At 41.6% G+C, this 144,179-nt stretch overlaps 1 protein-coding gene across 2 annotated transcripts; it reads left to right on the plus strand.

Moving 5' to 3' along the window:
• Positions 1 to 34,660: 34,660 nt before the first annotated feature.
• On the plus strand, positions 34,661 to 92,042 carry LOC116971042 (sodium/potassium/calcium exchanger 2-like). 2 transcript variants are annotated; one of them, XM_033017841.1, is made up of 8 exons: positions 34,661 to 34,765; positions 46,439 to 46,489; positions 64,409 to 64,507; positions 68,959 to 69,077; positions 80,532 to 80,675; positions 83,379 to 83,468; positions 84,886 to 85,052; positions 86,064 to 92,042. In XM_033017841.1, exons 1-8 carry the CDS (start codon positions 34,711 to 34,713, stop codon positions 86,311 to 86,313), a joined length of 975 nt encoding a protein of 324 aa, XP_032873732.1. In that variant the 5' UTR covers positions 34,661 to 34,710; the 3' UTR covers positions 86,314 to 92,042. The 2 variants fall into 2 exon arrangements, with proteins under 2 accessions (XP_032873732.1, XP_032873734.1); XM_033017843.1 differs by lacking the exon at positions 46,439 to 46,489.
• The last annotated feature ends 52,137 nt before the right edge of the window (positions 92,043 to 144,179 follow it).

The raw sequence follows: 144,179 nt of genomic DNA on the forward strand, positions 1-144,179 counted from the left end.
ATTAAATGATCTCCATTGCTTTAAAATTCTGTGATCAATCCAATCAATATTTAACTATGTGTTCCAAAATTGAGGGACTATTGAGGAAGTAGATCTACTTTAGCAGGAGCACAACAGACTGAGGTGGACTGGCTGGCTGGCTATTCTGTCTCCTTATGTGGAATAAATTGTCTAGAAAACTGGACATGTGGTAAGAAAAACAGCTCTACAGCACTTCTTTGATTTATAGAAGTTTATTTACACCACAGTTTCTTGTTTTTATCCCCCACAAATGACAATCTTCACCTTTGCAAAAGGTTTTGTGCAAAGTAACCCCAAATACACACGTCCTCTGTGGCTTAATTAGAAATTCCACTCAGACACACTTACCTATAAGTGATCAAGACTAGAAGAAAATATTGCATTGCAGCGCTTGGCTTTTGCTGTAAAATTTGACGCCTAATTCACAGAGAAATGGACCTTGGATTCTAATGCAGGATAGCAGTTTGACAGGGGGACAATAAGAATCACATTGGTGTAGTGTGGGTTCGACTTTTGCAAGTATCCAACTTTCCCTGGTGTTTGAAGATATGTTGAAATCACATTCTTAAACTTGCAAGATGGAATATGAGCTCTTGCTCATTTTCATGTTCACAGCCAATGCCCCGAGGTTACTGGTGCAATAAATAACTACTAGACCAAATGTAATCAGAATGCATGTACTGATGCATAAACACATCATTCCGTGTATCCCTGGGTATATATTTTATTTTGACATAATGTGAGTGCAGGTGGAACAGATTTTCTACCCGTGGGAGTCACGTCAATGACAATGCAGTTGATTTTTCCATCTGTTTCTTTTCCAATCAGCTGACAGCTGCAAAAATGTGCTACTGCAGATGGATCATTGAATGTTTGTCGATAGTCAACTCCGTCAGACATTCAGGGACCAGAGTGGATCAGTGTGTATATTTTTAAAAAGTATGAATAAGCACCACTGTAATCCTCAAATATATTGATTTTAAAATAGGACTTGACAATAAGATTGAGAGTCTCATTCGTGGTTTAGGACCTGTCCCATTTGGCTATTTTTTTCGGAGACTGCCAGCACCATTGACTGACGTATCAGGTCATCGAAAAATACACGGCGTGGTGAGGCGTGACGTGGCTTGATGACGTATGACATGCGGTGTTTTTTCAAGTGTGGCAACATTTTTTTTGTCGCCGCTGGATTTTGAAATGGTCAAAATCTTTTGGCAACACTGATATGATGCCGGTAGAATCGCCAAGTGAGACAGGCCCTTTACTCGGTTTGGGCTGCTGCCTTCTCAGGTTGGGAAAGAAAACTGAAAAGTGTGAAAGAGATTATCTTATTGCAGAGCAATATATAACAGTATTTCAATTTGCAGCAATTTACAACTGCAATTACTCCTCTAAAAATGTTATCTGCTGCTTTTTAAAAGATCTTAGCACACATTTGTTTTAAGCATAATGGTTTCATGGTGGTTCAACAATCATATCTTAAAGATGACCTTTACTACCACTGGAGAGAAGGAATGGGTGACATTTCGGGTCAAGACCCTCTTCAGACCCGAAACGTCACCCATTCCTTCTCTCCAGAGATGCTGCCTCTCCCGCTGAGTTATTCCAGCATTTTGTGTCTAACTTCGATTTAAACCAGCATCTGTAGTTCTTTCCTGCACCTTTACTACCACTTTTTGTTTAACCATCTAATTTCCTTTGATCATCTGGACTTGTAATCTTGTTTAATCTTTAATCTTATTACATTCATAGCACGAATTTGTTCTATTTTGGAGAGGCTAGTTTTACAATGAAATTGGATGCAAGTAGAATAAAGAACTTGTGAATTGTCAAAACGTATCACTGGGAAAGGAAAGGAGTCATTCAGGGACAATCTGAGGCACAGTTAGACCAAGGAGCTACAGTCAATAAATTACTTTGAGCTGTACTTTACGAACTAATCAATTCATCCTGATAATTGTCTCTGGCTCGGCCCAGTAAATGACAAATAAACCTTGATTGATTTGTTTGCAAATTGCACTGGTAAATGAACACCTCCAAAAGCTCTGCACAATAAGTAATTTTGTCTTTGATAACGTGAACCTTCTAAAATAAATTAGACAATTTCCTTTCCATAAGCGACAATAATAACACTCGTTTAAAAGCTGAAACGATTATACATCTGTGGGTGCTCCCTCCTCTCAACTAAAATTCTTTTTCATCCATAAAATGCCATCTTCACCTTTCTGGAGGTTCAGCAACAATCCTGCACTGGTAATCATTAGTTAAGGGAAGTATTAAAAGATGCAAATAAGTCGCAGTTTCATTCTCAGCTATTGCAAATGTGTTGGTCCAATTTTAAAAAGAAATGGAAAGGGAGTTAAATTAGCCAACCCTGGTAACATAAAGCTGTCCGAGTATAGTTTGGATTTACAACCCTGACAGTCTTTCCTTCCTTTGTTGATTCCATTGACACATGACTTTGCCGTTAGCCATTAGACCCATTCTTCTGTAGCAGTAGATTCTCTTAGCCTAAATTCAAGAAAGCACAAATGATGGGAGCACCTGAACACATAAGCAATTGTTATTCTGATAGATTCATTCTATTGTTATTCAATTGTTATTCTAATAGATTCCCCTCCGCCACCATAGATGAGGCTCACACCAGGGTCTCATCCATACCCCGTAACACTGCTCTCTCTCCCCATCCCCGCACTCGCAACAAGGGCAGAGTCCCTCTGGTCCTCACCTTTCACCCCACCAGCCGGCAAATACAACACATAATCCTCCGCCATTTCCGCCACCTCCAACGTGACCCCACCACTCGCCACATCTTCCCATCTCCCCCCATGTCTGCCTTCCGCAAAGACCGCTCCCTCCGTAACTCCCTCGTCAATTCTTCCCTTCCCTCCCACACCACACCCTCCCCGGGCACTTTCCGTTGCAACCGCAAGAAATGCAACACCTGTCCCTTCACCTCCCCCCTCGACTCCATTCAAGGACCCAAGCAGTCGTTCCAGGTGCGACAAAGGTTCACCTGTATCTCCTCCAACCTCATCTACTGCATCCGCTGCTCTAGATGTCAGCTGATTTACATCGATTGGGCGATCGTTTCGCCGAACACCTCCGCTCAGCCCGCAATAACTTACCTGAACTCCCGGTGGCTCAGCACTTCAACTCCCCCTCCCATTCCCAATCCGACCTCTCTGTCCTGGGTCTCCTCCATTGCCAGAGTGAGCAACAGTGGAAATTGGAGGAACAGCACCTCATATTCCGTCTGGGGACCTTGCGTCCGTATGGCATTAACATTGAATTCTCCCAATTTTGCTAGCCCTTGCTGTCTCCTCACCTTCCTTAACCCTCTAGCTGTCTCCTCCCACCCTCCCATCCGCCCGCCCTCGGGCTCCTCCTCCTCCTCCCCTTTTCCTTCTTTCTCCCCCCCCCCCCCCCCCACCCCCCATCAGTCTGAAGAAGGGTTTCGGCCCGAAACGTCGCCTATTTCCTTCGCTCCATAGATGCTGCTGCACCCGCTGAGTTTCCCCAGCAATTTTGTGTACCTTCGATATTCCAGCATCTGCAGTTCCCTTTTGAACACATAAGCAATTGTCTTCTCTCACTGCCTTCTCCCATGCCTTAATGTTGTCGCTCAATAATAAATAGCAGAATTGGATCTTTTATGTTCACCAGAGAGGATAATTAGGATCTTAGTTTATTATTTTATCCATAAGTGCTACATATTTGTGTCAACCTAGATTATGAGCCTGAGACTATGGGGCAAAACTGGAGTATACAGCCTTCAGACTCAATATGAATGTCGCAACTGAGTTCAAAAGGCAGTTGGATAATTCACTCCTTGTTTCTCACTAGATGCACATCATCGTAGAAAACAGTCTTCTATCAATCCAATCCATTCCATGTTGTAGATTGATGATGCATATGAACCAATCACACATAAGCCAGCATCACTAACTCCACCCCACTATAACACTTATACTAACACTCGTTTCCGGCACTGTCAGTCTGAGCAGCTAGGATGTACTGACAACATATTGTCCTTAACGCTGTTAAGTTTCAGTGCTGATTAAAGATGTGTTTAAATCATACACTGTCTCTGGTGCTAGTTTACACATGTAATATCAAGAAATGGCTGAGTACTGAATACTGCAAATATCATTGGAACCAGACATTTAAAATTCCCCATCTGAAACAAAAGGTGCTCCAGAACTATCTTCCTCGAAATGAGTTGTTCCAGTACACTATTATCAACCTGACTATGTGGAAGATTGCCTATGTGTGCCCTGTCCAAGCAGCACAAATTCAATCCATTGAATTACTGCCCAATCAATTTACTCTCAATCCTCATGAAATATATGAACTTCCTTCCATCTACAGGCCAAAAGTGGCAATGTTAACTCATTGTTTACAGAATGGTCAATTCCATTTGCAACTCCTTAGCAAATGAAGCAATCAGCCAGATCTGGTCAATATTTAGGCAAGTGGTAGGTAACACTCACACCTCAAAGTGTTGGGCAATGACCACCTCCAACACAAGGGAGGCTAACCACCTACCCTTGCTGTTCAGTGTAATCACTACGGCTGATATTGCCATGATCAATACCCTATAAATCATTGTTGTCCACAAGCACGCTGGATCAGCCACACAATGACTGTCTACAGGACACAAATCAAGACCATGGCTGCATACTTCCCTTTTGCCTGGGTGCCCGCAGTACCCATAACTATCAAGAAGCTTGTCACAAAGATAAATAAATCTCTTGATTGGAACCCTATCAACCTCCTTGAATATTCCTTCCTTCCACCACTAATGTGCCATCCATGTCTACAAGATATACTACCTACAGCATTTATCCAAATTATTCCAAAGGCATCAACCATCTGTGACCTTTAGTGCCAGCGGTGGTGCTGGAGGCCGATACAATAGTGGTGTTTAAGAGGTTTTTAGATAGGCAAGTGGAAATTCAGGGAATAGCGGGATATGGATCCTGTACAGGCGGATGAGATCAGTTTAACTCTGCATCATATTCGGCACAAATGTTTTGGACCGAAGGGCCCATTACTGTGCGGTACTGCTCTGTCCAATGTTAAAAGGATGAGGACATATGGGATTTCAACTACCTGACCTCTAAAATAAGAACTTATTCAAGAAGGGTAATAGATACCAAGATGCCATTAATGGTGCTATGAAGTAGCATATACGTGTCAATTGATGTCTCAATTGAGTTTCAATGGAACCACTCAGCTTTAGATCTCAACACAACCTTTGCCCAAATTGGGATCAGAGAGCTGAAGTCCACATATGAAATGAGAGTGACTGCCCTTGACATCAAAGAAGTATTTCACTGAAGATAGACACAAAATGCTGGAGTAACTCAGCGGAACAGGCAGCATCTCTGGAGAGAAGAAATGGGTGATGTTTCGGGTCGAGACTCTTCTTCAGACTGATGTTAGGGAAGTGGTCGGTACAGAGATAAAATACCCCAGCATTTTGAGTCTACCTTTGATTTAAACCAGCATATGCAGTTCTTTCCTACACATCCTAAGTTTGAGCGACTGATGTAAAAGAGATCTGGTAAAAAGAAACCCAATGAGCATCAGGGAAAAATACACAAATGGTTGGAGTTGTATGTTACACAAAGGAAGGTATGTGATTGTTGGAAGATCAGTAATTCCAGCCTCAGGGCAGTGCTGGAATTCCTCAGTGTGATGTCTTAGACCCAATTGTTTTCAATTCTTTATTAGTGACCTGCCTTTCCATTGTAAGGTAAGGTGGGAATATTTGCTGTTGATGGCACAGTGTTGGATTCCATTTACAACTCATTAGAATAAGTCAATTTCAGCAAGCAGCAATACCTGAAGAACATTTAGACATGGACTGATTGCCATATCCTTTTTGTGCCACAAATTCCAGGCCAGGACAGGAGACAATCTAACCACCTACTCTTGATGTTCAATGGCATTACCATTGCTGAGTTCCCCACAATCAGTATCCTTGGTTTCATCATGGACCAGAAAAACAGCTGGATCAGTCAGTCAAACACTGGGCCTGTAGGAACACATCAGAAGCTAGGCAGCAAATAATCTGCCTCCTGCCACCTCCGAGGTCTTTTCACCTGCTAGGAGGCACGCTAGGGTTGTGTGGAAATATTCCCCACTTGCCAGGACAAGTGGTCTAATTTATTGGCACCCAACCACCGTCCTACATATTTATTCCCTCCATCATCAGCAAACTGTAGTTGCAGTGTGCACCATCTGCAAAATGTAATGTTGTTATTTCCTTGTGTCCTTCCAAGAGTGGGTCCCAAACCTTTTATTTCTTCCACCAAGAAAAGCAAGACTATGTGAGCGACATTACCTGCAGGTTTCCCTCAAGATATTGATTGCTATCTTCATTTGGAAATGTATCACTATTCCTTCACATTTTCTGAGTTTCAATCCAATGACATTGTGGGAGCATTGTAAGAACTATAGCAGTTCACCAGACCTCAAAATCATTTGGGAAATGACCATAAATATCAGTGATTCATCTCAAAAAAGGAATAAATAAAAGCACTGCATCCATATAAATTTTGTTTATTTCCCAAGTATAATGTGTCAAACAATAACTTGTATTTGTGTAGCACCTTTGATATAGTAAAATGTTTCTTAATACTTCACAGAAGCATAATCAAATCAACTTTACCAAATTATTAGACATTATGACAAATGTCTGAAAACTAGGTCCTAAAGACAGGTTTGTGAAATATTTAAAGAGGAAAGAGAAGGATTTCTAATCTTGACTAACAGTGCCAGGGCATTCAGATACTCAAGCGTCAGAGAGAGAGAAGCATGGATATCTCTGAATCGTGGGTTAGGGGAGGTCAAGATATATGGCCCCAAAGTCAATCCCAACAGCTCCAGGCTCTGCTTCCAAGAAATGAAGGCATTCATTAATCCATCTTAGTCCTGAAGTGTTTTATTAATGATTGTTGTATGTGGAGTTGTTAAAGGTAACACGTTACCTGAGAATATAATTCTAAACAAAATGTTTTTCCAACTCCTTGCATTGCTCAGACAATTAATATTGCTAGAGCTGTGCCATTGTGATTATTTACCACAATATTGTGTGTTTTGTATACTTTTTGACTGAACTTGTTTCTACTTCAATAGTATTTATATATGATAGAATATGTTAAAAAACAAAACAAAAAAACAAACAGAAGGCTTTCAGTATGCAGAGCACATTGAATGAACAGATAATAAACAGATAATTGAATGGGAGTCAGAAATTTTTCAGCTGTGTTGATCCTCTCAACTGACCTTCATTTGCAACTCGACTGCATTTAATAGGAGGTACATTGACACGCATTTTGGAGCTTGGCCAGATGGTGATTAATGACACCATGGGGAAAGATGCTGAGGTTATTCTGCGTTTAGTTTGCATTGGCTTATAATTTTGCAGGATGTAAATAGTGATCCTCAGCAGTAAAGGGAAATAAAGTTTGGGACCAGTGATGAACGGGGCTGATTGTGTTGATGGAGACTGCAATCAGTTGAATGCTCAGTGGACTGCCCTGGCAGAAATAGACAGTTACAGTATATTGCTTCTTTGTTTCTACCTGCATTTCTTCCTCCTTGCTTCTCCAACACCTTATTTTCACATCAGCAGTTGTCTTATAAAGAGTGACAAGGCCTAGAACTTGGGGTGGCGTGTGGTGGGCTCTTGGGCCCGTGGAATAAGTACAATGTTTTTAACTTAATGTACCAACTGGGAACCAGACTCGAACACCATGAACTAGGGCCTGTTTTTATAGTGTGCTGCAGCTAGCTTTGCATTCTGTGAATGCCCCACAGCGCAGAACCACATAAGTGAATCTTACAGAGTGAGCAACCAGCTACACACATGGATGTAACTGCAAAGATTTGGATGTTCGCATTCATCAGTCCAAGGAAAATTGTCCACTTTGTAAATCACACAATTTCAAAGAGATTCTAAAGCATGTATTAACATTGCACTGGATGGTAACGTTTCTAACTCATCAGAGCCTTTAATCAAATAGAGCAGAGGCCTTTAATTGATTTTGTTTTCTTTGGCAGGTATTCACAAATGGGATTTTAAACAAATTTGCAGCTTCCATTCAAAGGATTACCATATTTTATCCTGTCAATAATTGCTCCTGAGCAGCGCCAGATACTACTTCTACAAGCCAGTTTCATCAACGTTGTGAAATATCATTCATTTCTCAGCCAGCGTCCAGTTGCAGTGTACACTGGATTCCAATATTAATCCTATCTCCCACCTTTCAAAAATAACCCGCAATGCAAACAGCACACCTCATAACCCAAAATTATTTATTTTGATATTGAAAATGCAAGTCATGGCTCAAAACTGTGCACTTCCACAAACCCCAGAGATTTGTTGTTGTTATTTTGAAGGAAAAGGTGAAGTTGTGTTGTACCCCAATCTCTTTGCTCTTGTCCTTTGCCAGTACAGTGGAAATGCTTAAGAGGTCTCAGCAAAAAGGTTGAAAGATGAGCAGTTGTGTTCAGGGCAGATAATCAATAGTGTGTGGATAAAAAAACCAGAGGAGGTTGCAATGCTAGGATGAAATGATACTTCAAAATGGGATGGTAGTGTAAATTTCATTCATTGAGATTCAGTGCAGCCTCGTATGTGGAGATAGAGAAATTGGTCAGAACACCTGCCCTTTGAGTCAATTCACTATCCAAAAAGATTATGTTGATCCTGCACCTCTATGTCTTTACCTATATTCCTCACTTTGCATGCTTTCTGAAAAGAGCAGGTGATGTTTGAGAGGGATGTTTTTCAGAAGGAATTGGCTGATTATTGCTAATACTTCAGTCAGGGGAGAGTTCCCAAGGCAGCGTGAAGTATAGATGGAGTCCATGCTGGGGAGTCTGATCTGTGTGATGAACCGGACCACATCCACAACTCTCTGCAATCTTCTCACGGTCTTGGATAAAGCTGTTTGCAAACCAACCTGTGATGCAACCTAACAGTATGCTTTCTATGGTGCACCTGTGGAAGTTTATAAGAGTCGTTCAAGACATTACCAAGCTGATACTAGAATCTGTTAACTCTTAGGTACAATTTTCCTATGGTAAATGTTAAAGTAAATTGAGCAACAAGATCGCATGAATCATCAGCAGGATGAATTTATCTAGCAAATGCAGATGGATTTTGAAAGGTAGAGATTATCAAACTGCATAGAGCAGATAATTAATTCAGATTATGATTAAATTGTACAAGGATACATGCAAACAAAACACATTTCTCTCCATCCTCCAATGGTGTTGGAACAGACTAAATAAGGAGGAAAGTAAGAGCAGAGGACAATCTGTGGTGCTTCTGAAATCCTCGATACTGCCACTGGCAATGATAGTCTTTTAGAAAACCAGGAGACAAGAGTTCTTGCCTTGTAGCAATACTTAATCCAGTGGCTTGAACCTCTACTGCTACAAGGTATGTCACCTACTTTGAAAGATGATGGTACAATAGCTCTAGTGGCATTCCCAGACCTACTGCATACAGCAAGATCAATTTATGCCAGATAAAAATGACACTGTACATCATGGAAAAAGAGATCATACATCCCACTGCGTTTCTCCTTACTTTGGAAATGGCTATACACCGTCACATTATTCTGCTGTCTGCCCACAGCGCTGCAATCATTTCTTCTTGTATTTACCAATTTCCCTCTTGAACAGTACAATTGAATCTGTTTGCAGCGTACATTTGATAAATCATTCGAGAAATAAGTATGTGCTATGATGGACTTTTTTGTCAGTTATTTTCAACTTTCCTAATAAATCCCCTGCCATTGGAAGTGGTTTCTCCTGCAAACAAAGCCTTCATAATTTTGAACATTGATGCCAGTAAAATATCGAGATAATTAATTAGGAGTAGATTATGTTTTACAAGTATGTGTGTTCAGTAACTCTATTTCTGGAATCTTCCTATTGCTTAAACAAGTGACAAGGCAGATGCTCAAGAATTTAGTTTCACTTTCTCTAATGAAAATGTTTTATTTTCTCTCTTATTATTCACCCAGTCCACTAGACTGACCAATATAACTGCTTTGGAAATGTACCTTTTAATGAATTGATATTGATCATGCAGGCTTTTGCTTGGGAGAGAAGGGTTCATAACCAAAGAATAAAGATTACTGACAAAAAGCCCAGCACAGCAAGACAAATTACTGGAACACATTGTCTGCGTCTGCTCCATTTCCGTGTCTCTGCCAAATTGCTCTCAGTCACTGGCAACCTTGCAGATCACACATTTTGGACGGGCAAGCTCAACAGTGGGGAATGGCTAAAGTTGCAAAAGCTGGAGTAACAACCAAGTTTTTGCAGAGAAACTGGACTGTCCAGCTAAGGGTCTTCATGAATAACATGAAGCTGTGTCCTTAAGGAAGGTTGATTTCTAGATCATAAGGTCATAAGTGATAGGAGCAGAATTAGTCCATTCGGCCCATCAAGTCTACCCCACCATTCAATCATGGCTGATCTATCTCTCACTCCCAAAGCCATTCATCTGCCTTCTCCCCATAACCCCTGACACATGTACTAATCAAGAAACTATCTCTCTGTCTTAAAAATATCCATTGACTTGGCCTCCATAGCCTTCTGTCCCAATATATGCTTCTTCAGTGTTGAAGTAATACCTACAAAAGTTCCTGCAGACTATCTCTTGCAGATGCACACTTCAATTATGCCACTGAAGCCATGTTCATTGAGAATGTAGGTGCAGTCCTGACCACTCTTACGCTGCCAGTTGCAAGGGGATGGATTCAGCTGTTATTTACTCCTGCCACCACATCAAATTCAACCCTGCTGTTATCAGGTACATCGGTGAGACCAAGCGTAGGTTGGGCGACCGTTTCGCCGAACACCTCCGCTCAGTCCGCCTTAACCTACCTGACCTCCCGGTGGCTCAGCACTTCAACTCCCCCTCCCATTCCCAATCCGACCTCTCTGTCCTGGGTCCCCTCCATTGCCAGAGTGAGCAACAGCGGAAATTGGAGGAACAGCACCTCATATTCCGTCTGGGGTCCTTGCGCCCTTATGGCATCAACATTGAATTCCCCCAATTTGGCTAGCCTGTGCTGTCCCCTCCCCTTCCTTCACCCTCTAGCTGTCTCCTCCCACCCTCCCATCCGCCCGCCCTCGGGCTCCTCCTCCTCCCTTTTTCCTTCTTTCTTTCCCCACCCCCCATCAGTCTGAAGAAGGGTTTCCTTCGCTCCATAGATGCTGCTGCACCCGCTGAGTTCCTCCAGCAATTTTGTGTACCTTCGTTATCAGGTACTAGCTTGTTCCTTGTCCTCAGCTGCCTCAGTGTTACTGGTCATATGCTCCTTGAAATTGAAGACCCTTTGGAGTTTGTTTAGAATATTGTGTACTCACTGATATTAGTTCTTCAAATGGGACTTGGAATAATAATAATAATAATAATCTTTATTGTCATTGTACGAGACAACGAAATTTTGTTGGAGCAATCCTCCAGCTGCACAGGAATATGAATATAAAAATACGTTTAAAAAAAGAACTATTAAAAAATTTAGACTATAAACATAAACATACAGGAGTATGGGCGGGTGTGTGAGAGGGGGGGAATCAGTGTGGGAGGGGGGTAGAGTTCAGTAGTGTCACAGCTCTATGGTAGAAGCTGTTTTTCAGTCTTGTCGTGCGGGCGCTCAGTGTCCTGTATCGTCTTCCTGAGGGCAGGAGGGTGAAGAGACAGTGTCCAGGGTGTGTGCTGTCTCTAATGATGCCCTTGACCCTCCGGATGCAGCGGGTCCGGTAGATGTCCTCCAGACTGGGGAGCTGGGTGCCAGTGATCCTCTCAGCAGTCTTAATGACGCGTTGGAGAGCTTTCCTGTTCTCTGCGGTGCAGCCAGAGTACCATACTGGGATGCAGTATGTGAGAACTGACTCGATGGCTGACCTGTAGAAGCTCACCAGCAGCTGTTGTGGGAGACGTGCCCTCTTCAAGCACCTCAGGAAGTGAAGCCTTTGAAGTCCTTTCTTGGCCGTCGCCGTGATGTTGACGGACCAGGTCAGGTCGTGGCTGATGTTGACCCCGAGGTACCTGATGTTATGCACAGCCTCCACTGTCTCGCCATTAATGGTGATGGGCTGATGGACGAAGGTCTTCGGTCTCCTCCTGAAGTCCAGGATCATCTCCTTCGTTTTAGCTGCGTTGAGGATCAGGTTGTTCTCACGGCTCCAGCTCACCAGGTTGTCTACCTCTGTCCTGTAGGCGGCCTCGTTGTTACTCGTGATCTTGCCTACCACGATGGTGTCGTCTGCAAACTTTAATATCGTGTTGGCCTCGTGGGTGGGTTTGCAGTCAAGAGTGTAGAGGGAGAAGAGGAAGGGCCTCAACACACAGCCCTGTGGTGCACCGATGTTCAGGGTGATGCTGGAGGAGACCTGCCTCCCCATGCGCACAGTCTGTGGTCGGCCAGTGAGAAAGTCCAGGACCCAGCTGCTCAGGTGTGTGTTGAGGCCCAGGTGGTCCAGCTTAGTGACTAGTTTATGGGGGGGGATGGTGTTAAAGGCGGAGCTATAATCTATGAATAGCATCCGCACATAACTGTCCCGCTGGTCAAGGTGTGTCAGGGTGGAGTGGAGGGCCAGTGACACTGCGTCCTCCGTCGACCTGTTTGCCCTATAGGCAAATTGGTGGTGGTCTAAGGAGGGGGGGATGCTGTTCTTCAAGTGTCCCAGTACCAGACGTTCGAAGCACTTCATCACCACCGGTGTCAGCGCCACTGGCCGATAGTCGTTGAGGGACCTGATGGCTGATTGTTTTGGCACAGGGATGATTGTGGCTGTCTTGAGGCATGTGGGGACGGAGGCCTGCAGCAGGGAGGTGTTAAACAGGTCCGTGAGCACCGCAGTCAGCTCCCCTGCGCAGTGCTTCAGAACCCGCCCTGGTACTCCGTCAGGTCCGGTGGCCTTGTTGGGGTTGATGTGCTGCAGGGTCCGTCTCACGTCAAGTAAGTAAAGTAAAGCCAGCATTCCTAGTTGCCCCTTGAGAAAATGATACTGAGCTGCCTTCTTGAACTGCAGCAGACGTTTAATGGTGGTATATACCAGTAGTTTGCTCAGCCATTTTAACCTCACACCTGAGAGTGTGCCAGGCGTGAGTATGGATGACAGAATTCCTTTCAGTGAATATTGGTGAATCAGTCAGGTTTTTATAATTCTATGGTTTCACATCTACCATTACTGTTGTCACACTCGGTCTGATTGGAGAGTCCTGCTTGTGGTCTTGGATATGAGGTGGAATTTGGCAGTGTGGGTCTGGGAGGTCACAAGGCTGAAAACAATGGAGGGAAAAATTCCTGAGGAAATAAAGTCTGAACTCACCTCTAAACTTCTCGACTTTGTCCTTTGGCGCTGTATTGACAACTGCGTTCTGTTCTTAATGACTGGCAGAACTCAGTCACTTAGAATTGGTCATAACCAACCATGCTGACCCTCAACACTGGTGCGCCTCTGGGTTAAGTGCTCAGTCCCTTCATCTCTTCCCTGTATATACATGACTGTGTGGCAGGGTACTACTCCGACTTGATTTGTAAGTCTGATAATCGAAATATAGCAACATAGAAAATAGGTATAGGAGGAGGCCATTCGGCACGTCGAGTCAACACCGCCATTCAATATGATCATGGTTGATCATCCAAAATCAATACCCAGTTCCTGCTTTCTCCCCATATCCCTTGATTCCATTAGCCCTGAGAGTTATATCTAACTCTCTCTTGAATACATCCAGTGAATTGGCCTCCACTGCCTTCTGTGGCAGAGAATTCCACAGATTCACAACTCACTGGATGAAAACGTTTTTCCTCATCTAAGTCCTAAATAGTCTGCCCCTTATTCTTAAACTGTGACCCCTGGCTTTGGACTCCATCAACATCAGGAACATTTTTCCTGCATCTAGCTTGTCCAATCCCTTAAGCATTTTATATGTTTCTATACCAAGTCAAGTACAAGATGTGCAGTGAAATGAAAGTGGCAATGCCTGCGGATTGTGCAAAAAACTACAGAACAGAATAGAACAGAATCAGTATTTACATTATTAGAAAAAAACAGCAATTTAAAAAAGACACAACACAACAGTTAATTGGTACAGTAAATTAGTCCCTGGTGAAATAAGAGTTTACAGTCCTAATGGCCTGTGGGAGGAAACCAATACCACCACTGTTGGCCAGATCTAGAACAACTGTGAAACAAAGCACGGAAAAGAGAAAAAAGATCGAAAACATTGTGCCATGGCATCAGAGCAACAACCAAACCCTTAATGCTGTCAGGATTCTTCTTCTTCTTCTTCTTGCGAATGAAACATAAACCAAAGGAATAGTTAGATCTCAAGCCGGGTGTTGTGCAGCCAGGTTGTTGTCTCTGCGTCGGCCGGGCCCTGAGCTCCATTTGATGGGTGGTAGAGCGGGCACCCAGAGATGACATGGTTGGCTGTCTGTTGATCTGCTCCGCATTCACAGGCTGGGCTCTTGCGGAGTCCCCATCTCCACATGCTGGCATTGAAACGCCCAACTTCAGTATGAAGGCTGTTGAGCTTCACCCATGCTCCTCTGGGGAGATCAGACTCTGGACAGCTTTTATCTGGTGAAGAGATAAAAGCAGCATGAAAGAGTTGGTTGTAGAACCAAGGAAGCGAGTGGGCGAATACAAACCTGTCCTGAACAATGAAGTTGCTGGGTGACAGCTTCAGGTACTTAAGCATCCATATTACCAGCAATCTAGGTAAATCTTAGATCCTTTAAACTGTGGTGATCGGGAATAGGCATTAGTGAATTTACTTCCTTGGTGTCTGAGAAGATTTGGCATGTCCATGAGGATTCTTTTGAACTGATGCGCTATGGTAACCATTCTGATGGGGTGCATCTCAGCCTGGTTTGGCAACTGCTCTGCTCTTGACCATCTGAACCCACAAAGAGTGGTGAAGACGACCCAGTCATCATGGGCTCATCACTTCCTTCCATCTTGTCTAGCTTCACGGTGCATTGCACACGGTAGGCTGGGAGTATTGTTAAGGATGCCTTCTCCCCTGGCCATTCCCTTTTTCTGGAACAAGATACAGGAGCTTGGAAGCCTGGACATTCAGACTGAAGGACAACTTCTTCCCAGAGCTATTGGACTCCTGAACCAATCACCCCTTTCATATGCTCTTCTCGGAAGTGCTGCCATGTATTCTTATTCTTAACTCGACCTCATTGTTATTGCACTACAGTTCTTTTGATCTACTTCAGAATGCACAACAATCTTTGCACCATTCTGCTGCTGAGCATTTGGTGTTCTTTCTATTTTTGTATCTATCATTACTGTATAGCATATCCTGGTTACTCTATGAGCTTCATGTGAACAAGGAATTTCATTGCACCCTGGTGTATATGATAATAAACTCATCTGAATCCAAATCTGAATCTGTGTGATGTCGTGTTCTGATGAAGGGTCCTTGACTTAAACCATTAATACGCTTCTTTCTTCCCAAAAGGTGCTGCTTGACCGGCATTTACACTTATTTGATTTTGATTACTGTTAATTCATATTAGCTTTCTTTTCATTGTTTCACATTATTTAATAACTCAATTTAATGACCCTGCTTTGCTAGGATTTGGGCTTGTCCTCATTCCTTTAGGTCAGGCCTGTGAATTTGTCCACTATGCTAGTGTTGCAGGATTTACCCAACCTTTCTCTGTACTCTTTCATGTTACCTCTATCTTTTTCCAGATAGAAGTACAATTCCAATCCCATTTATGTTGTGCTGGTTGACTCAAAAGCTACCACACCAAAGCATTCCACAAACTTATAACATTTGGTGTGAACATTTCCTTCCCCTTTTCAAATAATATTATCGGGATGTATATTTGTGTCAATTTACCAACTTTTGAAAACAATCTTTAGTTTCTTGTGCAGTTAACATCTGTAGATTGGCTATTTCATACTAGCCAATTATAGTGTTTGTTAGTAGTAAATATGTGTTGTATCTTGATGTGTGTTCAAGTGTGTTCATGTGTGTCTTAAAGAAATTTTGGGAACCTGAAATTACCTTCAATATCTCTGCTCCAGTGAAGGGAGCTTTAACCTTTCTTCATCATTAACTTGTTGTGCTTTTGGAGCACCTGCTTCACATGGATAATGGAAGGGTAAGAGTTTAATTGCTGTTGCTGGGTGCCAATCTGCGAGTGAAATTAGATGGCCTTGGGGCAATATTGAACATTATTTTACCCTGCCAACCTTGGTAGTTACAACAATGGATTAAAATGTTAAGCCCTTTCTGAGAGCTGAGGTAAAGCCACTTGCCCATAATGCGCAGCTGTTCCTTCTTCCCAGCGTGGCTAGGTTGCTAATGATGGGAAATGTGTTGCGCTTAATTAGTTTGCATGACATTAATAAACAGATATCCATGTGGGATAGACTTAGAATGAATTTGCTTCTAGCATTGATGGAAAGTTCACTGGTTGGAAAAACATGATTGAGTCCAGTGCCAACAATGCCAGGGCACGCCTGGATTCTCATCTATTTGCACACAAGGAGAGGAAATCTGTTCATCAAATTTGAAAGCAACATTTCAAAGCTTTGTGTAATCAGTAAGAATGCTCCTTTCTGGTTAAAGAAACATCCAAACATCAGCCAACATAAGAACAGATTTTGAGTCTATCTTCGGTGTTAAACCAGCATCTGCAGTTCCTTCCTACACATTTGTAAGCTCCCCTGCAACATCTCCTCAAGGTATTTGTTTAAGAAGGAACTGCAGATGCTGGAAAATCGAAGGTAGACAAAAATGCTGGAGAAACTCAGCGGGTGAGGCAGCATCTATGGAGCGAAGGAAATAGGCAACGTTTCGGGAAGGGTTTCGGCCCGAAACGTTGCCTATTTCCTTCGCTCCATAGATGCTGCCTCACCCTCTGAGTTTCTCCAGCAGTTTTGTCTACCTTCTCCTCAAGGTATGCCTACTTTGAAGAAGTTCCCCTCTCTCCGACAAGAGTTCTGCAACAACCCTCTCTCTGCACACATTCTGTGATTCCTCCCGCTCTCATTCATTTGTTCTTTGTACCTTTTCATATCTCTAGTTTCCCTGTCCTCTGATTCTCAGTCTGAAGGGTCTTGACCCGAAACGTCACCTATTCCTTTTCTCCAGAGATGCTGCCTGACCCGCTGAGTTACTCCCACATTTTGTGTCTATAATCAAGGACATAAGCAGCCAACATAATGAAGGAGCTTTCTCACCCGGTCTTTTATTTTACTCATCGCTCCCATCAGGCAGAAGATACAAAAGTTTGAAAGTGCATACCACCAGTATCAGAAACACTTTCTTCTCTCCTGAATGCTTACTTCTGAATGGTCCTTCCATAAGGCAGAGTACAGTCCCCATTCCCCAACCTACCTCATTATGGTCATTAGACATCTTCTGTGGAAATGTTACACTACAACGATGAGAACTATATTCTGTACTCTGGTTCTGGATACTATATTCTGGTTAGAGATATGCAATATGCAGAGTGGTCCTGCTGCAATGAGAGAGTGGAAATGTATCCATCAATGTAATAACTGCTGTGGCACCAACCCCCAAGGGTGTGGCACCAACCCCCAGGTCAATGCTGGCCCAGAACTGCAGCCCAAAAGTGATATTTGTCAGTGTTTTCATGGGATTTCTCAAAGCAGCATGCAGCTGGTACACAACCAGAATGCATTCAGAGCTTACCATTAAACAATAAGTGCGTGTTTCCTTTATGCGCCACTGCACTACAGTCGGTGACCTCTGTTTGGAAATGCAAGCATCACACTAATTGGCTAATGCTTGATGCTGCTAAATCTGGGTCGTGCTTTACAATGAAATGTAATTCTGGTCACCTTGACAGACTGACCCTGGGTCTTAAGTAGCCTGCTTTTCTTAGCACTGGTTACTTTAAAAATGTGCCCTTTATCTAATTTAAAGAGCCAGCTGTTGCCAGAGCTAAAGCAAAGGATTAAAATATATCAGTTACCGCAGTAGAATATTGGTCTATGTTTCTGCTTTAATTTTAGTACCTACACTGGCAGCGTTGTGTGAATTCTTGCCATGAATTTCCTTTGGCACCAAAGGAATGCTGGTGCCCAAGGAAACCCCCATCTCAATTCCCAAGGTTGGAAGATTTAACGTGAGCATTGCTTCCATTTGCAACAGAGTCCTGGCATTTAGTTTGCGTCAGGAACCTCAAAGTCCTTCATTCACTCTAAGATTTAAGAAAATCAATTATGAAAGGCGAGGCTCCTTTTCAAAAAGTGGGCTGGTTTCCGTAATGTAATCAGTTGCTCTGAGGCCCGTTGGCAGCAATGGACCCGAGGGATACAGAATAGTTTCTTAACTGTCTTGCCTACAATGCTGCCAAGGCATCATGCTGATCTTGCAGAATAAATTCAGACTGAATGTCATGAGATGACTATAAGACCCCAGATAGAAATATATAATTATTCATGGAATTTATCTTTTCTTTAAAAAGTTTTGGTCTCCAAATCTGAGGAAAGACATTCTTGCCATAGAGAGAGAACAGAGAAGGTTCATCAGACTGATTCCTGGGATGTCAGGACTTTCATATGAAGAAAGACTGGATAGACTCGGCTTGTACTCGCTAGAATTTAGAAGATTGAGGGGGGATCTTATAGAAACTTACAAAATCCTTAAGGGGTTGGACAGGCTAGATGCAGGAAGATTGTTCCCGATGTTGTGGAAGTCCAGGACAAGGGGTCACAGTTTAAGGATAAAGGGGAAATCCTTTAGGACCGAGATGAGAAAAACATTTTTCACACAGAGAGTGGTAAATCTCTGGAACTCTCTGCCACAGAAGGTAGTTGAGGCCAGTTCATTGGCTATATTTAAGAGGGAGTTAGATGTGGCCCTTGTGGCTAAAGGGATCAGGGGGTATGGAGAGACGGCAGGTACAGGATACTGAGTTGGATGATCAGCCATGATCATATTGAATGGCGGTGCAGGCTCGAAGGGCCGAATGGCCTACTCCTGCACCTATTTTCTATGTTTCTATGATGTGGGAGACACAGACTGAATAGTCCAGTAGAGTAACCTGGCTTGGGGTGGTGCGTTAAACACATCATTTTATTGTGTTCCTAACAGCTTCCTTCAGTCATAATTTAGACAAAACACCAATGTGCCGAAAATCCATGGTCAGTTTCTAAGAGACAAAAAAATAGCATCAACAGGGAGCCTTCAATGAATCTGAATTATTGTTGATCCCAAGATCCCTATGATCCACTAGCACATTTTTTCAAGAATGATCAGCTTTTAAGTTGGATTGTCACTTTGAGGATTTTGAATGTTCTCTCTTATTTTGGCGGTACAGCGGCAGAGCCAAGATTCAAGATTCATGAGAGCTTATTGTCATGTGTCCCAGATAGGACAATGACATTCTTGCTTTGCTTCAGCACAACATAATATTGTAGGCATAAATAAATACAGAACAGATCAGTGTGACCATGCACTATTGAATATATATATACACACATAAATAATCAGATAAAGTGCAATGGGCAATTAATGTTCAGAGTTTTGTTTGTGTTGAGTTTGATAGCCTGATGGCTGTGGGGGAGTAGTTATTCCTGAACCTGGATGTTGCAGATTTCAGGCTCCTGTACCTTCTACCTGAAGGCAGCGGGGAGATGAGTGAGTGGCCAGGATGGTGTGGATCCTTGATGATGCTGGCACCCTTTTTGAGGCATCGATTGCGATAGATTCCCTCGATGGTAGGGAGGTCAGAGCCGATGATGGACTGAGCAGTGTTTACAACTTTTGCAGTCTTTTCCGCTCCTGGGCGCTCAAGTTGCCGAACCAAGCCACAATGCAACCGGTCAGCATGCTCTCAACTGTGCACCTGTAGAAGTTCGAGAGAGTCCTCCTTGACATACCGACTACCCGTAATCTTCTCAGGAAGTAGAGGCGCTGATGTGCTTTCTTTATAATTGCATCAGTGTTCTCGGACCAGGAGAGATCTTCAGAGATATGCACGCCCAGGAATTTGAAGCTCTTAACATAGAAACATAGAAATTAGGTGCAGGAGTAGGCCATTCGGCCCTTCGAGCCTGCACCGCCATTCAATATGATCATGGCTCTTGACCCTCTCCACCATCGACCCGTTGATATAAACGGGACTATGGGTCCACATCCTACCCCTTCCAAAGTCCACAACCAGTTCCTTGGTTTTGTTGGTGTTGAGATCCAGATTATTGTGCTGGCACCATTTGGTCAAATGGTCAATCTCACTTCTATACTCTGACTCATCTCCATCAGTGATACGTCCCACAACAGTGGTGTCGTCAGCGAACTTGATGATGGAGTTCACACTATGGCCGTGAACTCCAAAGGAACCTGCTCCCTTATACATCAAAGGAGACATGGTGGAGAGAGTCAACGACTTTAGGTTCCTGGGAATAAACATCTCCCAGGACCTCAAATGGCAAATGAACACCGTCACTCTCTTGAAGAAGTCTCATCAGCGGCTGTATTTCCTGAGGTCTCTACGGAGAGCCAACGTCTCACAGCCGCTGCTGCTGTCCTTCTATCGATGCGCCGTGGAAAGTATCCTCACCTATGGAATCCTGGTGTGGTTTGCCAGCTGTACTGTGGCTGAGAGGAGGGCGCTGCAGGGAATTATAAAAACTGCGCAGCGCATTACAAACGCTAACCTGCCCTCCTTGGATGACATATACAAGGCCCGATGCTTGCGCAGGGCCATAAATATCAAGAAGGACACATCCCACCCTGCCAACCACCTTTTTACTCTGCTACCCTCGGGGAGGCGACTCAGGTCTCTGCAGGCTCGTACCGGTAGACTAAAAAATAGTTTCTACCCATGTGCGGTAAAAGAGCTTAACTCCAACAGTGAACACTGGGAAGCAAGAAGTAACCGAGGAATACCGCTAAATTCTTTTAAACTCTTTTAAAAATGTATCTATTATTTTACTATTAACTGTACATATGTGTATTGGTTGTTGTGTTGTATTTCTTTTAACGGAGGAGAAGCAAATGGAATTTCGTTGCTCAGTTTTGTGCAATGACAATAAACATATTCTATTCTATTCTATTCTATTCTATTCTATGAGTATAGAGTGAGTACAACAGGGGGCTGAGCACGCAGCCTTGATGTGCTCCCATGCTGACAGTGTGTAGGTCGGTAGGCTAATTGGTTGCTAGCATGTGGGTGAGTGATAGAATCTCCAGGGAAATTAATGGAATTGTAGGGTGAATGAAAATAAATGGGGTTAATGTTGGGCCAAAGGGCCTGTTTCTGTGCTGTACTGCTCTGACATTCCAGTCCAATTTTGAAGGAAAATGACATTGTTGGAGTGTCTTCATTTTGGACATGAGATTAAATAGAAGTCCTATCGGTTATTTTGGGGGAGTCCAGAACCAGGGGCCACAGTTTAAGAATAAGGAGTAAGCCATTTAGAACGGAAATGAGGAAACACTTTTTCACACAGAGACTTGTGAGTCTGTGGAATTCTCTGCCTCAAAAGGTGGTGGAGGCCGATTCTCTGGATACTTTCAAGAGAGAGCTAGATAGGGCTCTTGAAGATAGCGGAGTCAGGGGATATGGGGAGAAGGCAGGGACGGGGTACTGATTGTGGATGATCAGCCATGATCACATTGAATGGTGGTGCTGGCTTGAAGGGCCGAATGGCCTACTCCTGCACCTATTGTCTATTGTCTATTTTAAGTAGGATATCAGGTTACACTATGAATCTTGCATCACTATTTTAAAGAAGAGTAGGAGAGGTATCTGAGATGTCCATCATGTCTATACTGGCTCTCAAAGCAATCTAATCAATCCCATTCTTCACCTATTTCCCTGCAATATATTCTCTCCCACCTATCAATCAATTTCCCTTCATTCTCCATCCACCACCTACATTAAAGGTATCATTGAGAGAACATGCAAACTAGATAGAGACAGCACCAGAAATCATGATTAAATTCAGGTCACTGGTGGACAGAGGCAGCAGTACTATTCCACTGTAATATTCTGGGTGATATTTTCCCCAATTCTGCTGAAACAGATTAACATTTATTGCCACATTATTCTTGGAGTTTCAGTGTGTGATGGGCCTGTCCCACTTAGGCGACTACAGGAGACTATGCAGTCGCCACATGGTCGCTACATGTTCGCGGGTGGTTGCCGGGGAGTCACCTTCATGCTCGGAACTAGTCGCGGCTTCATTCTGGTCGCCGCTAATTTTCCAACATGTTGAATAATTAGCAGCGACCAGAATGAAGCCGCCATGGAGAGTAACGAGAATTCTCGTGCCGTAGGTGCAGTGGTAGTGGGTTGCCAGGAGGTCGAAGGTTGTCGTAGGTTTTCGTAGGTTGTCGCCGGTGCTGACCGGTGAATTTCATTGGCTCGTTGGGGAAAAAAAACGTAAACAGTAGTTTTCAGAACCAAGGATGACCGACCGGTAATTTTAATGTCCACCGAGCTTCACAGCCGTGTATCTCTGGCTTCTTAAAAATTGTCTCCACTCCTCCTCCCTACCCTGTCTCCCCCCTTCTACCTCTGTCCCCCATTCCCCCCCCTCTTGTAAAGGAAGTGATCCATCTCGCACACTGTGCTTTCACCATCTTAATTACAGCGCCAACCTTCCTGTTCATCGTGATGTGCGTCTGTATCACATTGGCTTTGCACAGTGTGAATTTCACTCAGACAGCGCTCCCCCCGCTTGCCCTGCCCCCCGCCTGCATAACTGGCTGGTGAAGGAAGCGATGTGTGTGTGTGTGTGTTCCACTCTGACAGTCGCCATTCCAGTCGCCGGATTTTCAGCAACCGGCTACGACTTGACAATCGTCGGCAGTCGCCTGAAAAATCGCCTAAGTAAGACAGGCCCATATGTTGGTTACAGCATTTCCTGAATTATATATGACTCACTTCAGAAGTATTTTACCATAAAGAGGTTATGAGGAAGATATAAATGACATTCTTTAAGAGTATCAAGAGATTTGAGACTGTTCATTTGTTATATGCACCGGAAATGAACCGGAACAATGAAATTCTTAATGTTACAGCTTTAAAGGCAATTAGATGCATCAATAACAACAAATATACAATAAATTATCGTTCTAAGTAAACTAGACTATGACAGTGCAAATACTAAAGTACTTAAATCAACCTTAGTAGTGCAAAGTCATAGTTTGGTGTAGTTGCAGTGAGGGCTGTGCAGGGTGGTTCAAGAACCTGATGGTTGATGGGAAGAAGCTCTCGTTCAATGATGCTTTATTGTCACATGTGCGATGTGCCACACCGCAGTTAAATTCTTTTCTTACAAACATCCTGTAGAGTATTGCCATACCTTAGCTCATCCTCGATTAGCAATTATACAGAAATAGCCTACTGAGCCTGCATGCAAGAGGCGCCATGTTTTGACGCAATTTTCCAAGTCCAGTTCATGCTCCAGGTGTTATTCAGGCTAGGCCCCAGGCTGCTGCGGACCTTCAGCCATCACCGTCCATGGTCGACTCGCAACCGATGTCCTCTCCTTGCCTGTCCACCTTTGTTCTCCAGACCTTGAAGGCATGTTAGACTAGACCTCTGCTCTCCTACCGGCCTCATTCCTCTCCTGTCGCCTCCATCGTTACCGTCGGCTCCATCCTCCTGGTCTCTAGGCCTCGGGGGATATGCGGCGGCAGCTCAGCAGGCTCCACTCCCAGGTCACGGACAGCCAAGCATGAGCCAGCTCAGCGGCTACCACTTGCCGGCCACCTCCATCGGATGTGACGTACATTCACGGTCTGCTGGCTTGGCAGCTTCCTTCTGTTCTTGAACCTAGAGGTAATCATTCTCAGGTTCCTGTACCTTCCTCCAACTGGTAGCAGTGAGCAGAGAACATGGCCAGGCTGGTGTGGGTCTTGCATGACAGTAACTGCTTTCTTGAGAAAATACTTCCTGTAGATCCCTTCAATGGTAGGGAGGTCAGTACCCATAATGGACCAGGCAATATTCATAACTTTTTGCAACTTCATTCATTCCCGAATCAGGCTAGTGTGTCTGTCACTTTTAATTATTTCAAACCCTCTTGCCCAGGTTACTGCTGCATGTGCCCAGTGATTTTAATAATAGATTCATGATTCAAAACATTGTCAACACCGAGCAGGTTGGGACACAGCAGGCCATTGTGGTCATAATTACTTGAACCTGAAATCATTATTTAAGGCCAATTTTTTTTTGGTCCTTCTGCTGCACTGATTTGCTTTAGGATGGAGAACCATCTGACTTTTAATTTGCGGTGAGATATTATTAATTAGTATTTTATTCATCACCAAAGTTGAACTCCATTCTTCATTTAGTTAGTTTCCAAATAGGCCACTAGGTGTCAGACTCCACAATGTGGAAATGTTCCATTGCCATGAGTCAGACAGCAAACATCAGTCAGACTCTGTCACATCATTACACTGCAGTAAAGGTGAGCTGCAGAGATTTTTCCTCTTGTCTTTGCTCATCCCACCATCTTCCTACCACTGCAGGACGATCAGAAAGTGCAATATTAGCCGTTAAAACCAGCCTGATTTGCTTTATACTGAATTTCTCCTCAGCTGTTTTTAATTTCAGTAGCAGAAGCTAATTTCTGGTGTGGTGCCTTTAACATCTTAACCCATCAAATCAATCATTGCTTATGCATGTGGGTTTATGCATGTGGGTAATCCTGGTAAACCTTCCATCTTGGGTCAAGAGAGAAAGTACCTCAACCGATCATAAAACAGGAAAACCTTTTTGTAATTTTTCACGTCTAGTCCATTCAATCATGGTTGATCTATCTCTCCCTTCTAAGCCCATTCTTCTGCCTTGTCCCCATAACCTCTGACACCTGTACTAATCAAGAAGCTACATATCTCTGCCTTAAAAATATCCACTTACAGCCTCCACTGCCTTCTGTGGCAAAGAATACCACAGATTCACCACTCTCTGACTAAATACATTTCTCTTCGTCTCCTTCCTAAAAGAACATCCTTAATTAAGGATATTCTTAATTAATATATTCTTAAGATATTCCCATTTCTCTACCAATACTGTCTACCCTGCTGAGTTCTTCCAGCAGGTTGTTTTTTAGCTCCAAATCCCAGTCTTTGCCATCTCTTGTTTCTCCATTTGAGACCAAATGTCCACATAAAAAACATGATGTAAAGGGAGCATTTTTAAATTTATGACCTGCTCAAATTAATGGTGCACAATATTACAGTTATGTTTTATTTCTTCATTTAGACCAATGCCCAGCCCACTGGTGAATCACCTAGCCCATATTACTGACATGATGAAGACATGTTAACATATTGCTCTCATTCTCCGGTCCCACCTTCCAGCTCCCCTTCAAAAGAAACTGAGTAAAGAATACAGTTTAAATGTGCCCAAGAGGCGTAAATCACTGCAGAAGACAGTGATTAAGTACATTTCTTTGAAGTATTTGTAAAGCCAATAACCATGTACCACAATTGTCTCCAAATAGAATTTTAAATCTGCTCTTGGCTTCAAACCAAAAGAGAGATTGAATCTTTTCCATTTTTGATGTGTTTGTTATTTTTTTGAGAAACTAATTGGAACTATGTCCAATAAGCAGTGATTTGATTCTAAAAATGGTTTCCCATTGACATGTTTAAATGGGTAGAACAGACTTACTAGATTGTTTACTTTGCTGTAATTAAAAAAATAATAATTTGAGAACATTTTCCATTTCTATGATAGCTGCCTCCTTGTGTTCTGTCTTATTGGTGTTGGTTTATTATTGACACATGTACTGAGATACAGTGGAAAAAGGTGCGTACATTAATTTGTTTCCTGAAATCAATAACTAGTTCTGTTGTCATGCTGACATTGATGGAAAGGTTGTTGCCTTGTCACCATGCCACTTTGCTCTCTATTTTTTTCTTGTAACTCATCGTATTGTTGTTGGAGATACTACGATGGTATCATCTGCAAACTTCTGCTAGAGCAGAATTTAGCAGGACAGTCATGACTGTATCGGGAGACTGGTAAGGGGCTAAGAACACATCTTTGCAGGGCACCAGTGTTGCGGATTATTGTGAAGGATCTTGTTTTGTTGCCTTCATAGAAACATAGAAATATAGAAAATAGGTGCAGGAGTAGGTCATTCGGCCCTTCGAGCCTGCACCGCCATTCAATATGATCATTGCTGATCATCCAATTCAGTATCCTGTACCTGCCTTCTCTCCATACCCCCTGATCCCTTTAGCCACAAGGGCCACATCTAACTCCCTCTTAAATATAGCCAATGAACTGGCCTCAACTACCTTCTGTGGCAGATAATTCCACAGATTCACCACTCTCTGTGTGGTGAATCTGTGGAATTCTCTGCCACAGAAGGCTCCTCGCTGATTGTGGTCTATGAGGATTCAGTCACAAGGGGGTGTGCTGATGCCTAGGTCCAGGGGTTTGGAGATGAGTTTGATTGGAATTATTATGTTTTAAGAGCACATTTCGACTCAATTTAGATTCATTCTAGGATATATAATGGGAAACTTTGTCGCAAGGCAATCATGTCGAAAACTGGAGGGTTTCTTTCAGGTAAACAGTAAAAGTTCTGAGTAGAGGTTTTTCAGTCAAAGGGCAATTGAAAACTGGAATGCAAAGCCTGATTGGGTGGTGGAAACAGGGAAACATAGCTTTTAAAAATATCTAGACAAAGCGTAGACGGCTATGGAGTAAGTGATGATCAATGGAAATACTATACATGGGTACGATGGTCGGAATGGATGTGGTCGGCTGCAGAGCTTGTTTCTGTAGGTTATGACTGTTCCTTCCTGCAGTGTGAATCTGAATTTAGCAAAAGGCAGAAGTATAGCCTGTAGCAGGAGCAGATGGTCAGGGCACGGATGTGATTGGTTTGGGTACAAACTTGCTACCGGCATATGTCAATGAATCGAGTTTATCTACTGCCCATATATTAGCCACAATGATCAAATACATCAGAAACACTCTGACCAGAATATTCAGTACATCTAAAACATTTCATCAGTTTTCTCAAATAGTTTCTTATCTATGTACAATATATGCAAACAGTCTACCTATCAGGTGATACTAATCCTTTGGTTATTCTGTTATTGCAGTTTAGAATTTATTTTCACTATTTCAGTTCGCCCAACAATCTTTATACCATTCTACTGATTTGCATTCATTATCTGTATTTATTTTTGTATCTATCATTACCGAATACTCTATGAACTTCATGAGAAATGGGAATTTCATTGCTTCCTGGTAGATATGACAATAAACAAATGTGATCTAAATGTGGGGATTATTGGGTCTGAGTAATTAATTGAGTGGGATTACATTCAAATTTAGATGCATCTAGTACTGGTGACTTTATTTTTTCCTGACAAGAAGTTGTTATTTCATACTTGAACTTTGAAGTTGTGTCTGTCCTCAATAAAATGGCACAATGGCACAATTAGTTCAGATTGCTTCTCAAACAATATTTAGTAAAGTTTACTTTGGCAACCTAGCTAAAAAGTATTCACAAGAGACAAAATGATGTGGAACTCTGGCAGTGGACTGAAGAAATACCCTTAGAGAGAACTGTAATATTCACAAATTCAACAGCTTTCATTTAACGTTTTGTTCTAAAATTTAAAACTGTGCTTAAGAAAGAATTTGCATTAATGTGGCAAGATCATCCATGGATCTATTGCATGAAGATTATGCAGCTTCTTCAATCAAACTTGTATTTCAGATTTACCCCTTTTGACTGTGGGTTGGATTAGTATGGAAAGTTTTTGGGAATCGCTGCACACTCAAAGGGAAATAAATATTGGGGAAGGGTGATGAGTTCCTCTTTGGTGACAGACTATTAGAAAGAGAAACCTGATTTAAAAACTCAACTGATTATTGTTTTATTTGTGGTTAAGCACAGAATTTTATTTAGAGGAATTTAATGAGATCCTGGAAACAAAATCTCATAAAAATAATTTATGATAGCACATATAATTTTGAAGAAACTTTGGGGTAAGGAGGTTTCTATGAGGTTGTGAGGAAGGATAATCAAAGCTAAATACTAAAACCATGTACAAATATGGATGATCAAACACGCGGGAACTCACTGCGACCTTGCTAAAGGGACATGGGAGTGTTGGGGGATGAAGCATTCATGGCTTAATTGTTTAGGTTGCTATTGTTGAGATTTGCAAGGATATTTAGTTCATCACGATGAAATTCAGTAATGTTTTATCTTTAATCTTTCACCGGTGGTAAAATAAGTCAGTAACTATCCGCAATAAGACAAAATTGTACATAACAGACAGGAAGCCTGGTGTCAAAGAATTCAGTCGGCATGTCTCCTTCACTGTTTGGTAATGTTTTCTGGATCAGCAAAATTGCAACTGACAGCTTTGAGTTGCTGGTGATTGATGTTTGTGAAGAATTAATGATAGAGTCATTTCAAGTTATTGCAATCATATTCCACCACTGATTACAAGGAAATAAGTCAGTTGATGTCGTTTATTTAACTTTGGCCTGTTATTGCAGGAATGGTGGAATTGTTTCCATATGTCTGACACTTGGATCCTTTCTATCAGCAACTAATTTTCAGAAGGTCCCATTTGCAATTTACAAAGGTTTCATAATCAAGACTGAGCAGACTGAGGCTGACGGATAAGTATTTCATTGTGTGACAATGCCCTGAAATCAAATCATAAATTTTCCAAAAAGGTTGCATTATGTATGCCGTAGTCTCATCAAAGCGATGTGAGAACACTTGATTTCAAATTGATATTCAAATAATATATCACAGCTGAATAGATTCAATCTCTGATTCTCCATCTCCAAATATCAACCAAACATCCAATTGAGTGCTGAGTTATGTTGCTCGAGTCTTTGGGAACTTGCTGTCAGAAGGTAGTCCTAGATATCTTGCTCTATAGTCACTTTGGTAAAATAAGACAGATGACGTTCAACCATTTGGGAAATGGCAGGACAAATTGATGCTAACATTTCACTTGTTTCTAATTAATCTTTTGAATGTTACTTTTAAGCACATAATTTTGCACAGAAAAGCAATAGAAGTTAATTTCTTCAAGTAGATATACCAAATATATTTGTTCACATTAGTTCACAATCTCAAACATGAATCAGATGAATCTTGAATAAGGAACTGGCCACAGCACAGCTATTTGGTAAATAGATCTCTATATCTGCTAACTATTTAAAGAATGCAGTGGTTTGCTAAATGAGTAAATGAGTAATGCAGGGGTTATCAATTAAATAACTAATTTGGCAAGAAAGACGAAAAATAAGCATGCAGGCTATACTGTACTCATAAATTAAATTTTCATCACCGTCCTATACTAAAGCGATTTGGCATCTCGAACCAGTCTGACTTGGAGCGATTCCTGCTACAATATAGTTGACATTTGAATCCCCACCTCTCCAGAGTCATTATGTTGCTTAAGATGCAACAGTGATAAATAATCACAACAATTGCCAAAAAGGATAGAAGGCTAGAAGAGTAGTGAGATGGAAAACATTGCGGGAGCACCATCGCTAACATGGCAATAGAGGTTTGCTGAGCACCACCTTACAGGGAACAACAGTAAATCTAGCCCTGTCACAGTAGCTAGAAGTGTTTACATGAAAAATACAGTTCATTACTTTGCAGAAATAGTCATATTTATGTGCAATAACAAACTGCAATTATGATGGGGGGAAAAGTTGAAATTGCAAGTAAAGACAGAAAAGCCATATTCAACATGCCAATTAATGTTAAGCTGAGCAGAGAGAAACAATAAATTTTAGGATGATAGTCTTTCATCAAAACTGAAAAGAATAATGAAGGAGGACAGCTGGAATAACTCTCTGGTTTGAGTAACGTCTGTGTGTTTTATCCCCACTGACCCACTTGCTCAACTTGCTGTGCAAGTAGTTTGTTTTTTGCTCCAGATTTCGGTATCTGCAGTCCCATGTATTGAGGAGAGTTTGGGGAGGAGAAGTAAAAAGGAAAGGTCTTTGATTGGATCAGGAGAGACTCACTAACCCAAGTGATGATGGTGAAAGTTGAAAGGGCATAAAGATGAGTGAATAATAAAATAGATGTCTGGGGGAGAGAGTGTGGATAGGAAGTGATCATAAAATCTGAAATTATCAGTGAGGAGATAGACATGACACAGAATTAAACAATAATTCGGAATTTGAATGGGGATAACATATAACTAATTTGATAAAGTTAATAAAACTACAATTTAAGTGGTGTCAGTGGCAGAGCAAGGTGAAATTGACTATCAGTTTCTGTCAACCATGTAAATATCAAATTAATAAATATTTCAACCACCGTACATCTGAACAACGTCTTAAACCTGCATAAATTTCTGATACAGAAAGAGGTGTTTCTTAATGAAATGCTTGTGTATTTCTTGGACTGCTTGCTACATCACCTCTGTAGCATTTCCAAACTCTTTAATACTGCCATTTTCTTTGAAATATTTTCACATTTTTTTGTAGAATATAGCTTTTGTTCCTCTTCTCTGAAATGAGTTATTTTATGATTGCTTTGCTGATTGTCTTAATTTTATGTTCCTTTCCTTTAATTTATGATTTACTGTTTTATTCACTTGCCTCCGCCCTTCACTACATATAAAGGTGGGTAAGCAACGGGAAGCCATTGCTGGTCAGAAGAATCCCAACATGCTCACGGTAGGAGCAATTGTAACTAGTTATTCGTGGTGATGTTGTTGTGGTTTCTAGTCATTCATGTGTCTTGGCTGTCCACCCTGTGTCATGTGGTGTAATTGTTCCAAATTGTCTTAAATTTTTGCTGGTTGCAAGAAATCTGAATACAGAACACACGCTTGCATGAACTTTATTGATAAACGTGTATTGTTGTGTGCTGAGAATGACTGACTGCATTGACTGATGGTGAAGCTTCCAACTGCATAGGATAAGCAGTGGTCAGGGAACTAATTAAAAATTAGTAGTTAATATCTTAATCAGCTCAAGATCCTAGTTCATGATTTGAATCTGATTGGAACCACACTATCGCTTAATGAACACTGCAGATCTCTTTCAAATTTAGCTAATGTTGCTTTAGAGTGCAAGCCATATTTAAGACAGGGCAGATTGGGTTTTTTCAATTCATTTCTATGATTGTCAGTATTGCTAACTCGTGAGAATGTTATGTATTTTAAACTCGACCTATTAAGATCTTAGAGTAGAGAAGAAATAATTTGGTCAGCTATGAGAGTACAGTCTTTTCTTCAATTAAATCTTCACCCCATCCCTCATAGCTTTATGATCTTGCCCTCTTTGTAATATTTAACCAATTCCCTTTTCAAAAGATTGCAATTAAGTCAGTCAAGCAGTACATCCATATATTGAAATAACTCACCCGAAAATGAAATATTTTCTCACATTGCTTTAGCCTGATTACCATTATCTCTGATAGACCCACTTTTTTTCCCCATTAAAGATGTTTATTTATCAAGAACCCTTTACAATTTTGATCATGTACCAGTTCTCCAAGGAATCATTTCTTAACCGAATTGTTCTTCTAAACTGCTCTGAAGACATTTTTATCCTTGCTAAAGTTTGTGAAGAAATAAACACAATTTACCTGCTGCCGCCACTTGCACTTTTCTCAATGCAAATGTTAACAATGCCAATGATTCCATGTGCTTTGTTCATAGACTTGACAACTATTCCTGCATCCTCTTTCAAAACCCACAATTTAGTTTTTATGGGCTTTTATATATGTAGCTGTAGGACGTATGCTTGAAGTAGGCATGATATGGATGCATGCACAGTACTGTTGAAGATAGTGGAAGTAAATAGTTTGCTTGTATTTGAGGTCTTATCCAGTTTGCCAAGTAATTTAATCTCACGCATTAGATGCAGTTAGCAGAAGAAACTGCACGTTCATTACAAATTATCAACAAGGGTATAGAGTATGGACCTCACGTAGAGGGGAATAGACTAAAAATCCCGCCAATGATCTGAAAGCATTGGTGACCACAGGTTCAGATTGAAGCAACTGAGCCTAATATCAATTAACTTGAAGTGAATGCCTGCATGAGATGTGGGAATGGCGCTGCCTCTGATACTTTGGGGAATGCACTTCCTCCATGATTATTGTGGAGAAAATTTGCAGACGCAGTATAGCCATGTCGTTGGGATTAGAGACTGCTCCATGGATCCAGCAGTATAGTAATTGCATTAATGATAGTGATTCAATGAATGTCAGAGGGTGCTGCCATTGACGAGCACAGTGTCAAATACATTATGTTTACTCAGATTCAAGTGAATAACATTGGCAGTTTTTATATATGATTAGGAGCATGAACCTTCAGACATACATAAGACACAGGGAACTTCAAACCAACATAGCAGAAATTGCTGTTGAATAAGATGATGCTAAGTCCCCAATGCCAGGGAGCAAATCTTCAGAACGGTGCTTTGAGATGTACAATATGTTAACAAATATGTTAACAATTCTCCCAAGGCCATGAAGAGCAAAAAATGTTTCACTGAGTGAGACGGTGCGAAAGATACGGAATCACTTTACTCCAAACCTCCCAAATTGTCGAGAGCTGCAAAATGGGGAACATACAAAAATTTGCGGTATGCGATGTTTCACATTTCAGAGAAGAATCTGGAATCAGTCAATTATGGTCAGGAGAAAAATAGCTGCATGAGCATCACATACATTTATAAAGAAAATGAAAAACCTTGCTCATAGAAACATAGAAACATAGAAAATAGGTGCAGGATGAGGCCATTCAGTCCTTCGAGCCAGCACCGCCATTCATTGTGATCATGGCTAATCGTCCCAAATCAATAACCGTGCCTGCCTTCTCCCCATATCCCTTGATTCCACTAGCCCCTAGAGCTCTATCTAACTCTTTCTTAAATCCATCCAGTGATTTGGCCTCCACTGCCCTCCGTGGCAGGGAATTCCACAAATTCACAACTCTCTGGGTGAAAGCCAAGACAAAAGCATGCAAGTATTTCATCAATTCCTATGGGGCAAGCATTTATCTTGGGTCTCAGACCATAGCCATTATTAGCAATTCCTGGTTCAGAGTTGACAATACTCACCATGGCAACCTCAAGATTCCAAACTAGACCATCCATCCCAGTACGACTATATGATCAAACAGAGAACTTCAAGGCAGCATGGAATTGAGGACATGCTTTCAAGGTTGCCAGATGCAAATTCAGGCACTGTGAAATCATGATGTTCACACTGAAAATTGCAGGTGATTTTCCAGTTATACCATTAGAAATGGCAAACAAACATGCTGTTCTGATGTGTACAATTAAAAAAAATTGAGGAGCTGGAATGAACCAGGCAAATGTCCAGTTGAAAACATCTAAATCAGCTAAATCATTTTACTGATGTTATGAACAGGCAAAACCTGCCATTCCAATGGTTTTAAGCTGACAAATTATGGAAGAACTTCTCCGTTAATATTCTGGTGGTGTGAGCATTTACTGAGCTACATTTGTTGGAAGTACTCACCAAGCTGACTAAACTAACAAGGGCACTGTTGTGGAGTTGGAAATAACTGCTGATATATTTTCAAAGATTGTATGTTGAACATTGTGAGAAAAGGATTGATAGTATAGCACTAGTAGATGACTATTCAAAATGGTTCAAAGTGAAATATGTTTGGGATATTGTCGAAGAATTGATAACCACTTTCTCATTTCATGGCTTCTCTCTACATTTATTCATTCGGTCACTGCAGATATCTAGAATATTCTGCCCGTAAAAATTGTTAATATATTTCAGAATAGATAATGGTCCTAATTTATAATGATTTGTTTGTAACATTTTGGCCAAATATCACAAGTGAATGAATTGGTAGGAAGGATAAATCTGTGTGTGTCTGAAGAAGATGCCCTTTCACAAATCTGCACACAGTTTCTGAAGTGTGCTAATTATATATATACATTGAGTCTTCAACTATCATTAAGATCAAAGACCCCTTAATGTTAGCTCCCTTTAAAAGGTGGACGGAAATCAAGGTAGAAAACACTGTCAATTAGGAAACTATTGAACCTTTTTTCTTTTAAATGCTTGTAGCAATTGCTTCCTAATACTTCCTTAACACTTTCCTTACAACTGATGTTCTCCAGATATTTACTTGGAATGAAACCTTCTATCAAGTTATATGTTAAATAATACAGCTTCTTGGAATATGATATTGTATTGAATGAAGAAGTCATGGTGTAAAGTAGCCAATCGAAGTAGATAGCTGGCCACTTTAATCTGTTCACGGTGACACATTCCAGCCTAGTTCACATGATAATTAAATCTACCTGCAGTAGAAACTAAAAAATGTAAACTCACTAATTTCACTGCTGCCTTCTCCAGGGGTGTGTGTTTTCAAACTGTGCTAGCAGAGTTTAATGGAATTTACGCAGCAAATTGTAGATAATGTGTGGTTCCATAAATAAGTATATAAACTAGGAATTAAATGATTAAGACATACTGGCCCTAAAATATACTAACAACTATCTAGGATATTCAACATTTTTATTTTGTTATATTTAACATTTACAGGTACCAAATACTTCCAAAATACCAAAGAAAAAAGGGAGATGGTGCTTATTAATCTTTGTTATTTTTCAGCCCAAGCCACGTCTGCAGCGGGGAGGGAGCTCGGCTTCCCTGCACAACACCCTCATGAGAAACAGCATCTTTCAGCTAATGATCAACACTCTGGATCCGCTGGCTGAAGGTAATGATCAACACCCTGGATCCACGGGGATGTGACAGTGTACATAAATAATTATCCCTACTAGAGTTTGCATTCTTACAAACTGTTTTCAACAGTTACCTTGTATACACTCACTTTTCTTAATCTATTCCTGCATGATGTGAAATTATACCAAAGCATTAATGAGCATGAATTATGGAGTAAATGCTGCTACATCTTCCCCTTGTTCAAAATATTGTTTGATGGAAAATTGTAGGTATTGATGTTTCAAAGCTTTTTGGCATATTAATACTTCCTGGACAGCTTTACAAAATGAATGCGAATGACTTGCAACCCATCTGGAAATGTTTTAGGCTTAACCCATTTTCTTTTGTATTTAAAGTGTTTATGCACTTTTGGGCAAGCGACTATAGTAAATAAACGCATATTGAATTTTCTCCTGTATATGGATTGGTCTTCTTAAAAGGCTAATATTATCTGTGTTCCAATAATAGACCAACTTGCATTTACTTTCAAGAAGGATTACTTGAACTCTTCAGAGATGAAGATTTTTCCACAGTTTTATGGTTGCTTTGAACAACAAGCTGGTAGGAGTAGGGTCATGTTTCCTTGTTGCAATTGTAACATCCAATGTTGAAAAGGTTTAAATCTGTTTTTTATTCAAGAGCTTCCTGCAATCTCCAGCCTGTTCAATTAGACCTTGTTTTTATGGCAGCCAGCTATTTTAGATTTTCTTTAAAACATTAAATCTCACAGAGAAATACAAAAAAGATTCAAATTTGATGGGTAAGTTTGGGGAAGGTACTCAAAGCCTGTGTCTATTCTAATGTTGCAATTTCTTGAATTATCTTTATAAAAGCAATGCGAATGAGAGTGTTTCCAAAAATGTTGCTTTAATTGGCCAAGTGTTGCTTTTAGGTCATTATTGTGAATGTTATTGTCCTGGAGGCAAATGGTGATGATGATGTTTTGACTTTATTTGTGCTCAGTACTGAGCAAATATTGGTTAGAATAGCCTTTATTGTGGTCAATGTCTCTGTACCAATCCAAACATGTTCAGTAATCCCAGCAGTACAAAGGTATTTGTATTATACCATTGTGGTATTTATATTTCTTACAAGGGCCCTCATATTTTTATCAAATTATACTACTTAGTAGAAGCAAATCGTGAGGTAAATTTGTGCCACCATCACGAACCCATCTGAAAATACATTCCAGTGAATAGTTTAAACGTTTAGCTGGTATGAAGGAGCAAAGGTTTCACTCACTCCATTAACTTGAACTAGAACCCAGTTTTTACCAGTTAGCGGTATAAATAATTGTGCTAACTAATTCTGCTTCCAAACAGGATCATAAATTGAGGTTATAAAAGTTCCAAGTTAAAACTATTGTTAGAGGTGACTTGGATCAGTACCAAGTAAATTCCTAATTGATTTAATTGATTTATGGACAGTTAAGAGGAAACAGTTCACTTCCCTGGTTTACTCAAACCTGAAAAATGTAGTTTATAACAATTTATTTGAAAGAAAATAAAAAATAGTTATAAGTTTCTAGCTGATAGCCAGTCACAAGAAAGATAATTACGCGTGGGAAAAATCTGAATGTTTCTTGAAGGGCGAGGGGTAACTTTAGCTGTTCTCGCTGAGCAAGATAGTGGCAAATTTGAGTTGACTTCATGGGTGCAAAATAGGTGGCCAACCCTTAATCATGTCTAACCTAGCTATATTAGAAGCTCCAAATATAACAATCGTATGTAATGTTTTCATCCTTCAAGGAAATGTAATACATAGATATACTCTGCATTGAAAATGTCTTGGGAGAAACAGTTTGTGAATGAGTCTATAGATTAGATAAAGAAACGTTTATAGATACTATGAAATGTAAGATGATATTTATGGAGAACATTTAACAGACACTTGGAAATAATGTACACCAAAATTATCTTAGTTTTCCTATGTTCCTTAAAATACTGTTGATGATATAACATTTGTTTCCATTTGTTGCTTTCATGAAAAAGCAATACAACTATTCAAAGCAAATGAAAGCAAGATGGCATATCCTGTAGACTATATGCCAATGATACAAGCTACCTAAGTTATTATTTTCAAACTTCTGAGAAGGGGTACACAGATGGATTCATGCAATACAATGGAATATCAGAATGATTCTTCAGACAAGGTCGCTTGTTGTCAGTAAAAGCGGCAATCTGCTGACTGAAGGCATGAAATGAATTTGCAGAATCATTTTAACACTATTTAAAAAATTGGGAAGAACAATTTGTTGCAACCGAAAAGGCCTACAGAAGAAGAATCAGTTCAGAAGATGATCCTCGCACCTGCTTGAACCACACCTCAGCTAGTTTCATCTGAATTTATCACAGTTACAGATGAAGTTGGAGGATATTAGTTGGAAATAGGTGAGTACAAAATTATGAGTTTAATCTGAAAAATTCTATTTAACATTTAATACACTTTATCTAAAATTAATAATCACTAGACATGTGTACTCTATGCAAGTTATGTATATTTTTCTAATTTAAAACTTGTTTTATCCAGTAAAGTGCATCATAGTTAGCCAACAATTTAATAACAGAAATATTATAAATACAGTACCTTGGTTTAATTGATTTGTAGTGCTGTGTCCAATATGTAAGCTGACATTTTGACACTGTAAAATCCTTTTCATGCAGATTTGAGCTATCCATCAGGCATGGGATATGTCTCTCCACTGGCAAATCAGGATAATTGCAGGGAAGAACAGTTTCAGCCTCATGAGGATAACTAGGATCATTGGCGATCAGTTTTAGAGAGTTATCCCCATCAGAAATTGGGAACATTCACTGCTTTTGACGCTTTCCATTTTAAAATCCTGATACTAGGAACAAATATTCCTTCAGTGAGAATTCACTGTTTTGATGTGAAAAACAATAACTAAGCAATTAACTATTAACTAAGCAATCTTAAAACACCCCAACTTGATTGACCCAAAGAAGAATGTCATGAATTCGAAGGCTAACATCAAAAGCAATTTGAAATAGGGGGGAAAAAAATCAGAATAATTCAGAAAAAATGATCAAAAAGTGAGTGAGTGTACCAAATTTTAATAAGAAATTCTTGGGTTCATTGAATTTGGTGAACTATAACCTGCGAACAAATAAGACTTAAAGGTGATCAACAATTAAAGTAAACCAGGGTTGTCACCATTTCCAGCACCATTCATTTTGTTACGCAGATAAATTCTATGGAGGATCCTAGTTTCTAATAGCAGTTGCTTCTCATCTTCTTCACTCAAAGGCCTTGTGGGACTCTGGGGTGGTAAGTCAGTTCTATAGCATGGATAGTTGCAATCACAGCAAAATCACCTAGTCAGAAAAGCCCTTGCATCTCCTCTCACTTTACCCAAACTGTGGCAGAAGCTCCATCTCCACAAGACACCGGGCGAGTTACAACATCAACGTGTGAGCAGCTTCAAAAAAATACAGATCCAGAGAATATGAAAAAATAACTTGTTTCAATGTTTTTTGCAAATTTCATGACATAATAAAACATCCTTCTGGTGTAGTCAAGCTTAAACTCAAAACAAAAGTGATTGCCAGAGGAAGAAATAAAAGAGTAGCTGGTTGGAGATTATTGTGAATATTTTATCAATACTCAAGACATATGATTTGTGTTTTTTACCTTTGAGTATCATGTAACATCGATGATAGTCAGTCCAATGTCCCTACATTGGAGTACAGATGACTTCGAAACCCCATTGAAAGAGTAAAGATTTATTGAGACAAACTGAACCGTCCTGTTTGGCCTCTCAAGTGAACAAAAAAGAACCGTGGGTATATCTGGAAGTGCAAAAGAGATATCCACAATATCCTGGCTAACATCTATTCCTTTTCCAACATCATATCATTAAAACAAGAGATCATTCTGACATGAACCTAATGCGTGAAAAATGTATTCTGCACTTCATTGGCTTTCAGGTCTTTGGAAATTCTGAAGGAAAAGTGAAAGATGCTATGTCAATGTGGGGAGATATGAAAGTATGCCTTTGCTGTCCAACACAGTGCACAGGTGAAAAGGTGGCTGTCATAGTCAGTACAAATGGGTTAAATCAGCAACGTTAACAATACAACTGTACACCCTACATGCACGTGTATTTGTAACACAAAAATGAATTTTGATGAAAGCTACTATTTGTAAACATTTGCAAGCAGTGACTTAATTATAACATTGGGCCAAAGTTGTGAATGAGACTCATAAATGCAAGACATTAATTACTCCAGCATAATTAAGTACTTATAGTTATGGGCTATTTAATTAATTTAGCCCTGTTATCTCACTCTCAGATGGTTACGTTCTATTTGTTTCCGAGTCAATTTTCCTGAAACTAACTAATGACGCCACAAAAATTTCTATAATTATTTAATGAATACCTATGTTGTGTACAACACAACATGCCGTAAAAATGTGGTACGTTTACTTAGTATTCTGAATCATGTCTAAAATGACTGTATTAGTGGATCTGTTTTGGAGTATTTTTCCATACCGTGGATAATTGAGGATTTTAAAAAAACAACTGAAGAAAAAATTGTCAATTTTTGTATTATATATTGACAAGCAGGAATTCCAAATCTGATGTTTAACATATGTAATCTACTCAGTTATATCTCTGAGTAATTTAAATGCATTCCCCATGCATGGATTACAAATTACTCAGTTTTGCTTTTACATTTATTAATGTAAGTGCTAAAAATGCTGTAACATGAAATATTAATAGATGCACATTTGATTGTAGTAAAATGCCTGATTCAGTAATTTAGAATGTGAAGAAGCCCAGTTCTAGCTGCCACTTCTGGTTTGTGCAGATTTATCTGATCTTACCACAGGAATAATATTAGCCTTTCAGCACATATTGGTTCTTATATGGATCAGGCTCAATGTACATTTCTGCTCCATTTAGCATCCCTCCTACTCACCCACCCTATCCAACCTTGCACTTTTGATTCACATCAAAAAGTCCCTGTCTTTTCAACCAGGGACTACTTTAGAAAAAACAGACTGTAATACTGACTGGCTATCAGGAGGGAAAATCATGAACAAATTAAAAGCTATCTACTATTGAATCTGGAGGTCAGTGCAGGCAACCCATGCCTTCAGGTTTCCCATCTGAAAGTTGTCTCTTAAAGTACCCTCACATTCTCTGATGCTCCATCGAAAGCATCCTATCTGGATGCACCGCAGGTTGTGGCAACCGCTTTGACCAAGATCTCCAAAAAATTGCAGAGATTTGTGAACGCAACCCAGTACATCACACAAACTCGCTTCTCCCAACCCATTAGCTCCATCTATACTTCACACTGTCTTGGGAAAGTAGCCAACAGAATCAAGGACCACACTCACCCAGATCATTCCCTCTTCTACCCTCACCCATTGGGCAGAAGCTTAAAAAAAAACCTGAAACTAGATTCAAATCCAGAACCACCACAATTCAAAAGCAGCATCTTACCCACTATTGCCAGAATCTTGAATGGGCCTCTCATATGCTAAACATTAATTCCTGATCTCCCAATCGACTTCGAGTGGCTCTTAAACTTTTTTTTAAATCGGCATTTTTTGTTATTGTACACTGCACTCTTCTGTTTCTCTTTTTCCTTACTTGATATATTCATGTATGATATGGTTTGCCTGGATGGTACATAAAACATTTTTCATTCTATTTCAATTAATGTGACAATAATAAACCCAAGACCAATATTTGAGTTATTGCACCATATTGTCTGAGCTGAATTGACACCTAAATGTGGTAGTGCATTCAATATGTTTTGGCAAATGCCACAGTGAATAAGCATTTTCAGAGAAAAAAGTAGGACATTTTAAAATAAGAAAAGGTGCCATCCCATTTCCTCCAATTTTATTAAAATTCTATTTCAAACGTAATATTTAACATGCATAATGCATTATCATGATTCAATATCAATCGTTGCTTTGTACTCCATTACATTGACATTTACAAGAATTACTTAATTTAGATTATGTTCTTGAATGGTTGTAACAGCTGTTTTTTTACTTTATGTACAAATTAATTTCCCTAATCTGCTGATTAGCATTAATTAGAATATGAAGATAATGCCTTATTCTTTCTGTTATAGTGACTATCAAACAGATTTTACTCTAAACAATGCACAAATTTTTAACTTTATTAAGCCAAGATGAAGGCATCAAATTACTTTGAAAATGTTAACAAACAAGTTAGGATTTGTTTTCCATTTCCAAATGGAAATCTTTTGCAGCATCATTTCTAACACATGTAGCTCTGACCAAAATATATTAAACTCAGGTTAGAAGGCTGTTCCAGATGTAAACAAACATTTAAAGCATAATTGTCTAGTGCAGGGTTAACAAGGAAGCCAGTAAATGGCTTTGAAAAGGGACAACTGCACAGTAACAGATATCACTGGATGGTAAATGAGGAATAATAATAATAATAAATAATAAACTTTATTACGGACTCAAGGTCCAGACAAGGGCAAAATTACATTAAAAAAGCATTGCATCAAATATCATAAATACATATAAAATCTTGGTATATCACTTATAAAAACATCATAATTTATATATTTTTTATACACAATACTTAAGTTAAAAATCCAGATTAAAAGATGGGATTCGTAGCGTGTAGTGCTAACCCTTATGTTTGTCAAGGCCACAATAAGCACATTTTTAGAGTCATTTATCCTGCAAATGAATTTATACATGTGGTGTCTTAGGATAGCTTCTAAAGTACTGACTCCTGCAGCCACCAACATATTACTGGCACTACACCATCTAGGTTGCCTTAGCAGTGTTCTCATGGCATCGTTATATGCCACCTTTAGTCTCTGCATACTTGTCTTTAAATAGTTCGACCACAGGTGCGCAGTGTAGAGTGGTGTGCAGTATGCTCTAAATAGCGACATCTTCACCACATCTGCACACGCACCAAATTTACGCAAGAGAATATTCGCCTGTACATACAGCATGCGTCGTTGCCTATAAATATCCTCATCATCTGTCATTTGTTCTGTAATAATATGCCCTAGATATTTTATCTTATTACAGACACTAAGATTGTTGTCAGACAATTTAAAATCAGGATATTTTAGGCATTTATCCTCTTTGGTTCTACAGATCATAACAGCACTCTTACTAGCATTATATTTAATGTCATGTTCCACACCATACACAGAACATATAGTAAGGAGCTGCTGGAGACCAGCGCTAGATGGACTAAAGACCACAAGATCATCTGCATACATAATATGGTTCACTAAAATATTATCAATCACGCACCCAGTGTTACAGGCTTTCAATTGTTTAGATAGATCATCAATATATAGATTACAAAGGACTGGAGACAAAATTCCCCCTTGTCTAACACCATTGCTAACCCCAAATGGGGCTGAGACCCTATTGCCCCATTTTATTTGCATAGTCTGGTGGGCATACCAGTAAGCCAGAATTCTAACAATGTATTCAGGCATCCCTCTTTGACTCATTTTACCAAACAGCTTTCTGTGATTAACACGGTCAAAGGCTTTAGAAGCATCAATAAAGCACATTAGGATTGAAGAGTTTTTGCCTCTATATTTGTTTACAATGTCCTTTAGAGCATATATGCATAAGTCAGTGCCATGTTTAGCTTTAAAGTCAAACTGGTTATCTGTGGAGTTAACAAACTCATTTATTCTATCCAGCAGAACTCTTTCTAAAACTTTTGACAATATGCTGGCTAAAGCTATGGGCCTGTAATTATTTAGACTGCCTACTTTACCAGCTTTGTCCTTAATGACTGGCACTAACAGAACAGACAACATTGATTCTGGTAACAAGCCATGAATCATAAAGCCAGTAAAATAAATAGCTAGGAGAGGAGCTATCCTCATACTCGCATACTTAAGATGTTCAGCAGAGATATGATCCAAGCCACTTGCTTTGTTGTTGGACAGCTTGTTCATGGCATGATACACCTCATGTGACATAATCACCATCGAGTCATTACTCTCAATATTGTCCACCCTATACAAGTCACCTTGGACACAGTCGAATAAAGTGCTATAATGCTGTCGCCATAACTCCGCGATATTAGCTGTTCCGGAGATTCCAACTACAGTACATGGTAGAGATGTTTTGCAACTGCTAAGAGCTCTCACTTCCTTCCAAATATCTGTAGCATTGTTACTTAGCAGCTTCTTAGCCATGGAATCAGCCCTCATAGCTTACTCATTTTTACAGATGAAGCGAACAGCATACTTATACCTTGCATTAGTGAGCTTCTTGTGCTCAAACACAGGCCCCTGTCTGGGTCTACCTGCCATAGCCCATGATTGGTGGCTTCACGGGCTTCAGTATGATACTCAGCTACATACTTATTCCAGCCAGGTCTGATGTTATGTGTCTTATTTTGATGCTTGCAGTAGGGCTTACTGCCTACATATAAGGCGCTTACTATATCATTATACATGGAGCAGATATCTCTCCTATGCTTCATATCTTTACAATTAACATTACTACATATTATTGCATTTTTAGGTAGATGAATATTGCTTAAGGATTCATCTGTCTGGGCATAATAGGCTAGGATGTCTTCCTTTGTAAGCGCTGACCAGTCCAGTTTTTCTGTATTAAAGCTATTTCTATCTCTGGATACCACAGGAATGTGTTCAACATTTATTGTCATAGCAACAGGTATATGATCAGTCATTGCTGCCCCGTACAGAATGCTCATACACCCCAATGAGGCATGTGCATCAGCTGTACTAATACAGTGGTCCAGCCATGATGTAGTGTGCCAGGCCTCACTAATATAAGTATAGCTATCTGTAGGTAAAAGCACTTTGCTTGACAATATTAAATTATTATCTTGACAGAACTGAGCCATATGATTGGCAAATAATGAGTTCCTATCTGAGATATCTGCATTCATATCCCCAATGACATATACACTACAATAATTATTGTTTTGAATGAAAGAATAGATGAAAGCAAGTCTATTTAAATATTCATCCTCATTCTGATGGCATTCATAGGGTGTATATACATTCAGGATAACAAATTCCTTGTCGTTGTGAGTAAAGTGTATGGCAATGCACCAGTCAACATCAAGCCGAATCACATTTACTGATGAGTCAAGCTTCTTGTTCCATAGAATAGCCACACCACCTGGTATCCTACCTCTGACTATTCCCATGCCAAGGTCAGTGTAGACTCCCCAGCCCCATGAAAGTTGTCATTGAGAGAATTGAGTTTGTCCAAGTCTTGCTTCGCTAAGAATGTCTCTTGCATACATAGTATGTCACAGTTCTCCAGGAGGTTGTCAACAACTGAGCGGCGAGCTTTATCCCCTGCGCTCTGGCCCAAACGCAGGCCACGACAATTGTACGATAGTACTCGAATGTTCATTTAGCGAGACTAGTGAATGCCCCTAGCACCAGCAGGTATACTCATTCCCCCCGCGGCAGGCGCGGTGCTTGATCCGATGACTCCAACCCTGCGCGGCTCATAATACTTGCTGAAGTGTGTAGACCAGAAAGGATGAACGTATCATTAAATTCATCAGTCAATACAACTCTTCCCTTCAAAAGCTTTAGTCAGTCACAGTCCTCCTCCCCAGTCAATCTATTTTGGCTTATGTAAATATTCCATCACAGTGCATTATTTAAACTATTAAATTCCACTATAAAATTCCATAAGACTGCCAGTTCCTTGTGGGAATTGCATTTCTTCCTCCCAAAGGCAATCTATAGGATTCATTGGTAGACAAAAATGCTGGGGAAACTCAGTGGGTGAGCCAGCATCTATGGAGTTCATTATTTTCATAGGATTCATTGTTTTCTAAACATTGGGCAATAAATCACAATGTAGTGTTAAACCAATTTGAATTCTAACATTTTCATGAACTTCAATCATGGTGATTTAATCCTTGCGTCTCGTTAAATACCATTTTAATGATTGATTACTTATGAAACTTTCTCAAATTGTTGCAAAGTTGGAGTCTTGGAAGATGCTGTTCCATTTTCTTTTCCGACCCTGCACAATTTAAAAGCAAAATGTAGAATCTAAATGCCTTTTTATTTTATGTAGCAAGATCTAATCTGGTTTGACAGCCCCTTTTCTACGTAAACATGCGAGAAACAATTACAAAATAAAATGGCTAAATTCATGAGTTAAAATAACTCACTATCATATGTTGACAAAAAGCCTATAAAATTAAAAGTGCAAACAGTTATTTTTGCTAAGCCAATTCTGCCACAAATTATTTTCATCAATCTTTTGGGCGGTCACGGTGGCGCAGTGGTAGAGTTGCTGCCTTACGGTGAATGCAGCACCGGAGACCCGGGTTCGATCCCGTCTACGGAAGCTGGCTGTACAGAGTTTGTACGTTCTCCCCGTGACCTGCGTGGGTTTTCTCCGAGATCTTCGGTTTCCTCCCACACTCCAAAGACGTACAGGTTTGTAAGTTAATTGGCTTGGTAAATTTAAAAATTGTCCATTGTGGGTGTAGGATAGTGTTAATGTGCGGGGATCGCTGGTCGGCGTGGGCCGAAGGGCCTGTTTCCGTGCTGTATCTCTAAACTAAACTAAACTAAACTAAACTAAACTAAACTAAACTTAAAGTAGTTAATGCTTTTATCCTGGACTGGTTTTAATATTAGAATAATCCAATTTGGAGTGAAAGCATCGGCTAACTAAAACAAGTTAAAACCATAAATCCTGGAAATGGATTGGCATTTTGTACGTATGCATTTTTGCAAGGTATTGGCTTTAACAGTGAACCAAAAAATAAACTCAGGCAATTACATAAAATGTAGACAATTTTATTTAATTGAGATTGTTATGCAATGTTTTGAATGTGTGTCTTAGTACTTTGTACTACCTTGTGTGAAAAAAAATCATTATCTTCGTTGTTAATGGCAAGACATAAAATTCCAAACGTTTAATTGTAGAAAACAACTGGAAATGGTGAGACCTGTTTTCCATGATACAAATAAGAAGGAAATAAATGGTTCATCCAATCTATAAGAAAGACAGAACTTCCAACATTATTTTTTTTTCTGTGGCTGATTTTTCATTAATGCTTGGTTCACTGCCAAATCTAGGAACTCTGTGTGATGAATGTAAACCGTTCAGTTTATTAAATAGGGGGTTTGAGTTCGGAGAGGTTTGATTTCACTTTTTTATATAACTTAATTGTCTACAGAATCTTATAACATATAATTTGATTAGCATAAAAGTCTCCAAAAATAAGGTGCTTTAAAATCATTCACTGGAATGGACTAACTATAGTTCTTTTGGAAGGCTGGCCCTGGGGAATTACCACTGAGAAAAGACAAAAATCAGCATATTATAGGGAATCGTTGGATATCATTTTCTGCCAGCTACAGAAGTTTATGCACAATGATTAAATTGTGCCCTTTCAACAGTGTGAAATGTGCTTTTGTTTAAGATGTTCATCTGCTTTCCTAATTTGAATATTGATGAATCTGTTGCAGCAATATTCTAAATTTCATATTTTACCATTCACTGCTGAACTTCAATCCCCTGGTGGCCTGATATTTAAAGCACATGTGTGTGCCACCTGAAAATGCATTCTGCTGCTTCCTGATTTTTTAATCTCTTTTTTTGCATTTTGCTCATTTGTCTTTTTTTTACTGTGATGTTGTAGAACTTGGAGCATATGGAAAACTAAAATATTATGACTCAATGACAGAAGAAGGTAAGAACTTCATCTCTCTCTGTTACATTATCTGTATAGTCATGATCATATACATTCTTTATTACAATAAAAATATAATTATAATAATGTTTTGTCTCATTATTTCATCTAACATTTTTCCTGATCGTCACTACATCTTTATGTATACGTTGTTTTGTTTGTTTTTGTGCTGTTGAACATTGTACTGATATAGAAAATGTAAATGCGATGATGGTAAAAAATATTTTTATACAAAATTGAACTGGTGTTCTTGTTTAAAAGTATTTCAATCACTTTGTTTGCCTCACTTCTTCCGTGTTTTCAAGTGAACTCCATTTTTCAATAAAAAAGATAACCTCTACCTTTCTACCTCTGCGATTAGGTAATTTTCCAGCAAGAGTGGGTGTGAAAGTGAGTGTGAGAATGTGTATATGTGAGTGTGTATGTGTGTACGCGGGTGTGAGTGCAAATGTGTCTATGTGGGCGTGAAGGCATATCCAGGCGTATATTCATCCGTGCATGTATGTGTTTGTGAGGTTGGGCTCTACAATGTCATATTTCTCACCTGTAACCAAATTAGTTGCGGGTAAACTAAAAGCAACGTTTGGCTTTTTGATAATGCTGATTTGCCATTTGTATTTCATTAACTGATTAGATTCGATTGCAGTTTCGTTTGATTCCATTTGATCCTCATCTATGAAGAGATCTGCCACATCTGTGTGTTATATATTGCATTCTTCAGTAAGATGAAAGTGTTCTGTATTAACTGGCTGTCAAGGTCCAATCCACAGAGAGCTTAATGCAATTCTAAGAAACATTTGCTCCTAATTTGGTACTAGCTGATTTCAAATTAGCAGTCTTGCTCGTAGGGTTTGAAAACTGATGGTTTGGGACATAACGAAGCTTCTGCATGGTAAATGGAAACCATTAGTGATGAGCCCTAGTCAGAAATTAATATATTAATGTTTAATCAAGGGACACATTACACTGCCTTGAGGGGTGTAGTATATTATGAATGAATGTTATACATAGAAAATCTATTTTCATAAGCATTAATATGACAAATTTGGTACTTGCAGGATAAGAAAAGAATAGTTTGTATTTGACAGGATTTGGTCTCCTAATTTGAGGAAGGACATCCTTGTGATTGAGGCAGTGCAGCGTAGGTTTACGAGATTGATCCCTGGGATGGCGGGACTGTCATATGAGGAAAGATTGAAAAGACTAGGCTTGTATTCACTGGAGTTTAGAAGGATGAGGGGGATCTTATAGAAACATATACAATTATAAAAGGACTGGACAAGCTAGATGCAGGAAAAATGTTCCCAATGTTGAGCGAGTCCAAAACCAAGGGTCACAGTCTTAGAATAAAGGGGAGGTCATTTAAGACTGAGGTGAGAAAAACCCTTTTCACCCAGAGAGTTGTGAATTTATGGAATTCCCTGCCACAGAGGGCAGTGGAGGCCAAATCACTGGATGGATTTAAGAGAGAGTTAGATAGAGCTCTAGGGGCTAGTGGAGTTAAGGGATATGGGGAGAAGGCAGGCACGGGTTATTCATTGGGGACGATCAGCCATGATCACAATGAATGGCAGTGCTGGCTCGAAGGGCCGAATGGCCTCCTCCTACACCTATTTTCTATGTTTCTATGTTTCTATTCTATGTGTACAATTACAATATTTGTGCGTACTAATTTTAATGAGTAGACCATGCATTTTGCATGGATTTCCTGTTTAACTGTGATGACATGAATTAACATTTTTCTATTTAATTGTCAGTTGGTCTTTCTGTTTAGGTGTTCTTATAGTAAAATCTTCCACATTTTGATTCAAAATTGGCAATTGTGTTATTCATATCCATTCTGTAGTGATGTGTTTGGCGACTTTTATGTTCGTCAACAACTATTTCTACATGAATCCATTGACTTTTCAAAAACTGATGAGGGAAGACCCAATTTACATCAGACTTTTAACTTCAGGTGTACATTGCAATGTGCTGCCCATTTCATGCTGCTTTTCAGTTCATCGAGTTTCCTGTTCATAAACTGAAGTATTTAGAAGATGTGGTTCCAAAATAATCTCTTTTGTTCAAGCAAGCTGCTTTGAAAACACTTGAGGCAAATTTATTGTACAAGACCTAAGTGACTGCACAAGTGTAAATACATTCACATATTGTTTCTTGCCATATGCTTAGTAATATTTAATGTACACTGCAGATAACTTAATACTTACTTTATTAGTTGTATTGAAATTAAGGATACTTTGAGTAATTCCCTTGATGTCACTCAAGTTACCTTTTGTTTACTCCGCTAATATACAGTCAATTTGTGCAGAAATAAGCAACAAGACTAGGCAATATCAATACCTAATAATACCAAATGTTCATTGCTTTTCAACTGCTAAATTGACTACCTGAATACTTTAACAATTTAATTGCATAGTCAGCCTTGCTGGTAGTGGTAGACGTGGAGTTATATCCTGATAACTTGTTAAATCCCACGAACTAATTGATTTTCCACATTGTAATTTCCTTCCTTGTCCATAGATAAGGTTTGTGGTACAGTAAACGTTTAATTTTGTCCAGTCCAGCTTTCTTGTAGCACCTAGGCAAGGATTGTTATAATATAGAAAATGATTTAGTCTGTGACATTTGTCATGTTATTTCGATATAATTGTATGAATATAAACTGCTGATGGTGGAAACTGAACCCACCGACTCCCATGGCTCTCTGAACTACACTTCTTCCCACCCTGCTTCCTGTAAGGACTCTATCCCCGACTCCCAATTCCTCTGTCTATGCCACATCTGCACCCAGGATGAGGTGTTCCAAACCAGGGCATCTGAGATAGACAATAGACAATAGACAATAGGTGCAGGCCATTCAGCCCTTCGAGCCAGCACCGCCATTCAATGTGATCATGGTTGATCATCCCCAATCAGTACCCCGTTCCTGCCTTTTCTCCTATATCCCCTGACCACTATCTTTAAGAGCCCTATCAAGCTCTCTCTTGAATGCATCCAGAGAACTTGCCTCCACCGCCCTCTGAGGCAAAGAATTCCACACACTCACAACTCTCTGTGAGAAAAAGTGTTTCCTCGTCTCCGTTCTAAATGGCTTACCCCTTATTCTTAAACTGTGGCCCCTGGTTCTGGACTCCCCCAACATCGGGAACATGTTTCCTGCCTCCAGCGTGTCCAAACCCTTAACAATCTTATATGTTTCAATAAGATCCTCTCTCATCCTTCTAAACTCCAGAGTGTACAAGCCCAGCTGCTTCATTCTCTTTCTTGTCCTCATTCATTAGCGAACGGGGGGTTCCCCTCTTGGACTATAGATCTCACCAAGGTCTCCTCTATATCCCGTAGCTCTGATCACACTCCCCATCCCCCTCACTTGTAACAAGGACAGTCACCCTTGTCCACAACTTCCACCCTACCAGCCGTCACATACAACATATAATCCTCTGACATTTTCACCACCTCGAACGGGATACCACCACTGGCCACATCTTCCCATCTTCTTCCCTTCCATTACCTCCGTAACTCCCTGGTCAATTTGTCCCTTCCAACCCAAACCCCCCATCCCCTGGTACCTTTCCTTGCAACTGCAGGAAATGCTACACTTGTCGCTTTACCTCCCCCCTCGACTCTACCCAAGGACCCAAGCAGTCTTTCCAGGTGAGGCAGAGGTTCACCTGCACCAACTCCAACCTCATCTATTGCATCCACTGTTCCAGCTGTCAACTGCTCTACATCGGTGAGACCAAGCGTAGGTTTGGCGTTCGCTTCGGCCAACACCTTCGCTCAGTTCGCAATAACCAACCTGATCTCCTGGTGGCTCAGCACTTCAACTCTCCCTCCCATTCCAAATCTGACCTTTCTGTCCTGGGCCTCCTCCATGGCCAGAGTGAGTCCCACCGCAAATTGGAGGAGCAGCACCTCATATTTCGCTTGGGTAGTTTACACCCCAGCGGTATGAACATTGACCTCCAATTTCAGGTAGTCCTTGCTTTCTCCTTCCCTCCCTTCCCCTTCCCAGCTCTCCCACAGCCTACTGTCTCTGCCTTTTCCTTTCTTGTTCCCGCCCCCCACCCACATCAGTCTGAAGAAGGGTCTGGACCCGAAACGTCGCCTATTCCTTTGCTCCTTAGATTCTGCCTCACCCGCTGAGTTTCTCCAACATTTTTGTCTACCTACAACAAAATTGAAATTCATTTCCACTCGCAACCCATTAGAAATTAAACTTTAATCATTTCCGTGGGTTAATTTTGATGTTAGAACCACAATCAAATCCATCTGCTGAATTGATAGCATACAGTTATCAAAAAGATGAAAGAGGACATGTGTTGCTCTCACGGGTTCTCATGCCCTGCTGAGTAGAAACCATCCTTTACTCATGCTGATCCCCAGTAGCCCCTCAATACCCATCTCGCTGATGCCTATCATCATCACATTATGAAGATCTGCTGCTGGCAATAGTTCCCTGGTGGACCTCATTTGCTGTGAGCACTGCAGACATCTAAAGGTCTTCAGACCTGCCATGGAGCCAGTTCGCAACACTTCCTGCCCCCTGCCAACTTGCTTAGGTCATCCCAATTTCAGGAAGGGCTCTCCAGTGGATGTTAACTCCTTAATTAACATATTCAACATGTTGCTTAAACGTTCAGCCTGACAAATATATTACTTGAACATTCAGCCTTGCAAATTTAGAGGAGAACTAAAGCTGGCATGGTCTGGGTGGACGTTTCCCTCTATTTAATTAGTAAGTTTTAACATTCAGTTAAAGGGCAAATGCTCACCAATTTCTTCTGCTTCCCATTCCTGCTTAGTTTTTCCGTTATTCCCCATAATCCGGACTGCAAAACTGAGTACTAGCACTGTACCTTTTCTTGTTTTGCATTTGGTACTAAATAGTTGTTGTTTCGCAGCTGTCAAAAATGGGTACTGTAGTAGAGGTGCTGTCTTTTAGTTTCTTTCTTTGCAGAACATTCACGGTTGCCTACTTTCAAGAGAGAGCTAGATAGGGCTCTTAAAGATAACGGAGTCAGGGGATATGGGGAGAAGGCAGGAACGGGGTACTGATTGGGGATGATCAGCCATGATCACATTGAATGGCGTTGCTGGCTCGAAGGGCTGAATGGCCTACTCCTGCATCTATTGTCAATTGTCTATTGTCTACTGAATGGCCATCTGTCTCATTTAACATCAATAGTGCCTTAGCATTTTGCAGCATAGTTGTTCAGAGGTCAGTGCTTTTGTTTGTGGCATGCGTCCAGTTCTTCCATGGTGCACTGCAGAGGAAACACTGAAGGGTGGTTTGGAGAGAGCGTCCTGCAGCCCAGCTGTTATTCACATGCTTGAAACTTCCAGCTTTCTTGGTTCTGCCAAGCCCAGAGAAATGCAGCAGACTCTCCCAAGTCTCTGCATTCGACAATGGTTCCAGCATCCAGTCCATTAAGACATGAAGCAGTGGTGTGGGACAATGCAGGAACATAGTGGCTACACTGCTGGACCAGCTGTCAGAGTTCTGAATGATTGTTTCAGAAATGTAATTTCAAATTCCATCATGAGGAGGACAAGATTCAAGGATGTGGTCAAAATTTCCTTGGAACAAAAATGTTACATCCCCACTGGTTTTAGGAAACCCATGGCTCAGAACCACTCAAAGTATTGAAGGAGCATTCTGGGTGGTATTGAAATCCCCAAGTCCATGCATTGGGAGCATACAGAAGCCATACATAAATGGAAGAAGGAGCACACAACCTAACAAACTACCCAACCATCCCGCCACCATAAGGACACCTGTGTGGAAAGATTTGCACAGTCGCTTCAGAATCCATAAAGCCTGAGCAAAATAAGACATAGTCAATCTCAATGGATGACCCAGGAAGCACCTTGATCACACTGCAGGAAGAAAAATATGTGTCCTTCTCACTTTTTTCAGTATTGAAAGGTGTTTAAGAAATGGGAAGGCAATGTCTTGCTGGCATTTCTGGGCTGAATCCACTTGTTGCAAAAGGAATTGAGAGTCTGTTGAGGAACCACTCGGAGAAAGAACAACTACGTACGGTGAAGTGAAATTAAAGTGCTGCTGCACTGTGTCTCCAACACAAGAGGTTTTTTAAGGCAACAGTGCATGATTTTGTGATTGATGCAATTGACAAACTAGCATGTCATTTTGCCATCTACTTTGTACCCCAAGGAATAACAAATTTTAGAGGCTGGTAAATTTCCACTCATGGGTGAATCAGATGTCACTCCTGCACGTTTTTATTTAAATCCTTCAGTCATTCAGCACTCACTTTGATGGTGGCAGTCTGTTACATGCCTTGTTAATTGCTGAGTGTAAATAGAAGATAGACACAAAATGCTGGAGTAACTCAGCGGGATAGGCAGCATCCCTGGAGAGAAGGAATGGGTGGCGTTTCAGGTCGAGACCTATCTTCAGACTCAGAGTGTAAATAGAACTTGGATTTTCTTGAGTTATTTCAACGTATTCCCTGAACCTTTCAAATGTTGTAATTTTTTTCTACCAGATTATGGTTGGTTTATTGTGGCAACGTTTGCAATTCCTTTAGTTTCTTTCAAGTATTTTCCACAGCCTTCAGTTTGTGATTTATATTTTCCGTCTTTAGTTATGAGTGTTCCACAGGCAGCCATAGACTGTCCACAAAGTGAATAGTTGAGTGATGGTTTCTGCTTTGGCTCTGAAGATATTCCTGGAACATATGTTTAAAAATGATCAGCAATTGAAAACTTGATAAACTACAGGTACGTACGGAATATAGACACAAAGTGCTGGAGTAACTCAACGGGTCAGGCAGCATCTCTAAAGAAAAAGGATGGTTGACGTTTTGGGTCGAGACCCTTCTTAACTATAATAACTAACTATAATTCGTAACTATCATAAACAATGTACAGTTCTGGTCACCTTATTAAACAAAAGACATGTTTGTACTGGAGGTTGCACAGATGTACAAGAATGTTGCCAGGGTGGTAAAAGCATAGTTAGGAAGAAACGATTTAATACATTATGATTGTTCTCATTGGAAAAGAGACAGCTGAGGGAGAAGGTAATTGAGGTGAATAAAATAAAAATAATTTGTATCCCTTAGCAGAGCAACAAGTGACAGTGAGCATTGATTTAAAATTAATTGATAGAATTTTATCGAAGGGTAGCAATGATCAGGCAGGGATTCGCTACATGAATGGTTGATAGAAGCAGAAACCCACAGCAAATTTACTTGGATGTGTTCCTGAAGAGCCATGACCTGGAAATGGTCACTAGGTGGAGTAGTTCTTTATTGACCACCGCATGCTTGTTAGAGATCTCCTGTGCCATAAAAGCTCAAATATCTGCTGTAATATTAGTCTCCTCAAAGCAGCAAGTAAAGGAATCTTTCATTCCATTTGTAAGGGAAGTACCAAAAGACACCAAACACACGGATCTGAAAAAGAGCGCAGCAATGAGAGGAAAAGACAAAGTCAACTCCCTGCTATTCCTACTGACTCACCTAGTGCCTGAAGGAGGGTCTCAACCTGAAATGTCATCCATTCATTCTATCCAGAGATGCTGCTGCCTGTCCTGCTGAGTTACTCCAGCATTTTGTGTCTAGGTGAGAGCTGAGCTGAGGAGGTTGCGCCCTGGTAAAGCAGCTGGCCCTGATGGTGTATGTCCCAGGCTACTAAAAGACTGTGCGGCTCAGCTGGCGGAGCCGCTCCAGACCATTTTCAACCTGAGCCTCCAGTCAGGGAGGGTACCAGGTCTGTGGAAAACATCATGTCTCGTGCCGGTTCCCAAAGCAGGGCGGCCGACCGAGATCAACGACTACAGACCGGTGGCCCTTACATCCCATATTATGAAAACAATGGAGCGGCTACTCATTCGTCTCCTGAGACCACAAGTCCAGCACGCACTCGACCCACTACAGTTTGCATACCAGGAGAACATTGGGGTGGATGACACAGTCCTCTACATGCTGCACCGGATCTACTCCTTTTTGGACAAACCCGGTGGCTATGTGAGGATTATGTTCTTCGACTTTTCAAGTGCGTTCAACACCATCCAACCCCTGATTCTGAATGACAAGCTTAAGAAGATGGGGGTGGATTCCACATTTATCTCCTGGATATACGACTACCTGACGGGTCGACCACAGTTTGTCAAGCTGGGGGACAGTGTGTCTGGCACAGTGGTGTGCAATGTTGGAGCCCCACAGGGAACGGTTCTGGCCCCGTTCCTCTTCACCCTGTACACAGCAGACTTTAACTATAAGTCTGACACATGCCACGTACAGAAATACTCAGATGATACAGCGATTGTGGCATGTGTAAGGAACGGGCAGGAGGAGGAATACAGGAACTTGACCAGTGCCTTTTGTGCCTGGAGTGAAGAGAACTGTCTCACCCTGAACACAACAAAGACTAAAGAGATGGTGGTTAACTTTGGCAGGTCCAAGCTCCCCCTTCAGCCGGTCAACGCTGCAGGGGCTGACATTGAGGTGGTGCAGACATATAAATACCTTGGAGTGCACCTTGATAACAAACTGGACTGGTCTGTCAACTCTGACTCCCTCTACAAAAAAGGCCAGAGCAGACTCTTTTTCCTCAGAAGGCTCAAATCCTTCAATGTGTGTAAGGATATGCTGCACATGTTTTACAACACTGTGGTCGCAAGCGTTATTTTCTACGCTGTTGTCTGCTGGGGCAACAGCATTAGTGCAAAAAACAATAGGAAGCTGGTCAAACTGGTTAAACGAGCTAGCTCAGTGCTGGAGGGGAGAGTAGACTCTGGGATGGAGGTGCTTGAGAGGCGTATGAGGCACAAGGTGCAGGTCATCCTGAAAAACCCCGGGCATCCCCTCCATATAATTCTGGAGAGTCAAAAGAGCACTCGGAACAACAACCGGCTCCTCTCCCTGCCCTGTAGAACGGAGCGGTTCAGGAGATCCTTCACCCCTGCAGCCATTAGATTTTATAATTCGGACCGCTAGGCTGTAGGGGGATGCATTTTGCAATTATTAATTTTTAACTGTTAATTATTGGTCTTTTTAAGTATTTATTGCTCTCAGGTAGTGTCCACATTGTATTCTATGTATTTTCTGTCTGCGTTCGTTTTGAATCTGTGGGTTTGTTGGTTGGGAGCTTCTGGACATCTGAATTTCCCTGAGGGGATCAATAAAGTATTTATTATTATTATTATTATTATCTTCATCATATTGTCTACATTTAGTATAGTTTATTGTCACGTGTACCAAGGTGTAGTGAAAAGCTTTTTTGTCATGTGCAATCCAGTCAGCGTAATGACGGTATGACTATAATCAACCCATCCACAGTGTACAGATACAGGATCATGGGAATAATGTTTAGTGCAAAATAAAGTCCAATAAAGAGCAATTAAAGATAATCCGAGGGGTAAGTGGTAGCTCAGGACCGCTGTCTTGTTGGTGGTAGGATGGTTCTGTTGCCTGATAACAGCTGGGAAGAAACTGTGACTGAATCTGGAGGAATGCATTTTCCCATGAGAAGAGGGAGTGTCCAGGGTGAGACTCATCCTTGATTATGCTGATGGCCTTGTTGAAGCAGGGTGAGGTATAAATGGAGTTAACGAAAGGGAGGATGGTGTGCTGGTGATGGTCTGGGCTGCGTCCACAATTCTCTGCAATTTCTTGTGATCTTAGATGGAGCTGTTCCCAAATCATGCTGTGATGCATTCTGATAAAATTATTTCTACGGTGAATCTGGTGACATTAGTGAGACATGTTGGGGACATACTAAACTTCCTAAGCCTTCTGAGGAAGCAGAGGTGTGGTGTACTTTTTTGGCCATTGCTTTGATATGGTTAGTCCAGGACAAATTGCGAGTGATATTTACTCCTAGAAACTTGATGCTTTCAACCACCTCTACTTCGGTGCCATCAATGTGTACCGCTTCACTTCCTGAAGTCAATCACCATCTCCTTTGTCTTGTTGACATTGAGAGAAAGGCTGTTGTCTTGACACGAGATTATGAGGTTCTTAGTCTTCTTCCTGTACACCATCTCATCATTATTAGATATCCCATACCTCATAAGCATAAATATATATCACATTAGCCTTGAAACAGAGGAGAACAAAGTGGTTAATTATGAGAGGAAAAAAAAGAACATGAAGGAAAGCTTGCGAGGAATGTAAAAACTGACTGTAAAAGCTTATTTTGATATGTTTTAGTATGTACAAAGGAAAAGATAAATGAAGACAAATATAGGTCCCTTACAGTCAGAGGCAGGTGAATATATAATGGGAAACAAGGAAATGGCAGAACAGTTAAAATAGTGCGTTGGTTCTGTCTTCACTAAGGAAGACACAAACAATCACCCAGAAATACAAGGGGACTGAGGATCTAGTGGGATGGAGGAACTGAAGGGAATCCACATTAGTCAGGAAACTGTTGGGACTGAAGGTAGATAAATCCCCAGGGCCTGATGGCCTGCATCCCAGAGCACTCAAAGAGGTGGCCCTAGAAATCGTGGATGCATTGGTGATAATTTTCCAACGTTCTCTCGATTCTGGATTAGTTCTGTGGACTGGAAGGTAGCCGATGTAACTCCACTTATTAAGAAAGGAGTGAGAGAGAAAACGGGGAATTATAGACCAGATAGTCTTACATCGGTAGTGGGGAAGATGCTTGAGTCGATTATTAAAGATGTTACAGCAGCGCATTTGAAAAGCAGTGACAGGATCGGTCAAAGTCAGCATGGAGTTATGAAGGGGAAATCTTGCTTGACTAATCTTCTGGAATTTTTTGATGATTTAACAAGCCAGTGGATGTGGTGTATCTGGACTTTCAAAAGGCCTCCACCTGCATCTATTTTCTATGTTTCTTTGCCAAGGTCCCGCACAAGACATTACTGTGCAAAATTAGAGCACATGGAATTGGGGGTAGGGTATTGACATGGTTAAAGAATTGGTTGGCAGACAGGAAACAAAGAGTAGAAATTAACAGGTCATTTTCAGAATAGCAGGCAGTGACTAGTGGGGTGCCGCAAGACTCGGTGCTGGAACCCCAGTTATTTATAATATATATTAACGATTTAGATGAGGGAATTAAATGTGAATTCTCCAAGTATGCGGATGACACAAAGCTGGGTGGCAGTGTGAGCTACGAGGAGGATGCTTTGAAGCTGCAGGGTGATTTGCATAGGTTGAGTGAATAGGCAGATGCATGGCTTATGGAATATAATGTGGATAAATGTGAGGATATCCACTTTGGTGGCAAAAACAGGAAGGCAGATTATTATATGAATGGGGTCAGATTAGGAAAATGGGAGATGCAACGAGAACTGGGTGTGCTTGTACATCAGTCACCGAAAGTAAGCATGCAGGTACAGTGGGCAGTGAAAAAAGCGAACGGCACGTTAGCCTTCATTGCGAGAGGATTTGAGTTTAGGAGCAAGGAGGTCCTCCTGCAGTTGTGCAGCGCCCTGGTGAGACCACACCTGGAGTATTGTGTACATTTTTGTTCTCCTAATTTGAGGAAGGACATTATTACTATAGAGGGAGTGCAGCGTAGGTTCACCAGGTTAATTCCCGGGATGGCGGGACTGGCATATGATGAAAGAAGGGGTCGGCTGGGCTTGTATTCACTGGAATTTAGAAGGATGAGAGGAGATCTCATAGAAACATATAAAATTCTTAAAGGATTGAACAGCCTGGATGCAGGAAAAATGTTCCCGATGTTGGGGGAGTCCAGAACCAGGGGTCACAGTTTACGAATAAGGGGTAGGCCATTTAGGACTGAGATGAGGAAAAACGTTTACATCCAGAGAGTTATGAATCTGTGGAAGGCAGTGGAGCCAATTCACTTGATGTTTTCAAGAGAGAGTTAGATTTAGCTCTTAGGGCTAAAGGAGTCAAGGGATATGGGGAAAAAGCAGGAACGGGGTACTGATTTTAAATGATTAGCCATGGTCATATTGAATGGCAGTGTAGGCTCGAAGGGCCGAAAGGCCTACTCCTGCAACTATTTTTCTATGTTTCTATGAAAGATTAATGTTATTGCAAAACAAAATTCAGATTGAGGATTTTGCTGATAAACGGTGGTATTTCCTCATGAAAATTTTAGTTTAGGTTAGTTTAGTTTAGAGATTTAGTTTAGTTTAGTTTAGAGAAGTTGCCGTTTAATGGGAACTTGTTTAATACTTTATTGTATTGTATTGTATTCAAATTTATTGTAATTGTCTCAATTAGAGACAACAAAATGAATTTCCCTTTACAAGTCAGTATCATAAAAATAAATAAATAATAAATAATAAAACATATTAAAAATAAAATAGAATTTTAAAAAAAGCACAAACACAAAAAGTCCACGACACAACATAACACAATGGCACCAAGGTCGGGAAGGCACCATAGTCCAGCCAGCCTCCCCTCCGATCTTCCCAGATGTTCACCCGTGGTCGGGGCCTTCCGAGCACCCGCAGTCGCCACCCCGGGCGGCCCGATGCTCAGGCCCTCTCGCCGGGCTGATGGAACGCCGACGCCGAAACCCGACGGTGAAAATCCTCCTCAGCAGCCCGGACCTCCCGATCAGCCGCCTCCCACCGGAGACCGCAGCTCCCGAGTCCGCAGGCCGAGCCGGGCAGAGTCGCAGGACCCCACGGTGTTTTGTCAGCGCCACCCGCGTTGGGAGCTCCGCGAACCACAGCTCCAGGATGTCGGTGCCGCAGGCCCAGCACTCCGGGCTCCAGACGGCGATCCCCGGTAAGGCATCGCCAGCCCCGCGATGTATCAGCGCTGTCCCGCCGCTGCTGGAGCTCTGGTCGGTCCAGGCAGGAAAGGCTGTGCCAATCCAGTAGGTAGGCCGCTGGGGGGCGAGGACGCAACTCGAATAATAGTCGCGTCCTCTCCAGGAAGCAACTGAAGGACGGTATCCCCCTTACCGTACCCTCTTCCCCCACATTAAAACATTAAAAAAAACATAAAAAACACACTTCAACATAATAAAAAAAACAAAAAAAGAAAAAGATACCGGGCTGAAGGTGGAGGCAGCTGGGACCAGCGCCACCGGAAGTACAAGATTAATCAATGTTTCTAATTTACATTTGCTGATATTAGATTTTTATATTTTAAGTAACGCCATTTTGTTTTATTTTAAATAGTTTAAAAATGCTAGACATTTGAAAACCTCAATAGCTTCAGCTGTAAGGGGTGGAGCGTTGTCAGCCTTTAAATACCTTGAAAAGTGTTTTGAGGGTCAGGCTTGTTCCAAGCAATTCTGCATAATGCCATGACTATGTTTGAGGCGCTGCCACCACTCAGTGCCACCACTAATGTGCCCTCGTATTAGACCAGGGGTGTATGGGTAATCAGCAATGGCAGACCACAGGACGATGCCAGTGCTGTAGTGGCCTTTAAAGTTTAGACTGCCCGTTATATTGTGGGTGGGATTTATGAGGTGTTTTTGGGCGTGTTTGGAGCTTAGATGCTTGCGCAGAAGTCTAGTTTTTTAGATTAGTTTGGAGAGACGATGGAGAAGGTCAATCCTACGATCATGTCAGTGTTACGGAGACGCGAGGAGTTTACTAATGTCTAAAGTAATAAACTGGAGTTCGAAGAAGATTGCAGTAATGAGTCGGAAGAAACTTGGATGTATCTTACCATCAACAATAAAGCAATTATTCATCAAAAGACTGTGTTTTGAAGCTTTATGAGAGAAGAAGCTCTGAAGGTCTCTGTGAGTGAGTTTGCATGAGTTTAGAAGACACCCCCTTCAACCACCCCCTTCCAAATAGGGTGCTAATTACCTGAAAGATATGAAAATCTGCCGCTATAAGTGCAATGCAGCAAAGTCTTCCAGAGCACTTGGCCACAAGACTAGTGATGTTTAAACAGATAGACTGTTGTCTGAAGAAGGGTCTTGGCCCAAAATGTCACCCATTCATTCTCTCCAGAGATGCTACCTGTCCCGCTGAGTTACGCCAGCATTTTGCGTCTATCTTCAGTTTAAACCAGCATCTGCAGTTCCTTCCTACACACTAATGATGTTTCTTTGGTCATTTAAAAACAACTGAAACAAGGAAAGTTTCTCTCTCATCTTTATTAACCATAATCTTATACCTTATGACCAAAATAACACAAAATAACACAAAATATCCTTTTTTGATGGAAAGTTAGGCTGAATAAATGGCCGAAAAGAAAAATCTGGTGAAGCAGTAAATCTGAGTAAACAAAATTTAAAGGTTGAGGGGTGTCAGGAATCTGAGTACAAAAATGGCTTCATCTGATTACATTTGATTTTATTGGATTTTTATGGTAATAATAACATAACCAATGCAGAATGAATTGAAGTCATTCTAATTGATTACAATATAATTATGGAATACTTCATGACATATAGCATGATATGTAACAGCAACATAGGAAAGTATTTATTATAAATAATTAGATAAAATTAGACTTATTGTTTACTAAAGTCAACATGCAAATATGTCCCCATGATTTCAATACTGAACAATCTGCTTGGTGTAGCTATAAATGTATGACATTTGGCACAAGTCAGTTCTCATATTTGTTCACTTCTTGCCAAGCTCCTCCATGGAATCCTGCCAGCAAAGAAGTGAAAACAGCAATTAAATCAGTACACAGTGGCAAAACGAGCAAAATGTGTTACTCACTGCAATATGTAATTGCTCCAAGTGTGGCTGGTTCTAATTAGCAGCTGACAGAGAAATAGACGGTTCGGGTTTAATTGAACTGCTCTGCTGAAAAGAAAAGATAGCTTGTCATTATGAATGCCAATAGTTGGCACTAGTTTGTGAGAAATAAATATTTATTCATACTCAAAGCCTAAGGTAAAAACACTAGAAGGAAACTTAAGCAGCAGTGAAAAGGCATAAAAGATAAATTTGGATTTGCAATTCAGAAAGGAACAATATAACAGAGTTGTTGAGGCTGAAGTGGTTTTGAAGTTCACTTGTAATTAATTTATCTGTGGTTATTCAATGTATAAGTGCAACGGCACACATTATTTTCATTGAATGCAGTACTTCAGGGTCATCCTTGGTGATGTATAGTTAATGCATAACACGAGTAGGCCCTGATATGGATATTGGTCTCTGAGAAGGTAAATTTGTGGACTATGCTAGCTTCTGGACAAGTATTAGTGTAAGAGTCATCATATTCCCCGAGTTGTCATTGTCTTTCCTCTTTCATGATCATTAAGGTGCAATGGCACTGGATAATATACACAGTGTGCTATAGTAACTCAATAAGTCTGGAGAGCATGATAGATGATGTTTCGAGTCAGGGCCCTTCTTGATCTGGAGATGAGTCCTGACCTGAAATGTCACTTATTCATGCTCTCCAAAGATGCTGCCTGACCTGCTGAGTTACTCCAGCACTTTGTGTCTTGTTTTGTAAACCAGCATCTACTGTTCCTTGTATCTCCAATGGCATTGTTCACAATGGTGGTCAGGGTTTTATTGTGAACAAAAGGATCAAAGCAGAAATGGCACAGAACAGCACCTGGAGCTCTATATCTAACCATGACATGATTTCTGTTTGGAGGTTTGATCATGTGAATATCATTCCCTATGTTGCATTGTTTCTGTGACATTCCTACAGGAATGTTAAAGGGCATCCATACATGTCCCCATGTCTTTGCTCCTTTTACAACTGCAGGAAGAGCTGAGCTTAAATTTAAGGAGAATTGCTTTTACAGTCTGCATTATGAAGGAAAATACACAGCAAGGCCACATTGCAGACAAAGGATGCATGGCATCAAATGTTCTTGAAGCATAACTGTTTCTTAACATATTAAGATAATTTCTTCCTTCAAAAGGTTCTATGTAATCTTGTGCACTTTATGAAGCTGAAAAATTGCATTCTTTCAGCATGTACTAAGGCCCATGTGATACACTCGTCTTGGAATGAGGTTTGACAGCCCAACAACCCTGGGGTAAGACTGCTGCAGGCAATTCACACCTGTCCCAACTGTTGTGGAACTATCCTTTGATCTCAAGAATGATTTGTCCTTTCCTCAAACTTATCAGCTAGCAAGGCAGAATTACAAATGGCTGCAGCCCTGTTGCTCAATTGTATAAGATGTTAAGTAGACCTTAAAAACGTAAGTAGACCTTAAAATCTAGATGCAGGAAAAATGTTCCCAATGTTGGGGGAGCCCAGAACTAGGGGCCACAGTTTATGAATAAATGGGAAACCATTTAAAACTAAGATGAGAAAAAACTTTTTCACCCAGAGAGTTGTGAATTTGCTATGGAAGGCATTGGAGGTCAATTCACTGGATGAATTTAAAAGAGAGTTAGATAGAGCTTTTGGGACTAGCAGAATCAAGGGGTATGGGGAGAAGGCAGGCACGGGTTACTGATTGTGGATGATCAGCCATGATCACAATGAATGGCGGTGCTGGCTCGAAGGACCGAATGGCCTCCTCCTGCACCTATTCATTTTAGGAGTTTAGGAGATTGAGGGGGGATCTTATAGAAACTTACAAAATTCTTAAGGGGTTGGACAGGCTAGATGCAGGGAGATTGTTCCCGATGTTGGGGAAGTCCAGAACAAGGGGTCACAGCTTAAGGATAGAGGGGAAATCCTTTAAGACCGAGATGAGAAAAAAAAATTCACACAGAGAGTGGTGAATCTCTGGAACTCTCTGCCACAGAAGGTAGTTGAGGTCAGTTCATTGGCTATATTTAAGAGGGAGTTAGATGTGGCCCTTGTGGCTAAAGGGATCAGGGGGTATGGATACTGAGATACGGGATACTGAGTTGGATGATCAGCCATGATCATATTGAATGGCGGTGCAGGCTCGAAGGGCCGAATGGCCTACTCCTGCACCTATTTTCTACGTATCTATGTATCTATTCTCTATGTTTCTATGTAAACTCCCTGGCATTTATTCTTGAATGCCAGTGAAAAACTGGTGAGTTTATTTTATGACTGCAACTGATATTAGCCCTTTGACATCAAGTTGTTGGAACCCCCTCTCAGCAACAGGGTGGGTGCGAATGTAATATTTTGTAAACATTGTTCGTTCAACATAATTTAACCTTTGAAAACTCAATAACAAATATGGTAATAATGGTAAGTTCTAGGGGATCATATTTCATCCATTTAAATGAAGTAAATTGTCTTTCATCATTCATGCCTTCAAACTCATCATTTGTATGCGTCAATTCCACAGTAATGCGTAAATATTTAAAATATTACAAGTGATTTGGAAATTATGTCTGTGCAATCCAAAATGTTTTTTTTATAATTAAGGCCAATTATTTTGATTTATTCCTAATGCATTACAATGTCATCAGTTCTTTGGATTATTCATTAAAATCAGTATTGTTCCAGGGATATAATTGTTTTTAACAATGAACAATATTCTTGCATCTGGCAGGAAACCAACAGGACTGAACTGGCAGATTTTAACTGCTGGCCCTATTTGGCAGACATCTGTTTGCCCATTTTGGGCAGATAATAGTGAGAACTGTGGTAGACAGCAGGGATGTGACTTCAGAGCAGCAGATTCTACCTGTGGTATCTGTAAATTGCAAGCCCTTGCTTGGGAGTTGGCTGGGGGGTGCTTTTGTAAGGGCCTTGTGGTTATGGAAATGGGGAGTGTGGAGGCTATCCATTTCAGAGTGAGAGTAGGGAAATCAGGATCCTTTGTATGAATAAGACACAATTTTGCATTTAATACCAGGTCCTGACAGCATGCAAATAAATCCACTGTGTTCAATTGGAAAATTAGGATTGGAAATTGAAGCAGTCCTGTTTTAACTACTCTCTGCTCCTGTCTCTGTGGGTATAAGTTAAAATGTCGTAAAATGTCTCCAGTTGTACAAAATGTGGAGAGATGATTAGAAATGGAGGTATTCATGGCTCACTCCACTGCGGTGAATTTTCAAACATGAAGCAAAAGTAACACTCATCCCTCTCTTTGTTGCAGGTAAATTTCGTCACAGAGCTTCAATACTTCACAAACTGGCCAAAAACAAATGTAATGTAGATGACGGTGAGAAACCCAATAGCACTCATAATCACACAGGTAAGGCATTCCAAACCAAGTGCTGTTGCAATTCTGTTCCAAAATGTGTGACAAAAACTGAAATTAATACAATGTTTGTTTTCAGTCCTTTTCAGCTCTACTAAAGCAGAATGCAAATGTAAAGTAAATGTTGTTTTATTAATCCACAGTTGTCATTTGCTGGTGCATTTAGGTAAGCTAATGCCCTTCAAAGTGCTGCAATATGGCCCAATATGAAGTACAGATGTTACTGCTACGTGATTTGGATTTAACTCAAAAATGTTATATTGTGCAGCAATGTATTTTGTTTTAGCAATATGGTTTGCCTGAAATGTAAACCTTTCCTCCCTCTTTCTCTGGATGCTCACTGATTTGTTTAGTATCCTGGAAGTTAATACTTTTATTTCATGTTTCCAGCATCAACAAATTATTTGACTTATGAACCAGAGAGATAATTACACCAATCCAACCTGCTCCTACATTCTGTTAGATGTGGAAGCTCACCATTTAAAAAAATAAATAATACATATTAATTTCTTCATGGTTGCTAACATCCATGTTTCCCAAGGATGTGTCTTTTTACCTTTTAAAACTTTCAATTGATTTTCTATCTGGAGCCTTTGACTCAGTGTGATCATAAAGCTTTGTTTGAATGTTTTACCCACACAGTTATGCACACACACACACACATACACACACACACACACACACACACACACACACACACACACACACACACACACACACACACACACACACACACACACACACACTAACATACACACACCTATAGTTTTAGTGAGCAGGAAGCCTACTGTTGGTCTTTCATTATAGCTGAGTCATTCTGTATCCCGCTACCAGCAGTATTTGGGGAGTTTGTGCAGACTGCAGCAATTCAAGAAGATAGTTCACCACTGCAATCTCAAGGTGAAATAGGAATGAGCAAAATATATTGGCAGGGTGGAGACTTCCGATGAAAAATTGATTTTTTTTTAAACCAGCACTCGAGTGCTTTAATCAGTTAATCCCTCTGATTAGTATGAAAAATAATGCACCAGTATTTTCACATACTGGAACTGCAGTCATTTTCTATCCTTTTTTTCCCAATTCATTCTCTGATTGTCCTTAAAGCTAGGCTTTGTCAGTATCTTCAAAGGGTATTTATTTGAAACTAGATTTAAAACATTTCTGGATTAGAAGTTGTTCCCAGCACGAGCCTGGTGCCTGTTTGCAGAGAATTCCTTTAGCCACACAGAAGTACAGAACAAAGGCACTGCGTGCTGTAGCAGATGAAAGGTGCAAACCACACCAGTGAGAATGAAAATCCCAGACATGGCATCCAGGCATAAGTTGCCCACCACCTTTCCAGGTTCTATTATACATTCATGCACTGGACACGTGAATGCAAATCGCAGGTTTTATTTTTGATTTCAAACTCCTTTAATCTCACTAGTTAATAAGAAGGTGGTCCCATTGCTCATCAATGTCCTGTTAGTACATTGGTCCATTATCAGCTCTCACTTTCAAACTATCTCTGACACAAATTAAATTCAAGCTGAAAGTTGCAGGCATTTTTCCTGACACTTCCTTGAACTCTGGTTCTAGCCGAGAAGGTTCCAATGAAAGATCATAAGCCTGCAGTGTAAGCCATTTGAGGATGGACAGGCAGTCACTCTGCTCCCTGCTCTTTGCTGTGTCTGTTTTGAAAGCTGTCAAGAGAGACACGAGGCATAGCAAAGGTGTAATATTCCTTTTCAAGTCTGATATAATTCCCATTCTTAAGATCCTGACGCATCCATTCTTTAAAGTGGTTACTCAGCCTGAAAGGATACGGAAAGATATTCCATTTACTGCAAGTAAACACAGTCAGAAATGTCAGCCTCATAACAATCAATGCCAAAAGAAGGTTAAGGGTAAGAGTCAGTGGCAATGAGGAACGTATCATCCCCCATGTCAACTGTCCCATTGTAGATTCAAAAATGGGTCAGATCACATCAGTATTTTACTGGTATTGGTTTATTATTGTTATATGTACTGAGACACAGTGAAAAGGTCTGTTTGTGTGCCATCCATCCAAAATTAAACTGTACAGAAAACAATCAGGCCATTCACAAATACAACTGATAGTGCAAAGAGAAAAATACAAGAGTGCAGAATATAGTGTCACAAATTATAGTGTTACAATTCCAGAGAAAATGTCCAAGATCCACAATGAGGCATAGACAATGGACAATAGATAATAGGTGCAGGAGTAGGCCATTCAGCCCTTCGAGCCAGCAGCGCCATTCAATGTGATCATGGCTGATCATCCCCAATCAGTACCCCGTTCCTGCCTTCTCCCCAAATCGCCTGACTCCACTATCTTTAAGAGCCCTATCTAGCTCTCTCTTGAAAGCATCCAGGTTGGAAGATCCTAGGTTATGGGTCGACCATTCAGTAACCTGATATCAATGGGGAAGAAGCCGCTCTTAAATCTGGTGGTACATGTTTTCAAGCTTTCATATCTACCTAACAGAATAGGGGATAAGAGGGGAAAGATTTGAGAGGGACCTCAAGGGCAACTTTTACGCTCAGAGAGTATTCAACTATATCTGGAATGAGCTGCCAGAAGAACCTAAACAAGCCAATACAATTTCAAATTTCAAAGGACATTTGAATAGATTTATGGATAGGAAGGGTTTAGAGGGATATGGGCCAAATGCAGGCAGATGAGACTAGACCAATATGCTAACTTGGTCGACATAGACGAGGTGGTCTGAAACAAGCTGTGATACAACCCAATAGGATGCGTTCCAATTAGTGTTGGAATTTATGATTCAAATCTTGACAATAAGCAGGGTAGAAATCAGTTACATTTCATAATGGTAGCAATAGACACAAACTAGTCTTTTAAGGTTTTTTTGTTTTAGAGATACAGGGTGGAAAAAGGTCCTTCGACCCACCGAGTCCACACCGACCAGCGATCCCCACACGTTAACATTATCCTACACACACTAGGGACAATTTACACTTATACCAAGCCAATTAACCTACAAACCTGTACGTCTTTAGAGTGTGGAAGGAAAGCGAAGTTCCCGGAGAAAACCCACATGATCACGGGGAGAACGTACAAACTCCATACAGACAGCACCTGTAGTCAGGATCAAACTGCAAGCGCTGTAAGGCAGCAACTCTATCACTGCACCACCGTAACAACCTAGTCATCAGTGGGTTATTTTTATGGAAATAAATAATTCATTCTTGGAAATCAACAAATTATGTTTAAATGCCACAAATCAATGTAAGATTAAATTTCTACATATATTATCTGAGGTGCAATTTGTTTTGAGGAATGCATCCAAGAGTACATTGAAATATGGATTAGCTGGGTTCTAAATACAGAGTATCAGCTAAAGATTAGGTCATTTCCCGTCAATGCAAAATGATGGTGGGAAAGTCCCACTAAAATACTTTGAGTGAATTAAATAATTTTGTTTCAACCTACATCCTCTTCCATTGACATTAACTTTCTTCCTTCTAAACATGTAGAGGAATTTGTATTTATGATGGGCATTACGCAAGTGAAGGTGTTATCTGGTAAAATATATTATTGGTTTAGCAATGCAGAGGATTGAATTACCTTCTGGAGATGCAATTACATATCCCACTGTGACATCTGGATTTTTAAGTTCAGTTGATTAAATAAAAATCTGGAAAGTGCTAGTATCAGCAACAGTGATGAGAATCTAATTGATTGACGTAAATGTCCATCTGGCTCACATGTCTTTTAAGACATCTGACATTTTGAATGTTTCTCCTCAGACTGTTACCTGTATTCTTGCTGTTTTTGTTACAGATATACGTTTTAACATATTCAAGAACTATTTGAATATATTTAATGAGAACAGTTTACCTTTGCATGGATGTCAAGCCCTCTATTCCACTCACCCACCCCCAATGCTTATCTCGCCAATTTACACAAAGGCACTGTTTTAACTTACAAATGCATCATGCCCACTTTTAGGGGGAATGTGAATACTGAACTACTGAATCACTGTTTAAGAAGGAACTGTATGTTATTTATTATCGGGGAGGGGGAGATATACAGAGTTACCGGTGAGGCAGCGAGGCTGGGCGTCATAAGTCTGAAGAAGGGTTTCGGCCCGAAATGTTGCCTATTTCCTTCGCTCCTTATATGCTGCTGCACCCGCTGAGTTTCTCCAGCACTTTTGTCTACTGAATCACTGTTGCAGCTGGCATATGAAATAAGTGATTTCTGGCCAATTCTCTGTCTACCATAAACACTATTTGAAAGTTGTATTATGTGAAATTAAGTTATTATTAAATTAGAACTAATTCCATTGTTTCCAATAATGTTTTTTGCAGCAGAAAATACATTGTTATTGTTTTGATAAGCATGCTTCTATTCCACAGTTGGGGTTTGCCAATGTCATTTTCTAACATGTTGCGTATTCCATACTTTATCCACGCAGACAAAGTAGAGCTGCCAAATACCGCAAACGTAGCAGTTGAAGTGACACCACCAAAGGATCTTTCCCCACCAGTGCAGAACGGAAGCTTGCCCAATGGAGCAGAGGTTGCAATCGGCCAGGTTTGTGTATGTGTGTCCAGGCAGAAATAATAGCTTCTGGCGGAAAGACAAATGTTATGTTAGTCCATCCACCATCAGAGATTTGAACTGTTGGTAGAATAAACCCAAAGTTATGATTGAATTGATACCTTTGCTTGATTGTTTATTAAGAAATCATTTTTTTTCATTGGAAAAGGTTTTTTTTAATGTTGCCGAAATTTAGCAAGCTAAAAGTTTGTAAAATTATGTTACCATACAATAATGAAGCAAATGTATGACGGACACTGGCCAGTGAAAGGGTTAATACATCCATCTTAGTTGCACTGCATAAATCTGCCAACTTGATGTCATATAAATATTTATCTTTTGTTTAGATTCTCTGGGGATTAAAATATTTTCCAGAATCTCATCCCTTGATGATGAAGAATAAATATTTAATGCTAATAGAAAATCACCAGCTTTCCAGTCCGATATTCAGACTTATTCTTAATGTCAATTACTGTTGACATGAAATAACAATAAATCTAAGATTCTGTATTATCCTGAAAAAAGGCAAAATATATTTTGGAATTAGAAAATCAAGACTTTGACCATGCGTTCCGGATAAGACAAAGCCTATATTGATATCCACAACACCTCACACTTGCTGAACTTGGAATTACATATGAAGTTCTTGCATCCGAACAATCCAGTTGGGGACAATTATAAACCACATTTCAACTGGTTGAATTGACCAACATTTGTTCAATTCTGTTATGAAGAATCTCTCATCATTTTGTGTCATCTTGTTGCTTGTTAAATTATAATTTATTAAAGTCTTATCATTTGGTGTTATTTAACAGATCATCTCCACAGTTTTGTTTAATTCAGAAACTGCCACTTGGTGAAGAATCAAATCTTGCTCTACTTTAAAAGCATTCCATCTTAATTTTCCCTTTCAAATGACTCTTTTACCTGCAACAGTTTGAATGGGTGCAGTCATTCTTCACTGAGCAGGTTTGGCAGGCAGGTTTCATAGAGCAAGGCGTCTCAAACAGCCGGCTTCATGAATGGTTGGGTCATCTGTTGCAAAGGCATTGGGACAAGACAAACCACTAAATAGTGTGGGATCTTCACATTCAGAGAACAGGTGAATGTGGGTCACACCATAATAAAAATGCTGAAATGTACCCTCAGCATTGTACTGAAAGTAGATATTATGTTTGATGAAATCTTAGGATTATGATATCTCAGGTAAGAATAGCTTTTGCCACTCAGAGTTAGCTGTCCTTCACAAGTGACCCATCCCCATCGATCACAGTCTCTGAATAGAGTGGCAGGTTTTGGCCAGTGATAATGAACAGTGATAGATATCCAATGCCGATGGTAGACAATTCAGAGAAAAGCTTGGAAGTGATGCTGTTCATTTATGCCCTATCCTTGACGGCCTTGCCTTTGGTAGTAGAAGTCATGCCTATGAGAAGTGCTGTCTAAAGTTTGACAGTGCACCCTGTAGATGTGTAAACAGCTGCCAGTGGAGCAGGTGTTTAAGGTGATAGATGAATGGGCTGTCGATCAGGTTGATTTTATATATCCTGAGAAAGCTATGCTGGTGTTGATGCAGCTACACTCATCGGGCGGATGGAGAGTTTTTATCATGATTTGTGCCTTTATAGATACGAGAGAGACTGTGAAGAAATATACCACTACCTATAGAATACCCAGAATTAGAGCACTGTGGGTTGAAATGATATTTTTGTGCTGGTCCAAATGATCTTCCAGTCTGAAAGATTGCCAGGGTGTTGATGAAGGAGATATCAGCAGGAGTAATACTGCTGATTGTCAGGGGGGGGTAGCTACTCTCTCCACACTGGCAGATGCTCATGCTGCTGCAAATGCTATTTGTGACTTTTCAGTTCAAATGCTGCCAAGTGCAGACATGTGGATTGTGAATGGAACCCAACAATGCTGTAATCAGTAGACTTTTGACCTTCTTATAACCTTACTATTGTCGTTGCAAAAAAAATAGCAATTCTTATGCCTTTTAAAGAAGTTTTATTTTACGGTTGACGACAAAACAGGCACTGAACTCCCTCAATCATTCAGCTTTATCAATGTGGCACACTGATCATCTACAAATCCTCAGAATATCAAAACTCCCCCCCCCCAATGTTGACCGATTGTACTGGCTCCATAATTTTCTCAGATCATCTATCTGGGACACACATACGTCTCCAATTGACTGTCCATAACAACAATGACTCCTTTTCCCACTGGCTGTGATTATACTGACATTCACACTTCCTGTTCTTTATCCTTGTTGTCCACAGCTGTGGGCATGTGTTCAGCTGCAGCACTGGTTCCTGAACGGACACCTAGGCTATGCTGTCCTGATACATTAATTACTGGATATATCTCCTGCACTATTTTTCTTTGCTGTTTTCTCGTCACTTCACCCTAGAGTTGTTGGCTCTAATGTGAAAAGCCTTATCTTTGCTAAATTTATGGGTCTAAAGTTTTTTTAGTCTATTGTTCTATTATGCATCATGGACTTCAGTCAGAAATTACTGTTCTTGTACATTACAGTACAAAACAGTACAAAACAAACCAAGGATCTTGTCCAGCAATATTCAACATTGTACTTATGCATTGAGAACTTTTATTTAGCTTTTATTTCTCTCTTTATCTGCTTGTATTTGGACTGATAATTCCACGTTATAAATCAGTCGAAGATGGCTGAGCCAGAAACACCCTTCCCCTCCTCTTCCCCTGAAGAAACTTCTGAAGCAATATTCTGGGGCTGAGATTGTTGACTACTTTCCTTTGTGCAAGAGTTTTCCTCTTGCTTCCTACTCCATTTTCACTTGGGTTCCTTGGGACTACACTCTTTTGTATGTCGCATGAGGCCATGGGCACTCACACTTGCATCTTCCCTGGATTCAGCAGCTTTGTCCAGGGTGAGATCTAGAGTCATGCAGTTCCAGTGAAGATCACACTCTGAGTATCATAAACAAGCTATTTTTAAGTGAGAGCTTGATAGCGATGTGCTGACGATTGATAGTAGGCTGGTTTGGGTGGAATAAGTGTCACCTTTCACAGGCAGGACAAGGTCTGTGCAATTTTCCACAATGCTGCAGCTGCACTAGAACGGCTTGACCCTGGGCTTTTTTTTGTGACTTTACACTGCAGTACAGCATACCAGCACCTCTAAAAGGTTAAACATAATTATTTTGTTTTCCAGCCATGTGATATGTACGTTTATTAAAGGTCTGTGCCAAGACCTATATGTCTACAGGAAAAGTACCGGTTTGACAAGATGCAATGGGATTGTAGGACTGCAAGTGAAAAACCTTACCACTTCTCCACCAAACATTAGCATCAAGTATTCTTGTACCTCTATGCAGATTAAATTTACTTTGGCCTCGATACCATCTGAAACTGAAGAACATTATTACAAAATAAAATAAAATAAAATAAAGAAACAAAGAAAGAAAGCAGGATACCCTGGTAGCCCCCATTCAAATGTCTGGGGCTCCACTGGCTGGTGGCTTAATGATGAAAGGCTAGATACAATGTGTATCCAGCCCCTCAGCTCAGGATATCTATACTTAGCCCACCAGTGGCGGTTGAGCGGTGGCACTGGAAATGGATTCCTTGCACCGACTAGAGTCTGAAAGAACATGCTGACCTACAAGATCATCTTGCGAGCTTGTTATCACCAGTTAAGGTGAGCTTCAGCCCAACAATGCTAAAGGCTCAGTTAAAGATTACAAAAGTGCAATATAACTAAAAATAGAGGAAAAAATGGCTTTAGATGATTCTGTTCAACTTTCGAAGCTTCCTAGAAATAATTTTGTTTGCAGTGTAACGCCCTTTTATATTATCTCCAAGCAATCGCTCAATTTGCATGTAGAACTGCAGGTTAATGTATTTGCAGTAGTAGTCATAGTATTCAAGTGCTGTTCAGTTGCAGATCTGCTGATTTGTAATGATGGTGTACACTTAAAAGTTCTTTATTGCTGCCATGAGGACACATATTTACGTAGTTACCTCTAACTGTGCCAACTTCACACTGGTGGCGATCCAAGATTTGCCACAGTTACTGCTGCGTTGGATTTTCTAGCTTTATTCCCCACCTTGATCAAACATTCAATTTAGAAATATCCTAAGGACCCTCTTTCATTAAGCTGGACTAATTATGTTGCATGTTTGTAGGTGGGTTATCCATCCAATGGTGAAACAAAATATAGGGCTTTGTTTATGTTGTAAGTGATAGCCCTTCAGCTGTGTAATTGCCGGCTTACATTGGCTTCCAGTCCACCAATCTCTCCAATTTAAGATTCTCATACTTGGATAAAAATAATTCTTCAATGTCCCTCTCTGTCTCTGTAACCTCCTGTATTTCTGTGAGTCTCGTGTTCACCCTCCACTGTGGTGTGAAGGAGGGTGGGCCCTGGAAGTCCTCAATATTGACTTTAGCTTCTTAACCTCTCATGGTATCAAATCTCCTTCTGATTATCACCTTACTTTCTGTCTAACCTGATGAATCAGTGCGCGCCAATGTTAAACAACACTTCTAAGAAGTACTGACAGTAGCAAGAATGTACTCTGAGTGGGGGTGACTTCAACATCCACTGCTAAGACTAGATGAGCCCTGAAGGACATCGCTGCCAGATCCAGTGTGTGACAGGTAGAAAGTGACCTAGCACAACGGATAAACTTACCGCACATTATCCTCTCTGATCCATCTGTTGTGGATGCGTCTCTCTGTGACAGCAGTGATAAAACTAAAAACCACACAAAGTTCTACTACGCCCCAAGGGCACCCTGCTTCATGTACAATCATGCTAAATGGATGTAAATCAGAACCAATCTGACAGCTCAAAACTGGACATCCTTCAGGTGCCGTGAACCATCAGCTACCACAGAATAGTACATCACCACGGTCTGCAACCTCAAGTCCCTTATTCAACAGAAGCATTAGCTACCAGACTTGCTCAAGATGCAGATGAGAGAGCTATGTCCCAGAAAAGGCAATATTGGCATCAACAGCCCAGTAAAACTGAAAACAATAGTAGTGAGGGATAGTGCTTGGAATCTGACTTTCAGACATTGTGATTGTTGGAGGTTAGTCATTCAAAACCAGGAGTTCACTGTGGGAACTCCTCTGGACAGTGCCCTAGGCCTAATCATTGCCTCATCAGTGATTTAAGGTCAGATATGGGGATGTTCATTGATCAAGCTACCATCCAAGAAAAAGCAGCCAGCACGATTGTCACTTCATCCACATCCCTATGCATGAATTAGCTTCACCAGCTTCACACAGCAGTTGTAGTGTATGTCATCTACTGTGGAAATTGCAGTTATTCTACTGGACTATTCAGTCTGTGTCTCCCACATCCATGGCCTCCACCGCCCAGAAAGAAGAGGGCAGTAGACGCGTAACAACATCCTCTGCGTGTCCCCTCCAATTTGTACGCTATTATGAATTGGAAGCATGTTGTTGCTCCATCAGCATTGTTTGGTCTGAAAACTTGAGCTTCCTCCACAACAGTGGAGCAAGATCAACATCACTGGAAGAATCACAAAGCTGCAAGAATCTGGCTCTACCATCTTCTCAAGGGCAATTAGGGGTAGAAAATGAATATTGACCTTAACCAATGGTAAAATGAATAAATGAAAGAAAATGCATCACGCGCCCATTGTCAGCTGTGCTTTCAGCCATCTAGGGCATTGGTCTGAAATTCATTCTCTAGGCTTCCCTGGCTTAACATCTGTCTTCCTCTTTAGGGTGCCCATGAAGGGCCTAATGTCCGAATTCCTGTCCCAATGTCCCTTTCTTTGGCTTCTTGTCAAGTTTAGCCCTTTACTCCTGGGAAACACCTTGGGATGTTTATGGTGTTAACACTGTCGGGCATAACAATAAGGTACAGGTCTCAAATGTGTGCAGGTTGCAAGAGAACAAGGTCCAGAACTTCCATGCTGGGTATTCTTCTGAAATTGGCAGATAAAATTGCAGCCTGTCAGGTGGTGATAAAAGCCATATTTCCCGTCCACTACTAAACATATTTAGAATAGAATATGTTTATTGTCATTGCACAAAACTGAGCAACGAAATTCCATTTGCTTCTCCTCCGTTAAAAGAAATACAACACAACAACCAATACACATATGTACAGTTAATAGTAAAATAATAGATACATTTTTAAAAGAGTTTAAAAGAATTTAGCGGTATTCCTCGAAGTTACTTCTTGCTTCCCAGTGTTCACTGTTGGAGTTAAGCTCTTTTACCGCACATGGGTAGAAACTATTTTTTAGTCTACAGGTGCGAGCCTGCAGAGACCTGAGTCGCCTCCCCGAGGGTAGCAGAGTAAAAAGATGTGTGGCAGGGTGGGATGTGTCCTTCTTGATATTTATGGCCCTGCGCAAGCATCGGGCCTTGTATATGTCATCCAAGGAGGGCAGGTTAGCGTTTGTAATGCGCTGCGCAGTTTTTATAATTCCCTGCAGCACCCTCCTCTCAGCCACAGTACAGCTGGCAAACCACACCAGGATTCCATAGGTGAGGATACTTTCCACGGCGCAGCGATAGAAGGACAACAGCAGCGGCTGTGAGACGTTGGCTCTCCGTAGAGACCTCAGGAAATACAGCCACTGATGAGACTTCTTCAAGAGAGTGACGGTGTTCATTTGCCATTTGAGGTCCTGGGAGATGTTTATTCCCAGGAACCTAAAGTCGTTGACTCTCTCCACCATGTCTCCTTTGATGTATAAGGGAGCAGGTTCCTCTCTCCTCTTCCTCCTGAAGTCAACGACAAGTTCTTTTGTCTTTGATGGGTTTAGTACCAGGTTGTTTTTGGTACACCAGACGGTCAGTTTTTGGACTTCATCCCTGTAGGCAGACTCGTCATCGTTGTTTATCAGTCCCACCACACTCGTGTCGTCCGCAAAATTTAATGAGACTTCTTGCTGTAGGAAGTCTTTGAAATTACTCCACGTCAACTGATCTGAAAAGTGATAATTCCTGATGATTGAGGAAGCATCAAATGGACAGAGAACCCAGTCAGAAAATTCCAAACCTTGCAAGTTGAAGTAGGTCACTGATTTTTCACTATCATTGATATTTTGTTGAAATTGAACGGCATGGTGCACAAAAAAAATCACCCTTGTGCAATATAATCATTCTGCTAAGCAGTTAATTTTTTTGTGTTCCTTTGGTCTTAAACCAAAGTCAATCCATCATTGAAGACGAGGTTTGGGCAGCTCTCCTGCCAACATTCTAATCCTCCTTTGCTCACTTTTACAGCTATTGCTGTGCTAGTTAGTCAAAAGATTTATTTAAAAACTATCTTCAGAAGTCTTACTATTTGCAACCTGAAGTAGTTGAATGGCTCCTGTTATTTCTCTCTACTATTGTTGTGTTTGTATATTTGGGTGGCACAGCACATCTTACACTTCAGAGGCCACATTCTATCTGTGCTTGACTGTTTTAAGCCAACATTTTCCACTGAAAAAAAACGAGATGGACTGACTTCAAGCAACTGCTAATTAGTCCTGAGCTTCTGAGAGGCCACCAGTAACAGTAATTTACTCATTTTTGCCACTTGTAGTTGATATAATTAAACATTGGTCAATTGTGATTGAGTTTTATTTTTCAAGCATAATGCCACTTCAATGGAGTGCCCAGTCCAGCAGTTGTTGCACACAGCATGCTGCAACATTAGTCTCCTGTCCAAAATAGTGATATAATTTTTGAATGTCAGATTAATATGTCAATCACAATGTTTGTAGCAGCAGATACTACTTTTAATTCTGGACCTGAGCAATGAAATGGGTGGAGAGAGCAGAGGAATAAATGACCCTCTAACGTTGTACAAGATTTATCCTAATAATATTTTGACTATACAAATGTGGTACAGGTACTGGTATAGTAGTGCAATAACAAATTTAAAAGTAAATTAAAGTTACTGCAATAACTTCCAAAGTAAAACACAATGTGCAATTCTCTGGTTCAATAAATACATTAAATTATTCCTCTGAACTCTACTCTTCTTCTTATCGAGTCCATATCGCCAGGACTTTTGGAGTGGCGGCGCGGCTCTGGCTGCAGCGGCTCTCCGGCAGTCCTGTTTGTTTTGTGTTTTTTGTGTTGTTTATTTCGTTTTGGTTAGTCTAGTTTTGGTTTTTAGTTTGTGTTTGGGGGGGGGTGGTTGAAACGGGGCTTGCTGTCTCTCCCTGCGGGGGAATGCGACTTTTTTGTCGTATTCCCCTTCTCTGCCTCCGTCTGCGCTGAGGCCTAATGGCGGAGCTGGCGACCTCGAGGCTCAGGAGGCAGAGCCCGCCAGGACTCGCCCTGAGCTCGCTCCCGTGAGGGCGGCCCGGCTCGGGGCTGGAACAGTGCTTCCGTGAGGGGCTGTGACGCTCCTGGGAGGGCGGCCTGGCCCGAGGAAGGAACGGTGCTTCCGTCGGAGTGGCCGAGCTCGGGGAGGTACGGCGTTCCCGGCCCGAGGGAGGAGCGGCGCCCATGTCGGGGCGGCCCGGCCCGGCCCCAGTGAGGTACGGCGCCCATGTCGGGGCGGCCCAGCCCGAGGGAGGAGCGGCGCCCATGTCGGGGCAGCACAGCCCGAGTGAGGTACGGCGCCCATGTCGGGGCGGCCCAGCCCGAGGGAGGAGCGGCGCCCATGTCGGGGCGGCCCAGCCCGAGGGAGGTACGGCGCCCATGTCGGGGCGGCCCAGCCCGAGGGAGGAGCGGCGCCCATGTCGGGGCGGCCCAGCTCGAGGGAGGTACGGCGCCCATGTCGGGGCGGCCTGGCGCGGGGCTGAGACGGTAACGGTACTCACGTGGGGGCGATCCGGCTCGGGGCTGGAACGGTGCTCCGGTGGCTGGGACGGTGTTCTGGCGGTGGTGGCCTGAGTCCGGGGTTCGGCCGCGGGCCAGCGGCTGCGTCAGCAGGACTGGTGGGCGGCAGCTTCGACCACCCCGGGGCGTGGTAATTGAGCCGCGGACAGTTTTTAACATCGCCCCGTGGGGTATCGCCTCAGCGCAGAGGGAGAAGAGGAGGGAAGAGACTGCAGCCCTAAGACTTTTGCCTCCATCACAGTGAGGAGATGCTGGGTGGACTCACTGTGGTGGATGTTAATATGTGTTTATTGTTGTTTTTTATTGTATTGTATTGTATGTTTGACTGCTGCAATTTCGTTCAGACTTCGGTCTGAATGACAATAAAGGCTATCTAATCACAAGATTAGAAATTGTTCAGCCAGAGCTGAACACACTTCCTGGTATCTGCAGACAATGGCGACTTGCGCTTCTTGTGCTTCGTGTGTGTAGTGGTGGAAAGATTGGTGGAAACAGGGCTGCAATGTGAACGCTCTTTCCTTGACCCCCTCAACTGTACTGAATAACTCCAAGGTCATCATGTTTGGCATTGTTAAGAAACTCAGATTCTGATGTTAATTTCTTGGCCTCATTATTCATTTGGTAATATGGGTGACTCCTGAACATGAGTTCTCCGAGTCCCGGGATTTCATTCCAGAATTAATTCCACAGTTATAAGCCAACCTACTGTCTTGTGAATTGCTCCAAAAGCATAAGAAGGTGACCAACATCTTATTAACTCATTCCTGTCCCCTTACCACTGGTTTGCACCTGGTCTATCATTTCCTCCTAGCCCACAGCTGTTGCAGACTTGCTACCTGAAGCCACCTGCAAGACTATGTTGGTCATTCGTGGAAAACAAATTTGTTATTAACCTTTGCCCAACTCAATAATGGGTGTTGAATATGAAATACATGCCACGAGTTCACCAAAAGATTTAGTGAACTTAGCACATCACTAGAGTGCCTGGTTACATCAATCCTGCACCTCTTAAAGGAAAAATGGTTGTGGTTGCGACTGTTTGGAGAGCAAACTGAAGACTATCTTCAAACAGCCTAGGCAGTAGCAGCAGAAGTCTGCCAGAACATCACCCTGCTGCCATCAGGTTGCAGGTGGCAACGTCAGCAATGTTCTCCATTGCATAGACTTCAAAGCATTCTGCTTGCCTTGGCTTCAAGTAGCTCCCGTTGGTCTAACATGGTTCCTCAAAGGTGAAGAGTTGCTGCAAGATGAAATCATTATGGCTGCTCCTCACCTATCAAGAGTTGACCAACATGATCCTCTGTGTCTGGCACATCCCCCAGAGGACTGGGCTTGCCACTATCACTAAAGCTAATGTGACTAGAGCCAACCAAATTGACTTTTCTTAGTGCTCTGCCATTATTAACCTCACCTGGTTCTTCAGCCGTTCCCTTCACTGAAAGCCGTTTGTTTCACTGATAAACACTCACTTAAAGAAAGTGAGTGCTGGTGAGTCAGGCACAGGTAGTAATTTTGTCCTGCTATTTTAATAACAATACCCTCTGAAATTGGAAAATTAGCCCAAGTGTGTCTCAGTTTCACGTAATTGAAATGATCATCTTGGATTAATTATTGGAAAATCTGGATCTACTCAAAATAATGTAGGAAAAAAAAGCTGCTGTATCACATCAGAGGTTTCACTCCATTTTGTCTACAAAACCTTGAATGTTCTGTAGAATCCCTCTGATTCCCTCGCTCTCTATCCCTCCCCCACCCAATTTGCACTAAATTCTCATTTTCACCCAACAAACAGCTAAGAATGGCCTGATCGTTTCTTTTTTGTATATCTTTCAATCATTGTTCTTTATCTCTCTACATCAGCATCTATATCTCTATATTTCCCTTATCCCTAACCAGTCTGAAGAAGGGTCTCGACCCGAAACATCACCCATTCCTTCTTTCCAGAGATACTGCCTGTCCGGCTGAGTTACTCTTGCTTTTTGTGTCTATCTTCGGTTTAAACCAACATCTGCAGTTCCTTCCTCCACAATCCCTGATAATGATGAGCTTCAAGTTCTAAAGTTAAACAAATGCAATAAATTATTGCAATACTATAATTTTCCATAGGAGGGTTTTAAGACTTTTCATCATTCGTAATTAATTATACATGTGCTTGAAAGTAGGAAAGTAAATGATTAAGCCATATATAGACCATCATTGGAATAAACAAAATTACTGATAATTCTAATTAAAATCAATATTTGAATTGATCAGATTGGCCTTGTGAATATGGACTGCTGGAGTAGTCATTAATTATTTCAAATACATTGGACTTACACACTAGGTTTGAATTTTTCATGAAAAACCCAGGACTTCAACATCAGAAATAACTGGATGATCTATCAAAATGAATTGACATTCCAAATTAATCACAAGAGAACAGATTTATTTTGCCATTCCTCAGTCAGTGCTTACAATTTTAACCTGTAACCTTTGCTTATCCACACAAATGCACAGCCATTGTTGTCTTGCCAGCAGAACAATAGTTTTGGTGAATAATGACAACAAAAATCAATTTTGCCAGAAAATGCAGTGCGTTATACCTATAGTAAATATTGAATGCAATTCCTAATTGTGTTTCCCTCCTTTTTTGTTAGGCTGAAGTTACCACACAGAATGACTATGAGGACCAGCCACTTACCTTGGCCTGGCCAGATACAGCACGCAAACGGATTATCTATCTAGTAATACTGCCTATTATTTTCGTATTGTGGATTAGCTTGCCTGATGTCAGGAAGAAGGTAAGCATCGGTGCAGATTTTCTTTTAACATACAGTATGCAAAGCATACGTTTTAACATACAGTATGCACAGCATTGGACAACTGCATCTGCCGTAGAGAAACAAATGAAAGTGTGAAGACCAAGAATGAAATGCAGGAAAATAAAAATACCGAGCAGTGGTGCAATAGAACCAATTTCATTAATTTTAAACACATTGATGGAATAAAAGCTCAGATGCATGAATTATTTTGGTATATTTAATACGCACAACATAAAATGAATTTCTACCCCAAAGATGGATTCAGAAATAATTGTTAGGAAGTTTTATCATGTGCACGATTATTGATCTCATGGGACAAATAGATAAAATAATGAAATATAGAAAATCCTGGAATTCATCCATACATGCCTCATCTAAACGAGTCCCATGTGCCCATGTTTGGCCCATATCCCTCTAAACCTTTCCTGTCTATGTACGTCCCACATAGGAGATTAGTGGACAAAATTAGAGCATATGGTATTGGGGGTAGGGTGCTGACAAGGATAGAAAATTGTTTGGCAGACAGGAAACAAAGAGTAAGGATTAACGGGTCCCTTTCAGAATGGCAGGCAGTGACTAGTGGGGTACCGCAAGGCTCGGTGCTGGTACCGCAGCTATTTACAATAAACATCAATGATATAGATGAAGGGATTAAAAGTAACATTAGCAAATTTGCAGACGACACAAAGCTGGGTGGCAGTGTGAACTGTAAGGAGGATGCTATGAGAATGCAGGGTGACTTGGACAGGTTGGGTGAGTGGGAAGATGCATGGCAGATGCAGTTTAATGTGGATAAATGTGAGGTTATCCACTTTGGTAGCACAAACAGGACGGCAGATTATTATCTAAATGGTGTCAAATCGGGAAAAGGGGAAGTATAACGGGATCAGGGGGGTCCTTGTTCATCAGTCAATGAAAGTAAGCATGCTGGTACAGCAGGCAGTGAAGAAAGTGAATGGCATGTTGGCCTTCATAACAAGAGGAGTTGAGTATAGGAGCAAAGAGGTCCTTCTGCAGTTGTACAGGGCCCTAGTGAGACCACACCTGGAGTATTGTGTGCAGTTTTGGTCCCCTAATTTGAGGAAGGACATTCTTGCTATTGAGGGAGTGCAGCGTAGGTTTACAAGGTTAATTCCCAGGATGGCGGGACTGTCATATGCTGAGAGAATGGAGCAGCTGGTCTTGTATACTCTGGAATTTAGAAGGATGAGAGGCGATCTTACTGAAACATATAAGATTATTAAGGGTTTGGACACGCTAGAGGCATGAAACATGTTCCTGATGTTGGGGGAGACCAGAACCAGGGGCCAAAGTTTAAGAATAAGGGGTAAGGCATTTAGAACGGAGATGAGGAAACACTTTTTCACACAGAAAGTTGTGAGTCTGTGGAATTCTCTGCCTCAGAGGGTGGAGGCCAGTTCTCTGGATGCTTTTAAGAGAGAGCTTGATAGGGCTTAAATCACATTAAATGGCGGTGCTGGCTCGAAGGGCCGAATGGTATTCTCCTGCACCTATTGTCTATTGTCTATTATCTATTGTCGATTGTACCTATAATATCTTCCTCAACTACCTCCTCTGGAAACCTGTTCCACATTCCAACCACCTCTGAGTGAAAATGATGCCCTTTGGGTTTGTATTAAATCTTGTCCCTCTCATCTTAAACATATGTTCTCTTGTTTATCATTTCTCTACTCTGGGTAAATGATTCTACCTATTCCCTTATGATATTATACACATCTATAAGATCACCCCTCAGCCTCCTGTGCTCCAAATAACAAAGCCCCAGCCCGCCCAACCTCTCCCTGTAGCTTAGCTCCTCAAGTTCTGGCAACATTCTTGTAAATCTTCTCTGCACTCTTTGCCGCTTAATGACATCCTTCCTACAGCAGGATGACCAAATCTGAACACAGTGCTCCAAGTGCAGCTTCACCAGCTTGTTGGGCTGTAGGGCCTTTTTTCATGATGTATGATTTTATGACTCCTTATGAGGGAAAATGTGATTCTGACATTCATTGTGAAACTGATTATTTATTAACTTGCATAATGATCAAAATATATATTGGTCCTCATTGCCTATGGTCTCTAGGTTAGGGAGGGGAGGGGTGGATGGGGGGGAATTCTACATGTGTTAAAACAAAAGGAATCAATTTAGTTACCTCAGTATTAGAAGAGTTTAAGGAAGAGATTGAAGGCTATCAAATAGGATTCTTCGGGTATGTGTGACAAATCAAGGAAAATTTGCAGTATATTGAACTTGATCCTAGTTAAGGCTGTAAGGTTAGGTAACATGGCTATATGAAGCAATCAAAGGAAAGTGGGAACTACATTTTAAAAAGTCTGTTTGCAAGCCAGTGGTATAAATAATTCTCAAAAAGTGAGCTATTATATTTGACTGCTGAACCCAAGAATGATTGGCAATACCTGGGTGTTCTTTGTCGTCCCAGATCCCACTGGAATCTGGCACGGGATTTAGCTAGAAGTGTGCAGGGAGCTCAGAAGCATCAGTTAACACAGGAATACTTTGCTGGATTTTGTTTACAGGAATTTGTTTACTATTATGGAAAGATCCACAAACTTTAAAGATTACAGTTCATCATATAAGTAGATGCCCAAATATATTCTCGTGATGTTCTCGTTTAGGCATACACACTCAAAATTAACCCACACTTTTTCTCGTTGCAGAGGATGCAGAAATATTTTGCCTTTTCTTTCTTGGGATCAATCGGCTGGATTGGTGGATTTTCCTACTTGATGGTCTGGTGGGCTCACCAGGTAAGCACGTTGATCTCCTGTAAGTTTGAACCAGAAACTGGAAGATTTTTTAATTTTTTTTGCAGTTACTATTCCTTGTTTTATTAAGTGGTTATCTGACATCGAGCATCAACATCATTAACCCTTCTAAAGAGAAAAGGATAGAGGTCACTTTCCTGTTATCTATATCTATCTATAACATATCTATCTATATATTAAAATTCTGTGTGTGTGTGTGTGTGTGTGTTTGTGGGTGTATGTCAGATTCCATTTTCAGATATTTTTTCAGATTAGATTTTTGCCCTTTGATTCCTTAGTCCGCCAAAACCACATGCTGAAACTCTGAGATTTTTTTCCATTTCGGTAGAGATTTCACTTTTACATTCGCAAATCCACTCTTCATTAAATTTCGTCGTTTTTATGTGCACATTTTTATTAAAATCCTCCCCCCCCCAAATTTTTTTTTCCAAATGTTAAAAAAAACAGCTCTCACCCATAGAATGTTGGTGATCGTTCCATTGTGTGATGTCACAATGCCCAATGCTCACAGATGTCCAATCGGAATGGAATCATTTACATATGCCTTTGCTCCAGCCCCCCCCCCCCCACCTGATGTCGCAGCACGTCGTTCCATTGTGTGATGTCACAATGCCATCCCTCACAGATGTCCAATCAGAATGGATCTCATTTACATATGCCTTTGCACCAGCCCCCAGCCTGTGTCGAAGCGCATGGTCACGTGTGTGGGAATAGAGAAAGAGGATTGGGGGTGATAGGGAATGGGGAATAGATGGACTGCCTTTATCCCTCCCCCTCCCACTCTCCCTCCCCACTCTTTCCCCTCCCTCCTCCCACCCCTCTCCCCCTCCTTCCACATTCTTCCCCCTCCCTCCCCTACCACTACCCCCTACCCCCCTCTCTCTCCCTTTCTCCCACTTCCACAACTCCCCCCTACACCTCTCCCCCTCCCTCCCCACTCTCCCACTTCTCTCCTGGGGAAAGGCACAGGGAGTCACTCCCCAAAGAAAACCTCTGATAACCAACATTCATCTAATTTTCTTCTCTCCTTCAAATCATCACTATTTGATTTCAAATATCAGATAATTAAGTTCCAAATATTTGGCGTTGCTTTGTTACACGTTATACATATGAAAAAAAAATCTAATGAAATGTTCTCAAACTATGATTGTTTAATCATGAACAGACTTCTTATTCTCTGCTTATCGTTGAATCTCTATAAAATATTGTACCCAGATGATGATTCATGCCTCTTAATATCTCTCATCAACTGAGCAAATCCTTTTCTCCAGGAATTGTTTAAGTAGAATAAATGGAATGATGCTTTCAAGTAGTGACCTTTGTGCTTGGATTCTAATGTAGCTGCAAGCTTTTCTTATTGGTGTCACGCAAAATAATACATTCTCTTTTCATTCTGTAGGTTGGGGAGACTATTGGGATCACCGAAGAGATTATGGGATTGACAATCTTAGCAGCAGGCACTTCGATTCCTGACCTAATCACAAGTGTAATCGTTGCACGGAAGGGACTTGGTGATATGGCAGTGTCCAGCTCAGTTGGAAGCAATATATTTGACATTACGGTTGGGTAAGTTCATGAGAAATAATTTTGACCTTTATATTCATGGCTTCTTTGGCTTTCAGTATAGGGAGCTTTCCTAATTATATCTAATTTTCTGTCAATTGTTGCATCTCTGCCTTTTCCTTCGACTCCATAAGTTCCAGCTGGATCAACTCTGTGTATCCTCTACTCACTTGGATATACTTAAGCACATTTCGAATTAAGTTTTCCCCTCTTCTATCCTGCTGAGAAAGCTATTATATTTATGAGCCCAAACAAAAAATGCAAAGTGAGCATTTCGCTGCAATAAAAGGAGGTGATTTACCACCACCACCTTCAGAGGTTATTAGTGATGCATCAAAATGGATTGCTCAACCACTGACACCTACACCAATGACTGAATTAAGAGAAAATTATATTCATTAACAGAGGCATCAAAGCTGACTTCTATCCTGTTCTCAACGAACATCAACTTTTCCAAATACACAATTCTCTAGGAAACCTTCCCATCCCCTGAGCTACCAACCCTGTAATGTCTCCTCTTGTGCCAGATAAACTCATTTCTATCTTGTCCATTATGATACGATACGATACTACACGATATGGCACAATACGATAGAACTTTATTTATCCCAGGTGGGAATTTGGTCTGCCAACAGCCATGAAACGCAAAATACATGAAACATGAAATTAAAGTGACTAGTGGAAAGTCCGGGTTTGGGATGTGCAAAGATTAGGGAGGCTGGGAATCAGACAACCCCACAACAGAAAGGGGTTGTACAGTTTGATAGCCACAGGGGAAAAGGATCGCCTGTGGCATTCTATACTGCAAACTTAAACTTACAAACTGCTAATGTTAATGTGTGGGATCACTGGTCAGTGCAGACTCGGTGGGCCGAAGGGTTTGCTTCCGCGCTCTATCTCTAAACTAAACCAAACTAAACTTTAGTACTAAGAATGTAACTCTGATTTATTGATAGAAGAAGTGAGGGTTTGACATGCTGATTCAGAAATCTGTTCTCCTTCATCTTTTCGCAGGTTGCCTCTGCCATGGCTCCTGAAAGCTTTTTCCAACAACTTAAGCCCTATCATAGTCCGCAGTAATGGCCTATTCTGCGCTATCGTCCTACTGTTCATTATGCTCATCTTCGTCATCCTTTCAATTGGAGCCTGCAGATGGAAAATGAACAAAATTCTCGGTTTAATAATGTTTATACTATACATTTTGTTTCTGATTGCCAGTGTTCTATTGGAAGAGAAAGTCATCCGCTGCCCTGGTACGGTGTGAGCTTTGCGATTGTACGCTTTTTCTCACTTTGAGGTAAAGATGGGAAAATAAGAACTCATCCTGCTTGCTGCAGCTCTGTTTTTTTTCCCCAGATTGACTCAGCCAGCACATGCAATTTAATGGTGAATGAGAAAGTAATACTAAACAATAACAACTGGTTTTTTTTCTTGATTGGTTGACTTTTTGAACTCATTTCAAGCAAATTAATAAAGTTGATGTTTGTGTCTTGGAGGGATGTACACTTTCTGGGATTTCACGGGATTACTCCGATATCTGTTGAAAGACCACTGCCCAAGTTGGTTAAAGACCCCTTTAGAAGGTTCATTTCAATGTTCTTTTTTGTTGCTAGATGATACTTCAGTGGCAAACTTTTTCTGCCAGATTTTCAGATATTGACATAATATCACATTATATTTCAAAATGACTGGTGTGAAGTAATTTATTTTTAAAGATAAAATGGTGCATTAAACTGATTTTGAGGGCATCTTCTTGGTTTGGGAATGGGGTAATAACATTTAGCCAGTTAGCCAAAACTTGCCTGTTCTTCAGGTACCACAAATCAGATTAGTGCTGGAGTTGTAATGTTTAGTACAGTTATATCTGTTAGTATTAGATTGTATTTTTTTGCACATCTATTAAATCATTATACAATTTTATGTTTTAATTATTAACATATTTTTTTTTTCTGCTTAGCACAGCAATTTTAATCATCAGTACAATTCATGAATAAAACAATTAAGCTGCTATAGATTGAAAGTATCAAAAACAGGTGTGAGTGGCAAGATTAAGGTTACAGAGCTATTAATCTTTTGCTAAGGTCATAGCTATTTATCTATTGTATACAACATTATTGCTTCACTGCCTAGCACAGAACAAAATCTGTCACTGACATTCTGCCACATTGTGGAATCAACACCTTAGGGCCTATAGATTATTTCTGCACTTTACTTAGTCAATTACAGATAAACATTGGTGTATGCTTTCTTTTCACACTTTTTTTCAAGACCATAATATATTTCCAAAGTAAACCTGATCTGTAACAGGTTAAAATAGTATTTTGTTGATTTCCAGTTGATACTGTTAACTTTATTCTTGAATGTAACTTTTTTCAGGAGTCTACATTCCTCTGTACTTTTGATTAGATTACATATACACCCTCAAAATGCAAGTGCGGTAATGAATTGGGTTGCTAATCCATTCAAAAAGAATTAAGAATGTATAACACTTTTGCACAAACCACACTAGTTTTCCTCTCACAAGATAAACTTTGTGCAGTATTTACAGGGAAATTCTAACACAGGCATAAGGTGTGGCATGCAAGTCCACATTGTGCTCTCTTGACATTACTTCTAATATAAGTCTTTACTCTCCATGCTACTGTTACAAGCTTTATGTTATTTGATCAATACACCAGATTCAGTGAATTGGGAGATATTATAAAAGTGTGTTTTTAATTAAATAAATATATAAATATAGATACATACATATATATATATATAATATGTAAACTAGGGCTTTATAATGTTAATGTTCAGCTGATATTCAAATAGCTAGGATTCAATGGGTTCATTTACAGCTGTCAATAAAAATTAAAACAGCAATAACCTCACCTTGAAGTCCATTTTGGGCTGATGATGGCCATAATGTATGTAATGAAATGATTTAGGATTATTGTCAATCTCGGGACAACATGTGCAATGTGATGTTTATGTGATGTTCTTGCAAGCATTATGTGTTTGAAGTGCAAAAGAAGCTGTGTGTACTTATCAAAAACATTTATCAAGTCAATGATTGGTTTTACATGATGAACGTAGGGATCTGAAACATAAGAGACAAAACAAATATGCACTCACCTTTCCATTGATTATATTTTTCAATCTCTAACTTTAACTCTTAATACAATAGGTTCTGATACATATTTCAAATTACAATGACTCATGCTCTCTTTTGTCCTGTCATTGGTATTAACTGCCAGCAATATGATAAAATTAGGATTCAGCTATGGCACTATTTTTCAATATCTTTGCTATTAAAAATCATTATAAAAAAACATTTTCACAAGGTAATTTCACTAAAATTTATTGTTGAGTAAAGTGCTTCAATATTTTCACCTCAAAATGCAAAATGGGATCAAATTAATCAATCTAATTTGATAGAATAATGTCTTTAAATTATCTGCTGTGATTAGGAGCATGTATTTTGGACATGAATACCAGTTCTACAACTTTTGTCTTTATTTTTTTACGTACTTGTCCTTCCACTATGTTCTAATTAACTTTGCTGAGTTCATCTTTGGGTGTAATAATGCATACAAAATATTGTGGTGCCCTCCCTAAATTTTCTTATCGTAAAGACATCTCCACATCACACCAGTGATCACAATCCCATGCTGTTAAATCTAGATTACACTTTCTAGTAGCTCCTCTTTAGTTGCACTGTAGTGGAAAGAGCTTTTGTTTGTGCTGTAAGAAAGCAAGGGCAGCAATTTCTTCAGACTTGTTGGGGGTCATAGGGTATGCATTTCAACCAAGCTCAATTAGATTTGAATCTCAGTCCTGTAAAGGCAGCTAATCTACTTTTAAAACAAGAAATAATGTTATTCATTTGTCCAATAAGCAATGGTAAATTCCAAGGTTCTGAAGAGTGGGAATGGGCAGAAGACAATCTTAATCTGCCCCCAGACAAGAAATTACAATATTTAAATGTTTATATCAGAAACATTTGCCATCAATAAAATAAAAATCCTAGTTAGAACTGATCTGGCTTTTCACAATAATCAGTAAATGGGGAACGGCTCTCTTTATTTGCATATTCAGGAATAACGTGTGTGATAGGCGGGTGCAGTGGATGCTTAAAAACAAAGTTCTGTCTAAATGTACCTCAAATTGAGCCCCCGCTGTAGCACTGTGACAAATGTAATACCTCTTAAAATTGGTGCATTGCAGGCTAACTTCTTCCTTAAGATAATGCATGGGAGCTGCTATCACTTAATCGCTTGAGCCTTTCATTACGTAGAGTTTTAACGTGATTAAATTTTTAAAGGATTTTAAATTATTCAAAAGATTAATGATTATCTTAATAATAGCTAAAGGAAGTTTGGATCAAATTATATGGTGCATGCATAATTTTTTTCTAATATATCTCTTCCTCACTGAACATCACCAACGCTATCCCACCTCCACATTTAAAGCCTCCAATCCAGTCATTATTTATTCCAATCTCCGTGGAAATCTGTGACCATAGGAATAGGCAGAGATGTTGATGTAACTACCATTTAAATGCAGTATGAAACTAGTTAATATGAGACTGGAGAAATGGCTCAACCACTGTTCTATGCACCAGGCTACTGTCTAATAAGCCCAAGATTGGAAACTCATCAGTATAATGATCATGGGAGCAAATTTGCTTCTGACTCTATATAGTTCAACTGCACGGTCCATTCTTAAAATTAGTAATTACTTCAGAAACTTGTAGGCACAAAAATCAGTTACTGAAAGTTACAATACATGAATAAGAAACAATGTACTCCTGGTCAAACTTAAATTAGGTTAATATTTTAATACCTCTACAGTTGAGGACAATCTCCAATAATATTATTGCAACTGTTGTTTGCAGAAGCCCTCATTCGTTATAAACAAGATGCACTCAGTCTGAGTTAATGGATAATGGTCAGCATAATCGTGAAGTCCAAAATATTTTTAATCGCTATGATTGTGCAGCTTAATAAATGTTAGAATAACTTATTGCAACATTGTGATAATGTCCTCCTTTACATCAGCAAATAACATAAACTACTATGTTAAAGACGAGTTTGGCCTTGGTTCAGTGAATTACCGATTCTTATAAAAATTGCATTTCTTAGGTTGACAATACTCAATTATTTGTTTTATTGACAGCAGTAAATTAACAGAACAGGAATAAACATAGCAATGACATAATTACTTCAATTCACTAATTACTTACACCAACCCACAGTGAGTTTGGACAGAGCAGTAATTATTATATAAGCTACTTGTTAATGATTCTGGATAAATCAACCTCTCCCACTGACCACTCACTTGTATTTCTGAATGTACTGCATGAAAATTAAATGGTGACTTTTAACTAAACCATTTCTGCACAGAATGATGTTTCTAAGCAAAGAATATGCGATGCAAATTTAATCTAACGAACGGTTAAATATATAATGTCTGGATTTATTATACGTTCCAGGGCATCAGTGGGTACTGTCTGAGTTGTAGAAGATCTAAATTCAGTGGGTAGACATACCTCAGATCTTGCCATGCTTCAATAGAATAACCATTAGAATTTGCATTATGCGTGGCTGCTAGGTATAAGACAGGTAAGCAACAGGCCTTCGGAACAGTCATCACCACTTTAAATCTGTTTTGAAATATAATAAATGGATAGAGATTTGAAAATGCTGTGATCCAATGTCTGGTGGAAGACCTTACAAATGTGTTTTAAAGCTAACTAATACTTATAGAGGCACATAATTAACCTTTATTAAGCACTGTAGAGCACTTATGTAAAAAGATATGTTGGGCTGAAATGTGCATGTCTTTTTAATGATGCATACATCAGTTTGGGGAATTAACACATTATAATGTTTCATTGGGAAAACTCATCAGTGCTGTAAATCATTGAAAAATGTTTCAATTTTGCTTCTCCTATATCTGAAGCAAAGCAATATTTGACTGCAATATTTTAATGGTAACTGTCTGTTCTCAAATAGTCAATACATCAGTGAGTATCTGCCAATATGCCTGGAGATTATTGCTAATCTAGGCTTCAGATTTTATTTTTCTGTTTAAATCTAGTCATATAGAAGGAAGATTTCTCCCTTAACAATGATAAAGAACAATCTGGAGATGCTGAAATAAAATATGCAGCATCTGGAAAGACAGATCCATGTTACAAGTGGATGATCTCCATCTATATTAATACAGGGCCTCCAATCTAAACATTCATTTGTCTTTTTCTCAATAGCTGATTGTGTTGTGTTTGTGCTTTTTTGTCACAAGTGTATATTTACCTCAATGGGAAGTTTTACAAACAGGCCAGAGTTCCTAGCAATGCCAAAAACAACATAGTATAAAACCTCCTTTTTACACTTGTTATCTACCTGATTTTATTTAACCATAGGAAAGTTTGCATCTGCTACAACCCAACTTAAGCATTTTCTTTTTTTTAAATGTACACAAATATTTCAGCAATATGTGCACTCCCTCTGTTTACTTGCCTGACAAATTGTCTTGCAATGTATTTTCTCAAAAATTCATAATCCCTTTAGTTCTGTCTTGGCATACTGTAATCTTCCCTAATATTAATTATGAAAGCTCTGCACATTGGCTTTGCAGTAACCAATGCAACTTGATTTAATATTCAAAGATTGATTACTAAAAATGGGATGTGACATGCATAATATCAAAATTCTGACAAAACCATAGGCTAGAAATCAAATGTACTGTAATGTGTATTGATGTAATCCTCATTACCAAGCTCATTAACAGTAGTGCACAACTGTATATAGTAACAAAAATATTTGTACATAATCTATTTAAAGTATACATTAATGGCTTTCTGATGAGAAATTTGTTCATGCACTATTGTTATCGTTCTCGCTGTGTCCGTAAGGTTTCTCCACCTAAAGACAATCTGTTTCAATTGTGTCTCTTTCTGTAAGATATAATAAGTGTGGAAATAAAAATATCAAATTAACAAATTAACATTATTGGTCATTCTTGAAGCTCTGAGTAATTTCATAAACATTTAAGAAGAAATTCACCGAGGTAAAGTTCATGCAAACCTTCAGATATGTCACCAGCTGAACGTGTAAAATTGAAGCCATTATAATTTTTAAAGCAGTATTTGTGCACTGTACTTTATCGTTCCATTCAATGTCAGTGAGCATTTAGATCAGTATCAAGGGTCATACAACTAACATTTGTTCTCCTTAGATAATTAGATTGCAAAGGTAAAATATCATGCATGATATTTTACCTTTGCAATCTAATTATCTAAGGAGAAAAAAGCGAAGTTGTAACACATGCTAAAGTGTGTGAAATAGTTAAGTGAATCCTTTCACTATTTTCCTTCAACTCCATTTAACCAGATTTACACAACTTGCAATTTGAACACATATGTTCACGTCGAAAGATTAATTGCAATTCCTCGATTAAAAATAAACAACAAGCTCATCTAAAGACATTATTAGAGTGAAGGAATTATTTCAAAAATGATAGTTACAATTCGTTTTTGTAGATTGATTTTTTTCAGTCCTTTAAAAGAATTCACCCATTTAAACTGACTAGTGTATCCATTAAAGAAAGTGACAAATCTCAAGGCATGGGTAGCTTACAACCCAGAGATATGAATATTGAATTCTCTAATTTTAAGTAACTTTTAACCACCTTCTACCTCCAATCGCCTCCCCTCCCCCTCCCTTTTATACCCCTTCCTCCACCCCACTCGTTTAACCAGTTCCATAGTTCACCACATTGTATCCATCTTGAGATCACACCTTTCCCAACCAACAACAGGCCTACCAGGGCACCACCCTACCTGAGGTCACTGGTGGCCGCCCCTGATTGATCTTGGTCTTTTGTCGACTGCATCTCTTCACCCCCACCCCCCCCCCCCCCCCCCAACCCCCTAGTTTCAGTCTGAAGACCTTTAATATAGTGGTGCAGGGATGTTCTGGTGAGCAAAATTAAATTAGGATCCTGTAACCATTAAACCCGCAGATGCGTCAGAGTCAGGGCAGTAGCACGTCATAGTTGCAATCATTCAGAATGCAACTCCAACTTCTGTTTTAAGGTTACATTTCAGTAGCAGATGGTCAGTGCATTCACCGAGCAGAGTCAAACCTGCTGGACTTTTATGAATTCAAGCTGAGCAGCTCCCTTGCTGCAACAAAGCAGTGCAGTAGGTGGGTGGAATGAAAGTCCCTCCCATCATCTGTGCCAAGGGCTGAACAGTAGGTGGATTGGCAAGCACACTGTTTGGCAGCCATTGGCTGCAACTTGGAGATTTATGTTGAGTGGCAATGGTTGGAGTCGAGTGAAATCAACAGAGCAGCGCAGTCCTGGTGAGATTCATGAAAATCAAACAGGTAATAATAATAATAATAAATTTTATTTTTATAGCGCTTTTCTAAGACTCAAAGTCGCTTTACAATAGTAACAGACAATAGCAAACGGAGAAGCGGCGAACAAACAGCGCCAGCGTCCTCTCCGTGCAGCACATAAAGAAAGAATACAGACATAACAATAATAGACATTTAATCGGAATAACATATAATCGGAATATAACAAATAATAAAGACATCACAGAGACACAAATTAAAAACAGAATTCAATCCAAAAACAGAAAATCAAAAACACAGTGTGAAGAGAGAGCAGCGGCAACCAATTCGTGCCAGCGTCCACTCTCCCTTCACGGCAGCCATCTTGGACACAGACCTACAAGACTACAGTTAGAAAAAAAAAAAAAAAAAAAAAAAAAAAAATCATCCCCCCACAGTGGATAGCACTGTGGGAGAAGGCACAATGTCCAGTCCCCACCCCATGTTCACCCCAAAGTCAGGCCTATTGAGGCCACCGCAATTGCCTCTACGGAGGCCCGATGTCCCTGGCCGTTCTCACCGGGTGGTCTTGCCCCGGCGTCGGGAGAGTCCTTTCGGCGGCTGGGCCACTTGGAACGGCCGCTTCTTGGTTGGAGCCCGCGGCTGCCGAAGCCGACAAGGCCGCGCCGGTTTGGAGCTCCCATGCTCCCGTTGTTGAAGTCGGCGCCTCCTCTCCGCTCCGCAGCCCGCAGCCCGCAGCCCGGAGCTGTTGCTCTCGGCGGTCCAGCTCGCCAGAGCTCCAGCGCGTCGCTCCAGAGCGGCGACCCAGGCAAGGGATCGCCCGCCCCGCTCCAGCGCTCCAATGCTGTGCCGCCGCCGAGGCCGAGGTGCTGGGCGGTTCCCGCCAGGAAACGGCGCTCCAAGCCCGCAGGTAGGCCACGAGGACGGATCGACGGGCAGCCCGGAGAAGAAGCTGCCTCACCGACCAGGTAGGGACCTAGAAATTAGGTTTACACCTACCCCCCACATTAAAAAGACCATATCCCCTACAAACAAAAAACAGGACTCAGTAAAAACTATAAAAAAAAAAAAACAGTGAAGGTCACCTGCAGTAAAAGCGACATATAGGGTGCACGATCAAATAATACACTGGGGAACTGACAATACCCCTTGGTATTGAGGGAAGAGGTAGCAAAGATACTGAATGTTTACAGATTTAATTTCAGAATAAAAGGGCTCAGTACAGTAAGCTCGTGTTCCTACTGAAATTATTTGTCAAATCAGCAAATAACATAGGAGTCTATACTTACAGTACGCATATTGTATAAACACAAGCAGTTTGTGGGGTTTTTTACTTTAAATATTATTATTTTACCTTGGAATTTATTCTGTGTTATTTATAGGCTTAAAATATTGGAGCTAATCTTCCCATCCAGATGCAGAAATTAGTTCCTTTTGCAACTGGTGTCAGGAGTATATACATCTAGTGCTGAAATACCCTGGACAACAACCATTGCTGAATGGCTGCAGATGTTATTTAATGAGTTTTTGATGTTGTTTGCTACCATTTCAGGGCCATCGGTCTGCTGAGAGGAAAGCAGATTTTGTTTTTAAATTGGATTTGAAGTGGGAGATCATAGCAAAAATGATCGATGGCATCTTGCCATCAAATGTGAAAGAGCACTTCTGAGCAAGTGGGCAAAATATTTTCTAGCCTCCTGATAAACGGATCTTTGCTCATGAATTGAGCATAATGAGTTCTTGGTCAGGTGCAGCCTGAGTCAAGCCAAAACCTGGTCCATCACGGACATATGTACGTACATCCATACCTATATTGTACAGAGGAAGCTTTATATCCACCATGGAAATATATACATAGCAGTACTAGGGTTTGAGATGTTCCAATCAAATGAGCTTCCAACTGAAGTGCCTACTGTATATATTTGCATTGATTCCCATGGGACGAATGCAGGCAGGTGGGATTAGTGTAGCTGGGACATGTGGACAAGTTGGGTCAAAGGACCCGTTTCCACGCTGTAAGATTTTGACTAGACTCATATGAGTTTGAATGAAAGTGGTCATTGAGATGTCTGTCCTAAATCTTCAACATGGAGTCATAGAGTCATACAGCATGCCAACATGTCCCAGCAACATTAGTCCCACCTGCATGCATTTGGTCCATATCCCTCCAAACCTTTCCTATCCATGTACCTGTCAAACTATTTCTTAAATGTTAGGATAGTCCCAGCCTCAACTACCTCCTCCGGCAGCTCGTTCCATACACCCACCACCTTTGTGTGAAAAAGTTACCACTCAGATTCCTATGAAATATTTTCCCCTTCAACTTAAACCTATGCCCTCTGGTCCTCGACTCATCTACTCTGGGCAAGAGACTCTGTACATCACCTGATTCATTTCTCTCTTTTATACACCTCTATAAGATCACCACTCATACCCTGCACTCCAAGGATTAGAGTCCCAGCCTACTCAAGCTCTCCCTATAGCTCAGATCCTCTAGTCCTGGCAACATCCTCCTAAATCTTCTCTGTACCCTTTCCAGCTTGACAACATCTTTCTTATCACATGGTGCCCAGAACTGAACACAATCTTCAAATTTATCCCACAGCAAGAAGCAACAATGGAACTGCAAATGTAGCCCATGGAAAGATTTAAAGTGTTCACCAAACATTTGACCTTAGAAGCCAGTGGATGACAGAGAGTAAAGAGTTTCCCCCGAATTAGGCGTTAGTAGGTTAGTTTGTTCACTCATTCTTCGGCTCTGCATCATATGCATGAGAGTATTTCAAGTATTTGATTGTGTGATCCCTTCTTGTCCTGTATGAGAACCTGTGGGTATGCATGCATGTCAGTGATGGACCACATTCAGGCTGCACCTGACTCGGAACACATTGCAGCAGGTTACTTCGGTTGGCCTTGTTTTACCGGAAGAGATCTGCTGGATATATGATCCCTCTTTGGGTTCAGGGTTGCACACATTACATCTGTCACCTTCCTAAAGTTAGAGATTCCTCTCCTCACTATCAATGGCTGAAGGTTTCTCAGTGGGAGAACATCTAGCAAGACATCCAGAACACTAGAAGCTGTAACATAGAAACATAGAAAATAGGTGCAGGAGTAGGCCATTTGGCCCTTCGAGCCTGCACCGCCATTCAATATGATCAAGGCTGATCATCCAACTCAGTATCCTGTACCTGACTTCTCTCCATACCCCCTGATCCCTTTAGCCACAAGGGCCACATCTAACTCCCTCTTAAATATAGCCAATGAACTGGCCTCAACCACCTTCTGTGGCAGAGAATTCCACAGATTCACCACTCTCTGTGTAAAAAATTATTTTCTCATCTCGGTCCTAAAAGACTTCCCCCTTATCCTTAAACTGTGACCCCTTGTTCTGGACTTCCCCAACATCAGGAATAATCTTCCTGCATCTAGCCTGTCCAACCCCTTAAGAATTTTGTAAGTTTCTATAAGATCCCCCCTCAATCTTCTAAATTCTAGCGAGTACAAGCTGAGTCTATCCAGTCTTTCTTCATATGAAAGTCCTGCCATCCCAGGAATCAGTCTGGTTAACCTTCTCTGTACTCCCTCTATGGCAAGAATGTCTTTCCTCAGATTAGGAGACCAAAACTGAACGCAATACTCCAGGTGTGGTCTCACCAAGACCCTGTACAACTGCAGTAGAACCTCCTTGCTCTTATACTCAAATCCTTTTGCTATGAATGCTAACATACCATTCGCTTTCTTCACTGCCTGCTGCACCTGCATGCCTACTTTCAATGACTGGTGTACCATGACACCCAGGTCTCGTTGCATCTCCCCTTTTCCTAATCGGCCACCATTCAGATAATAGTCTACTTTCCTGTTTTTGCCACCAAAGTGGATAATCTCACATTTATCCACATTATACTGCACATGCCATGCATTTGCCCACTCACCCAACCTATCCAAGTCACCTTGCAGCCTCCTAGCATCCTCCTCACAGCTAACACTGCCCCCCAGCTTCTTGTCATCCGCAAACTTGGAGATGTTGCATTCAATTCCCTCATCCAGATCATTAATATATATTGTAAATAGCTGGGGTCCCAGCACTGAGCCTTGTGGTACCCCACTAGTCACTGCCTGCCATTCTGAAAAGGACCCGTTTACTCCTACTCTTTGCAACAGATGGGAATTAGGGAGCTTAATTTCAGAATGAGGGAATTTGTTGTATCAAAACAAAATTAATAGTCACTGAATTGCTGCAAGTGAGAGGGCCATGCTACGACCTACAATAGTCAACACAGATCCATAAATGTTGCCTCCTTGTCACCTAATAATGGCTGTGGAGTCTGTAGCCAGAGACCTACAAAGCTGCAGACCTTTTTAATGCTATTTCCAACTCAAAGCCTTTAATACCAATCCTTGGAGCTCCACGGATTCCCCTTGATTTGCAGACAACAGGCTTCTGTTACTAGTGGACCAGATATTAATTCAATTATTGTGGCAAAGTTAATATTCTAAATACAAAAATACAGATTGACCATCTAAAGGATACTTAGTAACCAAAGTGCCTGATATATGGCCTCTTCTGGGAGCGTAACATTCAAGGAGTGCCATGCGTGTGAGGGACCAGGAGACAGAATTCTTCACCAACTCCCCAACACACTTTCAAAGGAGAGAGATGGGACGGCAAAAGGAAAGTTGAGAGTGCGCCTAAACCAGCTCCTAATACTACAGGGAACCACCTTAAATTCATCAAAATACTTCAAATAATTACTGCTCCATACTTATACAACAGAGAGATGACGAAAGCACTTTACCAGCATGCCCAATGGAAGTTGGGATATTTTCGTATCTCCTCTTAGTTTTTTGTGAAAGGTGCCCTATTATATTTGCTAATCATTCCATTAGTGCTTCCAGGACCTGCTTCTGAACTGCGATTTGTTATAGTTTATACTGACTTTCACTTCAATTGCTAAACTCCTCAATCAATTTTGGTGCCAGAGTGCATATTTCAGACATGTAATTCACCTACATTGAAATCACTGAAGTAAATTGTTCTGCTGAAGGCATGCCGGCAGCTTGTAACTCAGTCCCACCAATTTAATATCTTGTTTAGATTAAGCAATGTTCTTTACGTACCATCCTACAGGGTGGAAAAAAACAGTTTGCTCTTCAATTATTAAGGTTAAGTCTCATTAAATACTCACAACTTAGGTTGTCAGTGTTCCCATATAGGGAGCATTGACAGGATAATGAGCAGAGAGTCTCCACAGGTTAACAACCTGGGCACCCATCTAAGACAATTTTTTAATTTCCCATTATGTCTTTCGATGTGTAGCACAGACACATTTTAAAATCTCCCGTTCTCATTAACGCAGCAGAGATGTTTGAAAAAAACACACAGAAAATAGGCTTTCAACAGTGAGTGGCTTCCGTCAGCAATTATTAGTTACTATTGCGAAGTTGAAGCCTGCTGTGCTGCTGCATTTCAAGGTGACCTACCCAGCGTCTGCGCTGCAGTTAATTTCTCAGCCACCGGCTGGTGCCAGATGGGCTTCTGTCAGCCATTGTGACAAACTGCGCTTCCCTGCTTACCGTTGCTTTTCAGGAAACAAGTGCTTCCTGAGTCGAATCCTTGGTGATGTCTCTATCCTCATGATGTAGATTGGCACTGATTTCCCACCCATCATTACTGCATTGAAGTGCAAGGAAATTAGCTTGAGAGTGAGTTGTACCTGCTTTTAAGTCACCACAAAATTTCCTTGCCTTTGTACACCACTCTGTTTGCCAAAAACAGACGAAATCAACAACAAAAAGGATTTACCTTATGTTTCTGGTTTAATGGCCACAAGGCAGTTTCCTGAGAGGTGTATTCAACTGGATGTGTCAAAATTACTGCAATAAATTGGTATTTTTGACACGATAATCACAGATAACAGTGAGCAATGTCCCAGAGCTGCCCGCAGTCCTGCTGGAGGCCGGATTGGCACGACAACAGTAGGTCTTGAAGATAAACAGAAAATGCTGGAGTAACTCAGCAGGGCAGGCAGCATCTCTGGAGAGAAGGAATGGGTGACGTTTCGGGCCGAGACCCTTCTTTGCAACAGTGAGTCTCATTTGTTTGTCATACAATCCCATTGTTTTGGTTTTCTCGATGCACCGTCCATCATTGTCTCTCCTGAAACCCAGCACAGTCCTCATACACCAAGCTAGTGTTGAATATATTGTCGCCACAATGACCATATTATATTTTCCAGAGTTTAATGTTTGCAACACACAACATGCTGTCAATTGATAAGATCAATGTATGGTAAAAAGAATTTCACTACACCTAGGTGTATGTGACCAAATAAATTTGAACTTTGAACTTCGAACTTTGTATTTATTATGGGCAATGTCACTTCCGGTTCCCTGTCATTATTTCAATGGTGCAATGGAAATGCTGGACGATCAGAAACAGATCTGACTGGTCAAACAGGCACGCGGGATGGTTACATCTAGAATGTGGTGCCAATCTCCACATTTCACAAGAATTGAGCCTTTATTTCCAAAGTTAGTCTCATTAAATGTTTGAATCTTTAGTGGAGTTGGTATAAAAGATAATATGGCAGCATGGATGAAGAGTTGCACAGTGATAGGTGCTGAACATGCTGCAAAGATAAAATCATCTCATCTACCTGTACATGATCCATATCCTTTCATATCTATGTGCCTATCCAAAAGTCTCTTAAATGCCTCTATCATATCTGCCTTCACCATCACTCCAGGCATCGCATTCCAGGCACTCACCACCCTCTGGGCAAAAAACTTACCCTGCATTTCTCCTTTAAACTTTGTCTCTCTCACCTGAAAGCTGTACCCTCTAGTTTTTGACTTTTCTACCCTGTGATAAAGATTCAGATGGTCTACCCTATCTATACCTTTCATAATTTTATATACCTCTATCAGGTTTCCCCTCAACTTCTGATGTTCTCGAAAATACAGTCCAATATGTCCCACCTCTCCCTGTAGCAAATACCACCTGATCCAAGCACACTCTGATGAATCTCTTCTGCACCCTCTCCAATGCCTCCACATCTTTCCTTTAATGGGGCAACCAGAACTGCATGCAATGCTACAAATGCTGCTTGGCCAATGTCTTAGAGCTGCATCATGACTTCCTGACTCGTATACTCAATGCCCCAACTAATGAAGGCGAACATATCCATCATAACACCACCTAGTGTTAGTATTGCAATTCTCTGTTAAAACCCATCCATGGTGGCCATCATTATTGGATGTAACGCATTTGTATTAATCAGGCTCCACCCACTTATAAAGAGCAGATTCAAAAGCGGGATGAAGGTGGAGTTGGGGTGTGAAAACAGAGGCTATTAACCAATTGTCAATTTGGACAACACCCACCCCCTCTCTATCATTATTCCTACAGGCCATACAGGCCGAATCACGGCTGAAATACGGGGAAAGAACATTGGAAAAGTGTGCAAGAAACTTTGGGGCCTTGCAGTTGCCATCATTCACTAGTTGTGTAGCTTCCAAATATTAGAATCTCTCCACAACACCACAACTTTTATAGATAATTCCAGAAACCATACAAATTTTGGGTGGCATAGTGATTCAGTGGACAACATAATGGACCAGCGGCAGAGTTGCTGCCTTACAGCGCCAGCGACCCAGCTTCAATCCTAACTCCGTCTGTACGGAGTTTATACATTCTCTCTGTGCTGCGTATGTTTCTCCCGGTGCTCCGGTTTTCCCTCACACTCCAAAGATGTACAGGTTTGCAGGCTAATTGGCTTCAGTAAAATTGTAAATTGCCCCTAGTGTATAGGATAGTGCTAGTGTATGGGGTGATAGCTGGTTGGCCGAAGGCCCTGTTTCCATGCTGAATCTCTAAAGTCTAAAGTAAAATGCTATCTAATTGAATCTAAGTTTGCAATTAAACTTAAAAAAATTATAATTCACTGAACCCTACCGAGACGTATCATTGAATTCCAACTGGCATATCTCAGACACACTGATTTTTATTTCAACGGTAAGGCATATTCCTGTTGATGAGTTGCCTGCTGTAATTGAAACTTAGTGATCCCAAATATTCATTTCAGGCTCCACTACACCCTGTGAAACATCAAAATTATGTTATTATTGTTATCATTTGCTGCTATTCCAGCCTAATGACTAAACCCTATGAAGAATTTTCTGCTTTTTTGTTTAAGAATTTCAGTAATAATTCATCAATCAAGAGCATTTCAGAACTAGATAGTAAAAATAAAACTTCAGCCCTTTGCACAAATACACAAAGCAATCCCCGCCAATCTGCTATTCTAATCATTCTAATCATTTAATCTGCAGGCCAAATATGACTGAGACTTAAAATCTTCCACTTATCTTCTTGCAAATGATTGCTGCGTTTTCCATCATTATCATCTGCAGCCTCTTGTTATCACAGCTTAATGATGGGGACAGACCTGCTGTTAACTCAAGTGGGTGTGTAAGCACAGGGCAGCACACACTGATTCATAGTCTGAATCAATGCCAACCTCTCAAGGTAAACAAGGCAAAAAATAAACTGCTGCACAAAGTCAGCAGATCAAACAGCAACTGTGGAGGGAAATGGACAGGCCACATTTCACCAGATGCTGCCTGATTAGCCGAGTTCTTCAGACAGTTTTTTTTGTGCTCAGGATCCCACCACTTGCAGTCTCTTCTGTCTCCGTGGTAAACAAGGCATTGACTGTGCCGTTTTGAACACCACCAAAGGTGGTTTCGAATCATGCATCCAAAGGCAACATGAATTCGGTAATAATATAATTGGAACCAAAGGTGCTTTATTTTACCACCAGGCAGATTGATGTTTGAAATCTTCAAAACCATCCCACAATAAGAGGGTGTTTTTATTGCTGCAGGCCTTGAAGACATTTCTCAATGTTTAGACAAGCCAGCTCCTGAATCTACACCCAATTCATTGAGGATAGATACGAGAAAGGACTTATTACTGGTGCCACTTTTGTAGACCTGTCAGCGGCTTATGACACAGTCAACCATCGAATACATGTGCAAAAGCTATCTAAGATCACAAAGGATGCAAATCTGACAGCTCTGATCCAAAACATGCTGGAGAATAGACGTTTCTTTGTAGACCTCAGGGGTGATCGCAGCAGATGGCACAGACAAAAGAATGGGCTTCCTCAAGGCAGTGTGCTTGCCCCTCTGCTTTTCAACATTTACACCAACGACCAACCCATCCATCCAAGCACCAAGAGCTTCCTGTATGCTAATGACCCCTGTATCACATCTCAGTGTCAGTTCTTCGCAGAACTTGAGAAGTCCCTCACTGAAGCATTAGACGACCTTACCATCTACTATGCCCTAAATCTTTTACGGGCAAACCCAAACAAAACACAAATTAGTGCCTTCCACCTCAAGAACCGTGATGTGAACTGTTCACTGGTATGGGAAGAGTCTAGCCTACTCAGCCAAACCCATATACCTAGGAGTTACTGTGGACCGCACCCTAAGCTATAAAGACCATGTTATCAAGACAAAAGCAAAGATAGGAGCCAAAAACAACATCCTGAGCAAGCTGGCCAACTCTAAATGGGGATCAGATGCAGGAATATCCGGGGTACTGCCCTTGCACTATGCTATTCAGCAGCCGAATATGCCTGCCCAGTCTGGGGACATTCTTCACATGCCAAGAAGTTGGATCCGGTGCTAAAGGCAGCGTGCAGAACCACCTCTGGTTGCCTCAAACCGACACGAGTTGACGACCTGTACCTGCTGATTGCACCCCCTCCAATCAGAAGAGCAGTATCCTCAAAAGTGGAAGGCACCAAGCAGGAGGATGACCCTCGTCACCCACTCTTCCAACACGTACAGGCAGCAAAGAGGTGAAAATCCAGAAATAGCTTCCTACATGCAGTTCAACCCCTGAATAATAACCCCTGCACCTGTAGGATAGATGCTTGTGTGACACACCTACAATCAAAACCCCATACACTGACACTCTACCCTGAGGAGTCCCTTCCATTGGGAGTGGAAGAGACATGGCCAGTCTGGCTCTGCCTCAATCGCCTCAGAACATGGGTCGGACGGTGCAAAGCCCTCATGCAGAAGTGGGGGTACAACAACGATGAACCAACCGAATGTGACTGTGGGGAGGCAACCCAAACTATGGAGAACTTACTTACCCGCCCCCTCCTCCCAGAGCCCTGCAAAACAGGAGATCTCAAGGTCTTCAACCCATGTGCCAGTTATACAGTGGCTTGGAAAAATGGAGCGACACGACAAGAAGAAGAAGTTATATATCATCCTGCAGCAGTGTTGAAGCAGAGACTCTGAAAACTCGACAACCCAGGGAAGTACCTAACGTCTCCAGTACCTTTTTGTGCTCTGCACATCACAAGTACCATGAGTTATAGCAAAGGCTATGGGGCCAGCCAATATTTCAGCAGTGTAACTGAAGAGCAATGCTGCATAATTAGCTGGATGGGTCAACATTCAGGCATAGGGGAAAAATGGCAAGAATTATATGGCAAGTTTGAACTTGCACTTGAAATATTATATTTCTTCCACATTTGATAATGGTTGCAATGACTGCATATAATATCACCCGAATCGTAGCAAAAATTGAGATATAATTATAGAATCAAGGAACTAGAGAATGGAAGCAGACCTTTAGGCCCATCTTGACCATGCCAACCAGGTTGTCCTTCTGGGCTAGTCCAATTTGCCAGTATTTCGCCATAGCCCTTTCAACCTTTCCTATCCATATATCTGTCCAAATATCTTTCAAAAGTCATTATTGTATCCCCTTCTATAGCTTCCTCTAGCACCTCATTCCAGATAGGGACTACCCTTTGAGTGAAGAGGTTGGCCCTGAAGTCCCTCTTAAATCTCTCCCCTCTCGGTTTAAGCCTATACTCTGGGGGAAAACTGTGATAATTCACCTTAATCATGCTCCTCAGGATTTTGTACACTTCAGTGAGGTCATCCCTCAGCTTCCTACAGTCGAAATAAAACAGTCCCAGCCTATCTGGCCTCTCCCTACAATTCAAGTCCACAAGCTCAGGTAACATTCTGGTGAATCTTCTCTGCATCCTTTCCAAATTGATGACATCCTTCGTATAGTTGTGGAACCAGCAAACAGTACTCCAAGCATGGTCACACCAATGATTTGTCCAGCTGAATCAAGATGTCCCAACTTTTGCACTCGATATCCTTCCCAATTAAGGGAAGCATGCCAAATGGCCCCTTCACTAAACTGTCCACCAGAACAGCAACTTTCAGGGTACCATGCACCTGTATTCCCAGATGTCTCTGGTCTATAACACTCTCTGGGGTACTACTATTCACTGTGTAAGTCCTGCCCTTGTTTCATGTACAAAAGCAACCCCACCTCATCCTTGCCAAATTCCATTTGCCATTCCTTGCCCATCTTCCCATCTAATGTAGATCCTGATGTAAACTTAGATGTCCTTCATTATTGTTCACTGTACCACATAATTTGGAGTCATCTGCTAAATTGCAGTATTAACTACAATATCATCTAAATTGTTAATGTAGACAACAAACAACAGTGGACCCACCACAGACCCCCCTGTGACCCTTGACACCCTTACTAAACAAGAATCTGCCAAACTCCACCTTAAAAACACCCAATGCCTTGATCTTCACAGTCATCTGTGGCAATGAATTCCACAGAGTAACCACCCTCAACTCTCATTCTCATAACTTCATCTCACAACCCTCATTCTCAACACTACTCACATAACTATATATATTTCCATCAGGTACGCTTCTGCTGCCAACACTACAAAGAAAACAATCCAAATTTGTCCAGCCTCTCCGTATAGCTAATACTCTTCAATCCAGACAACATTGGTGAACCTCTTCTGCACCTGCCTCTTCTTTATTCCTGTAATACAGTGGCCAGAATTGCACACGATACTCCAAATGTGGCCTAACCAATATTTTATATGGTTACAACATGAATTCCTGCCAAGTGCACCGAGGATGTCACTATCATGAAAACCTTCACTGCACGTGGAAACGAAAAGCCATGGATGACAGCAGAGGTGCGCTCGCTGCTGAGGGCTCGTGATGCAGCCTACAGAGCCGGTAACACAGCCGCTCTTCGATCTACCAGGACTGCACTGGAAAAAGGAATCAGGGCAGCGAAACGTGCCTACGCGGGGAATATCCAGGGACACCTCTGTGACACAGGAGACACCAGGAGGATGTGGAAGGGAATCCAAACACTGACGGGGTACAAGGCAAGGCAGCAGGTAACTGACACGGACACTTCTCTCCCAGATGAACTGAACAACTTCTTTGCACGTTTTGATGCAGCAAACACCACACCCAAGGGGAGAGCCAGCCCCTGCTTACAAACCAACCAGCCAGTCCTGACCATAGACTCAATGGACACACGGAGAATCCTGTCTAAGGTCAACCCGTGGAAAGCAGTCGGACCCTACAACATCCCAGGACGTGTGCTCAAGGAATGTGCTGAGGAGTTAGCAGATGTGCTAACAGACATCTTTAACATCTCCCTTAGTCAAGCCATTGTCCCCACATGCCTCAAAACTTCCACGATAATCCCCATAACGAAGAAACCAGTGGTTGCCTGCCTAAATGACTACCGCCCTGTCGCCCTGACCCCAATAATAATAAAGTGTTTTGAATGCCTGGTGAAACCCCACATTACTGCCAGCCTCCCCTCATCGTTAGACCCCCTCCAGTTTGCCTATCGCCCCAACCGTTCTACAGAGGATGCCATCTCTACCACGCTGCACACAGTACTCACGCATCTGGAAAACAAAAACACATACGCCAGAATCCTGTACATTGACTTCAGCTCAGCGTTTAACACCATCATCCCTCAGAGACTTGTGGAGAAACTAACCCTGCTGGGCCTCAACACCACCCTGTGTCACTGGATCTTGGACTTTCTGACAGAGAGACCGCAGTCAGTCCGTGTTGGCAAGAACACTTCAGGCTCGATCACGCTGAGCACCGGCTCCCCTCAAGGCTGTGTGCTCAGCCCGCTGTTGTTCACATTGCTCACACATGACTGTGCTGCCAGATTCAGGGACAATAAGATCATAAAATTCGCAGATGACACAACAGTGGTGGGACTCATCAGCGGAGATGACGAATCAATGTACAGGGAGGAAGTAAAACAACTAGTGGACTGGTGCGGCAAAAATAATCTAGAATTAAATGTCGACAAAACGAAGGAGATGTTTGTCGACTTCAGGAGGGTAAACCAAAGCATACACCCCTCAACATCAGTGGCACCACAGTGGAGAGAGTGGAGAGCATAAAGTTCCTCGGTGTGCAAATTACAGACGGCCTCACCTGGTCCAGGAACACCACTGGGACCGTCAAACGGGCCCATCAGCAACTGCACTTCCTGAGGAAACTAAATCAGGCCTCACTCCTCACCAACATCCTCAGGACTTTCTACAGGGGTACGGTGGAGTCTGTACTCACGTACTGCATAAATATGTGGTACTCCACCTGCAACTGCTCGGACAGGAAGGCTCTGCAGAGGGTAGTGAGGGGAGCAGAGAGGATCATTGGCGTCTCCCTACCCTCGGTACAAGAACTGTTCCAGAGCCGCTGTCTGAAAAAAGCTCAGAGAATAGCTAAGGACAAACTGCACCCCCTCCACATACACCTGGATCTCCTGCCATCAGGCAAGAGATATCGAAGCATCAAAGCCCGGACTACAAGACTGCTAAACAGCTTCCTACCACAGGCTGTGAGGCTGCTAAACAGTCACTCTGTACTCACAGTCACTTGATTCTGCGGCTGGCACGGACACTTTAATAACTCTGGCACTGGCCACTCAAATCAGCTGCCCCGGACATTTTTATGTTTGGTTTATTGTATTTTAACGTTGTGTTTTACCTGCTTTTAACTATTTATACTGTTCCATCAGGGACTGGATTGTTTTTAGTGTTATTATGTGTGAAATGTTTTAAATTTCATGTGCGATGCTCCGCTATTCCCTGGGAAATGTCTTTTCATTTTGCACTGTACAACTGTTGCTTGCAAGATGACAATAAAGGTTGATTGATTGTGTTCAAGAAGGAACTGCAGATGCTGGAAGATCGAAGGTACACAAAATTTCTGGAGAAACTCAGCGGGTGCAGCAGCATCTATGGAGGTTGATTGATTGATTGAACATGTGATGAAGGCAAGTATGCTGCATGCCTTCCTTGTCATCCTATCTATCTGCGTTGCTACTTTCAAGGAGCTATGGACTTGCACCACAAGATCTCTCTGTATATCAGTGCTCCCAAGATCCTGCCATTTACTATGCAATTCTTCGTCATATCATTAGTGATAGAGCAGAGTGAGGCCATCCAGCCCATTAAGTCTACTCCACCATTCAATCATGACTGATTTATCTCTTCCTCCTAACCCCATTCTCCTGCCTTCTCCCCATAACCCCAGACACCCATACTAATCTAGAATCTATCTATCTATGCCTTAATAATATCCACTGACTTGGCCTCCACAGCCTTCTGTGGCAAAGAATTCCACAGATTCACCACCCTCTAACTAAATAAATTCCTCCTCATCTCCTTCCTAAAGGAACGTCCTTTAATTCTGAGGCTATGACTAGTCCGAGACTCTCCCACTAGTGGAAACATCCTCTCCACTTCCACTCTATCCAAGCCTTTCACTATTCTGTACGTTTCAATGAGGTCCCCTTTCATTCTTCAAAACTCCAGCGAGTACAGGCCCAGTGGCGACAAACGCTCATCATATGTTAACCAATCATTCCTAGGATCATTCTTGTAAACCTCCTCTGGACCCTCTCCAGAGCCAGCACATCCTTCCTGAGAGATAATGCCCAAAATTGTTCGCAATACTCCAAATGCGGCCTGCCCTGCATCTAAAAGAGCTTCAGCTTTACACCCCTGTTTTTGTATTCTAGGCCTTTTGAAATAAATGTTACCATTGAGTTTTCTTTCTTTACTACCGATTCGACATGCATATTAACTTTTTGGGAATCCTGCACCAGCACTCCCAAGTCCCTTTGCACCTCCGATTTCTCGATTCTCTCCCCATTTAGAAAATGGCCTACGCCTTTATTCCTATTGCCAAAATGCATGACCGCACACTTTGCTACACTATATCCCATCTGTTACTTCTCTGCCCACTCACCCAGCCTGTCCAAGTCCTTCTATAGAGTCCCTGCTTTCTCTACATTACCTGCCCTCGGCCTATATTCATATCATCCGCCACAAACTCGGCCACAAAGACTTCAATCCCCTCATCCAAATCATTAATGTACAACATGAAGAGTAACGGCCCCAGCACAAAACCCTGTGAAACTCTGCTAGTTACTGGCAGCCAACCAGAAAAAGCCCCCTTTATTGCCACTCTTTGCCTTCTGCCATCCAATCAACCTGCTATCAATGCTAGTATCTGCCCTTTGATACCATGGGCTCTCATCTTCCTTAGCAGCTTCACGTGTGGCACCTTACCAAAGACTTTCTGAAAATCTAGGTAAACAACATCTACTGACTCTCCTTTCTCTGTCGTGCTATTTACTTCTTCAAAGAATTTCAGCAGATTTGTTAGGCATGACCTCCCCTTTACAAAGCCATGCTGACTTCGGCCTATTTTGTCATGAACTTAGTACTCCGTAACCTCACCCTTTATAATGGAATTCTTCACATGATAATGATAATGGTTCTACACATGAGTCCAGATTAAACTTCAACTGCCTTTTCTCTGTCGATATTTCCAACTGATTGGTATCCTGTTCCATCCTTTGACAACCTTCCTCATCCACAACTTCCCCAATTCTTATGCATAAATTATGCCAGATCGTACAGTTATTCCTCTGTAAATATGCTTGCCCAGGATAAGCTATTCAGGACCACTGGTGTTTATGACGGTATGGATGTTGAAGAGAGACTAGTTACCTATCATACTTGCAATGGAAACAGCCAAGGTCAGTGGAAATAGATTTCATTAAGTATTGCACTTCAATAGATCACCACGGAACATGAGCCAAGAGTTGTTTTACATGGACCATCAACTTTATCCAAATGCAACAAGCTTTCTTACCAAAGACAAAATCAGATGTTTAATCATGGATGACTTTCATGGATATTAACCAATATCCTTTTTGTTCATTGCTGCAGTGGTTATATCGGCTGAGCTCCAAATACTGCAGTACTAGGTTTGTCCCTCGACAATATCTGGATGCTGCCAATAGATTGATGCAACTCGAAGTGTACCTGCAGAGTCTGATGCGTAAGTGGATGCTTTGCAGCACAGAATTTTAATCATGTGGTTGTACATTGTGTTAAACCAGATGGCAATATTTATTAAAAAAACATCTTTGCTCACCAAGCTCTCCAGAAGAGATCACTTGAGAACTTGATAAAATGCAGGGTTGAAAATAATAATCCATTTTTATTGCAAATACAATATCAAACCTCAAAGAGAAGTAAAAGAATTTCTATAAATTTACAGGTCAAGCAGAATCATTTTAATCGATTATTGAAATACATTAATCCCATTGTAAGTACGCATATGTCTCTGAGGAAAATAACCTGCCAGCAAATCTTTGGAAGTAACTATTTTCTGCAAGAAATAAGGGAATATTGCGGAGCGCCACAAAAAGCAGAGATGTTCACATTGTTTCTGCAAGTAACACAAGCATCAAGACGCTCACAAATGTACCCATGAGGAAAATAAAAAGAACTGTTAATATGCCAGCGAAACCATGCAGAAAATAAGAGCATGACTAACTAGATGTAAAGAAGAATTCCAGTCAAAGAAACAGAGTGTCCAATGCGGCAAGGATTTCTGGTTAGAAGTGATTAATGTCTCTAACTAGTTGGGAAATAAAGGCCATTGCAGGAGTTTCAAGGAACCGTGTATTCCAAATATAAAAAGGATTTCATATTTGTGACTCCAGCAGTGATATTTGTGACTCCAAATATTTGTGACTCCAGCAATGATATTCCTTGTAATATCCAGATAAAATTCAAATTAAATGCAGGAGCAAAATCTCAGCACCTATTGTGAATTACAGAGGTAGCTCATAAAATGTGGTTGAAATTGGCAAGCCAGCAGACCTTTGAAACACTGCAGAGAAAATTTATGGGGAGTTAGGTACATTTATTTTGTTAATGTGTACAACTTTTTGAAATGTTAAGGAGATAGTGGGGAAACTACTGGAAAAAATGTTCTTTGGGATAGGATTCATGATCGCTTGGAAAGCGGGAACTGTTTTGGGGGGAGTCAGGGTGTTTTTTTTTGCAGGGCAGATCATGTCCCATAAATCTGATAGAGTTTTCTAAGGAGGTTACTAACAAAATTGGTGAACGCAAAGCAGTAATCATGGTTTTTATTGACTTTGGCAAGGAATTGAACAAGGTCCCGTAATGTAGGCTGGTCCAGAAATTTAGGATACAAGGATTTTTGAAAAAACTGTATCCAAAATTGGCTCAGTGATAGGAAGACAGATGACATTGGTGTAGGATTGTTTTGTTTTGACTGGTGGTTTGTAACCATGGATGTATTACAGGGATAGGTGTTGAGACCTTTGTTTTAAAAGACCTGGATGAGAATGTGGTCTGATAAGTCACTTTGGTCGTGATGCATGGATTGGTGGAGTTGTAGATACAGAGAGACATAGACATGCTAGAAACTTGGGCAGAACAGTAACAGATGGAATTTAATCCAGACAAGCGTGAACTAATGCACTTTGGGAAAATACATTCCGGTAGGACATATTAAATAAACTGCAGTGAGCTTAGGAGTGTTGATGTCGAGAGGGACCTTGGGGTGCATGAACATAACTTCATGAAAATAGCAACATGGGTGGATAGGATAGTAAGGAAGATAGAATATTAGAATTGGAACAAAATGTTGCAGCTGTACAAGGAATTGATTATTATGCACATATCTGGTCACCATACTATAGGAAGGATATTGTGGCATCAAAAAGAATGCAGAAGAAATTCATCAAGAAATTGCTTGAAATGGATGGCTTTAGTTACAATGAAGGGTTGGATGGGTAGGGATTGTTCTCAATGGAGCACAGGAGGCTGAGGGGTAACTTAATGAAGGTTTATAAAATTAGGTGGGGCATAGATAGGGTAGATGGTTACAGTCTTTAGTTACAGTTACAGGAGAGGAGCCCAAAACTAAGTGTGAGGAAAGAGTTAATAGACATGGTTGATTTAGACTAGGGATAAAAAAATATAACTTAGAAAGAAATAAGATGTCAGTAGAAGCCAGACTGCTAGTAGAATAGAAAGTAACGATATAAAGAACAGAGAGAAATTCTAGATAAAAAGTAGCAACAGAAATACTTCAGTAGAAGTTTGGGTGGGCATTCCACGACGTTCTCGTGGGAATCTGGGTTTTATGTTATGATTGGAAGAAGCTCAATGGGTGTGAAAATAGTGAAAAGAAATGTATAAAGATAGAAGACATCCCGATCCTCGGTGTGCCTCTAGGGGACATCAGTGGAGAGGCACCTATTCTGCAGAATATGAAATTAATAAAAACACTTCTTTGTCTGAATTTGGGGGCTCGTTTCCGAGATCAAATACTCTGGACAGCTGACGGGAGTAGACGGACGAAGGGAAGGTGCACCCTGCTGAGTTCAGCGGTCTCAGACTCCTTGCTTGCCATCAGCTGTTTAAGCAGTAGTATCCGGACCACACAGAGACTCGACAAAGAAGTGGGAGTAGTCGGAAATCGCGAAAAATCAATCGAGCAATTCCAGTGCATGGAACCCAGGTAGGAAAATAACTATTAAGTACTTCCTGGGCTATTGAGAATGATGAACACGGTACGATGAACACGGTATTAAGAATATAAGACCTTGTGGTTAACGCCCTGAAGGATTCAGGGGGCTGCAAGGCAAACCCAGAAGGGAGGGGAAAAGGCTGTGGGCCAAATCCCCGCATTCTGCCCAATAGTCCGTTGGGGCAAATGCTGGACCCTGGAGGACAGGAAATACCCAGGGGTTGGAGAAGCCAACAATGATAAGTTATAGTCAGTTGGGGAAAATGCAGAGCTGCATATGGGCAGGAAGTACCCACGGAAAATGCAGAGCTGCATATGGGCAGGAGATACCCACAGAAAACGCAGAGCCGGAGGGGGCCAAAATACCCAAGGGAAAGAGAAGACAGGGGCCGAAGATCACCCGGCCAACAGGATGGGGAGTCAAAGGGCAGAAGGGGAAGATAAGAAGTTCGGTAGAAATTAGACCCCTGAGGGAGGTACCTAGGAGAGGACCCTGAGGGAGAAGGGAGTTTGCCTCCTTGAAGATTCATTAGGTCTGACGAGAACAGTTAGATCAATTCTTGAGAGACAGGAAAATTCCTGAGACAGGATGATAAGGGAGTTACTCCCGAAAGTAGCAGATAAGAAGACGGCAGAGGCCGCGAAAGGGGGATGTGATAGAAGACGGCAAAGGCCGGGGACAACAGTGCAGGCAGGGAGAAAATATAAATTGAATAATCTATTTGAAGTAAGAATGAAACAAAGTGATTTGTTTGAAAACCGGTTTGGAACAAATGGTTGAAATGAGCAAGTTGTAAAATTGAACACAGACGCCCCGTGGCGGAGGTGGGAATTCCCACTGTGTTTGGGCCGTAGGGGATTGCGAACAAGCTGCAAAAATGAACTCTTTGTATCCTGGTAACCTGAAAAAGAGAAGTTGTAAAAATCGTTTCTTGATGTTCTTTTAGATTTCTTGTCAGTAAAGTTAACTGGAAATAAGTTAATTGATGAAACATGACCAGCTTTTATGTTGTTTTATGGTAGACATACAAGTTGAGAAACACAGACAGAGAGAGAGAGAGAGAGAGAGAGAGAGAGAGAGAGAGAGAGAGAGAGAGAGAGAGAGAGAGAGAGAGAGAGAGAGACAGACACAGACACAGACACAGACACAGACACATTGAGAATTTATTAGAGGACGGGTTATTGGAACCATGTATGTCCCCCTACAATACTCCGATCCTACCAGTCAGAAAGACCGACGGGTCGTTTAGACTCGTACAGGACTTGAGGGAACTGAGCAAGGTGGTCCAAGCCCGACACCCGGTAGTGCCTAACCCTTACACCATCATGGGACGGATACCCCCAAGCCACAAATGGTTTAGTGTGGTAGATTTAAAGGATGCCTTCTGGAGCTGTCCGCTGGCAACAGAGAGTAGAGACTTATTCGCTTTTGAGTGGGAAAACCTAAAAACCGGGCAAAAGCAACAATTCCGGTGGGCGGTGCTCCCTCAAGGTTTTACAGAATCACCAAATTTATTCGGCCAAATTTTAGAGCAGGTATTGGAGGATTTCCCAGGACACGGGGAAACGCAACTATTACAGTATGTGGATTACCTCCTTTTGTCAGGAGAGAGAGAAGATGAAGTAAGGGATGCCACAATAAGCCTGTTAAACTTCTTGGGAAGGAAGGGGTTAAGAGTGTCCCGTAACAAGCTTCAATTTGTGAAACAAGAGGTAAAATATCTGGGACATCTGATAAGTGGAGGAAAGAGACGAATCAACCCTGAAAGGATAGCTGGGATCACGGGAGTACCAATACCAAAGAATAAGAAAGAGAGCCGAAAATTCCTGGGATTGATAGGATACTGTCGACTGTGGATAGATGATTACTCCAGACAAGTGAAATTCCTGTATGATAAATTGGGAGAAGAAAAAGACAAAGTTCAGTGGACCCCAGAACAGGAGTTGGAATTTGGGAAATTAAAGAACAGTTTGATTACTGCTCCCGTGTTGGCTCTGCCCTCAGTAGAACAACCTTTCCACCTGTTTGTAAATTCAGACAAGGGGGTGGCACTAGGGGTACTCACCCAGAAAAGAGGGGGAAATCGACAGCCAGTGGCCTTCCTCTCGAAAATATTAGATCCAGTCTCCAGGGGATGGCCGGGATGCATACAAGCGGTAGCAGCTACCGCAATATTGGTGGAAGAGAGTAGGAAATTAACCTTTGGAGGCACTCTGGTTGTTTCTACACCACACACAGTAAGAACCATACTCACTCAGAAATCCAACAGATGGTTAACAGACTAGACTTTTAAAGTATGAGGCCATCCTGATGGAAAAAGACGATTTGATGATAATTACGGATAAGAACCTTAACCCGTCCCAATTCCTGTATCCAGCGGAGAAGCAGGGTGACAAGGAAGAGGGCCCAGTACACTGCTGTAGTGAAATAATAGATTTACAGACAAAAAGTAGAGAAGACTTAGAAGAACAACCTCTGGCTGAGGGCAGCCGGTGGTTTATAGATGGATCCTCCAGGTGCATAGGTGGAAAAAGACATAGTGGGTACGGTATAGTAAACGGGGAAACGATGGAGGAAATTAAAAGCGGCAGGCTGCCTGGTAGTTGGTCAGCTCAATCTTGTGAATTATATGCATTAATGAGAGCTTTAGAATTATTGGAGGGGAAGGAAGGAACAGTATATACCGATTCAAAATACGCTTTTGAAGTAGTACACACCTTTGGGAAGATCTGGAAAGAGCGAGGAATGATAACAACTCGAGGTAAAGAATTAGCGCATGAGCAATTGGTAGGACAGACACTGGAAGTAGCAATGTTACAAAATTTTGAGATTTTAAAAATCAAGTCTGTAATTTATCCCATCAGATAAAGCATAAAAATAAGTTTAATTTGACACCTAATTCACTTTCATATCTCAAGTATTTAAAAAGTTATGGCCATTTTCATACTCGGAAATGAGCATCTTGTTCCCTATTGATTTTCTATGGACATAACAAAAAAGTTGTGATCGTGAACAGTCAAAAGCCCATAACTTTCTTAAAAATTAAGAGAACTGAATGAAATTTTCAGTTATCATAGATTGAAGCATTCTGAAACAAATATAAAATAATCTTACTTGGATGACCTGAAATTAAAGCATATAATTAGTTAGTTACCTAATTGTAGCTAATTTCAGACTTCAATTACTAGATCTAAACATCTATCCATTTCTTAATAAATTATTAACATTTTTAAATAGCCTAAATGTCCAAATAATATTCACAAATAATTCACAATAAAACATGATTTTAAAATCTCATTTACATTAATTTATAGACCAAATGGAAGGAATTCAGTGTTTAATTGCTGTAAATAAATGCCCATTTAAATCAGCTTTCTAGTGGGATCCTGTGGAACGCGCTGGTTTAGAACGTTCACATTGCGGTAGATTTGTGCCCCCAAATGCCGAGAAAAATACTGCGCGATATAATGGGGCCAAATTGAGCTACTCGCAATATTAAATTTTGTATAAAGGGATCTTTAGAAGCCCTTTTTAATGTAAAAATATACAACCTAACTTCTGCTATTTGCTTTATGAGACTCTGCGGTTGCTGGCGGTCGCGGGTTTAGAGATTGATTTTTAAACTACTATAACAATTATACGAGGCCTTTAAACCTAATAATAGCTTTTGCGACGGGGTCTTCCAGCGATTTTTCGTTAATAATTAACTAGGCTGAACATCTTCGATTTGAACAGCCTAGAGAAAATCGCGTTTTAAACCCGCCCCCTCTAAACGGCGCCAAAATCGCGCACACCCTCAGCAGCAGATTTTCAAAGACGCTTCAGGTACGCTTTGCAACATACCTACTGGAAGCCTTGCAAAAACCAGAACGAATAGCCATAGCACATGTGGCAGGGCATCAGAAGGGTAACACCCTGGAGGCCAGAGGAAATAGGGCAGGGGATGAGGTTGCAAAAAGAGCAGCCACAGAACAGATGGTAGAAATGAAGTCACTAATACCTTTAAGGGAACCAGAGGAAAAGATACCTATCTTTAGTGAGAAAGAACAGGAAAACATGATAGAAATAGGGGCTCAGCGTACTTCAAATGGGAAAATGGTGGACACCAAATGGAAAGCAGCTATTGAACAAAGAAATAATGAGGGAGTTATTAGGGAGATTACATGGACAAAGCCATTGGGGAATACAAGCCCTCTGTGACACCCTCCTCAGATCCTACGCTTGCTGTGGGATGTTTACCATGGCCAAACAAGTCATAAGGGGCTGTGTAATATGTCAGCGAATTAATAAGAAAATCATGAGAGCAGTCCCAGGAGGAGGACAACCATTAGCAGTTAGGCCCTTCCAAAGAATACAGAAAGATTTTACCGAGCTGCCCCGCGTACGAACATGGAAGTACCTGTTAGTGGTAGTGGACCATTTCACCAGATGGGTAGAGGCATTCCCCACGGCAACTGCCACCTCACAGGCGGTAGCCAAGATATTATTAGAACAAATTATACCCAGATATGGGATTGTGGAAACAATAGACTCAGATAGAGGGACCCATTTTGCCTCCAAAACACATGAAATGATATGTGAAGCACTGGGAATAGAATGGAAATTGCATACACCATGGCATCCCCAGAGCTCAGGAAAGGTGGAAAGAATGAATGGCACCTTAAAGACCCAAATCACCAAGTTGATAGAGAAAACGGGACTCCCCTGGACTAAGTGCCTCCCGATAGCCCTGTTGAGAATCCGAACGGCACCTCGAAAAGACATAGGGATATCACCATATGAAATGTTATTCGGGCTCCCATACTTATGGAAGATAGAAGGAGTCCCAACAATACAAGGGAACGATGTGTTCCTGAGGAACTATTTACTGGCAGTGTCCCAATCTCTTGCAGAACTAAAAATTAAAGGATTGCTGGCCCAGAGCCCACCACTGGACTTCCCGATTCACTCAGTCAAGGCTGGAGACTGGGTATTAATAAAAACGTGGAAAGAAGAAAAGCTGCAACCTAAGTGGACTGGACCCTACCTGGTGTTACTAATCACCGAGACAGCAGTACGAACAAAAGAGAAAGGGTGGACTCACGCAAGTCGAGTTAAGGGTCCTGTGGAGGCCCCACCAGACGATATCAGCCCGTGGACTGTGCACAAAGGAGAAGAACCATTGACTTTAACATTTACCAAGAACCCGCAGGAAAAATGAAGATTTCGTGTTGGTGGGTCGTGTGTTGGGTGGTTACCCAACTTGTAAGTAATGTAACATGCATAAAAATCACAATACCACAGAATAGAAGGTCCACCACCATCCCATTTAATGTATGTAAAGGAAAAATGGTGGTGCGGCTATAGAATGTATGTATGCACCCATCCCTGTAAAGATTGGCACGCGGTGTTTACTTCATCAAAATATGGGTGGCATCGGACCACCTATCAAACTGATAGGTGGAGAGTATATCAAAACCCAAACGAGAAATTGCCAGGACGCGTATATATGAGCATACAGAGTGTCCAAATACAGGAAAGTGGTAGGTATTGGATATGTGCAGATAAAACAGGGAAGGACGCATGTCTGAAGTTTGAGATAGAAGTAAAGTGAGATGGGAAGATGGGAAGATACGAGGATAGGGGAGAGGTGTTCAAGATAGATGACAGTCAGAATAGGGATCCCGGGGCAACACCAGCACCACCAGTAGTCAGCAATGTCATCAGGGAAAATGAGTCTAAGGATCTGAAGATAATGATAGTAGCAGGAGAAACAGGATTAAGGCAATTGTATGAGAAGGGAATACCAACAGGGGGAAAAGGAGCCAACACCTGGCTTGCCTGGATGATGTACACAGCCAGAAGTATGCAACGAACCAATTGTTACGCCTGCGCTGGAGCTAGGCCTCAGCTGGTCCCAGTACCATTTCCCCTGAATTGGGATAGAACACCTAGGGCTATGACATGTATACTACAGCTATTCATGAATCCCCTCTTACCAAAGAATGTGATATGCCAGAGTTATCATTACCTATTTCCGGCCAGCAACAACAATACGAAGGGCCGAAGGGAAGACCCTCGACCTCCTCCATTTACCATTCCTTTTGGGGAGGAGGGGTTTGAGTGCTATACAAGAAATAACCCAGAGGGACAGGACATGGGGGAGGTGCTCAACTGCAATAAGACGTATAATATAACGGCTGAGGAACAGGGGCCACTGTTCAATAGCTCCTGGCTGAAAAAGCAGATAGTCAGTAGAGCCGATGTCTGGTGGTGGTGCAGGGAGAATATCCTGTGGCCCCGGTTACCAGGGTCATGGACGGGAACCTGTACCCTCATACAACTGATGATGCCCTTCACCATAGCAGTAGAACATGCTGTAGAACTCGATAAAGGAAGCCGACGACAAAAGAGAAAGGTGAGAGGATCATTCGACACACACATCTATATAGATGCGATAGGGGTGCCAAGAGAGGTACCCGATGAATTTAAAGCTAGAAATCAGATAGCTGCGGGCTTTGAGTCCATATTCTTATGGTGGTCCACAATTAATAAAAATGTGGACTGGATCAACTACTTATACTACAATCAACAACGCTTTATAAATTACACTCGAGATGCAGTTGAAGGATTAGCGGAACAACTGACAGCTACCAACCAAATGGCCTGGCAAAATCGCATGGCCTTGGACATGCTACTGGCTGAGAAGGGAGGGGTGTGTGTAATGTTTGGCGAACAATGTTGCACATTCATCCCCAACAACACTGCTCCGGATGGGTCAGTGTCAAGAGCCCTAGCAGGTCTCACCTCTCTGTCTATTGAATTGGCTGAGAACTCTGGAGTAGACACCTCCTGGACCGGGTTTCTAGACTCCTGATTTGGGAAATGGAAGCACATCTTTACATCAGCCCCAACATCAGTGATAGTCATGGTGGGGTTACTGTGTTTGTTCAGATGTTGTATCATTCCCTGCGTACGGGGATTGGCTCAGCGATTGATAGAAACAGCCCTGACAAAGAACAGTGCTGCCACCATAATGGCCTTCAGAACACAGTATGACCAACGAGGGGAGGATAGGGTGGTGAAGAATCTTCTGCTAGCATTAGAAAAGGAGGAGATAGTGTAAATCAAGGGTGCATAGCAAAAAAGAAAAGGATGGATTGTGAGGAAAGAGTTAATAGACATGGTTGATTTAGACTAGGGATAGAAAAATATAACTTAGAAAGAAATAAGATGTCAGTAGAAGCCAGACTGCTAGTAGAATAGAAAGTAACGATATAAAGAACAGAGAGAAATTCTAGATAAAAAGTAGCAACAGAAATACTTCAGTAGAAGTTTGGGTGGACGTTCCACGACGTTCTCGTGGGAATCTGGGTTTTATGTTATGATTGGAAGAAGCTCAATGGGTGTGAAAATAGTGAAAAGAAATGTATAAAGATAGAAGACATCCCGATCCTCGGTGTGCCTCTAGGGGACATCAGTGGAGAGGCACCTATTCTGCAGAATATGAAATTAATAAAAACACTTCTTTGTCTGAATTTGTCTCAAGAGCATTTGTGATTTTTGAATCTCACACTAAGGACATTGATTTAGGTGAAAAGATGAATTATGTAAGAGATCTGAGGAGCAAATTTTCCACACAGGGGATGGCGGGTGTATGGAATGAGTTGGTAGAGGTAGATACAATCACAGCATTTAAAAAGCATTTGGACAGATACATGGACAAGAAAGGAATTGAGGGATATGGACCTAATGCAGAAAAATGCATTGATAGACACCTTCATCAGCTTGGATGGGCCGAAGGACCTGTTTCAGTGCTGTATGATTTGATGGCTCTACGATTCTATGAGATAGGTGAGCCTTTCTAAAAGCCACATTGTATAAACAAGTAGCTGTCATGACAGGGCAAGAAACCAAGTCTGTTGGCAAACTAGAACACAGCCTCCCTGTTTGACAGGAGCCAAGCAAGAGGGATGTAAACAATATTTTTCCATTTGCTAATTCACTACATCCTCCCCACAGAACAGCAGCTCAGATTGAAGTATAGTAACATATTGAGGATAAATGTGGCAATTACTAGCATTAGCATTTGGATAGTACAGATATATTTGGATCAGAGACTTGATTGGCAGCTTAATTAAGCTTCAGTTTGATTCAGTTAGCAACACTTGTCTGAATCGTCAGACCACGAGGATACAATTTCATGCTGGGCCATATATTTCCCATACCAATTCACAACAGGAGGCTTTCCTTTTGATGCAAGCTATTTCCATCGACTTTAGCTAGAAAATGTTACCCCTGAGTCTCTGCATGCCATTGAGGCCTCTCACACTGCATGTCCATGGGTCAAACTGTGTGGCACACCGGTCTGGGCTTTCCAGGGTTCACACCTTCTCCCAGGTAAACAAGAATTCTGAGGCACACAGGCAGCGATCATTACATCGAGGCACGTGTTTGTCAGACAGCAAATTCTGAAAACTTTGGACAGTGACTTCTGCGACTTTGAAATGCTTTACATAATTCGACCAAGACGTTTTCTAACTCTGCCATCACACACAGGGTCAGCTCATTGGAGGAATTTCCCAACTCCAGCCAGAACAGTGGGACATCCTCGGTGCAGCCTTGGCGGTGGCGATGGTAAAGCCTTGCAGGTCGACCCGTGGTCGGCAGTTGAAGAGAACTTTGGGGGACCGCCGTGGGGGAGGGGGGAAGAACAATGGACAATGGGGAGGGAGGGGGGTGAGGGAGGGAGAACAATGGACAATGGGGAGCTGGCGTGGGGGGGAACCACCGTGGGGGAGAGCAGGGAAGAACAAAGGAGGAGGCATAGGTGGCCGCTATTTGTATAGTTTGGTTGTGCAGCAAAGAATTTCATTGTGCCTTGTCACATGTGACAATAAAGTAATCCATTCCATTCATGTATTTTCTGAAGCCACTCGGTGCCATGTCTTCACTGACATTGTCCAGTATCCCATGGCAGGTGGAGGAAGCTGCCTTGGTCTGAGGAAACATAGTGTAGTGTGGACATGGGGCTGGGATGGATTAATTCAGGGGAGAAGGGGACACTTGTGCATCAGTCCGCAATGGGAGCAGGAGTGGATCGTTCAGCCCTCAAACCTATTTTACAATTCAACAGAGCCATGGTTGATCTTCTCCCTTAACACTATTTTCTGCCCCCTCCTCTTAAATCTAAACATCTAACAATCTCAGTTGAGACATTGACTAAGTCTCTGCAGATTTCCAGAGCAGGGAATTCCAGAGATCTGTCAATCGAGGTTTAGAAATGTCTCATCATTTCAGTCCTAGTTGGTTTACTCCTTACTTTGAGACTGCAAACCCTGGCCCAAGGGAAACTTCCTCTCGTTATCTATCCCTTCAAGTCCTCTCAGAATTCTGTTCATTTCAATGAGGTCACCTCTCATAGAGTCATAAAGTCATACAGCATGGAAACAGACCCTTTGGCCCAATGCTCCCTCTAAACTAGTCCCTTTGCCCACGTTTGGCCCATATCCCTCTAAAACCTTCCTACCCATGTACCGTTCTCATTCTTCTAAATTCTAAAGAATGGGGCCTCTGCCCACTCATTCTCACTCCAGTAACAGACCTGCTTTCTCAGGAACACTCAGCCTAATATTTACAGTACTCCTTCTATAGCAAGTACTCCATGGTATTTTCTCGCTGCGAAGACTAAACGTTTACATAATACGGTGTGCAACCTCAACAAGGCTCTTGATAATTGTAGTTAGACAGCTTTTCACCAAGCCCTAATCCCCTTTTCAAAGGGTTAAAATGTCCGGTGACCTGTCTTACTTTGATGGGCATCATCCGCCAATTTATTCTGCAAAAGATAGACTTTGATTGGAGTTGAGGGTTCTGTGATCTTTCCCATGTTAGAGTTGGAAGAGATATGATGATATGAGCATGTAAACAAGGAAGCAGTGTTTATTACCTCAGCTAAGGTGCACCATTTCTCACTATTAGTGACTGTAGACTTGAGACTTGAGAGATACAGTGTGAGAACTGGCCCCCTCAGGCCACGGTGTCCACACTGACCAGCAATCACCCCGTGCACTCGCCAAATGTGCAGTTGCTTTACCATGGTTCAAGATGAGGAAATAGAAACAGTCTTGAATGTGACGTGTGAAGAGATGACTGTGCAAGCATTGCTTTATGGGGATGAATAATATATTGGTGACCAGGGAGAGCAAACTCACTCTGTCCCGGCAGTTTTCTGGCTCCATCTGATGTGAGTGAAATTACAATGTTTTACAGAAGTAGTACAGACATTTCTAACTCGTGCAGTGTAGGTATTTAAGAGTGGAGAAAAATAGTGGAGCAAAGTTTATCTCTTATCTAAATTTCACCAGACCTGTGCTCAAAAGTGATACGTGAGGCTGCCTATAGCTATTTTACTCTTACAATTGCTACAATTGCATCAATAAAACATAACTGGAGCAAACATTTTCTTTCACTGATGATTGCTGAACATATTCCTTCTAATGGAACATCTAGGATTGACTAATTTCAAGAATATTTCAGGTTCAAACCCAAATCCAGGATTGGTGCATAAAGCCACCCTCATCTCCCGCACGGTACCTATGTGCCAAAGTGTCCCCTTTCAGGTCATGTGTTTAACCAACAGATGATGCAAATATAAAAATCCTGGCACATTATTCTCCAACCCAGTATTCATGCTTCAACCAACTCCACCATGAGAAGGCCCTTTGTTTTATTTACATTTTGCTCAAGATTCCAGTAACTGCAGTTTCCTACGTCTCCAATTTAACTAAGACACATCTTCACCACTTTGACATTGGGCTGGATGCAAGGAACAACATTCCCGAAGCAACATTTGATAATTTTGGTTTCTGATCATATGCTCACCCTACAAGGTGTTTCCAACTGATGCTTGGCTCTTGCCATTAATATTTTCAGGTGGTGGATTAGGAAGTGGTCAGTTCCTGCTGGGTGTATAATGAAGTCTCAGCTAGGTTTGTCAAATCTAATGTAAAAATAGCAGTACACAATGTCATAGAATCATTGCAACATGGAAGGAGGTTGCTTGAGGAACAAAACAGTCCATGTGTTACGTGTTGAGCACAGAAAGAGGACATTTAACCCTTCATTTCCAACCTTGCTCCCAGCTGAACAATCCCATCATCCCATTTCCTTTGTTTCCTCTTACAGGCTCATGAATTTGCCTTTGGTTATTATATCACTTATTTATCTTAAAGGGTACAGTTGCAAATTAACCTAAAGATGTGCAAGTTCTAGTGGCTTCTAACGTATAGATGAGTGTTATAATCTGGTGAGAGTTGATAGAAATGTGTGGATTCATTGCCTTATGCCCAGGGTGGAAATGCCAAATAACAGAGAGCAAAGGTTTAAGTGGAAAGGAGAAAAGTATAAAGGAGATTTACGTGGTAATTTGTTTTACACAGAGAATGGTAGGTGGCTGTAAAGTGCTGCCATGGAAGAGATGAGCAGATATGGTAGCAACGTTCAAACATTTAGGCAGATGCATGAACAGGCAGAGATTGTGAGATATGGACCATGTGCTCATGGGATGAATTTGGTCTGGCATGAGGTTCAGCACAGGTATGGTGAGCCGAGGAGCCTGTTCTTGTGCTGTATTGTTTGTTGTGTGTTACACACCACAACAGCTTATATTTGTGTAACATTGTCAGTATAAGTCATGTCCCTAAGATGCAGTAAAGAGACTTGATCAAACACGCTGGCCAGAATTTCTTCAAAATGATGCCTCTTCCGTGCAGGACCATCAACTTTCACCTGTTACATGGAAACATAGAAAATAGGTGCAAGAGGAGGCCATTCGGCCCTTCGAGCCAGCACCGCCATTCATTGTGATCACAGCTGATCGTTCCCTATCAATAACCCGTGCTTGCCTTCTCCCCATATCCCTTGACTCCACTAGCCCCTAGAGCTCTATCTAACTCTCTCTTAAATCCATCCAGTGATTTGGCCTCCACTGCCCTCTGTGGCAGGGAACTCCAGAAATTCACAACTCTCTGGGTGAAAAACTTTTTTCTCACCTCAGTCTTAAATGACCTCCCCTTTATTCTAAGACTGTGGCCCCTGGTTCTGGACTCGCCCAACATTGGGAACATTTTTCCTGCAGCTAGCTTGTCCGGTCCTTTTATAATTTTATATGTTTCTATGAGATAACCCTCATCCTTCTAAACTCCAGTGAATACAAGCCTAGCCTTTTCAATCTTTCCCCATACGACAGTCCCGCCATCCCAGGGATCAAACTCGTGAACCTACGCTGCACTGCCTCAATCACAAGGATGTCCTTCCTCAAATTAGGAGACCAAAACTGTACACAATACTCCAGATGTGATCTCACCAGAGCCCTATACAACTGCAGAAGAATCTCTTTACTCCTATACTGAAATCCTTTTGTTATGAAGGCCAACATTCCATTAGCTTTCTTCACTGCCTGCTGTACCTGTAAGCCAACTTTCAGTGACCGGTGTACAAGGACGCCCAGGTCTCGCTGCACCTCCCCCTTACCTAACCTAACCCCATTGAGATAATAATGTGCCCCCTTGTTTTTGCCAGGGTTATGCAGACTGAGACACTGGTCGACTGACATCGAACAGGTCTTCTTGTTGCACATGATAGAAATGAGTTTGTGGAACATGCAGTCAATCGTAATGTTACTGCATTATATATTTTAAATGAAGCAGCTTTTAATTTTTATTGAGGGCACTTTGGACCGGCTGGAAAGGTTGAATCAACACACAGTATACATTGAGGCTAACTTACTGATTTTAGCTGTTTCTCTGGTCCCTAATCACTAGTTTTGCTCTTGCGACACTACTTTCAGGACTATGAAATCAACTAAATTGTGAAAAATGAAAATATTACCGTGTGTTGTCAGGAAAATTGAGAATGTCAGAGCAGCACCTGTGGGAAGCGGGAGAATGGCTCCAAACTGTGTGAAAAATGAAGCTTTTATAAACATTGCAAATCCCAGGAGAAATGATGATGTGTTGCTTTATGAAAGGCAAATGTATTCCGAAGAACCGTTGAAAGAAAAGAGCACTTCAGTGTTTGATTGCACAAGAAACCATGAAACTCACAAGTGAGTTTTCAAGTAGCTGAAAATCCTTCAGAAGTGATAAATTGTTCGAGGAGAAGGTAATACTGCAAGCACCAACGATGAACATTGAAAACATTGCTATCGTTTTTCTTTACACTATCATGACCAAAGTCAAATCTTGTCCTAATTCTTTGCATTTATGCTGTCAGATGCCTCCAGCAGTTGGAATGCTTTTAAAAGCATTTCCTCCTCCCGATTTATTTACAGCATCACTGGCTAGGACCACCCTCTGACCCCATCCCCAGTGCCCTTGAGATGGTGTTGATGAGGACCCTTCCGAGCTGCTGTAGTTTATGTGGTGAAGCAGCTCCTAGCAATCTCTTGGCTGGGGAATCCCAAGATTTAGACCCAGTGACAATGAAGGGACAAAAATAACTGTCAGGAATGTGCATGACTAAAAGAGAAATGTTTGGCTGGTGGCCCGTGGGCCATGCAAACGTTACCATCTTCATTTCATAGTCTCAGGACATGGGAGGACTTGAGGAAGTCTTGACAAGTTACAGAAGTGCCGTGATGAAGTGAATGTGTAAGATGGGGTGCTACTGAATGAGAACCACTTTATCCTGGCTATTTCCCCTCTCCACTTTAAGTATTGATGCACGATTTGGACCTGAAACATTCTCTGCCTCCACAGATGCTGCTCAACTCACTGATTCCTCCAGCTATTTTTTTTTTCTTCAGATTCCAGCATCTGCAGTCTCCTGTATATTTACTCTACACTTGCCTGGACAATTGCTGCACCAAAAATATTCAAGCATTTTGAAGGATGTTCCTATACATCACTGATTTCTTCTTCCTTGTTTGCCAATAATTATTGTCTCTCATCCCTCTCTTGAATGTTTTAACCTCTTGCTGAGGTATTGTCATTATACAGCAATTATTCTTAATTGTTTTAGCTGATGATTTGCTTGCCAAAAACATTATTGAGCCATATTCTGCACTCCAAGCGATTTAGTGATTATACAAATATTGATTTAATTATTGAATGATACCCTTATATAACAATAGTTTAATAATGTATTAGCATTCATTCTTCCTGGAGTAATTCTACAGTACAAGTTTACACAATAGAATCCTCCACATACTGCAAACTTAAGCAAGTGATTAAGTCATGGTCAGAGAGAGATATGGCACTGAAAAAAAGGACCTTAGCCCATTGTCCAGTGACCACCCATTTACGCTAATCCTGTAAAGTCCCTTTTTGTTGTTCTATCCACATTCTTATCAATCCTCACTAGATTCGAGCACACACCTGCACTCTTGAGGTAATTCACAGTGCCAAACTAATGTACCAATGAACATGTCTTTGTGATATAGGAGGAATACAAACCATTTGGAGGAAACATATGCTGTCACAGGGAGAACATGCAAATTTAGTAATTTAAAAAATATTGTTCCATATGCTCTGGAGGAGATTTAAATAACCTTTGTTCCTTTAATTAGCTGGCTAGATTTGTTTTCTGCTGAAACCTCACCTTATTAAAGTTAATGTATCATATTGTCTTAAAATTGGATTGAAAGTTGCTCACATTGATTTCTCCTGTCTTTCAACTTTCAGACACATTTACTTTACTTTCACAGATTTCTAGCTTTGTAAATATTTGTATGAAAACATGAGGCCTGATTTCACTCGTCAACATCCTTGCTTTCATTTTAATACGTTTTTTGCTCTTGTTCCTCCCACCAGAGGAAATGATCAGATCGTTCCAGCATTTTAACCACCTCGATCAAATCACCCTCAATCATTTGTGTTCAAGGGCGTGTGGGGAAAATTTATGCAACCTAGTCTCACATCTCACATCCATCCTCGAGCCCTGCATTGCAATATTGTTGTGGCCTTCGTGGCTGCAGAAAGAACTATGTGATTACTTGATGTTATATATAAATCAGAGGCAGTAGCTGGATTGCCAGAGATGTTGGCTCCAAAACCAAAGTGAAATCAGGTGTTCCTTGATATAACCTATTAGGACTGGCAGGCTCTTATACTTGAGTCCTTCAGAACTGATTAGAGCACCAGCTGATTTGTCATTGGGTCTGCAGCTGTCAGGGCTGATGCGGTGATGGGTGATCTTGGCACAGCACATCACCACCTGGGAAATTGTGGGGCTGAGAGGTTTGATAATCCCCTCCAATCAACCTGCCCTTTGTGGTCCACTTCCAGCACCAACTAGTCCCGAAATTAACATACACCTGGGAAAGATTTAATAGGGACCAGAGGGCAGGTTTTTCCATTCAGAGGGTGGATGTAAGATAGTGCCTGGGGAGATAGCTGAGCAGGTACGAAAACAGACTTTAAAAGACACTTGGATAGGTACAAATGTTGGAGTAACTCAGTGGGAAGGCAGCATATCTGGAGAGAAGGAATGGGTGACATTTTGGGTCGAGACCCTTCTTCAGTCTGTGACTTCAGTCTGAAGAAGGGTCTCGACCTGAAACGTCACCCATTCCTTCTCTCCAGAGATGCTGCCTGTCCCGCTGAGTTACTCCAGCATTTGGTGTCTGTCCGGTTTCAACCAGCATCTGCAGTTCCTTCCTATACTTGGATAGGTATATGGATAGGAAAGGTTTTGAGGGATATGGGCCAAATGTTGGCAAATGGGACAGGGTTAGATGAGGCATCTTGGTTGGCATGGACGAGATAAACAGAAGGGACTGTTTCCGTGCTGCGTGTTTATGTGAATTTGTACTGTTTATCCAATTCATTAAGCACTGCAGAAAGGAAATAAACATGCTCCCAATTTTATTGGCTGTACCAATAACATCTTAACAATATGATCCAACAAAAATCAGATTGAGTTTTTTGAAGATGTGACAAAAAAGGTTGATGAGAGCAGAGCTGTAAATGTTGTGTATATGAATTTCAGCAAGGCATTCGTCAAGGTTCCACATGGTAGGCTGCCCTGGGAGGTTAGATCGCAAGGGGTACAAGGGGTTTGAGAGATATCTGAATGATAGAAAATTAGCTTCATGGAAGGAAGCAGAGAGTAATGGTGGAAGGTTGCTTCTCGGACTGGAGGCCTGTGACTAGCGGTGTGCCTCAGTGGTCAGTGCTGGGCCCGTACTGTTTGTCATCTATATCAATGATTTAGATGAGAATGTAAATGGCAAGAGTAGTACGTTTACAGATGATACAAAAGTGGGTGGTATTTCAGAAAGTGAAGATGGTTGTCAAAAATTGCAGCAGGATCTTGATCGGTTGGCCAGGTGGGCTGAGGAATGATTGATGGAATTTAATACTGAGAAATGTGAGGTGTTGCATTTGGGAAAGTCTAACATGTGCAGAACTTATACAGTGAATGGTAGGGCTCTGGGACGTGTTGTAGAGCAGAGGGATCTAGGAGTGCAGGTTCATAGTTCATTGAAGGTGCCATCACAGGTAGATGGGGTGGTCAAAAAGGCTTTTGGTACATTGGCTTCCATCCATCAGAGTATTGTGTATAGAAGTTTGGAGGTCATGTTGCAGATTTATAAGACATTAATGAGGCCGCATTTAGAGTACTGAGTTCAGTTCTGGGCACCATGTTATAGGAAAGATGTTGTCAAGTTGAAAAGGGTACAGAGAAGATTTACGAGGATGATGGTAGGACTCGAGGATCTGAGCTATATGGAGAGGTTGAGCAGGCTAGGACACTATTCCCAGGAGTGCAGGAGGATGAGGGGTGATCTTATAGAGGTGTTGGAATTCATGAGAGGTAGACGTGCAGAGTCTCTTGGTCAGAGTAATGGAATCGAGAATCAGAGGGCATAGGTTTCATGTGAAGGGAGAAAGATTTTATAGGAATCATATGAAGAAGAATCCGCATGCACAGGTCAATACCACCGACCGGACTGACACCTGGGCCGCTGGGGAACTGCTACAGTCATGAAACCTGCTGCCCAGTACATTGACAGAGAACTTGTTCCACTGGGAGTGCTGTAGAAAAGCCACCTGTGCCATTCTGCAGGAAGGTAGCACTGGCACTGAATGGCAACTTCCTCACCATGCAGTTCCCATGCAGTGCTCTGTGGAACATGCTCAGTGTTCTTTACAGGAACATTGCCAGTGTCTTTGGCAGCTGTGGGACCCAGAACCCATGGGCACTCACCTGAAAGGGAAACTGAAGGAAGTTGAATCTACTTTCTAACACGGAGATTGTTCACAAACTTTTACATGCAGCAACTGAAACATGTGGCAGCATTATTGTAATCAGCAACATTGCTGCAGATAGGAACCGATCTCTGATCACTGCTCCAATGGAGCATAAATTAAACATGTCTTTTGACGTACTCAGTGATAATAAAAAGCTGCCTTCACAGTGTCCTTTAGACTTTAATTTCGACTTTAGCGATACAGTGTGGAAAGAGGCCCTTTGGCCCATTGAGTCTGCACCGACCAGTAATCGTCCCGTACACTAACACTATCCTGCACACTAGGGACAATTTTACTCATAGTCAGGATTGAACCGTGGTGTCTGGCGCTGTAAGGCAGCAACTAAACCACTGCTCCACTGTGCCACCCTCATGGTGCCATTAATGGGGCATCTTGGTCGGCATGTGCAAGTTGAGCCAAAAGGCCTATTTCCGTGCTGTATGGCTCAATGGTTGTAAGATCTGACTGTTATAACTGTCCTAATAACCACAGAGAAAGTTGTGCAATCATATTATCACGGCAGCAGGTGTCATTCTGTGTGAGTGTAAAATTCTTGCCACCATTGACAGGTGACAGCTTCCATTGAGCAGTTGTTTGATGAGCTACTCTGAAGTGGATCAAAATAGATTCCATGTCAGAAGCATATTTTATATTGATGAGGTGCTTCATTCAGTCATATTTTGCATACATTTCAATCTTAAATGAGGCTCCCATTTCTTCACAATGGAGCCGCTTTATTCACCATAAATTGAACAAAATGTGCATCAGAAATGTGAAGGGCCAATGTTTCATTCCTGCTCCTTGCACCAGCCAGGTTCCAAGACCCTTGCAGACTGAGGCTGGAAATGTAACATAAAATTATATATTTATATGGAAATGGAAATGCAATAGATGGGTTCTCGTTGTGTAGGAAAGAACTGTAAATGCTGGTTTAAATCGAAGGTAGACACAAAATACTGGAGTAACTCAGCGGGACAGGCAGCATCTCTGGAGAGAAGGAATGGGTGACGTTTCGGGTCGAGATCCTTCTTCATGGTTTCTCGTTGCCTTGCCTCTTAATGTAATGCAATGGAGAGGGGGCAACATTCTTAGATTTTTGCTCCAGTCCGGAGTGTTTTGGGCAGTAGGTCTGGCCAGGCAGACTGACACTTTGAAAATTATTTGGATGCAAAGGGAGAAAATAAAGAGCTGCCTTACTGAACCATTAAAGTAAGAGACCTTTGGACAGGCACTTAAATAAGGGAAAGTTGCTGAATCCTAAAAAGTTACCGCTCTGGCCTCCCGGGATGTACCATGCAGTGGCAAAAGACTATGCTACGCGGCAGCAGAAAACGCTGCTGAGATGCGCTGCAGAACTGAACGACCGGTGGGGCGAGAGCAACCCTATATGCTGTCTGATTTTACTGGAGTTTATGCAAAGACAAATAATTTCACTGTACTTAGGTACATTTGATTATATAGTATCATTGAGTATCACTGACAGGAGAATTGTGTTCAGTTCTACCCCAATGCACACTGTAGGAAGCAAATGAAGGAATGAGGGAGGATCCGAGACTAGTTCCTGGCATGAAGAACTACAGTTACAAGGATGGGTTAGGGATGCTGAGACAGTTTTTTATTTGGAGAAGAGGAGGCTGAGACCTAACTAACTCACAGAAAAACATGCTGAGCTGATAATGATTTTTTTGCTCCAGAGAAGGATGTTCAGGGTCAAACATGAGCTGTTTCATCACACCAGCTGTTGTGAAAGCTAACGATAGCTCTGCAATGCAAGCTGAATTCAAGTTTTAATTCAACTTTAACAACAATTCAAGTTAATCATTTTGAGCATCATGATTGCCCTGAATAGATCTGATTCTTATATTTAAAAGCAGTGAGGTGTTTAGAAATGCTTTTTTTTTACTGTGCCTTGGAAGGTTGAGCTTCACATTTGTCCACAGTACAGCCTCGTTGTTTCCCTAAAATTGAACAAATTGTTTGTCAGAGATGTGGAGACAAAGGCCCAATATTTCATTCATGCTCCTGGTTTTAGTCAGAACTTGAGTCCCTTGGCAAACCGAGGCTGGAAATTAATACATGGATCCACTGTTTTTCTCTCTTTGCCTTGTGGCAAAGACAAACGGGCATGAGTTTAAAGTGTGAGAATAGTTTTAAAGGGGTTTTGTGAGGAAAGATTTTGACATAGAGAATGTTTGCAGTCTTTTAAGAGATGCGTAAACAGGCATGTGAATAGGCAGTGTATAGTGGGCACATTAGATTAGTAGAGACGGCTATAATGGTTGGCATGGACATGGTGGGCTCAAGGACCTGTTTCTGAACTGTGTGGCTCTATAAATCTGAAGTTATAAGTCTGAAGAAGGGAGGTACACAAAAATGCTGGAGAAACTCAGCGGGTGCAGCAGCATCTATGGAGCAAAGGAAATAGGCGACGTTTCGGGCCGAAACCCTTCTTCAGAAGGGTCTGAAGAAGGGTCTTGACCCGAATTGTCACCCATTCCTTCTCCAGAGATGCTGCCTACCCCGCTGAGTTACTCCAGCATTTTGCGTCTACCTGACTCTATAACTCTTTGAGTTTAAAGTTCACTGTTTTAAAAGGTAGAAGAAGCTAGGGCAGAGAATTTAAAATCAGAGAAGATGCTGAACCTTTAAAAAATACCAGCCAGCCAGGGCTGGATTATTATGTTCATTGTACGAAGGATGGGACAGAATGAGGGAGGATCCAGAATTGGTCTCTGACATAAAGGGACAGTTACAAGGATGGGTTCAGGATGCTGTGACTGTTTTCTTTGGAGAAGAGAAACATGAGGGAAATTTGATAGACATATGTTAAATGATAAGGAGTCTGGACATGGTGGAGAGTGAGAAGCTGCTTTCTTTGATGGAAGAGTGGAGAACAAAAGTCATTGGAGGGGAGGAGAAGAGAATTAGAGGGGAGGGGAATGGAGGGGAAGAGAATTATAAGAAATATGGTTAATCTTTTTAATGCACTTTACTGCTGTAATCTGCAAATGCACCAGCTGTTGACTCGGCAGAAAGAGATCCTATTTAAGAGGGATTTGGCAGCATACAGTATATGGTGGAGAAAAATTAGTGAGGTTAGAGAGAAAGGATGAGTGGGTGGCAGCAGAGAGGTGTTCTTGTGGACAGCTGGAACAGACATGATGGGTTAAATGACCTCTCTGAAGCATTGTAAGAGTTTGGGTGTGTGGGTAGAATTTCCTACTTCAAGGACTCCAGGCCTATTGCATTTACACGACTTTTCTGACAAATGTTTAGACTTTTTGCCTGGAATCGTATCCCTGTATCAATTTGAAAAATAATTTGTGATTGACAATAATGCTGGAATTTAAAAGAGCAAATGTTGATGATACAGTAAATTAACCATCCAGGATATTGGATTAGAGAAGTCATAGAATCGCTGCCCATGATGTGTTAAATGGACAATCTCTGACCTTCGTATCCTCCCACCTGACTTCACTCAATGGTGTGCAAATTGATGGATGAGTAGCATGATCATACCTTATCTAGGAATTGTTCAGTTTATCATAAGGTGGCAGAGCAGTGCAGAGCTAGAGACTATGGATGCTGTGTGTGTGGACAAAGTTTGCACATTCGCCCTGTGACCACGTGGGTTTCCTCTGGGTGCTCCAGTTTCCTCCCACATCCCAAAGACATGCAAGTTTGTAGATGAATTCACTTTCGTAAGTTGCCCTTATTGTGTATGATATGAAAATGGGATAACATAGAAACATAGAAAATAGGTGCAGGAGGAGGTCATTCGGCCCTTCGAACCAGCACTGCCATTCATTGCGATCATGGCTGATCATCCCCTACCAATAACCCGTGCCTGCCTTCTCCCCATATCCCTTGACTCCACTAGCCCCTAGAGCTCTATCTAACTCTCTCTTAAATCCATCCAGTGATTTGGCCTCCACTGCCCTCTGTGGCAGTGAATTCCATAAATTCACAACTCTCTGGGTGAAAAAGTTTTTTCTCACCTCAGTCTTAAACGACCTCCCCTTTATTCTAAGACTGTGGTCCCTGGTTCTGGACTCGCCCAACATTGGGAACAATTTTCCAGCATCTAGCTTGTCCAGTCCTTTTATAATTTTATATGTCCTTTTATATGCCCCTCATCCTTCTGAACTCCAGTGAATACAAGCCTAGTCTTTTCAATCTTTCCTCGTATGACAGTCCAGCCATCCCAGGGATCAATCGACAAGTGGACCCTGGGATGCAGACCATCAGGCCCTGGGGATTTCTCATCCTTCAGTCCCATTAGCCTACCCAATACTATTTCTCGCCTAATGAAAATTTCTTTCAGTTCCTCTACCCCCTTAGATCCTCTGTCCTCCAGTATATCTGGGAGATTGTTTGTGTCTTCCTTAGTGAAGACAGATCCGAAGTACCTATTCAACTCTTCTGCCATTTCCTTGTTGCCCATAATTTCACCCGTGTCTGCCTTCAAGGGAACCACATTTGACTTTGCTACTCTTTTCCCCTTAACATATCTAAAGAAGCTTTTACTGTCCTTCTTTATATTCCTGGCCAGCTTCCCCTCGTACTTCACCTTTTCAGCCCATATTGCCCGTTTTGTTTTCTTCCGTTGTCTTATGAAAGTTTCCCAATCCTCTGGCTTCCGGCTACTCTTTGCTGGGTTATACATCTTTTCTTTTAGTTTTATTCTATCCCTAACTTCTCTTGTCAGCCACGGTTGCCTCCTACTCCCCTTAGAATCTTTCTTCCTTTTTGGAATGAAATGATCCTGCGTCTTCCGGATTATGCCCAGAAATTCCTGCCATTGCTGTTCCACCGTCATTCCTGCTAGGATCCCTTTCCAGTCTACTTTGGCCAGCTCCCCTCTCATGCCTTCATAGTCCCCTTTGTTCAACTGCATCACTGCCACTTCTGATTTAACGTTCTCCTTCTCAAATTGCAGATTAAAACTAATCATATTATGATCACTACCTCCAAGCGGTTCCTTTACCTCGGGTTCTCTTATCATATCTGGTTCATTGGACAACACTAAATCCAGAATTGCCTTTTCTCTGGTCGGTTCCATTACAAGCTGCTCTAAGAATCCACCTCGGAGGCATTCTACAAACTATCTTTCTTGGGGTCCTGAACCAACCTGATTTTCCCAGTCTACCTGCATATTGAAATCCCCCATCACCACAGTGGCATTACCTTTGTTACATGCCAGTTTTAACTCCTGCTGCAACTTACACCCTACATCCGGACTACTATTTGGGGGTCTGTAAATAACACCAATTAGTGTCTTCTTGCCTTCACAATTCCTCAACTCAATCCACAGTGACTCTACCTCATCAGTCCCTATGTCTTCCCTCGCAAGGGACTGAATTCCATCCCTCACCAGCAGAGATACCCCCCTCCTCTGCCCAACTGCCTGTCCTTTCTATAGGATGTATAACCTTGAATATTAAGCACCCAGGGCCGGTCCTCCTGCAGCCATGTCTCAGTAATCCCCACAATGTCATATCTACCAACCTCTAACTGAGCCTCAAGCTCATCTACTTTACTTCTTATACTTCGCGCATTCATATACAATACTTTTAATTCCTTATGCATCTCACCTTTCACACATATAACTAGTGTACGGGTGATCGATGGTAGGTGTGGATTCAGTGGGCCAAAAGCACTGTTTCCACACTGTATTTCTGAAAAAAGCAAAACAACTTGAATGATCTTGAGGGACTCCAAGTTTAGCTTTTCAATACATATATTAATTCCCATCATGAAGTCCTGCAGGTATTTGTGCATTCACCAAGCATAGTTTAAAGTAATGGATTGACTGGACTTTTATAAAGACATTAATCAATACTTATAATATTATGAATTAAAATGAAGATTTGGGAATCGGCCATCCAGCGGAAATGAAGCTCGGGGAAGATGTGTTGCTCGATAGATTTTCAGGGCATTCCTGCATTTCAAATTTGTTGGTTCTACCTTATGACTGAGAACAGATACCTATTAGGTTTCCAGATTTCATAGAAACATTGAAAAATAGGTGCAAGAGTAGGTCATTCGGCCCTTCAAGCCAGCATCGCCATTCAATATGATCATGGCTGATCATCTAAAATCAAATACCCCGTTCCTGCTTTTTCCCCATATCCCTTGATTCCTTTAGCCCTAATAGCTAAATCTAACTCTCTCTTGAAAACATCCATAATGGAACTTTAGGCTGGGAAACGCAGGAAGGAAATTAACTGCAACTTAAAAACCTATCATGCTGCACTGGCTCTGCATGTTCATTATCCTTTAACTCCACTTTGATGTGGAGTCACTGTGCATATACAATAAACTATGTACTCTTTGCCTAGCCGTACAATTAAGGATAATTTAAACACAGCTAAGAATGAGAAATCATTTTGCCTTCCGGTCTTTTCCATATGAAACAAAAATGACCTTTCACAACATAATATATGATGGTAATTGGTGCAATAATATTTTTTCTGTAAAGTTTACAGCTGTAGAAGTATGATGATCTTGCCTTCTTCCTAATGTATTGTGAAATTTGTCATCTGTGCAAATCATACTCCACATTGGACTAACTTACAAAGCTAGAACCCATATCATTGTACAGGGTACATGCAAGCCACCACTTTATTGTTTGTTCATGATAATATCATGCAAAATTGTGCATGAAAACAGGCCCTTTGCCCCACTGTCCCCAAACTACTAAAGTTGTGACCATTTACCATTAGTAGATGTGCATATTTGGCATAATATTAACCAGTCATATAACCAATGTTACTTTGGTTCATCACTGCTAATGAAGTCAGTTACTCTTGGTCTTATAAGGCAATCCTAACCACTGGTACAAAGGCACAAAGGCACAAATGGGGAGTCTTGTGTTTATGGTACAAACTAGCAACCAGCTTCATGAGTGTGACTATCTCCTTGACAAACTGCAGAATTGAATTCAATGAATTGGCTTTTTTTAAAGATGTAAATGGCCATAATAGTTTGCTAAGTTTAAAAATAATTTTAGATTTATACCACACCTTTCCCTATCTCAGCCTCCAAAGTGAATAAGCCCAGCCTATCTTGTCTCTTTTTTACAACTACAGCCCTCCATTCCAGACAACATCGTGGTGAAGCTCTCCTGCACTCTCTCTATTTCTAACACGTTCTTCCTACAGTGTGGTGACCAGAGCTGTACACAATACTCTAATGCATTCTAAGTAATGCCTTGTTCATCTGTAGCATGACTTCCCAATTTTTACTCTCAATGCGTTGAGAGTAAAGACAAGCCCGCAAACTGCCGTCTTCACTGACCTATCCACCTGCATCGCCACTTTGAGGAAGCTTGGGACACATCCCAAGGTCCCTCTGTACATCAACAAAGTTAAAGTCTCTGCCATTTATTCTATATTGCCATCTTGTGGGAGAATCTAAGACACGAGGGTATTGCCTTGGAATGAAAGGATGCACCTTTGGAATGCAGATGAGCAGGAAGTACTTTAGCCAGAGGGTGGTGAATCTGTGGAATTCATTGCTACGGTTGGTGGTGGAGGCCAAGACATTGGGTATTTTTAAAATGGAGATTGATAGGTTCTTGATTAGCAAGGACATCAAAGGTTACAGGGAGAAAGCAGGAGAATGGGGTCGAGAGGGAAAAGTAGATCAGCCATGATAGAATGGCAGAGCAGACCTGATGGACTGAGTGGCCTAATTCTGCTCCAATGTATTATGTGGAGAAATGAGTAAACATTTTTTCAACCAGAGTGCTGGGGGTCTGGAACTCATTGCCTGAAAGGGGTCGAGAGGCAGAAACTGCCACTAAATTGAGCTAGGAGGCTTGCAACTGTGACCAGCAGGGCTGAAGAGTCAATGATGGGACGTGGGATGTGGTTGTGTGAACAGAAATGAATGGGCTGAATGGTCTCATGCTGTGTCATCCTTTTCTAGGGTTCTAAACTATGTATTTCTGCAGCACATGTTTCAAGCCAGAATACCCAAAGCATATTTTTTCAGTCATTATTAATAGATTGTCTGCTTATAATACAAATGCTGGATTATGGTTTCTATGCTAAGAAGATTAAACCAGAATAGTTCCATAAACCAGTTGCAATCTGATTCTGATAGCAGGTTGAGGCCACAGTAATTTTCCCATATGTCAGGATATTAAAAGGACTTTATGAACAGGATCCTGCAGAAGTTTATAAGTACTTTACCAAGGACAATCCAGTATTGACATGCTCTCTGTGAAAGCTACTTCTGTTGCTATAAGTAGAAAAACAATTTTGAAATCTTTCACATCAATATACCTGCAATGGAATGAGAAGGTCAGGAGTTTGGGCATTTGTGTTTTATTCTTTCATCATAAGGGATTAGAGCCATAAGCATATTTGAATTATATTTATATAGATAGTAGAATCTTATTCAAAGCACGGTCAGGAAATGTTCCAGTTGCGAGGGCTACTGCTCTGGATGGTGCACTGTGACAGTTGCCAACATCTGTCAGGTGCTCTTGTGTTGCAGCGTACAATGATTGTAGCAGTATTGGGAGCAGTTTTGGGCCCCATATCTGAGGAAGGATATGCTGGTTCTGGAGTGGGTCCAGAGGAGGTTTATGAGAATGATCCCAGGAATGATTGGGTTAATGTATGATGAGCATTTGATTGCACTGGGCCTGGACTCTCTAGAGTTTAGAAGGATGAGGGGGCACCTCATTGAAACTAAATGAATAGTGAATGGCCTGGATAGAGTAGATGTGGAGAGGATGTTTCCACTAGTGGGAGATTCTCAGAAAAGAGGCTATAGCTTCAGAATAAAAGGAGGTTCCTTCAGTAGGGAGATGAGAATGAATTTCTTTAGTCAGAGGGTACTGAATCTATAGAATTCATTGCCACAGAAGGCTGTGGAGGTCAGGTGAATGGATATTTTTAAGGTGGAGATTGCTACATTCTTGATTAGTACAGGTGTCAGGGGTTATGGGGATAAGACAGGAGAATGGGGTTGAGAAGGAAAGATAGATCAACCATGATTAAATGGCAGAGTAGACTTGATGGGCTGAATGGCCTAATTCTGCTTCTACAACTTATGAATTTATGAATGATCAAACATTAAAGTGAATAGATTGGCGAATCAGTGTGAGCAGGAGTTGGTGCTCACTGCCAGTAACATGATCTGAGGGCCATCCACATACATGTAGACTTTCAATCCAGATATCCCACAGTACTAATGATGCAGTGGATTCTTTTCTTTCCTTATCCCATACATTGGATGCATTTCCCGAATCAAAAACATCCATGTTACCTGTAGCTCTCTCACCACTCAAGCATCACCTAAAACCTAAAACTGCACGGAATCCTGTCCTTGTGCCTGTCCTGCAGATAAATAAATGCCTTTACATCTGAGTGGCTGCTTCCACTCATAGTTCCCCAACTCAGCAAGGAATTGTTCCAGGGAAATGAAATGGACGATCAGGAGCTCTCCCTCCTACCTTCCCAGCATCGATGTATGGGGCCTGCCAACCCAATGCCCATGCCCCACCAACACCACACCAAACAGCCACAGCAAAGGCAGATGAAGTCTTTCAATGAGCCTTCTTCTGCATACCTATTTAAATCTGGATAAATTGAGTGCCTTTGAAGTTAAATTTACCAAAACTGGTTACCAAAACTGCAGCAGAGCAGCATTTCATTTTATAAATAAATAGCGTGTATTTCATTTCAATATGGCCCAATTTTAATATTATACTAGACTAAGTGGGACCCGTTGGATCCCTGTCACACGGGAGGCCTGGTCCCCCAATGTAACCTGTTCCCCAACACAATATTCCACCACTCACCCGTTCCCCAATGCAACCCGTCCCCCCAATGCAATATTGCACCACTCACGCATAGCCCCTAACTGCGCAGGCACGGCTCATTTCCCCTCATCCCCGAGCATTCCTTCCCCTTCTCTTCACCCTCCCTCATCTTTCCCCTCTCCTCCTCCCCTCCCCCAATCCCTCTCACCTCTCCCTCCCTCTCCTTTCCCCTACCCTCAGTCATTCCCTCCCTCCATAACTCCTCTCCCCTCCCTACCCCCCTCTAACCCCCACTCCTCACCTCCCCAATCCCTCCGGACCTCCCCCACTGCCCTCCTCTCCCTCTATTCCCCACTCCCTACCACCCCCACTTCCCCCTTCTCTCCCTCTAGTCCCCCTCTTCCCCCACTCTCCTCACCTCCCCCACTTTCCCCCCTCTCCCTCCCCACCCCTTCCTCTTTCTCAGTCCCTCCTCACCTCCCCAAGATCTTTCCCCTCTCCTCCTCCCCTCCCCCAATCTATCCCTCACCTCTCCCGCCCTCTCCTTTCCCCTACCTTCAGTCAGTCACTCCCTCCCTCCCTCCATCCATATAAAGCAGCATCTGCAGTTCCTTCCTCCACAGGTCATTCACTGTTAGCTGTGGTTTAGATCGATTTGACTTGACGATTGAACCAGTTTGGATCGTGTGTGTGTGTGTGTGTGTGTGTGTGTGTGAGTTACTCAAACTCCGCGCAAACTGCTCGGCCACCCTGCAACCCGACTCTCCCTCCCTCCCTCTACCCACTCCGGCTCAGCCGCCGCTCGGCCCATCCCTGTCCTGTCCAGCCGCCGGCTGCTGCCGCAGCCAGTGGTGGGGAAAATGATAGACAAGTTACCATGAGGAGGGGAGAGAGGAGTTTGTGAGTGAGGCGGGCCAGGCCGCTGCCAGTGGGGCAGTAAGGGGCGCCGCCATCCCAGCCGTGGCATTGGCTAACAGGAGAGGAGACCAATCTGCGTGGCGCTGACTGAAGGAATCTGCGCACGCGCGGTTTTTAAGATTTTTAAACCTCGATAACTTTTATAATATACCACCGATCATAACGAAAGGTTGCACTCGCAGCACTGGAGAACGGTGAGTAACCTGGCGAAAAATCGTAGCGCTATTGTGTGCCATTTTTGCGCAAATAGAAAAACCCTGCAAACCGGAAGAGCACAAGATCAGAGTTTTAGTTATGTATAGATTTTATCCAATGAAAGATGGCTTTGAAACTAAACACCGACATTCTCTAATAAGAAAACATAATTTATTTCAGTAATGTACGTTAGTCAAAATGAAATAAAAAATATACAGACAGGAAGCACTTGAGTTTTAAGTGGCCTTTTCAGGGTTATTCATTACACACTAACCAGCAATGGTTAATCAATAAGAAAGACTTGCAGTTTTACCTTCACATAAGCAACGTCTCTGGAGTCTGCATTAACATGAGCTGCACCTTATCTATTTTACTCACCTGCCAATGTAAGGAAGGGAATTAGCTTAGTGTGTGGACTCAGAGTGCCACCTATTGCTCTTATGAAAGTAATCATTTAAATTGGATTTTAATCTTCTCAAACAATTCCATATCTTGGGACAAGTATGGAATGTTAAATAGATATCAGGTCATAAGTGCCTGGAATTCTAATTTCACCCATCGTGAATATTTTCTTATTTCCATGACATTGCTTTTGTTATATTGGTATCTTTATAATCTCGTGGGACCTTTTTACATTCAGAGAATAGATAAGGCCACATATTAATGTCAAAGCCAAAAAATGCCATTTCAGACAGTACACACTCACACAGCTCTACACAAAAGCGTTGCTTTGGTTTTTGTGGTCTTGCCTTAAGAGTGACATTTGAAACTTCTGACTCAAAGGAGAAGGTGCTTCAAAGACAGAACTGATCATTAGCATACTGAAGATGCACGGTGGCAGTGGGGTACGGCTGCCAGAGACCCGGGGTCGATCCTGACTATGGGTACTGTCTGTACGGAGTTGGTACGTTCTCCCTGTGACCGCATGGGTTTCCTCCATGGGTATCCTCCCACACTCCCAAGATGTACAGGTTTGTAGGTTAATTGGCTTCTTGAAATATTTTTAATTGTCCCTATTGTATAGGATAGTGCTAGTGTATGGGGTGATCGCTGGTTAGCACAGATTCCGTGGAGCAAAGGGCCTGTTTTCACGCGTTTATCTCTAAAGTCTAGTTTAAAGACTAGATGCTTAGACATTTCTTGAGATGCCCATCAGAATGTACCAAGGTTGTCCAATAAGGTTTCAGTGTGGTAGAATCCAGGATAATTGTAAAACAAGTGTTGGATTTCTGAGGAACCAGGTGAAGAAATAATGGGCTTCTTTGGAAAATTAGAGCAAAGATGAGGGAGATGAGGGGAAAAATAATGAGGGCACCCATCGCCAGCAGTAGACCTTGCTGCTCATGGTTGCCTTTGTGTGAGGCACAGGCACAGGCCCGGCGTGAGGCACAGGCCCGGCGTGAGGGCCTGAACATCGGGCCACCCGGGGCGGCGACTGCGGGTGCTAGGAAGGCCTCGACCACGAGTGAACAACTGGGAAGAACGGAGGGGAGGCTGGCTGGACTATGGTGCCTTCCTCACCTTGGTGCCACTGTGTTATGTTGTGTCGTGGACTTTCAGTGTTTGTGCTTTTTTTTAAATTCTATTTTATTTTTAATATGTTTTATTATTTATTATTATTTATTATTTTTATGATACTGCCTGTAAGGGAAATTCATTTTGTTGTCTCTAACTGAGACAATGACAATAAATTTGAATACAATACAATACAATACAATACAATACAAGTTCTCTTAGTCTGCACTGGTGCATGTATGTCACGAATGGTTATTCAAATCAGTGAAGAGGTACATGTGTGGACATTGAAATGATATCGTACAATGCACAGTTCAGACGTTAACATGTGAACATATACCTGTCCAAATGTTTTTTAAACATTGTGATAGCACCTGCCTCAACTACCACCCCTGCCAGCTCAATCTATACACCTACCATCCTTTGTGTAAAAAAAGTTGCCCCTCAGGTTCCCCGTCACCTTAAACCTATGTACTTTGGTTCTTGATTCTCCCACTCTGGGTAAAAGACTGTGCATTTACCCTTTACATTCCTCTCATGATCCTCGATAAGATCACCCCACATCCTCTTCTAGCCTGCTCAACCTCTCCTTATAGCTCAGGCCCTCGAGTCCTAGCAACATCCTAGCAACATCCTCGGAATTCTTTTTTTTGCTCCCTTTTCAGCTAAACAATATATTTCCTTTAACAGGCTGACCAAAACTGAACACAGTACTCTAAAGTGGCCTAACCAATGTATTGTACAACTGTAACATGGCCTCCTAACTGCTATACTCAGTACTCTGACTGGTGAAGGCCAATGTGCCGAAAGCTTACTTAACCACCCTATTTACCTGTGACGCCACTTTCAAATAACTACGTCTCTGCATTCCCTCTGCTCTGCAACACTCCCCAGGCCCCTGACATTCACTGTGAAGGTCCTGCCCTGGTTAGACTTCCCAAAATGCAACAACTTGCACTTCTCCATATTCTTCTTCTTCTTCTTGCGTATGGCGTGCACAGCCTAAAGTTGTCGGACACAACTTGTTCTATTTGATCTTATTTGATTGTGCACGCCGGGTTGATTGCATTTGTCGAAACAGGGCGGCCCACGTGAAGGTTGCAATCACCCACCCCATTTCTCCATATTAAACTCCATCAACCATTCCTCAGTCCACCTGCCCAACCGATCAAAATCCTGCTGCAAATTTTGACAACCATCTTCACTATCTACAATATCACCCACTTTAGTGTCATCTGCAAACTTACTAATTATGCCTACCAGGGGCATAAGACAATTATCCCCTATGACACCTCAGTAAACTAAATGATTATCCCCTGTGGCACATCAGTAAACTAAATATATTGACGGGAGGAACAGTGGAAGAGCGGTTGAGTTGCTCGCTTACAGCGCTACAGACCCAGGTTTGATCCTGACCTTGGCTGCTGTCTGTAGAGTTTGTACATTGTGTAGGTTTCATCTGGATGCTCCAGTTTCCTTCCACATTCCAAAAGATATGCAGGTTTATAGGTTAATTAGCTTCTGTAAATTGCCCCTCCAACACTTTGTCCTTTTGTGTATTAACCAGCATCGGCAGTTTCTTGTTTCCAAATATATAAAAGGGTCTTCTTTTTGTATAGAAGGACCAATGGCCTAAAATGGGAATATTTAGTTTGCTACTGCGCTGTTAAATGGTTTTAGGTGCAGTCACTGCCTGATTTTGTTGGAGTCGTTTGTGAGTGATATCAAAAGTAGACTAGTTACACCTCTGTTCCAATGAATTCAATGTAGGGTCAGGGATAAATAAACTTAAATTTCCTATTAGTATAGTCATATAGTCAGGGGATATGGGGAGAAGGCAGGAACGGGGTACTGATTGGGGATGATCAGCCATGATCACATTGAATGGCGGTGCTGGGTCGAAGGGCCAAATGGCCTGCTCCTGCACCTATTGTTTATTGTCTATTGTCATATTATTAACATTGCCTATTTAATCCATTTGTGCTACTTGCATCAGGCAATTCTTGCTGATCCACCGTCCCACCTCACTCTCTTGGATTTAGGCTACAATTGTTCCTGTCAGGGAGGCACAGTGGCATGGTGGTAGAGCTACTGCCTCACAGCGCCAGAGACCCGGGTTTGATCCTAACTACGGGTGCTTGTCTGTACGGTGTTTGTACATTCTCCCCGTGACCTGCATGGGTTTTCTCCGGGATCATCGGTTTCCTTCCACACTCCAAAGATGTACAGGTTTGTAGGTTAATTGTAGGTTAATAAATGTAAAATTGTCCCTAGTGTGTGTAGGATAGTGTTAACGTACGGAGATCTCTGGTCAATGTGGACTCGGTGGGCTGAAGGGCCTGTTTCCGCGCTGTATCT

The sequence above is a fragment of the Amblyraja radiata genome, chromosome 3, assembly GCF_010909765.2.
Source record: "Amblyraja radiata isolate CabotCenter1 chromosome 3, sAmbRad1.1.pri, whole genome shotgun sequence".
NCBI lineage: Eukaryota > Metazoa > Chordata > Chondrichthyes > Rajiformes > Rajidae > Amblyraja > Amblyraja radiata.

What these genes read in the sequence shown, in the direction of transcription:
- LOC116971042 (XM_033017841.1), top strand. Translation starts at nt 34,711, where the DNA reads ATGAGAAACAGCATCTTTCAGCTAATGATCAACACTCTGGATCCGCTG. An exon ending in TCTGGATCCGCTGGCTGAAG is followed by an intron (nt 34,766 to 46,438) that starts GTAATGATCAAC and finishes GTGATGTTGTAG; the next exon opens with AACTTGGAGCATATGGAAAA. An exon ending in CAGAGGTTGCAATCGGCCAG is followed by an intron (nt 69,078 to 80,531) that starts GTTTGTGTATGT and finishes CTTTTTTGTTAG; the next exon opens with GCTGAAGTTACCACACAGAA.